The following is a 138,517-nucleotide window of genomic DNA, read 5'->3' on the forward strand; positions in this document are numbered from 1 at the left end:
ACCACCCCCCCAGACGCTGAAATAAACCTTGGATGATATCTGAGTTACAGCCTATTGGGTCGAGGCCGCGCTGGAAAGCACCAGACTCTCCCTGGAATTGCAATCACGTCGTGATTCACAGTGTCACTGCCTTCTCCTGCCTGCCAGTTTCAGAAGAAACTCGCTTTTGTGGGGCCAAACCAGCTCCGCAGCAGTATTAATTTGCAAACGGCATTTTAGTGGACGCAGTCAGTAGTGACTACAAAAATAGCAGCTTATTTACTCCCCGTGTGCTTTGCTGACAAACAAGTTCTTAAGTCCCGTGGAGAAGACACAGCTACCAGAGCAAGAGCAGTTCTACTCTAACACAGATAAATCGTCAGCTAAACTCCAACTGCAGACGTCAGTGCTGATAGAATAAAGAAATCCCAGCAGGACTTCTACATTCCAGATGGCATCTGGATGCACTGCCAGATACATATAGGCTTTCATTTAGCACACTATTTCTTTAAGCTCCGTCACTGAACAAAGAGAAATTACAACGTTCATTTTTTAAGGCGGATTTTACAGCCAGCAGAACAGGTGAATATGACTTTTAAAAACCACAGTGGTTCATAATTATTACGTTCGTTATGTTCAGCTTTGTTCGCTATTTTAAACAGAGTCTTGCAGGAAGTTCAGACAGTGTTTTTCATTGTCTAGTCCAGCATTTCCACCCATGATACTCATACAGAAACAAAGACGGCACAATGGTGTTTTAGAGATGCCCAGACAAGATGGGAGCACAGGGTTAAACACGGCTTGTGCTGCAGGACAGGACAAAATAGCGTATAGTACCATTCCAGTACCGAGCACTAGGCAGAAAAGAATTTAAGGCATCAACTAAACAACAAATAATTTGAAAGCTCTCCCCCCAAAATGTCGCTCTAGAAGAGGTGTGACCAACCCGTGGCCTCTGGTCATTCCAGAGATTCCTATGCCATGACGATATCACACGTGGAGCAGAGCTGCCAGTGACTCATCACTGGTATCGCTGCTCGGGAGGAAGATCTTCAGCAGGGTTTTGGCCGAGGCCGAAATCCTCATTCCCCAGTAAGCTCCTGGGAACCCCTGGAAAAGCTGATCTGTGCCTGCAAATCACTCCAGGCACCTTCACCCCATAACTCTGAGATCTGAAGCCCACATCTTGTTGCTGCCCCGGTCTGCACCTGCAGCAGCGCTTCCAGCCTCCTTCTTCCCACCCAGCAAAGAGCCGCCGACCCAAGCAGCCCCAGCCGAGGGGCGCAACGCCCCCGAGAGCGCCCAGCTCCCGCAAGGCATTCCAGCTTCACGCTTGAGAAGACTGCCAAAATTATGGTATTCCCTAGTCTAGAAAACACAGAGTGATAGACACAGCTGTAGACAGCAAAAAAAAAAAATTCATTAAGAGTAATTACACTGGATAATGCTGTGTAGAATTAAGTGTCACTGGGCATTGACACCTCTCATGTATTCTGAGCTCCTTACTGAAGATTTTACTCCAATTCATTAAAACATAAACAAAGGAACCAATAATTCAGTGCACATGTGCTGGTTTTGGCTGGGTAGAGTCAATTTTCTTCGCAGCAGCCAGCACGGGGCTGTGGTTTGGGTTTGCGCTGGACGCAGCGCTGATACCCCGGGATGGTTTCGTTCCAGCTGAGCAGGGCTCGCACAGAGCCGAGGCCTTTTCTGCCTCTCACCCACCAGCGAGGGGCTGGGGGGGCACAAGGGGCTGGGAGGGGACACGGCCGGGACAGTGACGCCAGCTGACCCCAGGGCTGTCCCACACCGTGCGGCATCGTGCTCAGCACACAGAGCTGGGGGAGGAGGAGGAAGGGGGGACGTTGGCAGGGATGGCGTTTGCCTTCCCCAGGCACCGTTAGGCGCGATGGAGCCCTGCTGCCCTGGGGATGGCTGAGCACCCGCCGGCCGAGGGGAAGGAGGGGAGGAATTCCTTGCTTTGCTTTTGCTTCCCCTATTAAACTGTCTTTATCTCAACCCACGAGTTTTCTCACTTTTACTCTTCTGATTCTCTCCCCCATCCCGCCGGGGGGGGGAGCGAGCGAGCGGCTGCGTGGGGCTGAGCCGCCGGCTGGGGTTAAACCACGACAGCATCATGGGCCGCTACATGGCTCTTCTCTAATTGGAGAATGATCAGGTGTTCGGCCCCTTTGAGTCACTTCGACTCACAAGGCGACACCTAAAATTTGTTTCAGTGCAAAGCCTGAAAATGCTTCAAAAAAACCCCTGAAATACCTTCAAAACCACGCAGTATTCATATTTAAAGATATGCTAACAAGTGAGCAAACTAAAAGCGAATCTCAATGCTCAGCTTCAAGTAGGGCAACAAAACATTAACACCCCTGCTTACGCCAGGCCATCGCCTAACTTGAACACCAATAATTGCACTTGCCCTCTGTGTTTTAGTTTAAAAGCTTCATCAGTACAAGGAGCCGTTACGATCACGCAGAGTTACTGGTTTGGGAAGTTCACAGGGCAGAGCGCCTGCTTCCAAATTACCATAACCTCCTCTGAAACACCAAATGTGATAAAATATGTTTAATATTCTCAAACACCCGTGTAGGAACCGTGCTTTTGCACAGCTACCTGACGTCCCCCTTAAGTTCTTTTAAAGAAAACCAAGTTGGCGCTATCTTGCAAATATCTTTATTACAATTTACAGATTAGTTCTGAATAGTTTTATGTACAGAAATATAACTTTAGATATAAAAACCCAACAAACTTGACACAAATCAATTAAAATCTGTATAAAGCCAATGTTGAAGGTTTTCTAACTTTCTCTAAATTATACAAAAATAAAATCTTATAATTACAGTTTTGATTTAAAGTTCAACAAGTGTTATTATTACTGTCTCACTCAAAGCACGTACAACTGTACATATCCCATATGACCACTTTGAGATATGTTACAGGGAAAATGGTGACAACCAAGCTTGGCTTGCTTTTAAGAGGATGTTTACTGTAATGAAGTTAGTGTTAATTTCCTATCAGCTTACATTTGATACTCTGGAAACATGAGGTTTGAGGGGGAAAAGCTTACCAAGCAAGTATGCCTCAGTGAGAATCTGCAGCATTAGAACAGAGCGCTTGATACACTGCAGGTTGGGAAAAAAACAACTTCTCACTTTGCACAAGCACTTTGGAAGAGGCAGGTTTTGACCTAGTTTGTGTCCAATTTGTCAATTCTGTTCCGTTCCCAGCTGTAGCCTCTTCCAAGCCTCTGCAAACAGTGGATCGGTATTTGCAGGTGTTAATTCACACCACTCTAAAGCTTCTTGCAAGCACCAGTGAACCAAGTGAGTTGTCCAGAGTAACCGAAGCACCAAGTTCTCCAAGATCGAAGAGACTAGGAGAGTTATGGAAACATGACTATAGTATATTTTACCAAGAGCAATGAACAGCATTACCAGTCACATGTGGACCGTAAGTCAACAAATTTTCTATTGGAATTCTACATTTGTCACCCTGCATGCTTTTTCTTAAACAAAACCCGTAATCAAATATGATACAGGAAAATGAACTCCTCAAAATTAGAAGTTATTTCACAGGATTTCAAGGCATGATTAGAAGTTACTATTTCACAGCTCAAATTATCTTTTGTAGGGAAGGAGAATAGAATTTCTTTTTATGTCATGGGGATGAAAAATAACATTGCTGCATTGCTTCCAAGTAGCCAGTCTGTACGGCTGCTTGAGTTTCGGCTGTATTTTAAGTTTACCCGACAACTCTACTGTCGTTCACAGTTAACCCTCTGAATTTCACAACTGTAACACCTCTAACCTGTAGCAGAGAACGGTAATTTTTAAATTCAGACAACATACTTCACGCAACAAGAATAAACCCAAAACCTCGGACATTTTTGAGACAGAATTAAAATCAATGGTCAAAAAGGCGGCACAAAAAAAAAGATTCAGTAAAGCTCTGTGAAGCTCTTCTGTGATTTTCTTTCAAATTAAAAATTCAAGTAGTTAATGAGATGACAAGTCTGAAGCGTTTTAGGTTTCTCCCTTAAAAAAGGGAGACCATTCTAGTCAGCTGGATGAACCAAGTAGCAAGTAACTAATTCACCATGCAAACAGATACAAATTCTTGGTGTTTGGCATTTATTCCATTGCATGACCGCATACCTGCTTGGATAAGAGCCACACAACATCCTTCAGGTCCAAACACACATCCAAACGGTGCCGCTTTTTTATTTTGACTGCAACAACAAACATTTTAAGTTAGGGACATAAATAAGGAGTGTTTGCCTTCCACCAAGGACTTCAACTTTCAGACCCCAAACGTGAAATGTTATTTTGGTACCAGATGAACAAAGTGCAGACGCATAGAGGTATTAATACTGGCTTTTGGTAAAGAACACAGCGATTTGTAGCCATAGATTTCCATAAATCAAGGACAATTGTCCTTACAAGTACCAGAACAAGCATATTGGATAGAAGAAATATGAAGAATCCTCCACTTCAATCCATCTTCAGAAAGCAGAATCAGTTACGGCAAAGTTACTCGAAGATTAACTAAAGAACTAGGGCCTAGCTCCCTTTGTGTGGCTACCTAAATTCAAACTATCAGCCATAGCCTTGACACATACCTTGGAGCTTTAATTATTAATCAGGATGAAGCCTTTCATTGACCTGAAAGCAAAGGGGTTTTGTGCACAAGCAGCCAATACCCTTTGGAACATTACTGGGTAAAGGTATTATTTAAATAAAGACAAACCAAAGGGCTTGGTAGTGCACCAGAGTCCCCCTGAATCCCCCAGTGTGCTAGACTGAAATATTAAGACATCAAAGCGTTACATAAACACTCAAAGCACCAGATTACATGCAGAACTGGGATCTTAAAAGGAAGGAATAAACTATCTGCTTTGCACAGTAAAGTTAACATTATTAGATAACAAAATCTGACTTTTGTACAAGTTAGAGAAAATGGAAAACCACAAGGAAGTAGCACATACCTCTAGAAACTTTAAATCAAAACTGCAATAACTAGGTTCTGAGTCCCATAAATATTTCCTTCAAAATAGGTTTTGCTTTTTCAAAGTGCAAAAATCCAACTTAATAGTCACCACTTCTCAAAATACGGCAGACAAGGCATTTTTTGAATGGATTTAACCTAAAGCAGTCTGTTTCTCAAGTGTTAATTAAAAGGAATGCAATTATACCCACCCTTACCCTCGATGATACTCAAAAGGTTTTGTCTAGGTATCAAAATGGGACACACAGGTATATTAGTTGCCTGAATATCGAACTGGGAAAAAAAGTGTTAAAATCCCACTTCTCTCCCCATTTCAAACTAGCACATGCAGCTGCCATTTCTTGTTTTGAAAGTGTTCATGAGTGATTAGGGCCACACAACTACCAGATCTATTAAGGTGCTAGACGAGATCAACCCTCTTGTTGTAGGTTTCTTGAAGTCTATTAAATACTCTTTGTCTATGCTCTGTTGTGAAGCAGTACCCTATGGCTTCTTCTGTTTCTTGGATACGTTTCTGGAACCTACATCCATCTCGTGCAAGCTCTTCCCAGGGTCCTTTACGATCCTCCTCACTGCTTATGTAATACTCGGTAACTTTTTCAAGGAAGGTTACCTGGAAAAGACAAGTCATTTAGTAAAACATTGGCCAAACTCTCATGCAAAAGGAGCTTAATATTTATTTCACATATGGTTTTTTTGTTAATAGAATTTAAATGCCTAAAATGGCAAAAAGCCTCAGATACGCTACCAGTTCATGCACCACCCAGGCCAGAGTACATTTCACCTCTCAGCTTTAAAAGCAACCAGTTGCTGACTTCTCCCTCTACCAAAAGTAGTGCTCTAACTACTAAACTTTTCTAAACTGTGGCCTAAGAGGCGTCTTCAGGCGGACGGCCGATCACACAATGTTCCCCGTGGAATAACACGCCCCCACATCAGCACTGGGTTATAACCTTACACACAAAAACAGTTCAAGCAGGTTACTCAGCAGGACATGCCAGGACACTCACTCAAGGCTAGAAACATGCTACGAGTCAACATCTCCGATTACTGAAGCTTACATAAGAAAAAAAGAGGAAGAATCATTGTTCTGTAGAGTAAGCAATCATGTGAGTCAGCTTGCACTTCAGCACCAAGAAAAGAAATCACATTATGCTACATAAAAGGAAGCAACACTCGTCACTACGTGAATGGAACAAACCCGTCTATTTAGAGCTGGTCTGAAATTCCAGTGGGTTTCAGTTCATGCAACGGAATGATGACAAAGTCACGGCACTTTAAAACACATACGAAAACTCTCACTTTTCACTATTTTTAAGAACTATGAAGCTATTTTAAGAAAACAAAGAAACTTGTAGGCTTAGGATCTAAACTTGACAGTATTTAGACTATTACTACACTGAGGACGTAAGTCTGTCTGTTATCGAGTGATAAGCAAAAGCCAGACTATTTCAGGCTCCTACAGAATTATGTATTGCTTTTAAATTTAGCTACACAACTGAAGGACAAACTAACTAGCTGTCAGCATCCATCAACTCTCACACTAGGACGGATTCCTGAAGACAAGCCAAACACTGCTTCTTGACACCTACTTCTGGAAGAACAGGAAAAAACGTGGGGAGGTACAAAAAACTTGCTGCTACGTTCCTATGTTTTATTAACCCAGAACCCTAGTTTCACACCCAGTTCACGCTAACGCAATGAGTGTAGAGTGAGATCGCTGTTTGTGGTAGAGCCATCTTCCAACCTTCACAGAAAACATGAAGATAACAGTTATGGAAGAGATGACCTACAGGAATAATCAGCAGTTGATGATGCAGAGCCACAAGAGACTGTGTGACAGCAAGCTCCAGAAGACATCTAATCCTAGTGCAGTCATCCCACATTACTGCCGAGCTGTCTGTGAAAGCAGGGACATCAGACCCCCCGCATCCTTGCACAGTGTCAATGCCATTGCTAAGCGAAACAAAACACTCCCAGGTTTTACGACTTTACGAACATGAATATTCCTGCTGTTTAACTGCGATATTCCAGATAGAAAATAGCCCTGAGCAGGATGAACGATTCCAAGATTTCCCGGGCAACCTCGGTCACTGCTGGGCAACCTCTGCTCTGTTTTGCAGACGGGCCTAATTAAGTGTCTGCTTTCAAGCACACCCGACTTGTTACATCAGCCTATCCCTTTGCGAGTTCCTACCTTACAACCTTTTTACATCAGTCCAAGACACCCTTGGGCACAATTACCGGATTTTGTAACATCGTGCTAAATATTGCATCCAGATCATCGTTCTTTCACCATGTCAATAGATCACAGGGAGTCAAACAAGAAATGAGTCAAAAAATTACTACTGCTAAGTCTGCATCCCTGACACATGACAACATTTTAGGTCACAGCAGTTATGGACTTACAGCAGGGCTCATCAGTGCTGCCTCGCAGCATTTCGGACAGATGCCGTCAGTTACGAAGGACCTCCGGCAGTTTAACTTCGAGTTTTTTCCATTTATATTAAAATATAATGGTTCACACAGGTTAAACTATTACATGCCACTTGCCCTAGCAAAACCAGGCACGAAGTTACCTCCATTTAAAGGAGCAAAACAAATCTCTCTGCTGTAAGAATGCAAATGCAAGCATTATACAACTTTCTGTTTTGATAACTGGTTACACTAGTGTATTACCCCGGGATCTGGTATCACAACTCATATAAATGTCTGAGGTATCAGGGAAGATATGAAAACGAGGAGCTATGAATGACAGATATGAAAAGCTACCTTGTACATCTGTAGCATCATAAAACCCATGAGATTAATTGATTACTATTTACCTGAATCCCAGCACATGTATTAGAAAGTTTTTTAACACATTGCGCCTCCAGTTTGTGCTCTAAAGCCCAGTTCCAGATTACATTCTTTTAATGAACGGCTGCTGAATTACAATAGTCTCCTAAATGGGAGTATTACTATATTCTCTACTGGAACTTCAGTGGCTTACTGTAACGTGTTAACACACAACAGAAGAGCTCTTCCTACTCTGAAACACGTCTGTAACTCAAGCAGGCCTGTAACAAGCCCCGAAACGTTTACGGTGCTTTACGTCTCCATTGCACTACGTGCACGGAAAGGTCCTAAAATACTTTATCAACATCACTCATAACAGAAACTGGTACTTTCCAGAGGAAAAATTTACCTCACAGCTCTTATCTGTTTCTCTGATGATAAAAAATACAACACAAATACAGAATGAAAACTGTCTTAAAAGGAGAATTTAACATCAAATCTAGAGAAGAAATTTGAAGAAATTATCTGCCGTGTGCCACTGAGTTATGAATCTACCATCACGTGTAAAGGATGAGGCACACTCAGTCAAATAATTAGACCATAAGCTCACGGGGGTATGACCTGCCCACCTCCACGACGGGAGTCCTCGCACAAGTGACCTCACCCACTCACATACCACTTTGTGCAATGTCTGTTTGTTTGGTTTTTAAATTTTTTTTAAAGCATCCCCCAAACACAAAAACATAAACGAAGTATGTACCTTTTTCCTCTTGGTACTCCTACATTTCTCACCAGAAAGAATGTCATGCTGCACAAAGTCAGCGACCCCACAGTTATGTTTTTCCAGCTGCACCCGGCAGACAGTTGAGTGACTACGCTCAGAAGCGACCAAACTCGGCCTCTCTGCTCCTTTTAAACCAGGCGCCCCTTTCTTCTCTGCTGTTTGAAAGGCTGCCTTGAAATTTAAAGGATTATATGGATCATCTGAGGTACAGAATGAGTTCCAAAGTTTCAAGTTTTCTGCCTCATCCACGCTGCTACAGTCCCAGTCGTCCTCCTCTTCAGAACTAGGTTGAGGAGAGCCTGAAGACTCTGCCCATGAAGAATCTTCCTCCTCCTCCTCCTCCACATCCCACATATCCTTTCCCGGATTACTGGAAGATGTCTGAATGGTGGCTGTGAAGTTCTGAGGGTTGTACGGGTCCAAACTGTAGAAGGAATTCCAGAGATGAAGCCTTTCTCCGTCCTGGCTACCAGCGTCTGAATCCGAGGGGAGCCCTTCACTATCAAACCCATCGTCATCATCATCATCCCAGTCATCCTCATCACCCGCACTCTCCTCCCCACTGGAAACTCCCCCTATGATATAGTCTATTAATTTATTCGCACAGACAGGTCTGGCTGGATCTGGAAGGTTTTGCTCTATTTCAGAGTCCTCGTCATCCTCTTCAGTCAAGGCTTCCACCTCCAGTGCCCCCTTCTCAGCTGAACCCCTTACGCCCTCCTGATCCAGGGGACAACCTCCAGGTTGCCTCTCAGTATCTCTCGGCTCCTCGGGTCCCTTCAACTCCCCGGCATCGCACTGCTGCTCTCTCCGTAGCCCTACCTCTTCTTGACGAACACCTTTGTGCTGCTCCTCCTCCAGGCTGTGATAGCCGTGGTCCGGGTCTGGCACAGTTAAGCTCGCTAAATGCCACCGCTGGAGAAAGGCCAAGCGCTTGCTGCGGAGGAACTCAGCCTCCGGCAAGCCGCCCCGGGCGGGGCAGCCTCGCCAGGCCTCCGCGGAGACGTCGGCTCGCAGGGGCTGGGGCAGATGGCTCTTGCCGGAGGAGGAGGAGGCCTGGCCCTGCTCCGGGTCCTGCATGTACAAGCCCACACGCGGTACGGAGAAGGACACCAGGCTGCTCCGCACCAGCCCCATTCCCCGGAGGCCCGGGAGGGGCTCCGCGCTGCCCTCTCGCCCCTTCTCCCGGGGCTCTTCCGGCCACGGCAGCGTCTCCTCGGCCCAGTCCAGCGAGGCGGCGGGCTCCGACAGCAGCAGCAGCTGGGGGCCCTTGGCGGGCGGCGGTCCGGCGGGGCAGAGGGCACCGCTCAGCGCGGGGCCGGGCAGCAGCCGCTGCAGCAAAGCGGGCAGCGGGGAGAGGAGCTGCGACATCAGCCGCAGCAAAGAGAAAGGCGGGCTCGCCTGGGGCGAGGCGCCGGCGGGGGCCGCGCTAGGCCCCGCCAGCTTAGGCCAGGCCGCGGCTAAGCTCAGCCGGGCCCGCCCTAGGCCGGCGCTTTCCCGGCCGCTCGGCTCCATGAGCGGCGGCGGGCAGAGGAGGCTCCTTAGCGTTCCCAGCGGTGCGGTCGGGGTTGCGGAGCAACGCTCCGTCGAGGGGCTGCGAGGCGGCGGCAGGCGGCGGCGGGCAGCTTCCCCTGGGTACTCGGCTCCATCCTGCTGCGGGCGGCGGCACAAAATGGCGGCGCGGGGGCGAGCGCAGCGCCTCAACCCGCCCGCGGCCGGGGCGCGCCCAACGCGCAGCCGCATACCCGCCTCCTGGGCGTCACAGGACGTTGCCGTCGCCCATTGGGCATCGGCGCGGCGTCACCGGGTCCTTGCCCCCTGAGTGATCGCCTCCACGGTGGAGGTCCCGCCCCTCGCTCCGCGTGGGGATTGCATCAGCCGGAGGGGAAGGGGCGCCGCGCGGCAGCGCCCCCTCTGGCGGCGGGGCGGCATCGGCGGGGCGGGCCCGGGCGCAGGCAGGGCCGCCATGAGGCGGGGCGCGGCGGGACGGAGCGGCCCCGCAGCGAGCGGCTTCCCGGGCCCCGGGGCAGCTCCAGCCGGCTGGTGGTTAAAGCCCATCAGCCATTTGTGGGTGCAGGCAGAGGTGCGGGCAGCAGGATAGGCAGAGGTGCGGGCAGCAGGATAGGCAGAGGTGCGGGCAGAGGTGTGGGCAGCAGGATAGGCAGAGGTGCGGGCAGCAGGATAGGCAGAGGTGCAGGCAGAGGTGTGGGCAGCAGGATAGGCAGAGGTGCAGGCAGCAGGATAGGCAGAGGTGCAGGCAGAGGTGTGGGCAGCAGGATAGGCAGAGGTGCGGGCAGCAGGATAGGCAGAGGTGCAGGCAGAGGTGTGGGCAGCAGGATAGGCAGGGGTGCGGGCAGCAGGATAGGCAGAGGTGCAGGCAGAGGTGTGGGCAGCAGGATAGGCAGAGGTGCGGGCAGCAGGATAGGCAGAGGTGCTGGCAGAGGTGCGGGCAGCAGGATAGGCAGAGGTGCAGGCAGAGGTGTGGGCAGCAGGATAGGCAGAGGTGCGGGCAGAGGTGCGGGCAGCAGGATAGGCAGAGGTGCGGGCAGCAGGATAGGCAGAGGTGCGGGCAGAGGTGTGGGCAGCAGGATAGGCAGAGGTGCGGGCAGCAGGATAGGCAGAGGTGCTGGCAGAGGTGCGGGCAGCAGGATAGGCAGAGGTGCGGGCAGAGGTGTGGGCAGCAGGATAGGCAGAGGTGCGGGCAGCAGGATAGGCAGAGGTGCGGGCAGAGGTGTGGGCAGCAGGATAGGCAGAGGTGCGGGCAGAGGTGTGGGCAGCAGGATAGGCAGAGGTGCGGGCAGCAGGATAGGCAGAGGTGCGGGCAGAGGTGTGGGCAGCAGGATAGGCAGAGGTGCGGGCAGAGGTGTGGGCAGCAGGATAGGCAGAGGTGCGGGCAGCAGGATAGGCAGAGGTGCTGGCAGAGGTGTGGGCAGCAGGATAGGCAGAGGTGCGGGCAGCAGGATAGGCAGAGGTGCTGGCAGAGGTGCGGGCAGCAGGATAGGCAGAGGTGCAGGCAGAGGTGCGGGCAGCAGGATAGGCAGAGGTGCTGGCAGCAGGATAGGCAGAGGTGCGGGCAGAGCCCACACACCACCCCATGCATTTCATCTCCTTTATTTTCACACCACTGTGTTACAGGCAGGAGGGTCCTGACCGCAGGAGGGTGCCAGCTACCGCAGCGCCAGCCATGGGCAGGGGCAGGCTGCTCCCCCCGCCCACTCCTCCACCTCCCGCTAGATACAATATTTAAAACTTTTAATATAAAGGTTAAGTTCATTATTCTCGATCCTGAGAAACATTTCGTCCGTTTACGGAGCTCTTGCTGTAAACAAAGCACCACAGGCACCAAGCCCGCACCCCTGCGCAGGCGTCCCCGGCTCCGGGGCTGGATGGCAGGCGAGGAGATGATGTCCCCGCTGGCACGGGGATGGGAAGGGTGGCTGGTGGTCCCCTTCCCATGGCATTGGGGGGGTCAGCCACATGGGACTGGCTCCATGCACAGCTCCGCCATGCCGCACTCCTTTGGGAGCGAATTCCCCCAGATGGGAATTGCCCAAATCCAGGCAGGTAGCTCCTGGCTGGAGATATACCCGGGGCTCTGCAGGTACCCGCACCCCCAGCCCAAAGCAAACCTCTGCAACGCCTCCCCTCTCCTCTCCGCCCCGGTGCCCAGCCGCATGCTACGCGTTATTATAAAAAATTAAAATACAGATATCCCAAAGGAAGAAATACACCCCCCCGAAGTGCCCCACCGGTCTTCCCTACCCCTCCCTCCCCAGGTTGCTCCCTTGACACAAGGTAAACTTAAAAAAGAAGACGCCTGCAGCAGCGCCTGTTGGCGCCCAGTCCCTACGGGCACATCCAAGGGCGGGCACAGCCGTGGTGGCGGTGCTGTGGGTCCCCAGCCCCAGCGGTGGGAGCTCAGAGCGTGCCATGGCCCCGGGATCCCAGGGCAAACCAGCCCATCTTCTCCTGGGCCAGGTCGAGGTCCCGCAGGCGGATGCCGACCTCTCCGAGGAGGATGTTCTCCCAGAAGCCTTCCTCGCTCAGCACGCTCAGGCGCAGCTCCCGCTGCTGTAGGTCCCCCCTGGGGATCCCGTCATAGACCAGCTGTGGGGCAGAATGGGGTAGACCCTCAGCCATGGCCTCCCCTGGACCCCCCATCCCCATCCCCATCCCACATACCATCTCGTTGTAGGTGGGGTTGCAGGTTTTTCGGGCCACTTTGGTTTTCCTCTTGGTGGTTTTTTGGGGGTCAGGCAGCAGGTAGGTCTTGACGTAGGGGTCAGGGTCATTGCCATCTTGCAGTGGCGGCTGTGGGGCAGAGCAGGGGACACCCTGTCAGCCCAGCAGTGGGATGGACCCCCACCCCGTCGCTGCCGGGTGTTGCACACCTACCAGCCCCCTGATGTGCATCACCATGATGAAGAGCTTGTTGTTCTTGTAAGAGATGGAGAGCTTCACCTCCCCGCCGACCTTCCCCAGGGGCCGAGCCCACGTGGCATCTGGAGAGGAGGAGAGGAGAGGCGCGGGTGGGATGGGAGCCCCCCACCATCGTTCCACACAGTGCCCGCCAGCTTCCAGCACTGCCACCGGCCCATTACCTGCCGCCTTCGGGGTTGGGTTGGTGCCAGCTGCCTTCTCGTCCCGTGGCAGAGGGTGGAAGAAGGTGTAGATGAGGTCGCACTGCAGGGTGAGGAGGTGACGTTAGCGGAGATGGTGGTGACTGCGTCCCCTGCCATTCAGGACCAGCCCACGGTGCACGCGCCAATGCCTTCTGCACACAGCGCACTCACCGATGCTTTATGGGGTGCATTGGCCCCCAAGCACTTCCCCGCCTTGCTGGCACCATCCCCACCTCTTGGGAAGCAGCAGCCCCCCTCCACCCTGCTGGGACCACCCCCAGCTCCGCACCTCCGCCACCTCGGGGGCTGCATGGATGAGGTGCCAGATGTAGCCGTTCAACTCCTCTTTCCGCCGCTCAGCCACCGCTTCGCCCCGCGACCGCCCGATGACGAACCTGCTGGGGAAGCTGCGAGGACCGACACTCAGCAAAGCCTGGGGGGCAGTGGGGAGCCCTGGGTGTCTGCTGGGGTCCGTGGGGTTACCTGGGCAGCAGCGAGGAGGGGAAGAGGAGGCGCAGCTTGTTGTGCAGCTCCTGGAACTCCTCGAAGGTGCGCTGCACGAAGGCCACCTCGCCCGGGCTCTCCCGCTGCACCTTCACCACATAAGTCTGTGGGGAGATGGGGCTGCGATGTGGGATGGAGACCACGGGGTGCCCTGAGCCCGTATGGGGCTGGGAAGGAGCATCGGGACAGAAGAGCCCGAGATGTCCCTTCCCCTGTCCCCAGCTGTCCCCACTCACGTAGCCCTTGCTGGGGTTGAAGACCCTCTCGTGGCGGCAGAGGAAGACATCGCGGATCCGGCCGGACGTCTTGATGGTGTGCGTGCGGGGGGCGAAGGAGAGGGTCGGGCGGACGTCAGAGCCTGTGAACTTCATCTGCGCCAGGTTGTGGATGAAGAAGTTGAGCTTGGTGGCCACGCTGCCCAGGCTGGACTCGATCAACCTGCAACGAGGCCACCACGCGCTCAGCACAGAGGAGCCCGTCAGCGGGCCCAGCCGGAGCCGGTGCCTCCGTCCAAGGGCTCCCTCCAGCCTCTCCTGCCCCATCGCCCACCCATGTCCTCTACCTGGTGAAGTAGGTGGTGGCATCGGCATCAGAGTCCTGTGGTCTCAGGGCATCGTAGACGTACTTGAGGTCCTCCAGGTCGGAGAGCTCGGGGATGCCACAGGACAGCATCTGGGAGGGAAGGCAGGGGGTGAGGGCAGGCGGCGGCATGAGGACCCCTCTGCCATGCCTGGGGGGGAAGGGCTGCAGAGCCCCCCTGGCTCTCACCAGCCCCAGCAGGTTGAGGAAGAGGTGGGTGTGCTTGCGGATCAGGTTGTAGGCCTGGCAGCACAGGTCGACAAAGTCGTGGAAGCGGCTGGAGGGTTTGTCCCCCCCGTTGATGACATATGCCATGTCCGAAGTGAAGACGAACGGCGCCCGGTCCCTGCCCCGGGGAGGGAGGGACAGAAAGTGAGCACGGCTGGGGGTCACCTGTGAAACTGCCCCACAGAGATGAGCCCAGGCAAGGGGGAAGGAGATCCCAGAGGTGTTTCTCACCTCTTGATGTTGCCAAACATCTGCGCGTGGCCCAGGAACCTGCCGAAGTCGATGTGAAACATGTGGCCGGTGGTCTTGAGCATGATGTTGTCATTGTGCCGGTCGCAGATCCCCAGCACGTAGGTGGCCACGCAGCAGCCCGCACAGGAGTAGATGAAGTTTTCCACGGCCTGGGAGGAAGGAGGGAGGGAAGGAGCAACCAGGAGTGGAGAAAGGCTGGGCACGGTGGGAAGCGAGGGGTCTCATCCCTGGAGAGGGAGGCACGAGGAGAGGGGACCCTGCCGGGCTCCTCCTCACCTTCTCGTACTCATCCTCCTCGGGGTTGTGCTTCTGCAGCCAGTCTGCAAGTGGCCGGTCTTTGAAGGAGCCTGTCACACCATGCTCCACCTGGATTTTACGTAGGGTCTCGGCGTTAGGGATCATCTCCACCATGCCTAGCAGCAGAGACAGAAGGGTGAGACCCATCCATCCAGCCTGGGGGCACCAAGTCCCCAGACCCCCAGCTGCTCCCCAGCTGTCACTGTTGAGTGACAGCCTGCAAAGCCACGTTCCTACAGATGGGCTGGTGGGATCAGACCCAGAGGGGGATCGCAGCTACCCACAGCAGCTTCTCTCTGGCAGAGCCCCAGGACCTCCTGTGCCATCACCAGCCCGAGAGCATCATGACCTGGGACCTGATGCTGCTGGGGGACACCCCGACGCTGGGTTACCTCGTCCGCGGCCGGTGGAGAAGCAGCGGAAGATGACCATGCGCATGTCCAGCCCCTCCTGCACCCAGATCTTGTTCATGATCCGGATCATCTGCAGCGTCAGCATGTCCTGCCGCAGGTCGTCGCCGCACTGCGAGCCGCAGCGGGAGAGCCATCAGAGCCGGGGGGCAGCAGGGGCAAAGCCGAGCCAGCCCCACATGGGCTGGGGCAGCTGTGCCGGGGGTCTGGGCATCGCGGGGAGGACAGGCTCACCTTGAAGATTACGCGGATGTTTTCCCCAAGGGGATCAACATTCTGGAAGGAGAGCTTCAGGGGGACGGCATTGGAGTTGAAATAGGAGCAGTCCTGCCATGGGGAGGAAGGTGCAGCCCATCAGGGCGAGCTGGGTGTGGGCAGAGGAGCCCCCCCAGTGCTCCCAGCTCCGGCACTCACCCGGGGCACAATCCCCTTCACCAGCAGGCTGGGGCTGAGCGGCAGTCGGCACGACCCGTTCGCCTTGAAGAACTGCTTCACATCCTCCAGCCCCTCCCGGAGGATGCCCTGTGGGGTGGGCATGGTATGGGGACCGAGACATAGGCCGGCACCCCCCTGCACCCCCTCCCACCACCCTGGCACCCACCTGGCGGGCGGACGGCGCAGCATCCCGCACTTGCTGGGCCAGCCTGGCCAGCGTGTTGACGAGCAGGCACTGCCGGTCAAACTCCTCCCGCAGCCCCTTCCCGCAGCAGCAGAGCAGAGCTGCCAGCAGGTACTGGTAGCGGATGCTGAACTGGGAATCCTTGAGGCCATCCTTCAGCAGCCTGCTCGGAGCAGGGGCACGCAGGGTTATGTGAGCCCCACCCAGGGTCCCCCCTGCTGCTCCCAGTCCCCCCAAACCCACCAGAAGAAGTAATGGGTGATCTTGAGGTCACAGATCGCTCGCTTCATGAGGAAGCGCACCAGTGGGCTGTCCAGGTAGCACTCGTACTTCAGGGCCTGGAGAGGGGACATTTTTTGGGTACAGCAGGACTGGCATGCACCCTATGCCATGACCTGATCCCACCATGTGCCCCACACTGCATCCCCACCCCACCATATACCTGGACCAGCTGGGGCAGGTAGTCAAGCAGCTCGGTGTCGGAGATGGAGTCGATCCACTGCACGGCTGTCCTCCTCACCTCCTGGTCTGGGAACCTGTGGCCAGGACAAGCGTCTCATGGGGACAGCATCCTTAGCATCCCCCCCGCTATTCCCACCGCCACCCTCTCCCTGCCTGCAGAGGGAGGGCAGCAGCGCCCAAGCACACATCCCCGTGGCACCCGCAGCCCACCGGTGGCTTACGTGGCGTGCAGGAGCCCCAGGGCGTCCTGATGGCTCATGTAGGTCCACTGGCTGAGCAGGGCATAGATGTCGGGCAGGCAGGCCCACTCCCAGCTGGGCGCGCTCGCCAGCAGCATGGGCAGCGCGCCGGGCGCCGCGTGGCAGTAGTAGCGCTTCTCCCACAGCCGCTTGCGGTCGGCGTCCATCAGCCTACGGCAGCGGGGGAACAGGGGGCACGGCTCAGGCTCGGGGCAAGGGAGGGGATGGCATGGATGGGATGGGGCTGGCAGGCTGGGAATGGGGCATCCTGTCCCTACACTGCACCCCGTTCCCCAAGGGACAGCAGGACCCGAGCACCCGTGCACTGGGGCGACTGTGCTGCTGCAAGGACAGCCCTGGCTGTCCCCCCGCCTGGGGACCCCCGAGCCGGCCGGGCTGGCCGTGCACCCCAGGCATTTTGTGAGGAGCGTCAGCACTGTCCTGCGCTGCGGATCCCGGCGCAGCTGCCGACACCTGATCCTCCCGATTATAGCCAGCGCCAGAGGGCTCCGGCCAGCTCAGCCATGCTAGGCTGGACGAGCAGCCGGGCAACTGTCCCCACTAGGGGGGATGTAGCTGCAGAGACCCTCCCCAGAGTGGGGCAGCCAGGGAGGATAGAGTGCAGGAGGACTGATGACAGGCAGCTGCGGGCAGGCAGCTCTGCCAAACACCAGGCTCCAGCCTCATCCCCAGCTGCCAGCAGCAGGGTCAGGTCCCCAGATCCCCCCCGTGCAAGCTGGTGGGGGGGAGCTTGGCAGAGTCCCCCCGTCAGGGTGATGCCGTCTCTTCCCGCTGGGCTGCTCACCAGTAGAGTGATTTCTTTTGCATGGCCTCCCGCAGCTTGCGCTGGTCCTCCTCCCCCAGGCTGCTGAACTCGTACTTGGGGCTGAATTCAGCTGCCGGCGGGCTGGTGAACTTCACCTCAAAAGCGGAGGTGGGGAAGTCAATCTGGGGCAGAGGCAGAGGGTAAGCAGGGACCACGTGCATGTGTGTCCCCCCTGGGATCCCCCGCCGCTGGGACGCACCTGCAGGATGACGCTGTCAGGCTGGTGGAAGTTGGGGGCACTCGACCTGGCTCTGGAGTTGTCCTGGGTCGCCGGCCACAAGCCCAGGAGCTTTCGCCCACAGGTCAGGACCCTGGAGGAGAAGCGAGGGGTGAGAGCCCGGCACTGGGGGCTGCTCTGGTGGGGCAGGAGGGTGGTACTGCTGCAGTGATGCTGTCCCTGTGCCGAGGCAAGGTGCTGGGCACCCTCCTGCCCCACTCTAGGGATGCTGGCACGGTCCCTTGCTGTGCCCATTGCGCCAGGACACTCCACGTACTGCCTGAAGTTGAAGAGGGGGGTGGTCACCCAGCCCAGGGCCTCAGGGACCCGCCGCTGCTTGTTGGCGTCAGAGGAGCTCCCCGGGGGTGGGACGGGCACGGCGAAGAGTGTGACGCTGAGCAGCGTCTCCCGTGGCAGACGGTTCACCTGGACAGGGAAGCAGATCCTGCAAGAGAGCAGCCGGCAGCTCAGCCATGCTGGGGACGGGTGCTGGCAGCGCCCCGCGGCACCAGCCAGCTCCCTGCCTTGGGATGCCAAGCGTGCCCTGGGAGAGCCCAGCCCAACAAACGCCTTTGCTGCTGGCACTGGGGGTGCCACGTGCCCCCCGGCATGCGACGGAGGTCCTCATCATGGGCAGACACCCCGTGGGAAGCAGCTGGGTTCATGTACCCCCATCCTCTCTCGGTACCGGGGAGCTGCTCTGTCCCAGGAAGGTGACCGCAGGGCAGGGGTCCGCCATGGGGGGCCCCCACCACACACTGACCTCGTCCCACAGCCGGGGGGGGGCTGCGAGGGACCCCGGGGCTGAGGCTCCTCTCCGACGCTCCCGGGGAGCCCAGGGTGGCAGCTACATGTCACCCATGGGTGGGCACAGGCAGGGGTTTGCCCCACAGAGGGGACCGGCACGACTCCACTCCCCGCTGTCCCGCCAGCCGCTCGGCGCCTGTCCTTGGGGGGCACTAGCACCTTCTAAAATTATCCTCTTCCCATCCCCACCTCCCTGGGCCACTGCGAATGCCAGGCGTGGCGAGGGCTCGGCACAGCCTCCCTGCCTGCTCCCAGGGCTATTTTTGGAGCAGATCCCCTTTCCTGGGTGCAAACACACAGGTCTGGGGAGGGCAGGGCTGGCGCCGGGGCTGGTGCTATTCCCGGGGATGACACAAGAGCTTCCAACACCCAAAAACCAGGGAGAGGTGCAGAGAGAAGCCACCGGAGCAGGAGAGGAAGAGGAGGCAGGGGATGGCACCGAGCACCCCCTGCCCACCCCATGGCCCAGGTGCTGCCTTACTGCTGGTCCCATATGATGAGGTGGAAGAGGTATTTGTAGACGTGGGCCTTCCTGGTGAGCAGGGGGCTGCACAGCTCCTTGCCGCCATGGCTGAGGGAGCAGGAGAGGTAGAAATCTTCGTAGCTGCAAAGGGAGCAGAGGGAGCTGTGAGCCGGGGGGCTTTGCCTGGGGCAGGGGAGCTGGTACCCAGGGGGTTCACCCTGCCATGGGGCAAACCCCATGCCAGTGGGGTGGGGAGGGGGGAGGTGCTGCCCTTCTGTGCCTTCCCCAAGCTGGGTTTGGGAGGAGGGCTGCGCCAGGGAGGGGGTGCAGAGCCGGGAGTCCCCGTCTCCATCACCATATGCCACAGCGCATACCATCACACGGGGAGCTGCCGGGGGGGCCCTGCCATGTGGCAGGTGCTGAGCGACAATCCAGGGAGGGCTGTGGGGCGCCGGAGGTCAGGGGATGCCGGCATTTCCCAGGCTACCCGCTTTGTTCGGAGCCAGTCACCAGGGGGAATACATTAAGGGCAGGACAAAGGCGAGGGGTCCCCGGCGGGGTGGTTGCTGCTGGCGCCGCTGTCTCACATGCCCGCCCTGCGGTGGGCTCCTGCCGCCCGCCTGGACCCCCGCCCGTCCCCCCACGTGGGGCCAAAAGTGGGTATGGGCACCGAAGCACCTAACAAAGGACCACTGCCCGATATGGGGCGAGGGCAGCCTGGCCCCGCTGCACCGGGGCCATCTGTCACATCCCCAGGGCGACGGTGAGCCCAGGAGCAATGCTGCAGCCCCAGGGATTCGTGAGGTTGGGATGGGAGAGCACAGCAGAGCCCATCCCACCGCTTGCACCCAAAGGCTCCGGCATCCACTGGCTCTGAGCATCCCTCACTGCCTTTCGAGTACCAGCATCCCTATATTCCTGCCCTTTAGGAGACTTGGGGTGGGTTAGCTCTTATTCCCTCCACGCCTGCTGAATATCTGGGACAGGAACACTCTCCTCAGCCGCCCAGGAGAGGGATACCCCTGCTGTGGTGTATTTAACAGGGGTGTGAGCCCCAGGATGGGCAGGCAGAGACCGAGCAAGGTCCAGGCAGCTGCCCTTACCTGGCAGCCCAGGTGATGGGGATGCGGTGGGTGGCGTAGACGGTGAAGGAGAGCGGGCAGGAGAGCAGGCGAGCCTCCTGCGCCACGCCGTGCTCCCGGCTCCCATGCACAGCTGTCTGGAAGTCAGCGTTGAAGGTGTTGCAGTAGAGCTCGACGAGGTTGAGGATGGCGGCCGTTAGGCTCTCCACGATCCTCTCTGAAGGGGAGGTTGGGAGAGGGGTGAGACAGGACAGCTGCTGGTCCCGCTGCCCCCCGTGGCATCCCTCTGGGCTGGGGGCGGGATGCTGGAGGGACCCCGGCGCCAGACTGTGGGCAGGTCTCCCCCGGGACAAAGTGTGTGAGAGGGAGAATTCCAGGCTTGCAATTTTGCTGAGTTCATGGGGAGGAACAACATCCATCGCCTCCAGAAACCCTCTTTTCTTAACCAGAATGGTTTCAAACACATTTTTGGTCTTAATAATTGAGGGGGAGGGGTATGAGGATTAAAGCACCAAGAACTTGAGCCCAGAAGGGGAGGAGGAGAACAGAAATACCTCGATTTTCCCTCTTGGCCAGAACATTTGGATCCTGTTGAGGGAAAAAAAAAAAACAAAACCAGAAACCACAAGAGCAACACCAGAATCAGCCCCGCGCTGTCGGCGGGGAGCAGCTCGCCAAGGCAGCCGCTTTACGTAACCAGCCCGGCCTCGGCGGCTGCCAGAGCAGGCAGTGCGGCCAGGCAGCTGCCTGCTCCCAGCTATTGAGGAATTTTCCACGTGATACAGCAGGAGGAAGGAGGGAAAAGAAGTCAGATGTGAAAATGTGCTTCCTCTCTGCACCTCCCAGCCGAGCCTCCTGGTCCCACACCCCCCAGGGACCAGCCCCCCAGCACCCATCACTTACCTTCTGGATTTTGGGCTGCATGCGGGAGGGGCAGGGGGGCATCTGGTTGAGGGCTGCCGTGATCTCCTGGGACTCCACGGCAGCCAGGGCGTTGCAGATGGCCATGACCGACTGGATCACCCGCTCCGCCTTCAGCGGGAAGTCTCCCTGGAGGGGAGAGCGGGGCTGACGCGGGACCCCTGGGCAGCCAAGGGGGCAGGGGCTGCTCCCCGCAGCCCACACACCATGCATGAAGGGGTGCAACCAGCCCGTGCCTCAGTTTCCCCTGCTTTCATGGTCTTTCCCCTTCACTGATGCATCCTTAGAGCCCCATAACAAAATGGGGAAAAAGTCTGCAGCAAATAAGACAAGATGGCCCCAAAAATGCCCCCTCCCTCCCTGGTGCTCACCTCAGCTGCCAGGAAAGCATCCACCTCGTTGTGGAACGTGTCGAAGAGGAGACTCAGGGCCTGCCTAGGGGACGGAGAGCAGAGCTCAGCCCTGGCCAGGTGGGGACCCAGAGTGGGGGCCTGGTCCCACCATGTCCTTCCTACCTGCTGATGGTCTGCTTGATGGGTCTCTCCTGCAGGTGGATGTAGTGGTTGAGGGTGGAGGGGCTCTGGTCATCATTCGCCTAGAGATGGAGAGATGCTGGGCCACAGCTCGGCTGTCCACGGGTGCTCCCGCAGCAGGGAGGTAACACGGGCATCCCCACACCGTCCCCCGCACCCGGGCACCCACCGTCCGGGCCAGGTCGCTGCGCACCCCCTTCCTCTTCATCAGCTGCAGGCGGATGTCGATGTCGAACTTCCTGCAGTGCTGGATGTACTCGTGGCTGCCCAGTGCGTGCTTGCTGAGGGGACACGAACGGCATGCTGAGCCCGCAGCCCCTCTCCATCCCATGCGATACCCTGAAATTCAGCCTGGGATGCCCCATCCCAATGCCCCGCAGCCAGGCGGCGCTGGCTGGGGCTCGGCCGTGGCCGCCTCGCCTGCAAACGGATGTTCATGGCACCGGGTTGCCTGCACTAGGAAACCTGAAGAATAAGCCATTGTTTTTGCTCCTTCCCCCATGCCCTCCAAAAAGACGTGCCCGGCCCAGCTGGCACAACAGAGCTGGGAGTGGGTGCGGAGGAGCCCGTCATGCCTGAACCTGCCCGCCGATGTGTGGGAAGCAGAGTGCGGACCTGAGGAGCTGGAGGATGCTCCGGCTGACAGCGGGACCGGGGCGAGCCCTGGAGAGGGGGGTGACAGCCTGGTCCCACTGTGCCCACCACCACGGGCAGCCTCCCTGGAGCGGGACCCGCAGAGCTCTCCGTCCAGACCCGCTTTCTTTGCTGGCTGCCGGGGAGAATGAGCCGATTCAGCCCTGGCTGGTGCTGAGGGGGTGTGGGAGGCTCCAGGCAGGATGGAACTGCAACGGCGGGATGCGGTGGTGGTGGGCAGTTGGGATCAGCACCCCCGGGGGCTCATGGGGCTGCAAGGACAGGGACACGGAGTCTGACCGGCGCGTGGCCACCGGTGCTGCATCCTGCCCTGTGGCCAGGAGGATGGGGAGGAGGCGTGTGGGGAAGGCGCTGCAGGAAGCCGTGCCCGCAACCAGCTGCACAGGCAGCAACGCACCCACGGGGCCAGCATCCTGTGCACCCCTGCCTCATCCTGCCTCCCCCCACGCCTTGTAAAAAGCAAATGGGGAGCAAGTGACAGCAGCTCAGGCTGGTTTGCAGAGCTCAAAGGTCCAACCGACTCTGCACAGAGGGTTTTGGCACTTCCAGCATCTCCTCTGCCGGGGGAAGACGTGGAAAGAAAAGATTGGTGACAAAAGGGCTTTATGTCCCAGGGCTTTCTCAAAGGTCCTTTGAGGGCCCTGGAAGATACGGCAGTGCCTGCCTGCACCGGCTCCCGGGGAAACGCTTGCAGGGGACAGGCTGTCCCACTCCGATGTTGTTCCCTGCCAAAAAAGCAGGAGATTCATCCCTTTGGGAAATGTCCTCCAAGCTGGCTGCATCTGTCCTACAGCTGGGTGCTGCCTGGCAGCCCCAAGCCACCCACAGCAGGGGTTTGCTGTACAGGTCAGATGTATGGGAGTGCTGCTGTACCCGTGGCTAGTTAACAGCTTGCAGCCCTGCTGCATGCAAGCACATGTGCCCACACACGCACACATGTGCACACACATGCACCGGGCTGCTCGGCTGCACGAGGGCTCAGCACCGATGGGAATAACCCCTTCAGGCAGCCGTGCCAGGCAGCCAGGAGCAGGAGCCGGGCTTTGCTCACCCTCTGCATGGGTGCTGCACAGGTTCTCCCAGGCTGAGCAATTCCCAGCCGCCCCTTTAGGGCCTAAACCGGCAGCTCCTGGAGGCCGTGGCAAAGCTCCCGCAGATTTCCCACGGCAGGGCCAGGCCCAGGGCAGCTCTCCAGCAGCGGGAGCTGGCTCGCTGCACCGAACTGCCAGGAAGGACGGCATGTGCCTGTGCACGCGTGGCTGCTGCATCTTCCTCTGCAGAGAGCTCTCCCAAGCCATCAGACCCCCAAACCCCTATGGAAACACATCCTTCCTCTGGGAAAGGCAGCAAGGCAGGGAGGGCAGGAGGGATCCGTGCAGATCTCAGTCCCCATCACCCATCCCCAGCTCTGCAGCCAAGGGAGCCCACCACAGCCTTGATGCTCCCATCTTCCCCCACACCCGCTCCTCCCCAGCATGTCCCTTTCCCACCCTCTCCTGCAATTTAAACATCAGGCTGGGAGAAGCTGGGGTCTGGCACTTCGCTCAGAGACACGGCTGTTATTAATACTCTTCCAAAGAGCTTTTTTGCAGCTCCCGGGTTTTCAGGCCTTTCTCCAGGCGTGTAGGGGTCAGCATGACGGATGCCCTGCCACCGGGAAAGATGCTCCCAATATGCTGCTTTTGGCAAGAGCATTGCTGCGGCTTGGGAGGCAGGAAACGGAGCAGAGAGGCTCCTGCTGTGCACGCCGGGATCAGCCCTGACCATCCATCACTCCCGGCCGAGGCCACGCACGGGGCGAGCACAGCCCAGCGCGCGAGCCGCGGGATGCCTGGGTTGTGTCATGTCCCCCCTGCCCGACACTCACTTCTGCAGGAACTCCTCTAAGCCGCAGATCTTGAGCACAAAGTCCTCGACATCGATGGTGTGCAGCTCGTCGTGAGTGTAGCACAGCGCCTGGTAGATGAGCAGGTCCACTGTGGAGGAGCCTGCAGGGAGAGGGAGCAACGTCCTGAGCCCCAGGGATGGTGGAACCCACCCCAGATCCTCCACCCAGGTATTGCTGGGGTCTGTCCCTGCCTCACAGCACCCTGGCTGCCCCCTGATTGCTGCAAGGAGGGACAGGCAAACAGCTGCGTGGCATGGGACACTTACAGTCGCAAGTGAAGGTGAGGGGCTCCTGCAGGCCGTCACACACCACCGTCACCTTCAGGCTGACACCGTGGCCCAGCTGCTCGGGGCTGAGGTTGACGGCGCTCCACACCAAGCCGGTGAGGGAATAGTCCTTGGTACTATAGCCAGACCGCAGCCTGCCGAGGCAGGGAGAGGTCAGAGATGCTGCCCTGCTTTGGATTTTGTCCCACCCCGCAATAAACACCTGTTTTGGAGCATCTGGCAGTGGGATGCTCCAGCCTTGGGGTGCACCGAGAGCCCCAGGAAGGGCTCAAGCACAGCCGGGTACTCACACATCCAGCATGTGGCAGAAAGCAGCCACCTCCTCATCCCGCTCCTCGGAGACTTCAAAGAGCTCGTAGCCATTGGCGAAGGAGTGTGGCCGGGGGGCAACCTACAGGGCAGAGCATGAGCCCATCAGCCGGCTGCAGCATCCCCGGGGGCTCCAGCCCACCGCCCGCCTGGGATGGGGTTTGCTGAATCCCCCCGTTAGACCACTGAGCACAGAGAGCCTTTGCTCGCCCTGGCATTGCTGCAGCTGGGGAGAAGGCAGCTCTGCAGCATCGCAGGGGGAGCACGGTCCAGCAGAGGAGGGGTCTGCACCAGGCAGGCACCAGCCACAGGACACATCACCCACGTCTGCACCGGCACCCTCCCAATGGCTGGGAGAAGGAAGACCTGAGGTCTCGCTGCCCCCAGCCTCCTACCCACAAAATTGACCATTTCCAGGTGGTTTCCAAAAGCCCCACTGGGCAGATTCTCCAGCAGAGGTGAGGGATGGGCAGAGGCAGCCCCGAGGATGCTGTGGGATGGGGAAGGACCATCCCCAGGCCACCGGGGTGCTGCAGCAAGCCCTGCCATGCCTGGCTCCACACACCACTCTCCCGCCGTGGTGCTGGGGCAGGCGGCACTGCCGTGCCAGGCTCCCCCCGCGCGTGGGGGTCCCCAGGCCTCCATAGCTCTTTCGCAGTGAACAATGGCCCCACTGTCAGAGCAATTAACCCAGCCAACAGCTAACGGGAGGCAGAGAAAGGCAGAGAACACAGCAGCCGCTAAAGACAATTTTAGTGCTCTTTTATAATTAGTTTCTGGCACCAAGAAAGCTGAATGACTTACTTAGCCCCTGACGGTGGTCCCCAGCTGCACCCCTCACTCTCTGGGGAGGGGGGACCCCACGAGAAAGGCGACTTTTACAGTTATTTATCTCCTCCTCTTGCAGGAGGCAGGATGAGCTGCACCAGAGCCGGGGCTCTGCCCCTGTAACGGGTACCCCGGTGGGGACAAGGGACGTGGCTGCCCCGGGAGAGAGACGGTGGCAGCACCAGCAGCTTCTGTGCGCAGAGGGGAGATACCCCACTCACTCCTTGATGGAGGGAAGAGGGAGCTGGGATTGGAAAGGATGTTGCAAGCCGGACAGGAAAGTGATCGCCCGGCTCTCAGGAGGAGACTCTCAACTCTTTCCGGAGGATCTTGTGATATTTTGTGAGCTGGTGGCTGGGCATGAGGGTGCGGAGAGAAGGCAGCGCTCAGGACGGCTGCGCACGGAGCATCCCACCTGCTCGGCGGCAGCGGGATGATGACCAGGTGGGACTTGCCTTTCTGCTTGGCTTCCCGGCCCCGGCTCACCTGCCCTGGAGGGTTTTGGCCATAACTACGTGATCCCACACCCCTCAGTGAGACACACGATCTGGAAAAGTCTTAACCCCCAGGGACGATGTCTCGGGGCGCGGATGCCTCTGACAGCAATCCACGAACAAGACTCTGAGGAGCCCCATGACGGGACAAATAAAACCAACCCAGAGCAAAGGAAATGCAGCAAAGCCACAGGCACCCACAGCCCCATTAGCACCCCAGCGCTGTGTTTCCAGCTCTCCCCAGCACCTCGGCTCCATCCCAGCCCCTCTCCTAAGGCATGGAGAGAAAAGCCTCTTACCGGGTCGACGGAGATCCTGCGGTTCTTGTTTGGTGCCAGATTCTTCCGGTTGCCGAAGCGGGAGACGTATGTCCGTGGGGGCACCTGGGGGGGCATGGTCTTGCTCCGTGCCACCGGCTTGCCACTCAATTCCTTCTCGAAGATGCTCCTGCCCTCCTTCCAGCCGCGGGCAGCTTCCCGCAGCACCTCCGACTCGTAGGTGGACTTCAGGTTGAGGCAGGTGATGGCATCGTTGATGCCGCCGTAGTCGGCGATGCCGTAGGGGTCCTCCTCGGAGATGCGGCGGCCCAGCAGCTTGCCGTGAGCCCGCTCGTGGGCTGCCGAGAACATGTTGATGTCCCTGGGCCGGGGTCCTTTGGAGGACCGGGGGGATCCCTTCCCCGAGTGCTGGGTCCCCTCAGGGGAGCTCCACAGGGGATGCCGGGGGGGCAGCGGGGGCGGTGAGAGCTTTTTGGGGGAGCCACCCCCGCTGTCATGGGGTGAGGTGCCGTTCAGCGGCTCCCCGAGGAAGTCCCCCCCCGACCCCTCGAAGATGTACAGATAGTCCCCAGCTAGGGGTCTCTTCAGCCAGGGCTGGGCGTCTGGCTGGGGTGGGCTGGGGTCAGGAGGGGGTCCGGGTGTGGGGGGACCCTCGGGCGCCACTGGGACGTTGTAGCTGAGCGTGGGGTCGGAGCCAGAGAGGCCACGTGCCGCTTTGATGCTGTCGCAGCCGTTCCTCTCGGCGGGCTCGTCCCAGGAGATGAGGGGCCTGTCTCCCCGCTGCTTGGCCCGGCTCTCCTCCTTGTCCTGCCGCAGGCGGGAGAGCGCGTCGTACTCCATCTGCAGCGCCTCCGCCAGCGCCAGCTCCTTCCGGCTGATGCCCACCGACTCCAGGGACTTCCAGTGCTCCCCATTGCCGCGCGTGGCGGACATCTCTCTGGGGACCAGGACCTCTTCCTCCCGGGCTCAGAGGTCAGGAGAAAGGCATGCTGCACCGCCGGCCACCTGGGCGGAGGGGAAAGGCAAGGGTTAACGGCCGGGCAGGCTAAGATAAGGAAGGTTGGTTAAGGCACGGCTGGCAGCAGCCTGTGGTACAGCGGTACAGCCCTTCCTCTCTGTAATGGAAAAAAGGAAACGTTCAGGGGCTCAGCAATGCGAGGACGGGTTAAATAAAGACTTTGCTGCTGCCCACCCGCCCAGGACCCCATGGCCAGCAGTCAGGCAGCGGAGGCAGGGCAGGCAGGGCTGGTTGGCCCCATGGCAGCTGCTGGGGCTATTGCTGGAGGCCGACGTATTTCCCCGAGGTCAAAATAAGATGCAGAGCAGGGAGGGCCGTGGGGCCAACGCCTGCAGCTGGGGTTGACTCAACCTGCAACCCTGCTGCCGCAGGGAACCTGCCCCAGCATGGGCTTCACAGCGGTGCCGATGATCCAGCGCATGCCTAGGACACGGCTCTGAGCTGCCTTGCTCATCTCGGGACCATCGCAGCTTTGAGAAAAAGACAGCCTCTGCCAGCAAAACTAGGGATTTTTGAAGCAGAAATGAAAAGGTGAGAGAGAAGGACAAGGAAGGGACAAGACAGGGTGCTGCCCTCTTCACCCCAGCTGTGTCCATGGGGAAGAAGATACTCCGTCTGCAGCAGCCCAGGCAGCAAGGCACCAACCTCCCGTGGCTGGTCCCAAGGGTTTTACCCTGCAGCACACTGCTCTCGCCCAGTCTGAGGGCTGCGGCATCCTATTCCCAAACTCTGTTTCCGCAGAGGGATCTGTGCACGGTCCAGGACGGCTGGAAGCACCCACTGCTCACCAGCTCCCATTGCTACTCCCCAGCACTGACTGGCCCAGGCTGCTTCAGCAAGCAAGAAACGGGGCACAGCAATGGGGACCTGGGCATCACGCTTGGCTCTAATTACCACCAGCAGCCCCAGCCCCCTTAAACGGATCCATGGGTCCCTCCAAGCCTCGCCGCAGCACCCGGTGCTGCACAGCCTCCAAACCCCTCTTTCTGCAGCATTCAGCTGCACGAGCAGAGAGGAGAAACAGCCGGACTGGAAACCGCTCCCTGGCCCCCAACCAAAACTCGCGGAGGGCGGTGACCGCAGGGGGGGCTCTGCTCTCCCCAGCCAGCACCACGCTCCCCAGGGAAGGATGTTTCACCTCCTCTTCCCTTCCTAGCAAAATAAATAACGAAGTGGATGTTAAACAGAAGAGTGGAGCAAGCCCAAAGCCCCTGGAGACAGACGGCACTCAAAATCTCTAGAGCTGAGAGACAGCTGAGTGTTTTCAGGCTCTGACTAGGGCTGGCTCATGAGTCTCAGCACAGGGAGAACATGGGACCTCTGCCACCCCGGCTCTCCTCTGCCCAGCACTGCTCATTCTGCACCACGCAGGGCCCTGGTTGATGCTCTGATTTAGGGTGAAAGGGTGCAACCACCCCTTCCCAGTGACTGCAAGCATTTTTGCTGGAAAGCACTGCTGGGTGCTGCAGGCACCGCTGAACCCAATCATGTTCCTGCAGTGCCTGTGGCAGGGGAGCCTGCACATGCAGAGCAGGACAGCCCTTAACCACAATGTGTAGGAGCAGGGAGAGGACTGGCAGACTCTGCCACTACCTGCTCTCACCCCCAGAGATGGAGGAGCCCATCTGGCGTGACACGTGCCCCCCACATCCCACCCCATGGCACAGGGAACCACCTCCAGCCGGGCTATGCCAGTGACCACCTTCCTCCCGCACCAAGTGGAGCATCACCATCATCACCAGGCTGGTCCCAGCCATCCCACCCCAGCCCAGTTGCTGATTATCGCCTGCAGCAGCACCCCCCATACACATCACCCCCCCCATCCGTGAACAGGCCCTCCTGACCCTGGGGCCGTGCAGGACCAGATGGCTGCTAATTAGCCTAGCCCAGGCTGGGCTAATTTCCTGGGAGCGAGGTGGGTTTGACCCCCTCATGGGCACAGGACCCCTCTCTTGGCCCCAACAGCAGGCTGGCCAGGCACCTCACTCAACCATTTTCTTTGGCCTTTCTAACTGGAGAAACGGCTTTGGGCAGGGGGGAACAGGCTGTAAACATGCTCTTCCCCATTTTGGACCCTGCTGGCAGCTGTGGGCTTTTCCCAGAAAAATAGAAATCCCAAAAGCTGGCAGTCCTGGGCTTCTGGAAGCCAAACAAAGAAAATCTGCTTTTAACCCAAAAGCAATAAAATCAAACCGTTTTTTGTGGCTGACAAAGCCACAAACCCGTTCTCGTCTCCAAGAGATGCATCTTCATCTCGATGACGTTTTGAGCGGAGAAACACTCCTGCCTGGTCGAGCCAAAGCTCCTGCGTGTGCCGGTGGAATGCAGCTGCACCCGCGCCGGGGCAGCAACAGCAAACTGGTCCTGCCTCCAGCACCAGCCAGGCGGGCACCGTCGGAGCAGCCCGGACAGGGGGATGGGGATGGGCAGGCTCAGGCTGGGCTGGCACGGCAACCCCTCAGTGCCAACATCAGCCGGAGAAAAGCCACGCAGGAGGGGGCTGCACGCGACCCGGGGGGTGTCACCTCGGCTGGGGACACCACGAGCATCCCCGAGCAGGCGGCTCGGCCCCTTCCCTCCCGAGCTGGTGCAGCAGCCGGACGGAGGCGATGCAAACCCACACGGAAGCACCCCAAACTCTCCCGGTTTCCCTCCAAGTCCTCGGCCAGGGGCAGGACTGATGCTCAACCAGCACCTCCCGCTGCAGGCTCCTGCTCCCGGGGGTTTGGTGCGCGGCCGCCTGTGTTTCCTCCAAGTGCCTCTCTCCCTCCGGCAGCCTGTTACAAAAATTACCCGGGACTGAGAGCTGTGGGTTAAGTCTCAGCATGGGAGCTCCCGAGGCGGGAGCCGAATTCCAGAGGAGCAGAGACAAGCAGATTTTTTCCTCCTCAAAATACTACTGCTAATAACATAGGGATAATTTTCAGACTTTAAATTTCCTGGCGTTTGCCATGGTCACGTCAGCCTCAGGAGACCCACCCAGCTTGGGATCCCACCTTTCAGAGAAATGCCTCGCTGTCCTGAGTTACTGTGACTGCAGCACATGGCTCGGCCGGAGGCACACAGGAGGGAAAACCACTTATTCACTGGAAATCCTTTGCCCTAAGCCCCGAATTACGGTTTAACTCAATTTTCTGCACAGTTTGCACCAGCACGGCCCCGGAGGGGAGATTGTAGCCTTATAGGGAGCCATACACAGACACCGCATCCCTCGTGTAACCCACCAGCAACCGCTGCTCTGCTCTGCGTGGCCACATCAGCAGAGCAGAGAGAACGTTTCCCCATCGATGCGCTGCCCAGGTGCACAAAGCCAACCTCCTCTCAGGGAGGGCCCTCAAGAATATCATTGCTGAGACCAAAGGGCAGCAAAACCAGCTTCAAATCCTCTTTCGGAAACCTCTTGCATTTTAAAATGGGATTTCAGAGCATCTGCTGGTTGCAGCACAGCCCCTCATCCAGCTCCCAGCATCAGCACCCTGCCTGCCAGCCCGGCCAACACCCACCTCCGGGCTCTGCCGGTCCTGGGGCACCCCCCAGGGATGAGAAGGAAAGCGAGGCTTGGGGTGAGGCTTTCATGCCTGCATGCTGGCAGATCCCACAGAGTTTATTTTTCAAATACCAAAATGGTTGGATCCACCCAGGAGCAGCCCAGCCCGACAGCAGTGGGGCAGCCCCCCTCCAAGGGCTCAGGGCTCCATTAGCCCACTCAAAATCCCTCCACACCAGCCACTCCTGCTCTGTGGTGGCTCTTGCGGACAGGTTCTCTGCAGGGTTTTGGGGCTCCCCATAGGGCTCTCCCTGTCCCGACACCCAGCATTGGTGGGACAGGGAGGGATGATCCCAGCCCTCGTGCAAAGAGCTGAGCATCAGGTTGGGAGGAGGGCGAGGAAGACCTGGGGGGACCCAGGGGGAGCTCAGCATCGCCTGCAGCCACCCCGTGCCCGCCCCTGTTCCTGGCAGCTGAGCAGCACCTGCTCATCGTGGGGAGGGATGAGGGAAGCCATGCAGAAAATAGTCCTACGGGATCCCACAGCAGAGCAAACGCCGCAGCCAGCCCTGCCTCCCCGTGCCCAGGGACAGGAGCCTGGGGCAGAGCCGCCGTGGCTGCTGGGGGCTCGCTGTGCACCCCCAGCTCTCTCCATCCCTCCCTCCCATCCCCCTCGCAGGCAGCTGCATTGGGAGCAGATAGAAACGTCCGAAGCATCTGGGAAGACATCAAACATCTGAGGGCGAGGAAGCAAAGCAAACCCCGGAGGGGCACCTCCCCGGGGTGTGGGAGCCGGGGATGGAGGTTATGCCTATCAGGGGAGACAATTCACATCCATTTATAATCCGGCGGAGGGAGGAGCGGCCGTGAGAAGGATAAAGCACCAGCCTTCACCTCTGGGGCTGCGGGTCCATCCATCCATCCTGCCGCTCCGACTGAACAGGGCGAGCGGCTGCGTTCCCAGCCACCGCAGCAGCCCCTGCCCAGCCAGGAGGATGGCGGGGGCTTCCCTGCCTTGGGGACACGGAGTCTGCTCCTGGCTGTGTCCCCAGCCACGTGCCATCGTCCCCGCTGCGAGTCACAGCACATCGTGGGGTGACAAAGCTCCCTGGACACACTGGACGCCGGGGCTGCCCTCTGGCAGTGGGGATCCCCCTACATCGGCGAGGCAGAGCCAGCCCCTTGTCCCATGCAGTTTGTGGCATGGAGGAGGGCAGGTTCCCAGGGCCCCCTACCAGCTCCAGCACCCCCCCAGAGCAGGTGGGACCCAGCTCCCCCCACCCCAGAAGACACTCTCTGATCTCAATTCTCCTCTTCCCCACCAAAATGGGAAGGAAACGGTGGTGTTTAAACACAGCAAAATGCAGGATTTTCATCCCAGTTTGGAACTGGAGGTCCGGAAAGGGAACCTGGTCTCAAAGGTCATTGAAAAATGAAACTGAAACCCCGCATGTTTCATTCCTGGAGCCACACTCAGTGCTGCCAAAATACCACCCCTCAACCCAAAACCCAGCAAAACCAACACTCTGGAAGTGCTCACAGGGAAAATGGCATGATTCTCCCCTAAAACTGATTCCGACAGACATTTTCAGGGAACTCTATTTCTTTTCCCCAGTTTGCAGACCAAAAGCCGAGGGGCTGCGCTCCCAGGAGCCGACCGGCTGGTTTCCAGGGGGGGTTTGGAGCTGGTTCCCCCCACCAGGAGATGTCGCCAGCGTTTCTCAGCAAGTTAGTAGGAAGGGTCCAGAGCTCATCCCTGAGCCCCAGGATCCAGCCCCACGATCAGAGTCCCTGCACCAGGCTCCAGCCGCGCTTCACTCCCCAGGAGCCACCCTCGCCATGGGCTGGGCACGAAGGACACGGCTCCTTCCACGCACCCCAAAGCCTCCCATTGCTGGGCAGACCTGCAGCCCTTGCCATTGCAACATGAAGCAGGATCCAGCTACTTCATTATGTGCAGCAAAATAAAACCAAACAGCTGCCATCCCGCACACACCAAGCTGAGCAAACACCTTGAAAACAACAAGTGCCACTCACTTCCAACCTGTTGCCTTACGGCAGGAGTTTTTTCCTCTTCAAGCTGATACGTCTCCTACTAATGGCAGAGCAAAGTCCAGTCCAGTCCAAGCTCACTGGAGGAGGCAGGATGTGAAGCTGGCCAATGCCAAAGGCTCTTCCATCATTTTCTACGTATTTCCACCCTCAGGAGGAAATCCTGCCCCGGGGAAGATGGGTCACGTTTGGGAAGGGAAAGCCCCCGACTTGGAGCAGCCGAAGGAGCGAGCGCTGCAGAGGAACCACCCAGAGCCCGTGGGAACTGAGTCTGGAATGGGGACGATGGAGGGGACAATGGGGTGTCCCAGCCAGGCGCGGGGCAGGAGGCGGTGTGGGTAGGGGGATGACAGAGCCCCCCTTTGCAGCAAGGTCCGACAGCCACATGCTCGGCTGCACAGGAGATGCTGAACCTCACCCAGCACCTGCGAAGCGATGGAGGCGTGGAGAGGAGCGAGGGTGGGACCTTTCCGCAAAGCCACCCACTGCTGCATCCTCCCCGGCGTTCCCACACGGCGGCTCTGGGCCCCACAGCAGCTCTGATGACGGGGCCAAGACATCCCATGCCTCCTCTGCTCCCCGGCCCTGGGGGCACACCCGCAATTGGACTTTCCAAATTACTCAACCCTCGCTGCTCCAGCACGCAGCACCCACACCCGGGGCCAGGCTTTCTCAGTGCTCAGCGTCCCTGGGGGGGGCTGGCAGTCAGGCTCTCCCCGATACGGCAGCTCTGGCACTCGGCTCCTATGCAAATCTCGCCTTCCTCCGCGGTGAGAGCCTGGCGTGGCGTGGCTGGCTGTGCGACAGCGCGGGTGTACGTACGCTGAGCTGCACACCGGCTTGCTGGCAGCGATCCTGCATGCACAGCCTGCACTCAGCTAGGCAAGGAGGGACTGGAACCCTATATATGCTCAAGACAGCTGAGCGACGTAAAGCACAGCACCTCCTCGGCCTCAACACATCCTGCTGCACCAGCACCCAGGGGAAGAGTCCTGCCTGCAAGGCAGAGCTGGGATGGGCTGGCAAGTGGCAGCATGCTGCCCTCCCTGCCCGCGCTGCCCTCTGCCCTGCAGCCCAGCGGTCTGGGCGAGCCCCAGGGAATGGATCCTGCTGCCGCGATTGCAGCTGTATCCATGCCACACGCTCCCCAGGGCTGTTCCCTGCTGCCATGGGGCTCTCCCTGATCCAGATGCTGAACCGGTGGGGTGCACTGAGGACACGCAGCAGCTGGGGTGCACAGCCCTGCCCACAGCACCCTCTTGGGGTGCCAGGGGCCTGGCTGGTCCCACACTGCATACCAGACCCAGCCCAGTCTGCAATGGGAACTAATTCCTGAGGCTGCTCAGTCCTGCTCTGCCCGCAGGATTTACACGCTGTAGGAGAGAGCCACAGCCCAAGGATGCACCACAGACACATACACACAGCTTCTCCAGAGCACCTGGCACGCAGGGAAACACCTCACTTGGGTCAGGGCTGTGGCTGCTACTGCTGCTACAGCCCCGGCGGTCCCTCCCCACGGCTCAGGACCACGGGAGCCCCGGCCTCACCAGCACCCTGACCCCGCACACACCTCCCCTGCCCCGCAGCCCGGGGTGCCGGCGTGCACCGGCTGCGCACACATCCTTAGCGTGCATCCAGGCAACGCTTGCACACGCAGGCACGGAGCACCTATTTTGCAGCACGCAAGGAGAGCCGGTGCCCAGGTGCATGGCCACTAGGCTGGAAAGGCAGCTCCTTTCGTCTCCCAGCCGTGGCGCGGATCCTCTCCCCGACCTCGCTTCGCCTCGTATTTAGGAGGGTGCTCCCAAGGCGAGGTGGGGCAGGCACCTCACCAGGGCAGTTAGCCGGGAAGAGCCGGGTGCCCCATTTGCCAGGCAGGTTTCCCTCAACCCACAGTTCCCCGCCACCCTGTTCCTCCCGCTTTGGGAGGAAAAAGATTGATTTTTCGGATCACACTGGTGCTGGTTCACCCCGACCCAGATCCTGGGAATAATTACATTCGTGTTTGGCCTTATACACATGAATAGCTGTGGTTAAGTCAATATATCTCCTTTGCTTCGGGGTAATAGCTCGCATATCTCTAGAGTTTACTGTTAAATACATACATGAGCATTTCTGCAAGTTCAGGATCCGGAGCACTATACCGCAGGAGCAGAGGGAGCATCGCTGCAGCATGCCCAGCATCCTCAGAAGTGCTTTCTGTCCCCACGCACCGTACCTGGAGCCCACGCCTGCACCGCGGCTTTGGTGGGACGAGCTGACCCTTCCCGGCCGCAGACGAGCTCTGGCTTATCCCTGTCCCCGTCCCCATCCCTGTCCCGGCGGGGGGACTCTGACATGATGGAAAAGAGCACAAACCCCAGCCCTGCCCCTCTACTTTGCTGACGGACAACTTTGCAATTTGACGGGGACCGTTTCATTGTTCTGCTCATAAACCCCCACCCCAAATTCCCACCCCCACCCCCAAAGTCCCGCCCGACGCTGCATTTCAAGGGACCCCGCGCCGTGCCCTGGGGGTGCAGCGCTCGGGGCCGCCCCCCCCCCCCCGCTCCGCTCCGGTGCTTTTGGGGTTTTCAGTCCTGGAAAAAACACAAGGCTGGGCTGGAGCTTTGGGGCAGCGCTGGAGCTCCCACATCTCCTCCCAGGGGGTGCAATTTTTTAAATATATATACATATTTTTTTTAAAGAGGAAAAAACCCGGAACGAGCCGCTTATTGGAGGAGCCGGCCTGCTCCCACCACCCAGCCCCGCCGCTCCCCCCGGGGCTCCCCGCTCCCCCCGGGGCTCATCCCTACCTGCTCCGAGCCGGCTGCGGCGGCGGCGGCGGGGCCGGGCCGGGCTGGGGCCGGGCGGCGGCGGGGCCGCGCCGCGGCGGCGGCGGCGGGAGGAGGAGGAGGAGGAGAAGGAGGAGGAGGAGGAGGAGGAGGAGGAGGAGGAGGAGGAGGAGGAGGAGGGAGCACGGCGGCGGCGGCGGACAATGGAGGGGCGCAGCGCGGCGCGGGGCCATCTCCCGGCGGCCCGCCGCATTGCACGGCGCCGGGGGCCGGGGGCGAGGCGGGGCCGGCCCCCGGTGCCCCCCCTCCCCGGTACCCCCTCCCCCCGGTTCCCCCTCCATGTGTCCCCGGGATGCTGCCAGCTCCCCCCACGCATCCCCGCCGCCCCGCCCCGCGGTGCCCCCCGTATCCCGCATCGCCCCCGCACCGCTGCCGGCGCGATGGGTCGGTGGGCGATGAGCCGCTCCTGCTCCTCTGGCCGCAGCAGCCGGCCCCCTCTGCCTCCCCCAAAACCCTGCAGCCCCATCCTCGGGGTGAACGCTGGGGACCCCGTCACCACCCACCTCCCACCGCTTCCCACTGGGCCAGCACCTCCAGGGGTGCGGGTGCCGCTCTGTACCCCTCCAGGGCACTGCAGGAGGGTGCTGAGACACCCCGCTGGGACTGGAGTGCTCTTACTGGTCCCCAGAGCCCCCCAGGTTGGTGGGGACATGCTCTCACCCACAGCAGCCAGCCCCCGGCCTTGGGGGGAGAGCAGGGGAAGAAGCGGCTGCTCGAACACAGTGTGGGCAACAGATGTGCTGGAGCCATCGCAGCGGTGGCTGTCATTTGTTTTTGCAGGCAGCCAGCCCTGCCAGGCTCTTACAGATGGGGTGGGTAATATTGACCTCCGACACCCCAGTGCCGCACTGGAGAGCGGCGAGCAATGCTGGGAGCCGGCCATGCCATGCCCAGCCGACTGCTGCGCCTGTGGTTTGGGTTTAGTGGTGACACGGTATTATCCCAACCTCTCGGCTTCCTTGAAGATCCCCAGGAGGCGGGAGGATGGAGGTTGCTGCAGGATCCAGGGGCAAAGCCAGGGCTTGGGGGTCTCCCAGTGTGGCTGGGCACCCCCAGGACCCATCTCCCACCAGGCCCTGATGGAAAAATGGTCCCAACCAGCGTCTGCCTGCAAAACCCCACGGGCTGCACCCACCCTCCGATGGGAATTGTCACCCGCGGCATGGGGACAAGCTGCAAGTGGGCTATGGGGCAGCTGGAGAGATCCCAGTATAACCAGACGTACCCCATATCCCCTGTCCTGGACGGGTTATCTCTGTGCTCCTTCTCTTTGCACTTTGCCTGCCCCTCTTTCACACACCCCACGTTTCTCCAGCGCTGCTCTCCCAGCCGCATCCTGTGTGTTGAGCTTTGCTGCGGTGGGACCCCCAGGACCTGCGGTGGGGGGAACCCCCTGCTCCTCCGCAAGGTCCCCCCTTGCCCGATGGCCCACGCTGCACCTAGGGCAAGAACGAGGCGCAGGATCGGCCCACGCCGGTTGGTTTGTGCCCCGAGCTGCGCGATGACCCTGGCATTAACGGGGGAGGTGGCTGCCGGGTGTCCGTGGGGGGTGCGGGGGGCAGGCAGGGGGGTGCAGGGGACAGGGAGGGAGTGCAGGCAGCCGGGCAGCGCGCGGGCAGCGCGATGTACAGGCAGAGCAGGCAGCAGAGCCAGAGCCCGGATAGCTCAGTCGGTAGAGCATCAGACTTTTAATCTGAGGGTCCAGGGTTCAAGTCCCTGTTCGGGCGGCGTCGCTTTTTGCTTTCCAATCTTCAGGGGTTTTTTATTTTCCTGCCAAACTTGCCCGGGGCGCAGCCGAGACGCCCCGGCGGGAAGAGCCGCCGCTACTGCGGATTTAAAAGGCTTTTGAGGGGAAACAAAAAAGTCAGGAGAAAAGGGAAGAAGAAAAAAAAATATCGTCGCCCGAACAGGGACTTGAACCCTGGACCCTCAGATTAAAAGTCTGATGCTCTACCGACTGAGCTATCCGGGCTCTGCGAGAAACACCACCGGGCCGCTGTTATCAGCGCGCGCCGGCACGGGGGAGGAGCTCCGTACCGCGGAGGTGGGGGTCGCACCGGGCCGGGGGAGCACCGGAGCGCTCGTACCGGGCCGGGGAGGGGGCGCAGCCCTGCACCCGCTGGGTGGAGGGAGACGTCGGAGGGCTTGCATCGGGCTGGAGGCGGGTGCAGCTCTGTCCTTCGTGAGGCGGTTGGGGCGGGGTGGGGGCGGGGCAGGAGTCTCACCGGGCGGTGCGGGGAGCGGCACCGGGCCGGGGGAAGCTTACACCCTCTTAGAGCTCGGTCCTCCACCACGTGAGGGGGCGGGCGCGCACCCCCCGCAGGGATCCCGTCCTCTCTAGGAGCAGCTTCCGGTCCGCTCTATGGCGCCCCCGCGGAAGCGGTGGCGCAGCCATGTTGCCTGCGAGGGGAAGTGGCGGCCCGGAGCCCCGCTAAGATGGTGGAGAGGAGCCGTCGGGGGATGTAGGGGTCCGTCCCCCATCCCCCGACCCGACCCCGGGCTACAGGGCGACCTGGGGCCCATGGAGCAGCTATAGGGTGAGCCCGCCGCGGGAGGCCGGGGCTCGGGGGCGCAGCGCCCCGGGGCCGAGCGGGCCGGGCCGGGGGAGGGCGGCGGGGGGCGAAGGCGACCGAGGGGCCAGGAGCGAGGCGCGGTGGGGGATGCGGAGGTCCCGGGGGCGCAGGGATGGAGGGGTGGTGTCGGCGGAGAGCTGTCCCCCGCCGCAGGAGCGGGCCCGGGAGAGCAGGAGCCTCGCCCCCGGCTTCTGACACCGAGGGGTGTCAGAAATCAAGTGCCAAAAGCAAGACCCAAAGCTTCCCTCTTGGAATAAATTGCGTTTCAGTAGCGTCATTCCAACGACTACAAGTGCTCTGCACCATTCCCTTGCTTGTGCTGGAAACAGCCAGGGCTCTGCCTCCGTGAAGTCATGCTCCGAGAGCTGTGCCATTCACAAACATGCTTCCAAACTTTTAAGTATTATTCTGTTTCCTGCTGAATGCTTTTAAGGACATCTTACTGTTGCCTGACAGCTTACGGTTTAGCAGTTAGCCGATGCTTATACCATATACTCCAGTAATAAAAGTAGACACAAGTGGTTTTGCATTATTGCATCTTTTCCAGAACACGTTTTTTGCGTCCTCATCTTTTGCGTACCTAATGGTGGTCTGCAGCACCGAAAACTTTGTCAGCATTTAGAGTAGATGTTTCAGAGCAATGTGGTGTGACCAGACTACAGCAGAGAGCTGACGGCGACTGTTTGTTGCCACGTGTCGTCTTTCACACCATGATTTAAACCTTAAACACTGCCGTGCTTTTCCAGGGCAAAACGCTGTGCAGTTTAACGGTTGGAAATAGCTGCTCTAAGTGCAGTATTACCGGTGATGAAGTACTTTTAGGCAGGGATTAATAATTCAAAGATCAGATCTGTAATGTTTCACACTTATTAAACAGATGGACTTTAAAAGGCGGTCCCTAGTTTCCAGGCTGATCAGTTCTGACATGTGCTGTCTGGGGTAGTGCAGAACTGAGGGCTGTTAGAAGAACTTGGCTGTCTTTCTGCTGTGGTATTTGCTCATTTAATGCTTTCCAGCAGCTCCAAGTTACTGCGTTGCCAGCGTAGGTGGCCCCGCTCCAAGCGGGGCAGAGTCGACTGTTCCTGCCAGGTAGGGCAGGTGCCGAGCGCTGCCCTATTGCTAGCAGCCTGCATGGGAAACGTGCGGATTGAAAGGGGTTAAAACTCATATCCCAGGTGCCTGCTTCTTCAGAAGCGTGCTGTGGACTTTGTGTGGCAAACAGAGACGTAATAGGACTTCGAGTGAACGCCTGTATATTTAGCAACTGTTAAGAGTAGAGCAAAAGCCCCTAGATGCCCAGCAATATGCAGACTCGTAAGTGAAACATCGCGCAGCTAGTCCTGCTGAAGATGTGGTTAAAATAAGGGCTTTTCTTATTTCTCACTGCTGCATAAAATAGGTGGTTATTAGAACTTATGAGTCAAACTGAAGCGCGACAGGAAGAGTCAGCACAGTCATTTCAGGGTATTATATAGCCCTTACCTGGTGAAGAAGCTTGTTTTCGTGATTTAACTACTTCTTGCTCCATGGTTGAATGTGTTAAAATAGTGGTATCGATTTGATGTTCCTTTAATGAAGTATCTGCTCTTGGGAAAAGCGATCCCGAGGAAAGCCCAAATTCATCTGTAAAAATAGAGGTAAATGAAAACAAGGCTCTGTGCCCTGGGTTGGAAGTGCTGCCCTGTTCCAGACATCACCAGCAGCACATACCGTCAGCAACAGCTGATTTAGGGAGATTTGCAGAGCAATTTGCTAGTGTGCCTTTTTTAATTGAAACGATCAGTTTTGTTTTCTCCCCTACTTAATGTGTTTCGCAATAAAGAGTGTTGCATAACAGTTGTATTTGTTAACTATGAACATTTATCAAAGGTTGGCTAATTTTGGTGCATTATTGGCAGACCTTTGGGGAGCAGCACACAACTCGTGGCAGATGCGTCCTGTCAGTAACAAAACTCGTGTCAAGTGAAATTCAGAATTAAAATATTTTTTGTATTAGAAGATCTGGACTTTACTCCAGAGCAGGTGCCAAAAAGGAACTCTTTAAATCAGTGTTTTAGCTAAATATTAAAAATAGTAGCCCTGCCTTTTGTTACCGTAAGTAATGCATTAAAGGACTTCTCTGTAGTGAAATTGGGCTTTTCTCTGGATATTTTTCCAGATTGACTCCCAAGTCAATATCAAAGCAACAAATTAGAGCACTTAACTGAGCACAGGACAGCAAAAAGTGAAGTCAAGCAGTCTGTAAAGTGTGAAATCTGTTAACCCATGTAATTCACAGCCCAGTTTTCGCTCCTCCTGCTGCCACTTTCCATCCAGGAGCTCCCAAAAAAACAGCCAACACTTGCAAGGTCTCATGGAGTAAAATCGCGACCAGGCAGCATTTGTTGGGAGGTGACAGTGGAAGGACAACTTTGATGTTTCCTTGGCTGGCGTTGGGCAGCTCTCAAAGGACATGTATTAACCTGTTGGGAGCACAGTGATGCGATCCAGTGAAATATATGGCCCAGAGAAAGGTAGCAGGACTGTGACAGCAGTGACGGAGCTAAGAATGTAGTAAGGTGTGGTTTACAGGGAGGAGTAATGATGTTTCTGTCACCCGCCCGGTGGGCAGAAGGACTTGCAGGCATGAAAACACACAGGGACTCACACCGATAGGGACAAACCTAATTAGCTCTGACTCAATTGTCAGATTAGTGCTTGTTTAAAGCCTTCCCTCCAGGGCTGCTCTCTGCAGGATACTGTGCATGAGACTGCAAGTTTGGTTTCAGTAGAAATTTTGCTTTATTTGAAAGCATGAAAAAGAATGATGTTAACTGAGGGCAAGACTGAAATGTCAGACTTTAACCCATCGTTGCAGTGAGCCACCACAGGGTCCGCAGATACACTGAACAGTATCTAGTTTACACTCCCTGCTGTGTTTTCACTTTGTGCAGAAGTTAGAAACCGTATTCTTTCCTTGAAAGGAGATTTTAAAACAGAAGCTGGACTTGATTTAGAAGTCTAGCTTCAACTTTTCAGGCACTGCTGTTGAGAAAAGTCCATGCACCCTCCTGGGTCTGTTGAGGTCTTTTGTCTCAAGCGTTTCCTTCTGCAAGCAGCAAAAGCTGTGGTCTAGTGGGGTTTTGATCTCTTAAGAGAAGGAACTTTTACTCACAAACCAGGCAGACAACTTGTTCCTCTAGTGTGCATGACCATATAAAGTGTTCAAGTGGAAAAAATGGTTCGTTCATGACTCCTATGTGATTCATGGTTTCCTCGGAGTCGTTACTCTGGCCCAGTGTCATTTTCTTACATATGTAGCTCCAAAGCTATAGAGGGGAACAGCGGTAAGTTCACTGGTGCTTCGTTCAGCTGCCTGCAAGTTAGTTCAGACACTTCCAGGGTTGTAAGGTAAAATATTTGACATAAAATAGGTGGCAAAATAGAGTTGCAGGGAAAATTAAATTGGGCTCACTGAGCAAGAAGCTTCTAATTTTTCTAGGAATTTCCACCATTTGTGTTTCTGGCCCACTTGTGTACAGAGGGTGGTATCAGAAGTGACATTTTCTGCCGTGGCAGGACAACAACTGGTGGCTGCCTCCATAGGTCTTGGTGGTATCTGCAGCCTAGGCATGATTTAGAGCTCGCGTGCTTGGGAAGATACCATTCAGTAATCCGAAGACTAACTTCCTTTAATTAGAAATTAATATTACTAAGAATCAAACTTACTAAACATACAATTTATCTGTAAAGACTGGAGGTAAGGCACTAACTCGCCTGCCTTTCTGTAATAAAACCAGTATTGAAACAGTTAAAGCAATCTTTACTTGACTCTCCTAACCCAGGGGCAGCGGAGCCCCTTTCCAGGAATGCAGGGTGGAGAGGAAATCCACTGCTTTTCTCCCTCGTTTTGTCTGGTTTTTCACACCGACTCAAGCTCTTATCAGAAGCTGATGTATTTCGTGACTCCCTTTCCTGACTAGATGACTTGGAGGCAGGAGCGGTTTTTGAAAGAGCGACTCAGAGCCCAGAGCATCAGCAGGACTGGGAGCCCAGCCAGGCGTGGCAGAGCTCCTGGGGAGGCTTCACTGAGCACCCTCCAGGGCTGCTGGAGCTGCTCTCCTGCACAAGGACCCGCAGACTCTTCTTGGCAGGAGCAAAGGCACTGCCTGGGAAACGGAGGCAGCAGCTGGCCCATCGCAGTGATACTCCTTAGAGCAGAGAAGGTCAAGGTTGGTAAGTTAGTCTGCAGCTGGTACAAAGTACTTGGCTTGTAGAGGATCCTGGGGAGAGTTTGTGTTGCAACGTGCATTGTCAAGGAGAAGTCTTATTTAAGATTTAAGGCGCTGATAACAGGGAAGTGGTTTTAGCTGCTGTAAGTCACTTTGAGTTATTACCTAGATCTTTTCACTATCTATGTTATTTACCAGACTTGAACATTTGAAATGCTGTAATCAAGCTTTCCTAGATATTTAGAGGTATGTTTGATCTTTGGGAACGATTTTATTCCTGGTAGTGCCTTACTTCAGAGAAATGTAATGCTATAAGAATTATCAGAAGCCTCTAACAAAGTTGTAAGTCCTTTTTAATAGATGGGGCAGCAGAGGGGTAGGAGCTGAATGGTTACCAGCAGTCAGTAACTTGAATTGGTGCCAAAGCTCAGATTTTTGTCATTACTGAGGTTTCTGCACTGCCTGCTAGATAGATGTTCAGCCTGTTTTGTCTATATCTGAAGTGTTTGGTTACATTCCTCAGGCATAATCTGGTTATTTTCTTAGTATTCACTTTTTAATGTAGCTGATCATACTGGCTCACATTCTTTGTAACTGATGTAGTAATAACAAATACATTTACTATATCTGGAAAATTCTGTGAAAGACAGTTTAGATATTGCTTTGAAAGTTTTTGGCTTTATATTTTCAAATGTAATTTAAACCGCTGCATGGGTTAAAAGTTGATGCTTCTTCCAGATTCCACAGAGTAAAAACTTGTTCAGGAGCCAGTCTTTTTAGTTCATCGCTTGCTCTAGCCTTAAGTTTACGAAAACAGCAGTTGCAGGGCTTGTTTTGATATTGCCTGCAGAAGCACAACCAGATTCACACTGAAATGGAGACTTTATTGTAACTAGGTCCAGGGACACAACAATTTTACCAGGTATACTGGTCTGAGCTTTAGTGCCGAGACTGAGGGGTCAAGACTTAAGTTCCTTCTCCAACAGGTTCAAGTTACTTTTTTTCAGTGGCTAGTTAATTTATACCATCCTTTCTCTTTAAATATAAATAAGTTTTCAAACCTGTTGTGTGGGGTAGATTAAACTGGATTGTGCTGTGAACATGAGTCATTACAGATCATTCAGCATATGAAGATGTGCTCTTTGGGTGGCTACTGAAACTGTTAGGGCTTGACAAATTCAAATAGCTGCAGGACTTCCCCTTTTGTTCCTTTCCAGGAAAGGAGCATTTCACCTGCTCACTCAGTAATGCTGTTAAAAATGTTAATTTGTAGCCTGCATCTAGTCACTTGGGATGAAGACTGCAGCAGCTTTAGCAGGTTTTCAGCTCTTGGAAAAGCAAGTGAGGAATGTGTTAATCATTGCCATCAGCACTGGCTACCCCTCCTTTTGGGCAGTCAGGGGGTTGCTGTCTTGTGGAGATTTCCATTGTGGTTGATTTTGACTCAGTTTCTATTTCCCTGCCTCTGACTCAAGGATTTCACCGTGTTAAGGGTTTGCCAATGTCCTGGTAGAGACTGGTAGTTCCCTTGAACTGGCAGGTCTCCAAATTCCTCACCATGTTGTGCCACTCCTAGAGATGGGCAGAGTCAAAGCACCCTCAGTGCCACAGCAGATCTGTCCCAGTTGTTCTCACATGGCTGTTCCACAGGCGCTGGGCAGCTGGATGCAGCTTGGGTAGGACAAAGCAGGTCAGTTTGGACGGAGCAGGTGAGGGGCACAGAACATCAGCATTATACAGCAGGCATTTAAGATAACACATGCAGGGCTAATTTTAAACACTGGTTTCCTGAAGCTTCTAAGAAGTGGAAGTGGTTAAACTCAAGACAAGGTTTCTCAATTTAACTGGTGCATGAACCTTCTCATTTATAGGTTTGTGCTATAAACAGCTAATCACTGCCACAATGACATCTTCCAGCTCTGCCCAGCATCCACCAGCTGAGAATGCCCACGGAGTCACGCTCGGACAAGTTAACCAGGTAATTATCTCTCCCACTTCACTGTTTTCTCCTCACTAAAGTGGTGGTTTCTTCCATCAAGACAAAGCTCTCCTGAGTACATTTAAGTAAGAAGAATTTAGCCTAACAGAATAGGGCTTTTATCCTGAGGAGTTGTATTACCTTTCACTATCAGATCAATGATTTATGAACATTTTAAAAGGGGAAGGAGGGGAAAAGCATTTAAAACTGGCCATACAAGAAATTGTGTAATACATATTTTTGTGCTGGACCTGTACCAGAAGTATTCCACATACAGCATTCCTCCAAGTGCTGGACTACTTGCGACAGTTGTGTTGGAGCTTTGTAACCTTGTATGCTGAACTTTTGTTTAGCCAGTAATGCATCCCCATGCCTTTTTTGGAGTCAACTTAGGTAAGTATCGCACGCGTAGTACTCATGTTATTGACTATTCCTAGAGTGTCCCTGGAACAAAAGGTAGTTGTCGCTGCGAGCCAAGGCCAGCGTGGCAGGTGTGTACTTTGAGTATGGCTCAACACCATGTTGACAGTCAGAGAAGAGAAATTTGCAAACAGTAACAGTAGAAATCTGGTCTAAAAATCAGGAAGGTATCTCCAAGACAGGCATCCAGCCTTCCTGAGCCTATTAATATCTCCACAACATGAGGGGATGTGGTAGGAGTGGAAATAAGCTGATGGGAAGTTGAAACATCCTCCCATCTGAAGCTTAATTTAGAACCCATCTGAAGCTTAATTTAGAAGCTTTGAAATGTAGCCAAGTCCTATGTGGAATTGATGCATAAGTTTATTCAGCTCACTCTGCATGAAAAAAATAAGTAAATAGGCTCTGATATTAGTAGCAAAATATTGATTGTCAACACTCAGTGTCCTAGGCAGTGCAGAATAAACACTTCCATTTTGGCTGTGCAGTCATAGCTAAGGGCCCATTTTAAAGTGATCAAGCTAACTAGGTTGCTTCTTTAATCTGAAAGAGATTTATAAGAAGTTACTTCAAAATCCATTTGAGAGTGGTCATTAGAGACATGTAAACACATAATTTCATCTTATTAAAAACCACGTGCTGATACAAGCGCTTACTTCAGTTGCGCTGAGCTTTTTGCTAGAGAAAAAGCTGTTCTTGAGAAAGAGACTTGGGGATGGACACAAGCTGTTCTGTTCAAGTTTGAAAATGCCTTTAACAAACACAATAATGAGAAAACAGGCAGACCAGGCACATTCACAGAAAAGATGAGGATTTTTTTTACAATATTAGAAAACAGTGGAACAAATACCTTGCCAAGATCCTGTCAGATAGCTGGGTGACAAATGACATTTCACAGAATCACAGAATGCCAGGTGGGAAGGGACCTCAGGGATCACCTAGTCCAACCTTTCTGGGAAGAGCACAGGCTAGACAAGGTGGCCCAGCAGCCTGTCCAGACGACTCTTGAAGGTGTCCAACGGGGCCGAGTCAACCCCTTCCCTGGGGAGATTATTCCAGTGGTGACTGTCCTCGCTGTGAAACACTTCCCTCTCGTGTCCAATCGGAATCTCCCCAAGAGCAACTTGTGTCCATCCCCCTTGTCCTCTCCATGGGACTCCATGTAAAAAAGGAGTCTCCATCTTCTTTGTAGCTGCCCCTTAAGTCCTGGTACATGGGGATGAGATCCCCTCTGAGCTTCCTTTTCTCAAGGCTGAACAAACCCAGCTCTCCCAGCCTGTCCTCGTACGGCAGCTTCCCAGTCCTCTGATCGTCCTGGTGGCCCTTCTCTGGGCCCCTTCCAGCCTGGCCACATCCTTTTTGTACAGCGGGGACCAGAACTGCACGCAGCGCTCCAGGTGTGGCCTGACCAGCGCTGAGTAGAGCAGGATGATGACTTCTTTATCTCTGCTGGCGATGCCCTTTTTGATGCAACCCAGCACCCTGTTGGCCTTCTTGGCCGCAGCAGCCACTGTTCGCTCACGTTGAGCTTCCCCCCACCAGGGCCCCCAGGTCCCTTCCCACAGAGCTGCTCTCCAGCCAGGTGGGTCCCAGTCTGTGCTGCACTTTTTTTGTGACAATCAACCAAAACCTGCTCTTACTTGTGCAGAAAAATGGTGCTGAAGCTCAGGCTGTTTCTTGAGGAGACGTCGGAGGGCTGCAGGCAGGCTCTACTGCTTGGGAAAGGGAGTAGGGATTGTGATTGCATTTATATAGGCATAAAGGAGGGGTGGGTATGAGACACAGGTGTACCCACCTCACATTGAGAGGTAAGAGCCTTTTCCTGCCCAGCACAGATTACATGCCTTGAGAAAGCGTAAGCCTTGTCAAAGGGGAAACAGCAATGAACATTCTGTGCTGAGGACTGGACTTTGTGTCCAGTGACAGATTGAAGTATCTTGCTGTATTGGCACCTGATAGACAAGGAGAACAGAGGAAGAGATTCAGTGTGGGAAACCTGTTCGTTAGTGTACAAAATTGCATGTGATTGCGTAGCACTCAGAGAAGGTGGGGGCTTTCTGACATTTTTAGGGAACACAAAGCATTAGATCATGCGGTGGCGCTCTCCTTGGAATTGTTGAAATTCTTGTGGAGTAGATGAAGTAGCAAAGTAGGGGGGAGATAGCTATTTAAAACTTGCGGCTGTTTTATATAGTATCATCTGTCTCATCTGCTGCTTAAAGCTACTTGGGTGTGTGGGTGAAACTGAAAGGGGTTGTGGAACGGTTGCATCATTCCAGAGTGCTTTACATTTTATGTAACAAAGATTTTCTTTGATGAGTGAGATCCACAGAAAATACAGGTTCTGATCCTTGGTGTTAATTAACTACACCTTGTGTTTAATGCGGTTTTATTATTATGTGCCAATTCATGGATCCTAATAATATGTACTCCCTAAGGTCTGTACGGAGCAGAGCCGATCTGTTCACTTGCACTAATTGCAAAAATTCAGGCGTGCTGCTCTTGTAGTGGCATCTGAATGCAGTATCATTGCTCCTGAATATATGACTCAGTAAATTCGGTTAGTCACTGCCTGGGAATCCATACCAAGGGTCTGAGTTTCCAATCTTCCCTCACCGGATGAGTGACATCAAAGTTAATGGGACAATGTGAGTGATTAAAGCCGTTAGGGCTGGCTTCCCAAATTCATTGGCTTTTGTTGTCTTGCACTTGAGTCAGAATGATTGTGCTGATTTTCAGTCCTTCTAACTCCTTTTTAAGCGGTTGTCCATGCAGATTACCTGTAAAAAAGAATTGCAGCCATCAGCAGGTTAGCCTGAGGCAAGCAGGGTTTCCCCAAGACCTCCAGCTCGTACCAGGGTTGTCAGCTTGGTGTGACCGTCTCACGCAGGTTGACTTGGTCAGCTTGGGTTTGTTAGCTGTGATACGCATCCATGCGTGCCAGGATGATGTGCTTTCTCTCAGCAGGGCACTGCTTCGTGTCATTCCAACAAAACTCTCGGCTTTGTGTTTTAGGTGCGACCCAAACTGCCGCTTCTGAAGATTCTGCAGGCTGCAGGCGCCCAAGGCGAAACCTTCACGCTGAAGGAGGTGGGCGCAGGTTCTAGGCACTGAAACTGGGCCTGTCCCTGGTTGTTTGGGAGACAGCTCTTTGTGGGGAAGGGATGGGACTGGCTACTAATTTTTCTGTACTTTGAAGCCCTGTATGCAAAATAGGGATACCTTACCCTTTTGTTGATCATAAATTGTCTTGAGGGCCCCCTGGGGGAATTGGAATAGGAGTGTGAAATATTAAAGAAAATTATCCTTGAAAATCAGTAACCCCTTTAGAGAGAGGTGGGATAGCCACATTCCTGAGAGCATGTAGGAGATTCTGTTCAGTTGTCTTGCTCTCTGCTCAGTGCGTGAAACCCTTAAAAAGGGAATTCTAGTTGATATTTTTCTTTAACTTTCCTTCAGAATGACTTGTCAGCTAAACCTAAGAGACCCTGTGAATTCATTTATTTTAAGATTAAAATGCAATATGTGTACAAGATTAAAAAAATGACACTGTGATTTACAAGAATATCCTGTCTGCAAAGAATTAAATGCAGTGGTTTTTCATTATGAATGTGTCAAATATTCTTGCAGAGCCCTGTGACTTACTTTAAACACTTATGCATTTAAATAACTTATTTAGCTTCTAAAAAATTTTGCAGAAACAAATTGAGTGGCTTTAATGGGGGGGAGCTGAGTATTAAATGCAGGTTACTTGTATAGATTAACATTTTAACTCAGTTAAGTCAGTGTTTCTGCAGTGAATGGAGTACCCTTAGCAACTTTTTGGTGACACTATCATTCAGGAGGGTCACTTCGGTGGGAGAGGGGGGTGGAACCTGTGTATATTATGCTTAATGCACTTTGCTCTCTCCTCTTGTACTCTGGGTTCCTCACTGGCAGTGTCCGCTGGCTCTCAGAGGATGTTTCTCTCTGTCTTTCTTTGTGATACTGATGCACTTATTTTTGCATCTTGCAAACTGTCTCCTGAGGGACAGCACAGTAACTTGTGGTCATCCTTTAGTAACAGCTTATCCTTTTAACCGGGGATACCTTCTGCCTCCTCCCCACCTACTTCCTTCTCTTCTTTACTCTGAGTTGAACAGCAGCAGTCTCCATCTGCAGCTCTCACCGAGGGAGACTGCCCAGATAAACGCTTTATCATCCACATGGTGTTTCGTTTTAATGTGGGGTAGCAGACTGACTTCTATTTATCCATCTTCATCTCAGTCTTCCTTCTTGTCAAGGGTTAATAGTTACATATTATACGTACTTAGAGCAATGTGGTAAAGCGCAGCTCCCTTGGCTGGAAGGCACCAACGAATTGCAGATGTGCGTAATAAGCAGGTACTATTTGCCTCACACTGTAGAGGGTAGCAGGAGACAAATATCAAACTAAAGCAAATTTCCAGGGTCTTTGGTGGTTTGGTTTCAACTGCAGATATGGCTAATGGTATGTTATGTGTGCACAGGTTATGCATTACCTGGGACAGTACATAATGGTGAGGCAGCTATATGACAAAAGACAGCAGCACATGGTCTACTGTGGAGGAGATCAGCTAGGAGAGCTGCTGGGACTGGAGAGCTTCTCTGTAAAAGATCCAAGGTAGGAAAAAGTGACCTTTAACGTACGTTGTGTTATAGAGGTGCCGAGACAGGAGACTCTTGGTGTCATTGTTTCTGTTCCCTGTGACATAAACCTCCGTGAATACCAAGTGCCCTGCTCAGCGGCTTATTGGGAATGCATTTGATGAGTTCGAGTTCAGCTCCTTTGTTCTGAAGAGCCAGTTCTGCCTGGTCCAGGCAGAGAGCAGCTTGAGGTGGCATCTTTTCACCCTTTTATGTGTGCATCTTCTCAGGCCCTTGATCTCACACTTAAGTGAAAATCTGCATCCTTCAATTAAGTTCTAAGCTAGAATTCTCTGTAGCAAGCATTTAGGGGTGGCAAAAAAAAACCCCACTGCAATTTCCACTGTCTCTCTGGATAATAAAAAGAGAATTTCTGTCCCTGGTTCAAAAGGTAGTGCTGTTTGGTTTTGTGAGTATACTCAGCTGTCGCCTTCTTTCCCACAGCCCAGTCTATGACATGTTGAAACGGAACCTGACTTCTGCTGCAATGGCAGGTAGGTTTGTCACAGTATGGGCAAGTATATTCAATGTAGTGTTGATGTAACTTGGGTAAGTAATGATATTCAGAAAAGAGAAATGTTTCTGAAGTTGGAACAAACTGCTAATGAAGGCTTTGACAAGACAATCTCTTTGAGTATGTGTCTTTTCTGTGTGTCCACCATCAGTAGCTGTGATATGAAGTCAGTTAGCTGTTTGAGTAACGTGGCTGCCTATAACCAATGGCCAAACCTCGGAGCAGCAGAAACGCTCTGTCTGGAAGCACACTGATAGAGCTAAAAAGTGTGGATGTACAAATCAATGTGGCTGAAGTATCCCATCCAAATCATTATTGATTTCTGTTTTTTCTCAGTTTCATAGCATGCTGCAACTTCTCGCTCTCACCTCATTTTATACTTTCATAGTCTTGAGACTGAATGTAAGAGTGCTGGAAACCCAGCCTAGTTCTGCGAGCCAAAGAGGTCTGGACTTTAATTGAACACTTGAAACTTTAAAGGTCACTGTTACTTTCCCAGCTCATAAGAGAAATCAAATCTATCTACATCAAAAGTCCTTCAGTCATAAATTAAAATGGATTTTAAAATTAATCTCAGCTGATTGCTTCCTTGCAGCCAGTTTCTACTGTATGGCTGGTAATCTTCATTTGAAAAAAAGAAAAAAACCTCTGATGAAACTATAGGCGTGCAAATCCTGCGGGAGCTGCACCAGGAGAGTTGCGGAGTCTTGTGCCATACTTCCTGGGGTCTCTAAGCAGCTAATATGGTCTTAGTTCTTCATAAGGGCATATTCTATTTTTGCACACGTGCATAAAAACTTGTGCAAATTTAGAAACTGAGAAAACGTGGCCCTAAACAGCTTAGTCCTCTGCTTTGAGCCATGTATTGGTGCCTCTGAGGTTCCCCTCCTTCCACTATTTAGATAGAAGAATCTTCCTAAGTGGACTCTCGTCTAAACACGCTACCTACAGAGTAACTGTGTGAGTGCTGTTTCCCTCGCTGGTGATGCCCTGGTGTCTTCCCTATAGGCAGTGTATGTGGAGAGCAAAGGATCCCAGCAAAACTCTCTCTCCTCTGCTGCCCTGTCCCCTTCTGCTTGGTGCGTGCATGTGTCTGCGTGCGCGTGGCTGGCTCTGTGTGCGTGGTCCAGTCATGGTGTAACTATTTTTAAACCTACCAAAGGAAGTACTGTTCCTTTAGGGAGATGATCACTGAGTTATACCACCGTGTCTGCTTGTGTATGTGTGTGACTATAAAACGAAACAAGCTTGGCAGACCAGACCTTTGACAAATAGATAGGAAGGATGACTCTAGGTATTGTTATTCCTATCTTGTAACGAAGGAAAAACGAGAAGTGCCGTAGGGCTTAAAGAGGTCTTCATGTTTCACGTTTTGTAATAGCTGCTTGTATTCATTAGCCAAATCAGTGCTTATCAGCACATCATTTTGCAGATTATCTTGGCCACTTCTTTTAAGTACACTTGTAGAAAGGAAAGTGACTGCATCTTGATACTGAAAGTACATCTTGATACTGAGGACTAAACTCTTACATAATGCTCTTTATCAGATGGTGTCCCTACTTGGCTAGCTTTCACTCTAAGTGTGACTCGCACAAGGTGTATTTAGGAATACCTCACTTTAAGGACAATGGTGTCTAAGGCTAGTTTGTATTACTTGTAAAGTGTTAGAAGAGTAAGTCTTCACCTCTTCTAATGCCCATGCAGAGCCAAAGCAATTACAGATGAGCTAATTGGCTTCTGTTTTCCTTCAGGTATTAAATCATCGGTGACTACAGAAGCTGTAGGGTGATGGAAGGGAAGAAAGGAAAGCTGAACTAATGCATGGAGGGCAAAGAATATGGGATAGAGCCATGTCATTTTGTGGTCCTGTGTTTTGGCTCATTTTATGGACCACTTTGTGGTCCACTTTTCTGCCTATAGCAGTATTGGTGCCATGATTCATGGTGTGAATCAGACTGTTCATGTCTGCCTGGCATTCAGCAGGGGATTTCTCTGCTAAATTGAAAGGGGAGAAGCAGGAGCCATCCTTGTATCTTTTGTTCTGTAGCAAGTCATTCTGTTTATAGGGTAGGCTTCCTAAGTGCATCTCTCCTATTATGTAGAAAGATTTCTGTTAATTTGGTTGTCCTTGCTATTTAGGTTGGCCTTTTAATTGACTCTTGGGGCCAACATGATCATCTGGATTAAGATGTTTTACAGATGTGTACACAGTTACCCAGGAAAGGGCTTGCTGTGCATGGAATTTTCCCTTCTGTAGCCTCGTCATTCCCACACCCTTTAAGAAAGATGTTTTTCCTGTCTCAGCATAAGCTGAAAGAGATGGTGTCCTCAGGTCTTCATAAAAATCTTACTCTTCTGTGTTCACCTTCTTCAGCATGGATCTGGTCCAGTCCTCAAGTGAGAGTCCCCACCCTCTGCTCTTGCTCTGGGTTTCTGCCTCCATGCAAACCTCTTGTCTAAAGGACCTAGAACGTGTGATGGGAGGACAGCCTGTAGGAAAAAGAATAGTTTTTCACATTGGGAAGAAGGTTCTTAGATGCTGTGAGGTTTCATCAAGCTTCATCTCTGAGGAGGCACAGACTCTCTATTCCATAGGCTAATGCCTCCATACGTACCTAGCAAAGCCTAGGGAATACTGGAGTAATGCCTCTCTAGGAAATGGCCAGCTCTCTAAGGAAGAAAGGGTTCTGTTTCTCTTAAAGGGTTACTTAGAGGTCTGCCAAGCCTGGCTCGTTGGTTGCTTGCTGAAGACCCTCTGTGTTGTGAGAATGGTTATTACCAGGGAAGGTTTTTTCTTTTGTTTTACCTGCCATCTAGATGCTGCACAGAATCTCGCAAAGGAACAGAGCGTCGATAAGCCAAGCCAAGACCAGCTGAAGGTAAACCCACTGCCTGGTGGTTTATTTTGTTGTACAGAGTGCCCCTTCTCTGTACCTGTGCATGGTGGACTGCCAGAACTTTGTGCTGCTTGGCTGCCAGGTCCTCACCTTCCTGAAAAGTTCTTGGAGTCCACAGAGCAGGGACAGAGTGACCCTTCTCTGTTCTCTTCATAACAGAGTACCAGTCTCTGAGCGCGTTTCTCTGGGGTGTAGCACTTCTAGTCCTCAGTTCCTCCAGCGTGCTCTGTATTTTCATGTCTTTCCCCCCTCTCTCCCATCCCCTCTCTGAGTAGGAATTGCCAAATAATAAAGCTTTCTAAAATGTGTGAACGAGTTTTGTGTTTAGTAGGATTGTTTTCAGAAGCTTTCAGGCAGAGTCTGAAACCTAGGAAAAATCTTTGCACATTCAAACTTGTTTCCAGGTGTATTTCGGGATTAAGGTAGTCTGATCCGGGAGGTGTCCGTTCACACTGGGGGCCAGGGAGTCACAAAGATGCACACAGAGTACTACTGCAATAAAGATGGCAACTTTTGGACTTTTGCCGATCTTAAGATTTTTCCTAGGTTGCAAGTATATTGTTTGTGCTGATTTACAGGTGCATTAGCCTGCTTAAAGGGTTAATAGTGTATAGTTTTTGTTCAGAAACTTTTATTTCTCTTCATAACTTCTTGGTCTTGTACTGCAGCTGGTGACTCGGAATGGAAGTGCTACATCCCCTTGTCCCTATAAGCTCTGATGGACTAACATGGGTTTTTTCCTTCCTTCATGCAGTGTAGCCGGCAGGAAGTTTCTGACACTGGCATCATGGAGGGTGAAAGCAATGCTTCTGCTTTGTCTACCTCAGAGCAAAAATGTGAGAATTATGAAGGTGAGTGCCAGCTTTTCTGCAGTAACACAATGTGTACAAGCTCTGCTGCTCCTTCTCGAGTGTGACACGTTGAGCTCTGCATCAGCAGAATGCTGGAGGAGGGTGTTGGGAGACTAATAAAAGCCTGTTGTGGAACTTAATCTTTAAAAATCATCATTTTATGCTAAAGATTGAGAGAACTGCAAATGTTCACCAGAGGTATTTTATGATAGACATGTTTTCTAGCTTGGATATTTGGTCTCATAAATAAACATTTTGAATAAAATGGCAGGTTAAGCCCCAAAAGCACATCTATCACTAAACAATGCCATGAAAAATCTACAGACCTTGCTGAAGGGTAGTTTAAATGCTGAAATTATACTTGTATCTATTTATCTTCCCAAGGGATTCTCTCCTCTGATTACACAGAACACAGCCTGAGCCGTCTGCAGTCATTACCTGCAAACCAATCGGGGAACTGAATAACAATGGAATTTTTTTTCTATCCAGCTTAAGTGTAATACAGCTCCTTCATACTTAGACATTTCCTTTGTTTTAATGCCTGGGGATTTCTTGCTGGTTCACTCATATGGATTTCTGATGTTACAGAAGCATTTTTCCTGTTTTTCTTCTTTCTATTCTCATGTCGTTCTGATATCAAGGAACCTAATTTGTAAAACCAAATCTTCTTTGCAAGTGTGGGTGTTTCCAGATGAGAGTGGTAGCTATTTTCCTGGCTGCGTGTACAAAAGAGGTAGTAACAGTCCTTGTCTGTGCCTTTGAAACTCTTGGCACTAAAGAGAGATAGATTCAAGGTTATCTTGAAATTCAGACTGCTGAGTTTAGGATCATAGACTAAACTGCACGGGCTAAAAAGGAGGCTGAAGCATGGGGTTATGGAGGATGAATTCTTACCTTCCTGCTTCCTATTTTGAGCCTGGTTTGGGAATTCGGGAGCTCCATTCACTGGAAATTTCAATTAAAATCAAACCAGTTCTTTCTGTGCCTTAAGTCACTCAAGAAATCTACTCAGTGTTGGCTTGGTTAGAGCTCTGAAAGAAGTTCATGTTTCTGTATCGAGTCTTAAAAGAAAGGTAAAGCTAAAGAGAACTGGTACCATTATAGAGACACTGGGAACACTGGGGTGCTTCTCTGAGGGCTGTGCAGTGACTGTTTCGCCAGGTTCACTTGGGTAGGTACACGAGTACAGATGTGCGGCAGATGTGACATCCCAGTACACTCATACAAACCCCAAAGCTCTTTGCAGTAACTGGCTGTAAGAAGGAGGAAGAAGGATTTCTAAAATCAGATGGGGCCAAATTTTTCTCTGCTAGTTTCTTAAATAATGTAGGTGTGGCATGACTTAGATTCTACTTGGCTCTTACAGACAAAGACTTAATAGAAAACCTCTCTAAAAGCAAGAAGCCTAAACTGGACCTAGTGTTTGAGGAATGGGATGTAGCTGGTCTTCCATGGTGGTTTTTAGGCAACCTCAGAAGCAATTACAAGTCCAGAAGTAATGGATCAACAGATATTCAGACTAACCAGGTGTGTAGACATTTTAAATAGGTGCGCTGTATTCTCTTCCTCTCCTCTTTTGGGTTCCAAGTAAATAAAATACTCTTGTTCTTTCTTTCCCCTTCCCACTCCAGGATTTTCAGCCTCTCCCTTGTGTGTTCCTGTCCCAGCCTTTCACATCAGGTGGTTGGTTACCTTTAGTGTTTGTTCTTAAATAAACTAGGCGCTCTCTGAAGGCTGTGTTCAGCCGTCGGAGGTCCTTCTGCACTCCAGAGCATTGGTTGTGTTTCAGGAGTTGCCCCTCTTCTGGGTTGAAAGTTGTTACGCGGTGCAGGTGGCTGTAGCGTGGTGGCCAGCTGCTGTATGGCCAGCTAGCCAGGGGAAGGAGCATAGTGCTGCTTGCAAAAAGGGGTGTCTTCGTGAGGGTAGTGAGCTGCCCCTGCCTCTCCCAGGCATGACTGGAGAAGCAGCCCAGGGCTGAGAAGGCTGTTAGGGAGGAAAAGGGGAGAGGCACTCGCTGTTGCGATGGCTGCGGTGTTGGTACCTGCTGCTGCTAACTTGAGCTCTAAGTGGTCTCTTCTGTTTCTTTTCCAACAGGACATAGACACTGCCATTGTTTCAGATACTACTGATGACTTGTGGTTCCTCAACGAATGTCCGTCGGATCAGAGCAGTGCTGCAGTCAAGGTGGAAACAGTTGACTGTGAGGAAGTAAAAGAAGTTGACAAAAAGGTACCTCTTCAAACAGCCACAGTGCATGTGTTCCACAGGTTGGCTTTGTTTAATTGATCTCATCATGCAGTGCTGTTTTTGGAGGAGCTAGATCTATAACCACCCAGAGTTTAAACCGTGTTTAGAAAAGGCTGTCACCATTCCGTACATGGGAGTGGTAGCTTTCCTGTGTAGTCAGTCTGCTTAGATTTTGGTTTAAATGTATGTATTTTCAAGGCACAAAATTAATTTAAAATTAATTAAACTCTAGCAGCAACTTTACTTTCTTTCTAGCCATTATCTGCAAGACTAATATATGAAAAGACTTGAAGAGGCGAATGTCGGTTTACGTTGTGTTACCATTCAGTGTAAGGATAGGGTGGCCTCATTCTGCTCGCTGAGGTGGTATAAGATTGGTCAGGAGTAATTAATAAAATGTGTGTTAAAAGGATTTTCTTCCATGGAAATGAGTAGGACCACTCAGGTGTGCATGTCTGTATCTGTATGGTTCTTACGTGCATCAGAGAGAGGGATGAGTTGACCACAGGCAAATACGACTGTAAACCAGCCCAGCAGCAGTTATCATTCTGGAATAGATATAGTACCTAAAATGGCTTTTCATTCACTTCTAGAAATGGCTTAATTCTCATGGCGATGATGTAGTCATTTTAGTTTTGGTGTGCAGCGCCAGGCCCATCATAAATACAGATTACTGTGATTATTGTGCCCCTCTAACAACGCGTCCCTCTTTCCAGGTGACCGAGGATGCATGTTTGCATGACTTTGAGGATTCTCAGTGCTTAAGCGATGACACAGACACAGAAGCTACTTCTGAGGTAGGCATCCTTTAGGTCAGCGTTCTTCGCGTGGAGTGTGCTGCTGTCCCAGCTGTAGTTGGAAAAACTCATCCTACAGCTACTGTTGGTTGTGGTTTTTGTAACCTATGTGAAGGAATGTAGGGATTTGTTTGATCTGGTCTGGCTTGTTTTGGATAGGGCTCTATTAAATTCTAAACTGGGTGGGCATTGAGCAGTGGCAGCCCATGAATGCTCTGACCCACCCAGTCCAAAGACACCAAGTGTCTCTCCTGCTCACAGAGCAGGCCCGGAACTTACGTGATTTCGGCTACTTTTTGTGGCAATGTGAGAGAATTTATACATGCTCTAGTGAGGAGGGGTTTTTGACTAGGAGATTAGGGTCCTTGTTTCTGCATTGCTCATCCCTTTTGCGCAGGGTGGTGTGGTGTCAGCACGGGCAGCCAGGGCTTTTCACTCATGATTTAACTTGTCCCTTCACACACCCAGGAAGTGAATGAAGATTAGGCCCTCAGTTTCCAGCACGGTCAGTCTAATGCTATATGAAGTTAGTATTAACAATATCCATGTATGTTCTAATAAGGTTAATTCTGTATTGTCCTCTGAAAGGAAATCTGGAGTATAGAGGTAGAGATTCAGAAATCTAAGGTAGGCACTTTGTAATCACTGAAGTGCTCATACTCAAAAAGCCTTGTTACTGGAAATTTCTGTGTCAGGGTCAGGGTTCCACAGAGTCCTGGGTGTCCAGGCCAGCTCTGAGGCTGTCAGTTGTTTTGTGGTAGGCTCTGGGATGAGAAGAGAATCCACTGCTCATCTCGCTCTCAGTAACCTGAGATACTTGTATGGCCTTTGCCAGGAGGAGAGCCTGCATACCTGCTGGTGTAACGTCCTTGCCCTTGCAGCGCCTCTCTAAGGACAGACCACAGCTGCTTTCCCTGTTTAAGCGAAAAAACAAGGCGGAAAGAGAGAATAAGCAGTAATTACTGGGTTGTCACCCCTCCCCGCCACCCCATTCCTCTTCTGAGTTACCTCATGATAAATACTGAGGGACACCAAATTTACGTTCTTCCAATTGTCCTTTTTTTCTCCCAGTCCTTCAGGCTGCCTTTTGAGGTTTTGTTGTAAGTCAGCAAAAGTGTATCATGATACACTTTGCAGCTGATGGCACCACAATTCTTTATCATTATTTTTTAGACTGTGCGTGCTTGATAAATTAGGATGTCCCTGACATTGGACAGCTGAATCATAGCTCTGAACTTGGGCAACTCTTGCCCTTGCTATGCGGGGTAATCAAGTAAGCCGCTATTAGTTGTGCAGATTCAACAGATGCTAAGTGATTAGCGAGTCTGGGAAATACATTCCTGGCTCATTCCAGGAGCTCTACCCTTGAATTTAGAGTGAGATACTGAAAATTCAATAAACTGCACAGCTTGAGAACATTGTATTCTTCTAGGGTGCTTGAAGGCTGGGAGGAAGGAAGGACAGATTTTAATGCTTAAGACATCTGCATCTGTAGAATGCACAGGGGTAGTCAAATTCTCGTCAGGCTTTCTGAGGTGCTGGTGATCAGACTAGCAATCCTGCGTTCGCAAGCTTATACTAGGTAATAAATGTCCTTTCTTGATGAATCTTCTTTGCTGCTTTTCCTATGTAGAGGAAACGAGTCGTATGCAAGAATACACTAACTTGCTGCTTCTTTGTCTGCCTCAATCATTCCTCAGGACTGCTGGCAATGCACCAAATGCAAGAAATTTAACTCTCCAGGCAAACGGTACTGTTACCGCTGCTGGGCCTTACGGAAAGACTGGTACTCAGATTGTCCCAAACTGGCTCATTCTCTTTCTCTGTCCAACATTGATGCTATGCAAAACAAAAACGGTGATGAAGGGATAGATGTCCCCGACTGCCGAAGGACTATTTCTGCTCCAGTTGGCCAACCCAAAGACCTGTACGTGGTAGAAAACAAGTCACGTGTAGATCCCTGCAGCTCTATCGAGTCTTTGGATTTGGCACAAGAATGTGAAAGCAAGGAGTCTCTGTTGCATTTCACTGAGCATAAAAAGGAGGAAGAAATACAGTCTTTAGAGAGCATAAAAAAATTACTGAATCCTTGCTTCTTATGCCATAACAGACCACGGGACGGGAATATTGTCCATGGAAGGACTGCGCACCTTGTGGCCTGTTTCAAATGTGCAAAGATGCTGAAGAAAAAGAGATCACCTTGCCCAGTGTGCAGGAAAGAGATTGAGATGGTGATCAGGATCTTTATGGGGTAGTTGAGCCAGTTCAGGCCTTCCCCACCAAAAGATAGCACACAGACTTCCTTGCACTCGCACAAACCCTAACTTCAGAGCTCAGCCAGTGAATACCAAAGAGAATTAAGATTCAAATCTGACGAAGAACACTGAAGAACTCTTTGCATTAAAGGAAGCAGCATTCACTTCTCAATGTCCATTTAAATTAAAGCCTGTATGGAGCAGGGAGTGACCAGCACGTTGATATTAATACCCTAGCTTTGAAATTGTCTAAATCTTCTAATTTCAGCTCAGTGGTGTTGCTAGGATTCTCTGTTCTGACAACTGGTCCTTGCAGAAAACAAGTCTTGGAAAGAGTTACAGCTTTGGCTGATGGAGTGTTGTTCTCCCAGTAAGTTAAGCCCTGTGCAATGCTTTCTAAAGGGGGTGGGAAAGAGGGTGGGCGGGATGGGTAGACCATGGTTTTTGCAATTTAGGTAAGCCATTTCTCCAAGGATCAGTTCTCCTGAGGGCAGTGAGAAGTAAATAAGTTGGTTTCTGAAATGTTTTTTTGTTTAATATAAGTTTGTTAGGTAAGGTGAAGGTCCTCTTGCTCCTAGACTTGAAATAAGTCCACCCAAACTTCTAATCCGTATCTATCTCAGATCACATACCAGATGGCAAAAAGAATACTTTGCTTTGTTGTTGAATCTCTTAATTTCTATTTTAATTTCTGTTGATCCTTTTTTTCATTTAAATACAGTTCTGTGTCATCTTGCACAGCTCTGATGAATCCTGTCCAATGTCAGCTCAGGATCTGGTCTGCCAGCTGTAACAGCTCTATGTATGCTTTGGGATGTTTTCATATGTCTGTGCTCCTACCTGCCTCATAGCGTCAGGCCAGCCTAGATAGAAGATGCTCACTTTAGAGTGCTTTAACAACAGGATATGGGCCTTTGAGGGAAAAAAATAATTCCTCTAAAGCACCATTTGCAGCCTATGGGCTGTGTGCTTCATGTTAGCTTTTTTAATTTTCTGCGCCAATTTTCTTTCCCTGTGATTTAACGCTTCAAATCTGTTTGCAGCATTTACGTTGCCCTTCAGAGCTGTGCATGGTTGCTCTACTTGCTGTTAAAACTCAGCCAGAACTTGCAGTTTAAAAAGGTCTAACCCTTTTCTGAGATCATATCCTAGAGTGTGCTCAGATCTTCCTCAGCCTTCCTGTTCTCCAGGGCTTTGGAGGGCCTGCATCATGCAGCAGTAGCAATAGTGCCTTCACCTTTCAGGTATACAGGTGTTTGAATTCAGTACGGTGTCTAGAATAAACCCCGTTTTCTCATCTTCTCTATAATTCCCTCTCTGATCTATAAAGTACACCTGAAGACAGGAAGAAAAAAAAAGACAATGCTAGTATCTCGGTGCTTCTCAAGGCTCTTTCCCTGTGGTTTCCCACACTCCTTGTGCCCCGGCGCAGCCCTAGCAGGTCAGGCGTGCAGTGGAGGCCCCAGAATCTGCCCAGCAGAAGGTCCCAGCAAACTGCGACATCGAAGTTGTTTCTCGGAGTAGGTGCTATATGCAGTCACTGCCTATCACTGCCAAAAGTCAGGTCTGCTTTATATTTCGCATAGTATTGTGATTATTTCTATGTTGGCTATAATTTAGGCTATTATTGTTAGCTATTATTTACAGCTGTGTTTTAAAAATCAGAGGATATCTGTCTGGTGTTTTGGCTCGCTATCTGGGAGTCCGTGGGAATCATTCCACATGGAAAAGCTGATATATTGCTCCCTTAACTAAAAGACTTTGAAATTGCTGGTGATGCACTTTAATCATGCTAAGATCACCAGCATTACCGCCTGGAATACAGAAGGGAGTTCCCGTCAGGTAGTTTTTTCCCTTTTTGGGTAGTTTCCTTTCCTTTTAAGTGTCTTTGGCTCAGCAGGGTGCGTTGTGGCGCACTTTTGAATACTGTGAATTCCCCCTCGCCCCGATTGCTTCCAAGAATAAATGTTTTGCTAAAAGCAGTTTTACTGAACTGTTCAGGTCTGGCCACACTGAAAAGCCAGTAATTTTGTGTTGACTGAAAAAAAGAAGTCAGGAGAGTTTCCAGTAACAGGGTTGAATATCCCTACCAAAATCTGACTGAGATCTGTAGGCAGATTCCATCGTTAAATGAAAATTGTTGTCAGTGTGGCAGTTTGTGGTAAAAAGCAAACTTGCAGGATAACTTTCAGTGTAACAATCTTTGTATCTGTGATTTCTTGTTCAGTGTAACCGTGGTGTTTACAACATGCATTTGTCGAGTTCTTAGTTCTTTTTAACTGAAATAGTGGGCATAAGATATCACAATGTTACAGTTTATTTTCCTTTCTATAGAAGAATAAGCTACTGCAGTGGAAGCACGTCGTGTGTAACTGTAACTGCCCAGGTTGTGGCTGGGGCTTGGGGGGTGGGGTGGGGCGGGCGGTTTGTTTTGGTGCAGGAGAAGGGGAGAAGAATGTTTTATTGCTTTAACTTAAATCTAAATAAGTAACAATTTTAGGAAGTACAGGCTTAATGTACGGATTGAAGAACTAGCTCAGAGCACTCAGCTGCAATACTTCTGTGGCAGCGCAGATGAGAGACTGGCCAGGCGGTGCTGTTACTTTCCTGTTCTACAGACATGGCAGTTGATGTGGAGTCCTAATTCAGAAACCTGTTTTTTGGAGGAGCTGAGCATTTCCCCGAGATGGGTGCGAACTCGGGTTCTCTGAGTAAGTCATTGGCGTCTCGTAGCAGATGACAGTTCTTCTCTCTTACAGTGGTTTCACTATGAAGTGCAATATGGGAGAAGAGGTCTTTGGTAGTCTTTAGCAGTCATTGCTGCGTGTCTGGAGAAGCTTTGAGCGCAGCTGGCTTTTGATGCCCACACTAGGAAGGTTTATCTGTTTCACTGCTTTTTCTTCAGTGACATTGGTTGCTGTTCCTCAGGAACCCGCTGAAGTCTTACTAGCACAAGTGGTCGTGTAGGCCAGGTTTCATTTACTAGATCCTTTAGCTTTTCAGCCAGAAGTTTTGGCACCAGTTATGCCCAGAACCAGCATATTTCATACTTTGGTGGGGATTTAAAAATAGTATGGGAACCATGAAGCTCGCAACTGTATAGTGCCGTACAGCACATTATAGTGCTCTGCAGCATGAAACCATACGTATATGTAAACTCTCCGTATTGGCAGCCAGAGGTACGCACTTGGCATTTACTCCTGACAGTCTTTCTGGTTTAAGTGCCTCTTCTCAGTTACTCTCGGTGACTCTTGTTTACTGACACAAAGAGCACATCAGCCTTTTCTTCAGCTCCTTCTTCAAAAATCCCAGTGTCCACCCGCTGTATTATTGAGCCAATTTGGCCTCAACAAAGCCCTACAAAGATCCTCTGGAGCAGCCCCCCCCCGAGTGCTTATTTATTCTGAAATGGGTGTTTCCACAAAGACAGCAATGAACTTTCTGCCTGCCTAACGTATTTATTACGGTGCATGCCTGTGATGGAAACCATAATACATCTTACCAGGGTCTGCTCCATCCTTCTGCATCCAGCATAGATTGTATCTGCTACTGAAAAGCTGTCCTTGCAGAGAAAAAGTGGCTGTTGGACAAATAGAAGTGGAAATGGAGTGGAAACTGAGTGTCTTAAAACCCATTGGGGTAGCTTGGTCTTGCCTGCTCACACTCTGCCTGTTCTGAGATTCATCTTCCAGTCCTGGAAGAAAAAGCAAAATGCTCTCACTAGAGGCCTTCAGTGAAGGCTGACCATTTTGGAAGATACCATGATTAAGCGATCGAAGGAAGAGCCAGGGCACTGGTCTTCATTCTCTCTTCATCCGTAAGCTGAGCAAGGAACTCCTCGAGTCCTGTGCATGCTCTTCAGCCACCTGGACATTGGCAAGCAGCATCGGGATCCTTGAAAAGGAGGTACTGTGAGGTTGTTCTATCAAGAGCAAGAATGAGACCCACAGATTATATGGGGGTGATAAACTGTGTTTAGAACAGCTCTGGAAGCACACATGACCTTCGGACAGCAGCGTTTCTGCTCTGGAAATCCTTCTTCGGTTATCTGTCCACAATGGCTGGAATTTTGCTTGCTCTCCTTTGCAAACAAGCGGGAGACCCTGCTTGCGGCCCGGTGGCAGTGTCTGGCCAGCAGAAGAGTCGGCTGCCACAAGCTGGGTTACGCGTCCCATCGGCCTGCTCTCTGCACCTTATTATGGTTAATACAGGCAGCTGTTGTGACTGCAGACCTGTTTTTCTGTGCTATTTTACCCTGGTAATGTGCACTTGCTGCCCACACGTCTGTGGGGATGCCCCATGCCTGCCACACTGGTGCTTTAAGAAGATGGAGCCCTCTGAACCCCTGAATCTTCAGAGTCTCCAACACGTAGAATACATAACCACGCCTGAGGATCGGTCTGAGAAGGTGCACGAAGGCGGCTGGAATATGCTGTACCTCTGGCAAAGATAAAGACTTGCTGTTCTGGAAAGTGTTTTCCTGCTGGATCTCCCCAGTACCCTTCCCTGCAGCCTGTTGTTCCCAGATATATTTTTTCTTGTTTAGAAAAACTCCATGTCTCAGTGTACACCCACAAGGTCACTGCAATAACAAGCAGGAGCGCTTGCTAAACATCTGTGTGTTTGCACTATTTAAAGAAAGGCATGTATCACAAAATTGATGACCTGTTTTTGTGCCCCGCACATCATGAATTTAATTAAATTGAGCGCATTCTATGATAATAGGTTTATTTTTTCATTTGTACTGCGTTTCGGGGAAAACCTTTAAGTAAAGGAAGTTAAGCAGCCTGTGATCTTCCTGTGTGTCCTTTTCCAGGGAGGGGGACACCTCCCATCCCTCCCAGGGCACGCCTGCCCTGCGGCTGGGAGGGGAGGCTGTAGCACAACTACATGCGTTTTGCAGAAGCCAGCAGGAATGGCAGCAGGGGAACTGCTTAGGCTTCCTCTCCTGAGCCAGCTTGAAAAAGTACTTGCTGTGTTGTATTTAAGCTGGTTCCCCAGTCCCATTGCCACCAACAGCTGTAGCTGCTCCAGCTTCCCAGGAGAGGCAACCACCCCATCATTTGCTTGTGGTAGTGCCGGGAGGTTCCTTAGCCCTTCTCCCAACTGTTTTTAATGCTGTTTGCTTGGCATGTGGGACGGAAGCAGCCCTGCTGCAGGCGGCACCCCGCTGCACCCCGCTGCACCCCGGCACGCAGGGCTGCCCGGACAGGCAGCTCACTAGAGGGCACCCGCCGGCCGTGCACGGCACGGAGCGGGGTGCTGGCAGTTTCCTTGCAGCTCGCGTCTCCTTGCCTCTGGCCTGTACACGCTGAACCTCTAAGGTCGGCATAAATAGGTTGCACTGAGGGACGTGAGCCCCGTGGTTGGGGTTTGGCGTGCTTTATTTGCCTCTTTTTTTACGGTGCTGGTGGAGACCAGCAGGCTGCAGGTAATCAGGAGGAAGACAGATGAGCGGACTCCACTCTTTTGTGTTGCAAACCAGCCCCCCACACGCCCAGCAGCGATTTATCACCAGTTGCTTGCCAAGGAGGAGATACTGCTTCATAATGAAGAGCATCTTGATTGCTTTGTAGGAAAACAATAAAACTCCACCTGTGGCATCAGAACAGAACCAGAGCTCGTTCCCCCATCCCCGACACAGGGATACCTGCTGGCAGAGGACAGAGCTGCTTGTATTTATGGTCCCACCCAGCTGCCCCTGCTTGTTCCCTGCCTGTGTTTCTACGAGCAGCTTTAGGTAGGGCTGGTGTCCAGGATCATTTGTTGGCAGACGGCTCGGCTGTACCCAGCAGCCGTTTCCACTCCGTCCCGCAGCAGCTATAAAGAGCAGCAATTAGACTTGCTGGTAACCTCTGCCAGTCTTAAGCCTGCAGGGAAGTTTCTGGCTCTGCCCCCACAGTCCTCTGCGTAACCTTTCCTTGCATTCTGCCAACAAAGCCAACCTGTCCCAGCGTGCTCCGAAGCACAGGAGCTGCATAAAGGAGAGCATCTGCGTCTGTCCTGTTTGCCAGGGGCTGTGCCGGTGAGATCCCCCACCCTCGCTCTGCCTGCCCCGGGTGAACAGCAGCTCTGCCAGCAGCAGGCGAAACGAATCCTCCCGGCTTTAACAGAAAAGGTATTGGAGCAAGGTGGAGTTGCTCACCTCGGAATCTGGCTTCGTAACGGGAGGCTGGCCAGATGCACGCTGAGGGGAGATGGCTGTTCATCTCGTACAGGGAACAGCAGCATTTCATCTTCCTTGCAGGTGCAACCACGATGTGTTTCTGTGGGGAGGAAATACTGTTCTGTATCTTAGAAAATAAAGGATCTCTTTTTGCCGTAGCCTGTCGAGTAGCCAGAGTTTGGTATTCCAACCCCGCGACGCTTCTGCCCTCTGAAATCCCTCCACCTCACCGTGCCCCTTTTTTCTCTCATCGTATGGGAAAGTGATTATTTTGGGGCAGTGTTTGTGGCACTCCCAAACTCCCTTAAGCAGCGGCAGGTCTGTGCAGGAGCACCCTCTAAAACCTGTGCCAGGAGCGGCACTCTCCTCCTCTGCCTTGGGGTAACACACAGCAGAACCCGGCCCACTGAAAATAAACAGTCTCACTTCATCCAAACACCTCCAGAATTGTCAGTGACCCAAATGTTGACATCAGGGTAGAATCAAAGCTCTCCGAAACTCGCTCTGCTGTGAACCACACCGCTGCTGGCCCCGCCACCAGTGCGGGCAGGGAGACCCCCGGAAGGTCTGTCTGGGGTCTCCAGCTGGCGCTTGCTGTGGCGGGGAGGCAGGCGGTGCAAAACCTCGCCAGCAAAGCAGGCTGAGTCGCGCAGCTGTGAGCTGCCAGCGCACAAAAAAATGGTGGTTTTAAGATAAAATCCGGTTTTTCCTTTTAGTAGCTAAAGCCTCATCGATTTGAAGATTGAAACGGCTGCACAGTTGGGAACTGGTCCCAATCCCGCTACAGTCCCAGCGGCGGGTCTGAATGGGGATTAAGAGGAACCAGCATGAGACCCCCGAGTCGATGGGGTCTGGGGAAGCGGAGGGAAGCGCCTGCGCAGAGGATGGGGGGGCCTTTAGGTCCGCACGTACCTTTTGTTTCTGGAAAGCCAGAGCAGGCTCTCTGCGCTCTGCCTTTGTAGCTCTGTTTAACGAGGCGGCAGCGCCCTGCCTCGGAGGGGAGCAGAGCCCTGATGCCCACCAAGGACTTGCGCTTTCCCCGCGCAGCACCGGAGACATCCTCCCACCGCAGCATCCTCTAGTTCAGCCAACGGTAAATCAGGAAGGATTATTTACCGCAGTGATTTAGCGAGGTGCTTTAAACGGCATGTAAATGTTTGCATATTGCTTTGAGCGGGAGAACAGCTTTACAAGTGCTAGCTATTGTTATTTTGCTTTGGAAACCATGTTCTCCCTAAAATCAATATCACAAAGAAGAACGCGTGAGCAAGCTAGTTACCTTGCTACAATACTCGTATTGTTGCCGTTAGCAGAAGGGATTGTAACCGGCGCGGATGCAGCCCTTCGAGCGCCGGGTGTTACTCGGTATAAAGCATCGCTTGCTTCATCGTGAGGGAGCACCCTTACCTCTGAGCCTGGCTTGCAAAACTCCGTTTTCTGCTTATACCCAGGCATACAACGTGTTGCAGTTGGGCCTTTAAAGTATAAACAAACCCCAAAACAACCGAACGCACAGAGAATACATTGCTCTGGCTGAAAACACAAGTCCAGAAACAGTTTGCCATCGATCAGCTGCTACAGAAGCCGGGGAGCGTGGGCAGAGCCCGCGCCGTCCCTCGCCGTTAACCCTGCGCTGCCGCGCCCTGGGGGGGAGCCGGGGGTTGCCGACCCAGAGCGGGCTTAATGGTGGAAGCATTCGGGTACCCTCCCCAGCCCCGATTCTGCACGTGCTTTCGAGTCCCTCTTGCTCCCCACGTGCTTGGGTAGGTACTGTGGGTTTTATCTGAAAGCGGGGTTTTGTCTGACAAGCGTGGGGGGGCTCCCACTGGGCACCCGCTGTCCGTGTTGGAGGGGTGGGCGCAGCCTTGCTCACCCTCGCCTGCCTCCAGCCCCACTGAGCTTCACTGGGCTCTGCGAGGGGCTTCCCCTCCACCCCCACCATGGTGCTGAGCTGAATCTCCAGCTGCAAACGCTCATTTTTGGGTTCCCCATTTGTTTTTTTCCTCATTCTCCCCCTCGCAGGCGTCCCAGCGCAGCCCTGGTCGGTCCAGGGATGCCAGGGCAGAGAGCCGGTGCCCGCCCGGCTGCCCTCCCAGCACGCCCCGCAAGCTGTGGGCAGCTCTCTGGAGGAAGCAGTTTATTCTGCCTTTGCAGAAGGGGATATTTTATTTATCTCCTTGGTGACTTTATCTGGATTTAATGTTCTATAGATGCCACTTTTATCCATCTTCTCTCCCTTTTCCCTTAACCTTGTTTGTGTAATCACTGTGCCCAAATTAAATATTTACTGTTTTCTCTGTACTGGTAGGCCTCCCAGTTCCCTTCCACTTTCAATTAAAGATTTACTAGGTGGGCATTAGCACTTCTGCAGGGCCAACAAAGCAGCCCCCCCTTGTTAGATTTCCGAGTGCTTCGTTATCGTAGTTCAGCAGAGCACACCATAAATTGGATCTAAACCACACCGTCGCATACGCGCTCGCCCCGCAGCGCCTGGCTCCATCCACGCAAGGCTGAGCCCAAAAGCAGCAGGGTGCGAGGAGCCAACACGTGTCTCTGGGGGGGGTCTCTGGGCTTTGGCTTCCCCCAGGATGCTGGATGGCGGTGGGGGGAGCTGGGGACAGCCCTGTGGCAGGGACACGGCGATGCTGGGCTGCACCGGGACAGGCACCGCTCCCACCACAGCTCTGGTCTGAGGGACCGGAGGACAGCGGTCTGCCAGGCAGAGCCGGTGCCCGTCCTCGGGCCACGTTAGGACAGGGCGGCTGATGGCTAAACAGGCAGAAGCAGGGGACTTTCTCATCACTCTGCTGTAATATTTATAATTAACCAACTTTTTAGATCAATATTTTATTGGGAAGGTTGCTGGGCTAATTCATGCTTTAAGCATCGTCCCTCCATGTGAGTGAAGCCTGGGCTATTAGGAATAATGAACTTTTTGCTAGTTACCTTTAGTGAACTAATAAATTTTTAATGCTAGCTGGAAATTTAATAATGGAAATTTAGTCGGTGACCTCAAAACTTACAGAGAAAGGCAAGGGAGGTGGACGGGGCCAAGCAGGAGGAACAAAGCAGCGGGCAGGAGCTCGGCGGCGCAGCAGGGGAGCGAAGCCCAGCCCAGGCGCTTTGGCAGCCGGGGTGCCGGAGGGGCGCGCGGGAAGGAGCCGGGGGAGCTGCAGCCCCCCGCACGCACCGAGCTCAGCACCGCCGCAGGCACGCAATGTGTGTTTGGCAGAGAAAGCGGCGGGATTTCCAGGCAAGCTGTTGAGCTGAGGGGTCGAGAGACACCCGCGGCTCCCGGCCCTTCCTCAGCTGCTGGGCACCGCTGCAACGCACGCTGCTTTTTATTTCCAGGCAGGAAAGAAAATGCTTCCCCTGACCCTGCTGTTGCCCCCACCACCTTGGGCTTTTTGGGAAGAGCCCAGAGCTCAGCATCGCCGGCCTCCCCCTCACAAAGCAGCAGTTTCCCCCAGCCTTGTCAGCAGCCGAGCGGCTGTCAGGGACCTGCATTATTTATCTGCTCGGTAACATTTACTGGGATCTAGTGTTTAATAACTGTCACTCCAATATATCTCTTCTTAATCCCCTCAGATCTGTCGCTGTGGCAATTTTAAATATTTATCAATGCAGTTTGTGTGTTCACCGTTAAGGTTGCAATTTTCTTGTAATTAAAGATTTACAAGACACTGTTCAAGATTTAGAAAGGATTGGCAAAGATCAAAGCTGTTTGGTATTCACACTAGAAATCACCAGCCCTCCGGAGGTTTTCCGCAGGACCCAGGTACACGGTGACAGTGCAGACCCCCCCTCTATATTTGGTTATTTTTGCTGTTGCCTTTAACCATTTTTGCTGGCTCTCATTGTGGAGGTGAGAGCTTTTGCCCCCCCGCCATGTGTCCCCATATGTTGCTGACGCAGCTGAGTCCTTGCCAACGCCTTATGATCCCCGGGGCCTCATCCAGCCCTGGGGAGAGCCCCTGGCCACGAGCCTCTTCGAGAAGGGTCCTGCTCACCCCACAACATCCCCGCTGGTTCCTGCACTTGCTGCCTGCTCCTGCCACCACCGAGCTGGGCTTGGTATTCCCTATTAATATTCATCCCCCATCAGTGCAAGCCCTGCCTGCCTTCCCTCCCTCTCAGCTCTCTTCCCATTTAGCCACGTGCAAATCCAAAAATCAATTTTTCCCCTTCCCCCACCTAATTAAGATTTAATGTGGTTCCAGGATAACTTGGTACCAGCGCGGGTACCAGGAGCAGAGCCCAGGATAGGAGCAGGGTGCTCTGCCCCTTGTCCTGGGGTGGCCACAGCCTCCCTCACTCGCTGTGGGGTCAGACCCCGAGCACCCCAAAGTGCCACCCAGGTGCACACCAGTTCCTTAATAAATTATTTAAGCCTGTCTGGCACAGGCAGACCCAGGGGCCAGCAGCGAGCACCCATCTCTCACCAGGACCCGCAGCATCCACGGTCTGTTGGCACCACTGATACCTCCTGTGATGGCACTGCTGTGCATCCCCCAGTCCTCGCTCCTCCAGAGACCCCCTGCACCATGGGACAAATTCAACCTACGGTCTCATTCAGAGCAGCATCCCCCGCAGGTGGCTCGGCCACCAGGAGAGCAGCCGGTGCTGGGAAGGGAGCTGGGCTTCCCAAAACGCTGCTGGGGGAGGGGGAAGGTGAGAGCCGCGAGCAGCCAGCCCAGGCTGGGAAAGCAGGCAGAGCAGTTAATTACAAACCAGCCCCTGGAGAGATCAGCACTTTTCTAACCTCAGACAGCTCCAAACTGACCTCATGCCACCTCTCCTGCCCCGCTGCTTTCCATCAGCCTGATTTTAGCCTCAATTGCCCACTTGAGCGCAGCAGAATCCATTTACTTGGGCCGGCCGGTCTGCTCTGGGAGGGGGCAGGAGCTGCTTCAGCTCTGAAAGGCTGGAAAAGGCAATGGGAAATAAATGAGCTGCAATCATTTCGCCTCCGTGACTCCTGCCTTCGCTTCTTCTCCCTTTTTTTGGTGACTTCTGGGTAAAAGGCCAAAGAAGTGCTTGTCTCCTGTCCCCAGCATGTGCTTGGAAGGGGAAAAGGGACCAAGGACCATAAGTCATGAAGGGGGTCCCTGCCTCAGTTCCCTCACCTGTAGATCAGCGGTAAAGGAGGGAGGGGGAGAAGTGATGAGGCATTTGGAAGCTGTTTGCCGTGGAGATTGACAAGTAGATTTTCCTAAAGGTTTTGAAAGCTGCACCTGCTTCATCATAATGGCATCATGCATATGGATAACACCGCTGACATTTCCCAGAGAGGTCGGGTGTTTTAATTTAAATCATTTTTGAGGAAGTGCTGGAGAGAGGAGGAGAGGCCTGCTTTGATTCTCTAACGAACTAATAAATATGTGCCTGTCACGCTCCTCCCAGAGCCTGAAAGCCTTTGGTGCAGGCAGGGAGGCAGCCAGCCAGCCCTGCCACCCAGCGATGGGCGCTGAGAACGGGGCGTCTCCACCCCAGGGCCCTCGGCAGGTGCCAGGGCTCTGCGAAAGAAGGACACAATGATGGAGCCACTCCAAAAATCAGTTTTATTAGGTGCTTAAAATAGAGCCTGGCACGCAATGTTCTCTGTTGGCTTTGTTGAGAGAAGCTCAGTTGCATATGAGATCCATGATGCTGTTTGCACTGAGGAAGAGGGGGGGTAGAAGGCAGAAGAAGCAGAAATGATGACTTTTACTGCTATCCTCAAAGTGAAGGTGATAAAAAAAAAGATAAATTAAACCTGATGAACAGCTAAGAAAGAGTGGTTTATGGGAGAGAAACCCGTGCCTGGGGGTGAAACCTGATGGGACAGGCTGGAGGAGAAGCATTTCCTAATGCTTTGACATCCCAGAGGGATGGAGGGGGTGGCCTCGGGGGGTGGTGGAGGCCACCCCTGCTCACCCCCCCCCCACCCTATTGGGCCCCCAGCACCCCTGGGCTCAGTAGGCAGGACGGCTGTCGGGTATTGGTGACAGTCTCTTGGGTCTGAGAAATTTAGGACCCTGTTTACTAGAGCATCTCTTTGAGAGCCACATCCCTGCGTGGTGCTCGGAAACGGAGACTGATGCCTCCTGCTACTGGTAAGGCTGTTTCAGTGGTTAATTATTTCTGCTGCTTAAAAAAATCCGAATATCTTGTTTCTCATTTGAGTTGCCCTGGCTGTTGCCATGCCCTTGGGGGGCAGATTAAAGAGCCCTCTAGTCGAGAGCATCCTGGGTCAGACACTACCTTCCCCCTTTCGGAAACATCTCTGCTTCCTGCCCCATCCTTGCTCTCTGGGCTGGGAGATGAGACCTTGCAGAGTGAGCCCACCTCAGTGCCCAGGGGCTGCTCCCCCTTGAAGGGAACTTCAGATGCAATTAGATTTTACAGTGCCTGAAAGGCCCCGTTCCCCCTGCCTGGCCCCCCAAAATAACCGTCGTGCACACTAGCAAGCCTCCCTAGGTGCAGAACCCAGCCTCCGGGCAGAGGACAAGCTGTAAGTTCCGATCACGAGCCCTGTAAAACTTTGCAGCCGCTATAATTCACATGCTGAGGTTCATTTTTGGCCAGAAACCTCCTGATGCAGAGCGTGAGCACCACTCCCGTCTGTGGAGGGCTCGGTGCTGTGGGGAGGGCTGCAGCCAGGGCTGCTCCCCCCAGCAAACTGTGCTGGGGGCTGCAAGATGCGGAGGGTGAAACGTGCTGTGGGGCTGGCGTGAGACGCTTGGCTCTCCCCTGCCTCCTCCAGCAAGGGCTGGCTTTCATTCCGCCTCCTGCCCTGGGTGCAGTGGGTTGTGGCCTCTGTAGGAGGAAGGGTCTCCAAGCAGATGGGACCTTGTCCCCCTGGATGACAGGGGGCGATGCTGGCGAGGCTCTGCCTGCAGCTGCTCTACCTCCACGTGCCCCACCCAGGCGTGGGACAGGGAACAGTTTATGGAGCACTTTCTCCAGCACAGCGCCCAGGAAAAGCTGGTTGGTGCTTTAATAATAAATAACAACAATAAATAGTGTATGAGCCACCCACGGTGCTCTCAGCTGATGTCCTCGGAGGAAGGGAGGGGATAGGAGTGGCTCACAGGAAAGGACCCGTTTTGGGGCATTGGGGGGGTGATTTGGCCACCCAGCTCCCATGGGGAGCCTGGGCTGGAGCACCCACCCAGGGACACTTGGTGCCCGGGACCCACTGGGAAATGAGTCCTGCAGTGGTGGGTGCCTCTCTCGGGTGCACTGCAGAGAGCTCCTTGGGTCACTCCGGTTTCAAAGGAAATCAAATTAATTGCATGTATCTTGCATTTGAATCTCTGGTTCACAGGCATCGCTTTGGGGGAGAGCAGACAATTCAGGCAGCGGCTGAACCTCCACCTCCCATCCCAGCGTGGTGGCAGCAGCCACGATAACTGTCATCAAAGCGGCTTTTTCTCTACATCTACAAAATTACAGCCTTGAAGGGGCTCGGTCCTTGCTTTTTTTGGGGTCTGATGATTTTTGCAGGGAGTGGGATGGCAGATGGGGCGGGAGATGCAGGCGCTGCCCAGGGCTTAGCCCAGGCATCGCAGGGATGAGCAGGATTGAATCAGGGACGTGTTTACACCGGGGAAATTTCTCAGCAGCTATTTCCACATGTTCCAGCACCGATTTAGCTGAACCACAGGGAATTTATTTTGCGTTTGAGTTTCCCTGCTGCACAAAAAGCAGAGGAGAAAGGCTCTTTCAGGCCCTGAGTCTGCAAACACTGATGGTTGCACACCTGAGCGGAGTAGGGGGGGGCTGGGGCTCCGCAGCTGAGTATTCAAAGCAGATCACAGCTCTAATTCAGCAAAGTATTTAAACATGCACTTAACTTTCAGCTTGTGCTTAGGGCCCCTGGAGATCTTGCTAGGTCCTGAACACATGCTGAAGCGCTTTGGTGAGCGGCGGTGGTGTGCTGAACAGGGACCGGGGAGAGCCATTACCCTCCGAAATAATTACCCGGTGAAGGCGCAGAAGCCGTTTGGTGTGCCTGGCTGAGCGTGGAGCTTATCCAGTGGGGAACCATCTTGCCTTGGCTGGAAGATGAATGAGAAGTTCAAACAGCTTTTTACTATGTCAAGGTTTTCTGCTGCCTTCAAAGCCCTGTGCACACAGCAATTGCGCTGGCACAACCGGCCCCACCTGAGGGGGCACCATGTCTACACGGAGACACTACCTCTTGGGGTACCGGTTACCCCATCAGCCCCTCAGGTCTGGCTGGGATGTTTATTCTTGGTCTTTTCCCTAAGGACCCCCAAGCAAGGTGCCGGCCAGGCTCTGGCTGCACCCATGCCCACCCCACGGGCTGCACCAGGGTTTCCTGGGGCCGTGTCTGTGTGTGTGTGTGTGTGTTGGTAAAGGCACATTTTGCTTGGGGCTGCAGTTAAACTGACCCCAAAGTCCTTACCTCTGACAAGCAGGGATTATGTTTAGGCCCAAGCAAAGGGATGGCTTGTTCATGTTAGCCAGGGAGGGGAACATCACCAGCAGCATCAGTGCTCATCGAGCAGGAAGGGAAGGGCTCCTTCAAGCCTTACTGGTTTGGGTTTGCCACATCCCTTGGTTTGGCACAGCCCAGGGGGACTGGTGCTGCCCACCACTCCCTTTCACTTGCAATTTTAACTGCTTATCAGAGAAAGGAGCAGAGCCAGCCCAGGAGAGCAGGTTTTGCACCCCCCTTCACCTCCGGCCACGTGCCCAGCGATGCACAGGGCGTGTAGGGGGGCTGCTGTCACACAGGGACCGTCCTGCAGAGCCCCCCAGCCCCTCCTGCATCCGAAGCAAGGTGTTCCTACCACAAAGCCCTCCAGCTGCACACCAGTATACAAAGGATTTCCTTTTTTCTTTTTTTTTATACAAAAACAGAAAAGCAAGAACTTCCTTCCCCTTTTCTTCCCATTTTTCCTCTTTTCTTTTTTACCATTATCCACAAAAGTTTACAAAATAGCCTTGAGATTGCGCTTGTGGGATACAGGATCTAATCAGCTCTGGCAGAAGCCGGCCAGTCCTGCAGGGATGCCAATTAAGAGATGTGTCACCGTTGTAATTTCTATTTCTTTTGCCCAAAGCCCCTTCTTTTTCCCCTCTGCTTCCCTCCAGCTGACAGCAGTGAGCAAACAACAGGGCAGCGGGAAGGCGCTGGGGGTGGGTTTGTGGCTGATTATCTGAGCGCTCAAAAAAAATAACAACCCAACTGAAAAGAAACAAAAAAAGAACATGTATCCCAAAGGGAAAGGCCTTTTTTGTGTTTCCAAAACAGAGACTGTCCAGCGACGGAGCTGACACCGCTGGGGTGTCTCATGGTGCCAGGGGGACGTGGGGAAGGGGTGATCTGCTGATCATCTGTATGGCTCTTCGACCGCTTGGGGCATCGTCCCCCTCAGGCTCAGGCCCCTCTGAGCCCTCCCGGCTGCCCAGCGGGTGCTCTGGGGAGCCATGCACAGATCCAGACCCTACGCGTGGATCCAGACCCTGCCAGGACCACAAAGAGGCCTTGCAAGCCCCGTGGCCAGCTCTGCTCCTCTCCATCTGCCACACCGCTTTGACTCTTGGTCAAGTCCATGAAATTCTCTTTTTTGTTGTTCAGTTTTGTAGTTTAGCAGGGTTTTTTTGGTAAAAAATAGTTTCTCCCTCCCCACCCCAAAGTCAGCCCCACCAGCGTGTCAGCCTTCAGCAGTCTAGGGGGGCTGCTTGCACCTCCACGGCCAGGAGGTGCCCCCCGCGCTGCCCCTGAGCCCAGGGCTGGGCGAGGGGGGGATAGACCACGCGCACGGCCGTGGCACCCCGGAGCAGCTCCCCCCCGACACCGTAGCGAGCTACGAGGCTGGCGGCAAGGAGCAGGAGACCGAGAACCAGCACCGTCAGGAGGCTCTGCCTGCCCTCCAGGAGCCAGTAGTGGTGGGCAGCCTCTTTAGTCCTGGCGTTCACGCAAGCCACCTTGGCCTGCAAGTCTACAAAGGCCACGTGGAGGCAAGCCCAGTACTCCGTGTTCTGGTGGAGCCGGGTGATGTTGTACATGTGGGTCCCCATGGGGATCCGGGCCACGTTGGTCATGTCCAAGTTGGAGCTAAGCAAGAAGCTGGACCAGGTGAGGTTGGAAGAGATGGTGTTGAGATGCGGCTTCCAGGCAACCAGGATGTGGTAGGCCTGGACATCTGCCACCACCAGCTCCAGGCTGTCCTCGCTGAGCGGGAAGGAGTGGTTGACCATCATGCTGACGCTCTTGGTGTCTGCCCCGAGGAGGTTGTGAGCCACGCACGTGTACAGCCCGGCCTCCTGAGCCGAGATCCCATGAATCTCTAGTGTCCCTTCGGGGTGCACCTTGTACTGCCCATCTTCTGTGTAGGGGATCAGCTTCACCCCCGAAGGGGTGACCCAGTAGATCTCTGGGTCTGGCTCTGCCAGAGCTCGGCAATGCAAGGAGACATTGTCACCATCCGCCACCTCTAAGTGAGAGGGGAAGCTCTTGGTGGAGATGAGGGGCAGGCAGCGGTCTGTCATCTCCCGGAAGGGGACATCCCGAATGTGCCTCCTCTTCAGGTCGGGGGGCTCGGCACACAGCGTGGACTGGGGTTCAATGAAGCGGATGTGGTTTTCCGTGCTGTTGACCCAGCGGATGACGCAGTCACAGCGGATGGGGTTGCTGTGGATGCTGATCTCCTGCAGGTTGGGCAGGGACTCGACCGTCTGCTTATGCAAGGCACTTAGGGCGTTGTTGTTGAGCATGAGGGTTTCCAGTTGAGGAAGGTGGTGGAATGCGTTGGGGTGGATAAAAGACAGCTTGGGGTTGTTGGTCACATCTAGCTTGGTCAGCTCGGGGAGGTTGATCAAGGCAAACTGATCTATGGACACCAGCTCCTCCATGTTGTTGAGCCCCAGCTCTTTGAGGTGCAGCATGTTTGTGAAATCGCTTTGCTTGACCCTCTGTAACGGGTTTTTGTTCAGATCCAGGAACTTCAGGCCAGGAACTTGCTGCAGCGCCCGCTTGGGGACGTTCACGAGCTTGTTGTCATAGAAAGAGAGACTCTCCAGGCTCCGCAGCCCTTCCAGCGCATAGTCCGAAATCTCCCTCAAGTTCATCCCAGCCAAAACCAAACTCCGCAGGTTTGACAGGGGCCTGAAATTCATATCCAGGATCGCATCCACCCTGTTGCCTCCGATCATGAGGATCTCCAGGCTGGGGAGCATCTGAAACCAGCGGCTATCAACTGTCCTCAGGAGGTTGGAGTTGAGGTGGAGGCGCAGCAAGCTGCCAAGGCCGGAGAAGGCGCGGGGAGCGATCCTGTGGAGCTGGTTGTGGTTCAGGTAGAGCTCCTGCAGATTGCCCAGCCCAGGAAAGCTGCCATCGGGCAGCTCAGCCAACTGGTTCTCCTCCAGGTGCAGACTGAGCAGCTGGGGCATGCTCTTCAGGCCGAAGTCCCAGACATCGGAGAAGCTGTTCTGTGACAGGTCCAGCTCTGAGAGGTTTCTGAGATAATCCAGCTCACTCTGCTCAAGCCTGGCGATATTGTTGCTTTGCAAGAGCAGGGTCTGGGTCCCCTCCGGCAGGTCTTCTGGCACGGCAGAGATGAACAAGTCATTGCAGTCCACTGTGGCAGCCTCCCGGTACACCGAGCGGGGAGTGTACCACGGCCTGATCTGGCAGACGCACTGCGGCGGGCATTTGACCTTCCAGGGCACAATGGGGATGGCAGTGGCGGCCACCACGCAGAGCAGAAACGAGCTGGTTTGGAAGTGTCTCATTTTCAGCTGGTGGGACCGGCTTCCTCCCAGGCAGGAAAGGCTCACAGGGCGCATCCGGAGCAAGGCATGGGGCGACAGCTGGGTGGGGACGGCATCCGCTGGAGAAGATGCTCCATGCGAGCCCCTGGCACCGATCAGCCCCTGCCGCCAGCTGCCCTGCCTGGGCCCCCTTGCCGAGAGCACATAACACCCACGACCAGGGCTGGTGCCTTCAGTCAGAGCTTCGTCTTTTCTTCCTCCCCAAATGATTCATTTTTGTACTTTGCTGCATCCTTTGGGTTCCTCCTCAAGGTCATTCCTGAAAGAGGCCAGACAATAAGTTGTGTTAGAGGAAACCTCATGCATATGGCAAACAAGCGTGTCAGAGTTTAATCTGTTTTGTATCTGTAGCATTAACAGCTCTCTCCCAGCCCAAGAGGTCCGGAGTGTAATTAGCCCACAGATGCTCTGCCCAGGGCCACCAGCAGCCCATGGGCCTTGGTCCAGCCTGGCTCAAAGGCTTTCCCATGAGCAGAGCTGGAGCTGCAGATGCCATGAAGAGAAAATCTCCATGGGGGTGACTTCCCTCAAGGCTCTCAGGACTTTACTTTTTGCCCATTGTCCTCCCCAGCACCAAGTGCCCCCATCCAGGAGCTCCAGCTCTATTTGCAAATCCCTAACACGTTTGTCCCCAGCTGGGCTTACAGAAGAAACACATCCCTGAGCACAGACCTGTTTCTTGGCATCTCTTGCAGAAGCCCTGCAGCAACACAGGCACCACAGACTCAGAGCTCGGTTTGCTTTGCACTGGAACAGGTTATCCCAGACCCATCTCATCCCTTTTATTTCTACGCTTGCAAAGCAGTGAGCACACCGACCTCCACACAGACTCAGGCCTCAAGGCTTAAAGTAGCCAGTACTGGGGAGGGGCATTGGCGTCCCAGAGGGCTGATGCTGAGCAGAAAGCCAAGCTTTTAGGGAAAGAGCAGGACACAAACAAGCACAACCCCCAACACCAACCTTCCTCTCCTCTCCTCTCCTCTCCTCTCCTCTCCTCTCCTCTCCTCTCCTCTCCTCTCCTCTCCTCTCCTCTCCTCTCCTCTCCTCTCCTCTCCTCTCCTCTCCTCTCCTCTCCTCTCCTCTCCTCTCCTCTCCTCTCCTCTCCTCTCCTCTCCTCTCCTCTCCTCTCCTCTCCTCCCCTCCCCTCCCCTCCCCTCCCCTCCCCTCCCCTCCCCTCCCCTCCCCTCCCCTCCCCTCCCCTCCCCCCCAGCTCTCTTTAAAGCACTGGCCCTGGGTGGGGGCAATTCCCTGGGAGCAGGAAACCCTGACTGGGCTCATTACAAGCTCCTGGGGAATACAGAAGCCCCTTAACCCCCATCACGCTCAGTGCAAGCTTGGCCTTAGCCCCTTTCTGGGGGAGAGGGTTCGGGGGTTCCTTAGTGGGGCATCCAGTGAGGGGCTGGGGTGGGCGTGAGCACCCCGGCATCTCCCTGCCCCTGTCCCCATCTGGTCATGAGGTTCAGAGGAGCCGGAGCAGGCCACCATCCCACTTTTGATTTTGTGATTTGCTACAGCTCTCCTGACCTGCTCTCAGACAAATCAAACCAAGCCTGAAGGTTTTTCCCCATCCTAAAAGAGTCTCGCGCAGCAGGAAAAACATTAAAAAGCAGCCAGAGTGGGAAAAGAAAGCTCCTCTCCAAGCAGCTCTATTTTATCACCCCCTGTTCTCCCTGTAAAGGGCTTCCAACCAAAGTTTATTCAGCTTCGACTCATCCAAGCCTTGCTCCAGAATTGATCCTGCACACTTCCCTTCTTGTCTGCTGCAAGGGCACTGGCTTTTAAACCATCTCCTGGAGAAAGAGCATTAAAGAAGAGGAAGGCTGTATTGATTTCTGCATCCTTCTGATGGACCCTCATCTTTCTTTTTAAGTGCACAGGCATTTCTGTGACTATAAATCTCTCCGTCTGTTAAAATATAGAATCTTTTCGCCTTTAAAAAATAATATGGAGGAATGTTTTTTTATTTCCTTAAGGCTGTGAAAAAGAACCCAGAAAAAACACCTTGTTTCAAACTCCATTTTACAGAGGAGACTCCCCAGCTCTGCTGGTACCGCTACAGGGTTTGTGCCTGTAACCGGGTTTTATCGCTTTTGCCCAGCACAGGACAAGGTTGCAGCACTGGTGGCTGTGGAAAGCCTTGCACACAAGATGATGCTGTAACAGTCCAGGTGTTTGTATAAGTAATAAGGTCAGAGCTTGCAGAAAAGTGTCCGTTTTTGGAAACCCTGGGTACTAAACTTCGTAATTCCTGGTTTCAAATGGCACGGAGCAAACGGAACAGGGCGGGCATTGGCAGCGTGTGCTCCCTGCTGCGGGGTACAAACCCCGGGGAGGACAGTCCTCGCGAGGGACAGACCTGGCCCCCCTCTGCCACGACAGCCCTGCTCCCTGCCAACAGGAGCGACGCCCTGGGGACCCACACCACGAGTCCCTGCCGTTCAGCCGTGGGGTGGGGGGGAGACGGGGAAGGAGAGGGCAGGAGCCCACTGGTTGTCTTTTATCCGTTACCCAGTGAAGTCAAGCTCATTATTTCTTAATTAGGCACCGAAGCAGCCTGCAGGTTGCATGCAAACTCATTTAGCTTTTTATTGCGCTGTACCAAAGATGGATGGTGGGATGGACCAGGCAGTCCCGCAGCTCCCGCGGCCACGGTTTTACTTCTATCGGTTTAATATTTGGGTTCAAAAGCCTTCCCCCACAGAGCTGCATCCCCGCCAGCCAGGGGAGTCGGTGAGGGAGCCAGGGCTGGTGAGGGTGAGGGACGGGGGTCCCAGGAGAGCCGGCCCAGGGGAGACCCAAGCCTTGAGGGGGTCACACAGGGGAACATCGATTCTCCGTGTGCAACTTAGCAGGGATTCATGTGCATGCACGTACCCCAAACTCCCACCCGCCCCATCCATCTGCAACTCCCCAGCAGCACCAAAGCACTGAACGTGCCCCAAAAGCCCTTGTTTTCCCCCCAAACAGATTCAGGGCACAGAACAAGACAGAAAAGCGGAGGGACCCAGATTTGAGGCTAACAAATGGAGAGATCAGGCTCGAGACGTGGCTGAGGTTGGGAGGCTAAGTGGTGTCTCCCAGGGAGCCCAGATTTCATCTCTCAAAGACAGACTGATTTGCTGCCTTTGCAGGTGGTGGGAAGATGCTGCCCTGGATAATGTGAGCCTTGGTAAAACCAGAGAGGAAGGGGGACAGCAAGGACCAGAGGGGACGTGGGTTGCTGGAGGGTCTGCTGGGGACAGGGACCCCCTCGGCAGCCAGGCTGGGCTCCAGCGAGGCCATGGGTCCCACGTTCCCCTCCAGCACTGGCAGCCCCCGGCTGCTATTTTGGGCTCTTCCTCAGCGTGGGCTGTGGTGCGGCGAGAGTGACAGCAGGGAGCTGGGTGACGCTTCTGCTCGGAGTTTATTTTTTTCTAGATATGTAGAGTCAGGGGGCTGAAACGTGCTGCAGTGCCCTGAACACTGGGAAATGGAAAATATCCCCAGTTCCCTTTATTGCCCCGGCAGGATCCAAGCCCGGTCCACACACCGGGGATGCCACTTGTCTGTTCCATAGTTTCCCAGCATTTACCCGATGCCTTGGTGTCCCTAAGGCATTCCTGTGCCTTCTGCCTTCAAGGCTGGATTTCTCCCATGTACAAATGTCCATCTCCCCTTCCACACAGCTCACTGCAGGGTGTGATTGCAAAGAAGCTGGAGCCCCTGTATGGCTTTGGTAGGCATTTTATCTGGAGGCGGTCCATAAGGACGCGAGACACGAAGTGTCAGGGCCAGGCGGGGGTTCCGTGGCACTGCCCCAAATGGTACCGGCCCCAAGCCCACAACATCATCTGCGGTGTCACTTGCTAATGGGGGGCTCAGGGAATCTCTTTCCATCCCAGCCAGGAGTGCTCAGGGATGGAGAGGGGGATACAGCAGAGAAATACGGAAGGAGAAGGAAGAAGGGGGAATGAAAGCACCACGAGGAGGTAAAGAAGGAGAACCTGAGGTAAAACAGAGAAAGAAAGGGATAAAGAGACCTTCAGAGAATGATGTCGGGAGAGGGAGATGAGAGGGGGAGTGCAGGAGCGATGGAGTGCGCAGCGCTGGGGAGAGGGGAGCTGCAGAAACCCAAGGAGGGGGGAAAAAAAATAGAAAAGCAATGAGAATGAGAATTGATGAGGCACAGAGAAGGGAAGAGTCTTTTCATCAGCAAGTTTGCTGGATGAAGCCAGGAGATAAATCATCCAGTGGAAGGAGCCTTGGTCTCAGTGCTTGCACCGGCTGCCTCTCTCCCTCTGTCATCTGTCTAATAGCCTGGCTTCGGGAGATAAATGGCTGCAGCTGAGCCCTGGGCTCTCCTGCCCTTCCCTCTCCCTTACCGCAGCCAGAAGGGCCTGATGCTTCCCCCAGCGTGCTGCCGGGTGGGAGGCGATGGACAGCCCCTACACCCTGAATGGGGTGGGGAGGACCCCGACCACTCCCGGGGTCCCTTGGCTGGGGAAAGCCGAGAGCAGGGCCATGCTCAGCCCACGGCTCCTCTGCATGCCGCAGCTCTCCCGCAGCGATGTCCCCACGGGTAACAGATGCCCCAGCCTGCGCCACGTCTCCCCAGGGGCTGTGAGCTCCTGCCAAGCCCCTGTCTTTTCTGGGTGACGGCTTTAAGCAAGCAGAGCACACAGCAGCCTGTGACACGGCCATCGCTCTTGAAGCTTTCCAGCGCTGCCGCACTTCAGCGGCTGCTAAGCCGTCACGTCCTTGTCACCGGCCCTGCCAGCTCCCAGCGGAGGCAGATGAGAAGTGGCAGTCGGATGCTGTGGGAAAATCCTGCCCCCCCCCCCCACACCCCATCCCTGCTGCCTTTTGCTCTTTTTGACGGCGCAATTCAAATCCGCAGCCAGCCCTCAAGAGAAGACGCGGCGGCGGGGGGTGACCCAGGCACTGTGCCCTCCAGCTTTGCTGGGTTTGCAGCCGGAGGCACGCACACGCTGCCGGTCCAGCCTGGTCCGGCCTCTCTGCACACTGAGCCAACACTAGACCAAGCTGCAAAGCCCCACTGTATCCCCAGAAAAGGGGTATTTTTTTTGGCACATCAGCTCACCCAGCTCTCAGCCCCAGCTGCTCAGGTCTCAGGACTTTCCATGGTGACACCCAGCAAAGTTTGCCGCCTCCGGCTGAGGTCACATCTCCCCCATTTAAACCTCTGTGTAAAAGCTTTGCTTTTATTTGTGATAAAACCAACAAGAATTAAATAGGTTTCTGTATCAATTACTTGTAAAACTTAGAAATAGGGTACTCTGCTGTTATCGGCAACACTCCCATAACACTTTTTTTACCTGGAAGCAGATGCTGTATTAAATCCTGCAGGGCTTTGCTGTTATGGTCAGTTTTATGAGGCTGGCTCTGGGGTCTTGCTGTCTCCAGGGCTGTCACCATCCCCTGCCCCGGAGCAGCCCTGCACATCTCCTCCAAACCACCGCCCCCACCAGATAAAAACTCCGTGGGACCTCCTATTTTCAGCAACCTCCTATTTTCAGCGGCACTGAGCACCCACAGTGTGCCTGGCAGCTGGAGGCAGCTGCGTGCAGTTCACACATCAAAACCCAGGCTGGGGGAAGAGAAGAGAGGGACCACGTGGGCTCTGGGGTCGCAATGAACCAGCCCTGCCCCTGCCACCGTCGCAATGCCAGCTGGGATCGTGACTTATTTATGACCTTTTTTTATAGTGGTAAAAGCCTTAGTGCAAATGCAAAAGAAGCCCTTTCCTTACCCTGGGTAACTCGTGCCTTCTGGGAAGTGAGCACAAACGATGCCAGAGCAGGCGCTTTGCGGATGCCTCCAGCCCGGGCCAGCCCTGCCTGCGGACCTCGTACGCTGCCCTGGGTCCCCACCACTGCCTGCTCCCACCACGGAGCGCAGGATCAGGCCAGCCTGATCTAGATCTAAAATTACAGTTACAGTATGGCAAGTACATCCCAAGGGATCATTAAATCGCGTGCATTCTGGATTAGCCACTTATACAACTGTGATACTAATGGTATCTATTAGATAGCTGTTAATCTTGAATAAATGTTTTTAATGATCCACTGTTTAACATACAATAACTGACATTAAATCTCAGTTAAGCTGCGGAGGTCAAGTCATTATCTGGGGCTAATGGTGGCAGGGATGATGCAGAGATGTAACTCTGGTATTCAGGAAAAGGAAATACATCCTTCAAGTGTTATACAAGCTCTCGGAAGGGTTTTCTGGTGCGGGGACCAGGCGGTGCCCCCGGGCACTACAGGGGATGGAGCAGTGATGAGGCATCTCTAGGATGTGGGATGAGCCCTGGGCTGAGCATCCCCAACGCGCCTGGAGGAACTCCTTATCCCCATCGAGTCTCACCCCTGTTGCTCATGGGTTTCTAGGGATTTTCTCCATTTGCACCATCAAGGGGAGGAACCAGTAGGTAAGAACCAGCCGGGCAGCCGGAGGGATGCCTCTGCAGGCATCTTGAGTTCGCTGCAGCTGATACAGGGATAGAAAATGGCAGAAACTGCTGTGTGAGATACCTGATGCTTAAGCAAGGATGCCCGTTCAAGCACCATGGCCCAGTGCCGACCCAAAGCTTCACTTTGTCATGGGAAGTCACAGTTTCTCCAAGTCAGCGGCCCTTGGCTGGCAGGTCTCCTCACCTTACCCATGGCCACAAAGCCCAAAGCCCCCAGCCAGGTTTGCCTTTTCTTCCTGGACCTCCAACGTGGCACAGCGGTTGCACCAGCCGGCACTGGTGAGATGCACAATGTGAGAAGGAAAATTTCACACACTGGGAATGGAGCACCAGGGCGTTCGATGCAGCTGGAGACCTCGGCGGAGCCTCGGCTGAGCTTGGGTCTCCCATGTCCTGGGCTTTAATTTGCTGCTGTTGCTGATGGGAAGCTCCATCATGCAAAGGCATGTACAGGGTAAACCCCTGCCACCATGGGGCAGGATTTCTGGGCTCAGTGTCCATCTCAGACCCACTCTGGGACTGTGGCAAAACAGACCAGGCTTGCTCCGCCCGGCATGCAGGGCAACGGCAAAGCAAGCGCTTGGTATCTTTGGAAGCTGAACACATGCCCTCCCTCCCACTGGTAAAAGGGGGCTGGGATGTTTCAGCCACGCTGCTGGGGAGGTCACCTCTCCGAGCAAGTGGCTCCAAAGCCCTGGGGTTGAAAAGCAGCTTCTCTGTTCAGAGCAAAGATCCCGACACAAACCTTGGCAGGGAGTTTACTGCCACGTCAGAAAACAAACAAATAAATAAATAAAGAAAAGACACCAAATCTCCCCCTGTAGCGTGGCAACCGCTCCCCCCGCATCCACAGCAGCCTCCCTCATCTGTATGCTCCGTCACAGCCCCGCACCATCCGCCGGGTGAGCACCATGGCAACACCGTGGTCTTTAAACACAGGAGTTTGTGCTGCGATCGCAAACAGCATTAGGCAATTTAATTAAGCAGCTGGCAAAAGGAAAAACTTTGTCTGTTTGAGGCGTTTTATTAAATTCCGGCGTATTATGCAGCTCTGCGTCTTCACTGTCTGGTTTGAGGGATGGGAGGATGCTCCCGCCCCATCCTTTCTGCAGCTTCACCCCCCAGCTAAAGCAAACGAGCTAACCCAAGGCGCGCGGGGTGGCCTGGTGCGGAGCACGGGGAGCCCCTGCACGGGTCCCTGCATCCCACTTTGGGTGTTCTCTGCACCCACGCACGGGGCCACGGCAGCATGCTCTGGCCCCAAGCTGTAATTTTGGGCTGTTACCCCCTGAAAAGCATTTACACGAGACAGGGAACTGACCCCTCCGGAACCAGCAGCACCAGGCTGCTGCTCTGCTGGCTTTTCTGGAGGTTTCTTTCCCTAGTTAAGCCTTGTTTTGTGCAGAGACACCCAGGGATGATGTTTGTGGGCCTTCTCCTGCATCTTTCCTGGCAGGGAGGGCGATAGCGTTATTTCTGCTTGTCTAGGAGGAAGCCAGGAGATAAAAAGCTGCTGGGAGTGTGCAAAGCAAACAGCTTGGCTGCCTGCACCTCGCTATTGCGCCGACCTGCCAGGAGCTGGCGGGCAGGAGTGATGCCCACTTCTTATCTGGATGCTTCCCTCCCTTCGCTTCAGATGTTTTTTAATGAGGAGGGTTGGGAAATAAACCTGTTGTTCTTCTGCTGCTGCTTTTGGGCTCTGGAAGGGTTGCGGTGGCTCTGCCTGCCTCCAAAACGCTCCCACTGGTCCCTGTGGCTTCCCGGAGATGCTGCGGCCAGCTTCAGGCACAGCCTCCAGGCTGGAGTATGTAGGATTTGGCCCTGCTCAGCCACAAACTGCCCACACAGCGCTGAGCACATCCCAGAGCTGGTTTTGGTCCCACAGTCATTGCCTGGCAGTAAGCATGGTCCCATCCCGCTGCCATGCCCACAGGCCGGGTGCCTCGGTGGCTGGGGAGATGCTCAGGGAAGAGCCCCATTCCCTGGGCTGGGGGTCCCTGCAGAGCACCTTCTCCAAAAGCTCAGTGGCATTTAGGCTTTCTGAAGGTTTATTCCTCTCGGAAATTATCACCAAGGACCTTCCCTGCCCCTCATCTCCCTTATCCTCTTCGACTGCAAAAGTTCAGACTGAGAGACCTTGTCGGGGAGCAGCGCCGGGGCCCTGTGGCCACGCACAGCAGTGGGGATGGATGCTGAGGGGGCACCTGGCTCTCCCTGTGACACCCAGACTCAACGCTGGGTTCCTTAGTGGGGTCAGGAGTTAAATCCATCTGCGCTGCCCTGCCTGCTTGGGAAAGCAGCTTTGGAGATGATGAGGTGGTGGCACAAGGTCTAAAGGCAGCAGGTTTTCTCCCGTGTCCTGCATGTGGCATGCTCATGTCTGTGGGAAGCCTCAAATCCATTCCTTTTTGGCTGGGCAGCCCTAGGGCCATCTCATTTCATCCCTGAGAATTGCAGGGCCGGTCTCCAGGCTGTGGGGTTAACTGGTGCATTTGTAAATGTCTTGCAAAAGTCAACTGGAAAAGCTGGCTGATCTCCACCTCAGATTGCCTGAAGACATAAGAGGCTGGGAAGATGGAGTCTCGGTCTCGCTCACAGCTGAATTGTCCTTTACTCTGTAAAATCTGAGTCATTTAACAAAACCTGTGCTGCATTGGACTGCAGCTCACTGCATTTTTGGAAGCATCTCTAATGACTGGCACCGTCTCCGGGCTGCAGCAGGAGCTCCAGCTGCACGTGGCCAGACTCTGCGCCTGCAGATCCCCCTCCCCAGCACTCTTCCAAAGGCCAAAGTCAAGAACATCCCAGGCAGAAAGGGGATGGAGAAGGGGGTGAGGGGTCAGGCAGGGCCGGCACCGGTGAGCTCGGTGAAAGCAGAAAGGCTGCCATGCTTGGTTTTGTAGGCACCTATCTCATCGCCCTGCCACCGCCTCTTTTGCAATCTGAAGAGCCCTGGCCCATTTTTCTTTTCATATTGGGCCTGTTTCACAGCTCCAGCTATCACTGTTTGCCTGCCCAGACCCTCCCCATCTGGGCAGGAGAGCCTGCAGGCGCTGCTCAGATCGCAGGCATATCACTGGCTTTGGTCCACTGCTTTATTTATTCCCTAATAATCCCCCGCCTGCCATTTGCCCTTTCTGACTGTTGCTGCACTGTGTCAGTGTTTCCAGAGCTATCTCCAGGATCATCTTCCTGAGTGGCAATAGCTAATTTAGAGTCCTTCAGCCTGTAAAAGCCATCGCTGAGCCTCTGAGAGCCTAGCGCAGAGTTTCAAATGGCATTTGCCTCCTTAATCACCCACAGGCTTTAGAAAATGCTATCTGTGATCAGCAAAGCTCTGAGTTCCTGGCACGTGGGGAGCTGTGTGGAGCTGTGTGCCCCAAGCCCAGCACCCACAGACAGCACCCAGCATGCCAGGATGCCCCGAGCATCCTAAGCCCATTCAAAACTCTCACCCTCTGTGCTCGATTCCCACCCTCCAGCTCCGCAGTGACCCCAGCTCGCAGGCAGCATGTCTTTGCTCCAGGACCTTCGGGGCAAGGCACAGCTCCAGCGTGCCCGGGTTGGAGGCAGAAAGCACGGCTCCCTTCCCCAGGCCGACGTGCGCAGCAGCGGCGAGCGCTGCCCGGCAGCAGGGAGCTGTGCTGCAGGCGCAGCCTGTCCCTGGCACTGCTGTGCCATGGCCAAGAGACAAACAGCTCCGGCCCGGTAATGAGCTCCCCCAGTTCCTCCTCCCCGCCGTGCTGTAGAGTGGCATGTTAAATAATTCAGGCAAGCTCCTGAACTGCCTGTAAAACACCTCCAGGTCTTTCTTAATGAGCTCGCTACGGACCCGCCGTCCAAGGCTAGAGGAGCAGGGAGAGCTCCTCCACCAACACGCAGACGCCGAGCAAGCACAGGCCACCACTGTATCCCCGAATGCTGTGGCATGTCTGACTGTTGGGTCCCCAAATTCCTCGGCCACGCACACAGCACCACCAGCACATGGTGGCAGGAGGGACGTGGCTGGGCCATGTCCTGGCTGGCGCAAAGCAGACCAGGAGCTGCACTGGTGCACGCAGCAGAGCCAGGAAGCACGAGCGGCAGTGCCAAAGCCAGGCAGATTCAAAAGAAGCAGAAATGGTCACTGCAACAGAGAACAAAGCCTGGAGCAAAGTCCCCCACGGAGAGATGGACTCTGCTTGCTGGGGCTTTCAAAGCCAAATCCTTCCAGCACGCCCCAAGCCCGGGCACTGGGCTGGGTGCTGGGGCACTGTGTGGAGCTCGCGGGCGGAGCAGGGCACAGCCTCCATCTAGCAGCCTTCCACCCCCAAAGCCTCGCTCCATAGCACGGCAACACGGGTGGCTGGGGGGAACCGCACCAGACCCCGCAAGCAGCAACGGCTCCGGAGAGCTGCTCTGTACCAGTGCCAGAAAGCCTCAGGTGGAGCCCTGTACCACTGGCGTTTCCGTATCCCCTCAATTTCCCCCTCCAGCGTCCCCTTTCCCTTGTGCCAAGCCCCGCAATGCCGCGGGCAGAGTGCGGACGCATCCCCCAGCCCGGCGGTGGGGGCAGGAGCGAGGCACTGCGGACACAGCCCTGCCACCCGCTGAGGGATCGCGCGGGAATGTCACTCATGCCATTAGCAGGGCCCTTGTCCTCCTATTGCCTGTCATTTTCTGGTTCGCGGTGGCAGGCTCCGATGATAGACACGGCTGCTGCGATGCGGCTCCCTGGGGTCTTGAGAGCAATGGGGCTGAAGGAGGAGGGAGGAGGAGGAGGAAGGGGGAGCAGGGTGGGTGGTGGGGACATGGGCCAACACATGCATCTTCCTGGGAGGGAGCGTGGCCAGGAGGGAGGATTTGGTCTCACCGAGGCTGGCTACAAACTCAAGGTTTAATGTTTGCTTGGTAACCTCCTACAAGGGGGCTAAGCCTGAGGTAATATAGCCTGCTGCTTGTCAATGGTGTTTTGTGGTGGTGCTGCTCTGGGGCTACAGGAGGGACAAAAAACGCACGTGGGATGAAAGTGGTGGGAAAAAGAGGGAGATGGAGAGATCCCCTGTGGGCTATGGCACTGCGCTGGGCTGCTCTTACTGCCCGAATTCCCACCCAACTTTCATCTCAGGGGGTATTTCCCACAGCCGCTGAGCTCCTCCGTACTCTGGGGAAAGTCCCAATAGTCCAAAGGGGCTGTAGGAAAACCAGATGAATCCCTGCGGGCAGGAGAATCCAGGGGATCCCCAATGCTGCAGGCACCAGCCCCAGCTCTGCTCAGGCAGACCGTTCTGCCTGCTTTGCTCTTGGCCTGTTTTCAGCGGGACCTCAGGGGTGGGTGCACCCACAGGTTGACACCGTGGCTTGTCCCATTCGTGGTTTCTGGGTGGAGGAGCATGCCTGCGAGCTGAGCCCGAGCCCTTCGCCTGCCGCAAGCCAGAAACTGAGCAAGTCCAACACACGCTTGTCTGGAGAGTCCTGGCCAGAGCAAGACGCGAGTCCCAGATGGCCCCACCAATTCCAGCTAATAAAAAGGATATTTCACACATCAGGCACTTCGCAGACACGTTAATGAGAGCAAACAAAGGCTCCGTGATGAAGATTAAGGGATGCAGGAAAGCAGCTCCCAGGATGGGAACCGCTGGCCACAGCCAGCCCAGCTGGTGGGCTTTGCCATCCTGCTCCTGGGGGTCACCCCTGGGAGCATCCCAGGGACCACAGCCCGACTCTGCCCTCCAGCTGCTCCACCAGACTGAAACACTGCTTTAGAGGGTAGCACTGTGGGGCTCAGCCCTCCCTGATCCCCCCCAGCAGCTCTGACCGGGTGCTGGGAAGGGAGTCGGGCAGGCTGGAGCTGCCAAAATCATCCCCAGGGCTGGGGAAGGGACCAGTGTGGTGCTACGGCCGCTCCCTGAGAGCAAGAGGAGGCAGGATGCCAAGGAGCTGTATATTTCGTGCAGCTGAGAACAGTATAAATACAAGGGAAGGTGAAGGTGTGAAGGGGGAGCCCAAATCACCGCCTTGGCTCCTGCCATATATTTCAAGTGCGAAGGGAGGGCTGGCGGGCAGCAGAGCTGCCCAGGATGGTCACTGCGGCCAAGGGGATAAAGCACACGGCTGTCCCACTCGCGGGCAGCAGGTACGGCCGCAGGCCGGGTGGGTGCAGCGGCTCCCGTCATCACCCTGACGGAGCAAACGGTGGCCCTCGAACTGCTGCGTCCTGGCCCTCCCCATGGACGAGGAGGGGAGAAGGGTGCTGTGCACCCTGGGGGGCTGCACCCACTCAGGACACGTGTCTCAGCACCGTGAAATCCGGTGCTCTCATCGAGCCGGTACTACCAGAAGTAGACTACAATTCAGGTTCCTCAGGTTGCTTTAACTCCAGTGACATTAGGAGCTTTAAACTAGGCAAATGCCACGTTAAAGCCTGATTTCTGCCACCTCCTGTGTGGACTATCCAGGAAGAGAAGCATTGCTAGAAGAGTTAATTCCCCCCCTTCCCCTTTCCTAAAGGGGACATTTCGTGCCATGCAGAATAAATAAAATAACGTGATATTACAAGAGACTGCAGCACAGTATATTAGATACCACAGCACTGTTGCAGGGCGTCTGTCAGCACCAATCACAATGACTGATGACTTATCAAGAATGGACCTGACATTTCCAAATGAGCTGTTTTGATAGAGTTGTCATTCAAATGGGATCCAAAATAAAATAATAATAATAATAAAAACCCCAGATGGGAACAGGAAGAGAATGGAAAACATTTGCCACCTCTGTCCCACCTATTCAAGGGTTCCCAGCTTGGCACAAGGACACTCTGGCGTACAGCACCGGCGGGTCAGGAGGGACGTGCACAGAGACGGGTGAGTCCGTACGGTCGGAGGGAAAGCGGCCGCATCCGCTCTCCAGAAGCAACACTTTGCTAAAGCACAGCTACAGCCCAGATTTCCCTTCCAGATCCAACCCATAGCCAGGGTGCAGAGGGTCGGATGGCCCTGGCGCCCTCGTCCATGCAGCAGGGCAGGATGCGGCCGCGCCGGCTGCCCGCCGCCTTGCTAATGGAAGGGGGTCATGCAGCCAGCACGCCGGGGTGCGTGCGCCCATGTCCTTTCCCTCAAATGGCTTTTAAACTCTCCGATTTCAAAAATAATGAGGCAGCTATAAGTTTTGTGACAATAGGCAGCTGGGGAAGGCGTCTGTGGGTGTTTAACCCAGCAGGCACTGGAGGCATCGAGGAGAGCAGCCCTGACCACAGCCGGCACCTTCAGGGTGCCAGAGCTGCTCAGCGTCCGAACGCGTGTCGGTGAGACACCCACCTACCGACGCTCCGGTGCTCACGGCACGGCGTTGTCCCCCTGAACACCGGAGATCTCCACGCAGACATTGCACATCACACCACTGCACTCTGTGCCCACGTCTACGCCGCCGCTGCCACGCTCAAGCAGCTCCTGGGGCAGAGCCCGCAGTGCAGTGGCACTGAACAGGCAGAGCCGTTCGCACTTCGTGGGGTTGACTTTGCGGAGGGTGTTGCTGTGCCGCCTTTCCTTTTCCTCTAGGCGCTGTGCATACACTTGAATTACTTAAATAAAATAATATCACAGTGTATTATTGCTCTTCTGGAGAGGAAAATTTGCAAAGGATACGGAGCGCCTCTTGAAAACCTGGGGCCGTGTCGAACTGCAGGCAGCAATATTGCACTGGCCCTCCTGGCTGGGAGCTGCCGGAGCCCTGCCCGCAGGACAGGCTCTGCACGCCCTGGAGGCAATCCTGCACCCGCAGCTCCTGGGAGCTGTGCAGGGGTGAAGGTGAGAGCTGCCCAGGGCTGGACGTGGTGCCTCACCGCAGGGAGAGCCTTCCCCCAGGCGAAGGGGCAGCTCGCAGCCCCGGCACGGACAGCCTGGATACACAGCGTGCCCCATGCCGGAGCTGTCTGAGCGCGGGGCAGGGCTGCGAGCCCCCTCCCAGCCAGCCCCTTCCCCCTGCAGCCAGCAAGAGCGGGGCCACAGGGACCCCAGGAGCACATCTGCAGCAGGTGGGCGCATCCCCCAGGCGGGTGCATCCCCTGGGTGGGTGCTGCTGGAGCCAGAGCACCCCAGGAGCTGTGTGGGGAGGCATGGGGGGAAGACACAGCCCCCACTGACTTGTCTTAGGAGGAACTGAAAAAATACTGTTTTCAAAAAACCACCGAAGCTACTCTCCCCATGACTGAGCTCTGAGCAGATCTTTACCCATTCGTGTCGCAGAAGGAGGGAGAGGGGCTGTTTTTGGAGGAACTCTCAGATGTGTCATTATAGGTTTAAAAGGACTGTGATAAACCTGACAGTGGATGTGGGCATGTGTGCACGTATGTGTGTGTAGTAAGAGCAAAGAGGAATTAAAGAGCCATCTTGAAGCAAAAACCTACAGTGTTTGCAACATGCACAAAAGCAACAGGCTAAGTTGTTCTTCCTCAAAATGCAGAGCAAAATAAAGGACTTTACCTCTCCAATGCCTCGTCTGCAGCAACCTCCAGGGCATTTACACCAAACACAGCAGGGAGAGGAGGGAAGAGCTCAAACACACCATCAAGGGGCCAAATTTTGGGCCAGGCTTCTCTAAAGGTGCACAGGGTGCAGATTTACAGCCTGAGGCCCTTGGAAATCAAACCACGACAGGGAAGCGCTCTAGAAACCACACAGAAAAGACATGCCGCTCATCCACAGCCACCAAGATCCCCTCGCTGGCTGCAAAATATCTGCGATGAGCCCCTTAAGACCAGGAGTTAATGAGCACAGAGTCCAACTTCTGCACCTCCAACCTCCCCGGCAAAGCAGCACCACTCAGCACCTGCCCAATTAAATAGGCAGCTCCAGGATGGCTCTAACGGGGTCCTCCTGGCCGTGACGAGGCCCCATCGTTACATGATTGCTGGATTGCCCCGGCTGGAGGCTCCCACGCCTGGAACAGCGGTGAGTGACGACTCTGCGAGCTGCCAGACACCATCCCAGCGACAGCGGGAGCCGGCGCTGGTGACACCGAGACGGCTGCGCCGGGGTTGGGTGGGCATCACTGCAACGCTGGTTTGGTCAGCTTAGGGGTGGCTTTGTGATCCCTGGTGTCAGGCTGGTCTGGTTGGGCATGCAAGGAGGGCCAGGTCCTGCGCACGCTGGCGGCAGCTGGAACGGAGCTCGCTGGAGCAAGGGGGTCAGGCGCTGGGGCTGAGTTGGTGAACGGGCATCCTGCAAGTCGCAACTCTGACAAGGTGCAGCGGGATGCACTGTGCAGGGCAAGGAGGGAGGAGGGAGCTGCTGGCTGCAGCCAGAGGGATGCTGCGCTGCAGGCAGCTGGGTCCATGCTTAGGGCCTTCCAGGACTGGTTTTAATTGTTTTTACCTTCAGACAAGATGGGCTTTGGCCTCACTTGTGCAAAGAGCTAACCAAATCCGCCCTAACTGAGCCCAAGGTGTCTGCAGGGTCTGTTAGTCGTAACTCTGGGCAAGGGCTGTGGAGCGAAGTGGGGGCATGGCTGGGGCAGGATTGCCTCCAGATCCTCCCCAGGTGGCATGAGAAAATGGGGAAGCAAATTGAGCTGGTCGCAGCGCTAGGCAGGGCTGGCCAGGCTGCTGTGCGAGCTCCCAGGTTGGCCGGGCGCGTGTGGGTTAGGTCGCAGGATGCTGCTGGCGGTACACTGGGCTGCAGAAAAGGGGTGAGCAGGAGATGATTTCACTTGCTTTAACTGGCCCCAAAAGACATTTCATCTTCATCACCAGTTCTTTGCGACCTTCCCTGCCCCAAACTGGAGATGACATTCTTCCCTGAGAGATCAGCTCATGTAGCTGTCATTTAATCTTCATCTCACTAATATACTTATTTCTCCTCTTCCCTTTGCCCTGCTCCTTCTCACAACTCCCTGCCTGCTGCTTTTAACAGGACAAGGCAGCAGGGCCGTTGGACACAGCAGAGCAGCAGCGTCCCAGCATGGGGCTCGAGGGCACGCTGATACTCAGCCTCGCAGGTTTCGGATCGGCTCTGAAACCAGGTTTCTGTTCATCCAAGGGTCACAGAAAGTACGTTTACCCGTTAAAGCAAAGCTATTAAAACTCATGCTCAGACCATACTCCAGTCTGGGTGATTACTGCCTGCCAACGCCTCATTCCCTCTGCAGTTTTAATTGGTGCTATTAAAGAGCTGCAGTCCTTCACCCCAGAAGCACCTCAGTCTCTCCATCAGGATGAAGGAGCCCTCTCCTTAGTGCTTGTGTTAAAATTATCAGACACTTGGGGCTGGGGAGGAGGGAAAGCTGTGCAAAGCACCTGCTCCCTGGCTTGGGAGCATTTTGCTGTCACTTGGCCCTGCATTAAACGATGCACAGAAGCTGCAGAGCAGGAGGGGGTCAGGGCAGAGCTTCTTGGAGATGGATGATGGGATGCGCGAAGAGATTCAGCACCTAGGGCTGCTGTATCCCAATGGCAACTCGTGTGCCTTGTGCTGAGGACAGAGGAGGAGGGAGGCTGCAAGGCTTAGAAGGTAGCAGGGTGGTTATGCAAAGTTCACCAAAGTCAGACAGCTTTGCTTATCTCCAACCCACGGGGCACCACGAAACTTCCAGCCAACGCTACACTGGAGACTCACTTGGTATTCGAGACCCAGCAACCACCTTCTTCAATCTAAATTAAGTATTAAAGTGAAAGGCAATTCAGTGAGACCATGAATTCATTAGAAAACATAGCTAGATCCAAAAGGTGCTGCAGATAATAACGCATCGGGGAGGAGGGGATGGGGGGGGGAGCAGCATGCAGACAGAGACGTACAAGCAGCAGTGAGTTAAAATCAGAAAGGGGAAAAAAAATCAGTGCATTATTTTAGACGAAGATTAAATGACATCCCCTGTTCAAAGGGCAAGCGTGAGAGGCTAACAGGCTGTGACAAACCAGAATGCATGGACACAGGCAGCCAATTCCCTTAAATAAAACTTTTATTGGCCATGATATCTGAAAACAAGCAGCCTGCAATAGGGATTAATGGTTTTCCCCAGCTTCCCCCAGAACTATCCATCCCGGGGAGGGCCACGGCTGCCGACTGGGCGCTGCCTCCCTGGGTGGCCCCGCTGCAGCCGGGGATGCCAGAGGGCCGTGGGGCCGGGGGAGGAGGAGTGAGACGGAATCACTTAGCCTTCATTAGACCAAATTAAAATCAGAAGTGAGATGACAATTACAATTTGTGACTGGCTAATTGTTCGCCTCAGAAGCTGATCGTTGTGCAGATTGGGAAGATTAATTGTTCGCAGTCCCAGGTGGGTTGGCTTTGAACCCTGCTGAAGAAGTGGAGCTCCTGCGAGCGATGCTGCCTGCTCTCCAGCCAGCCCCGGGGGTGATGTCCTGCAGGCTGCATCGCTGGGGGTCTCCAGCCACGCTGTGGAGCCCTGGAGGGTTGGCAGACCCCCCAAAACCTCTCGCTGCCTCCGGGTTTATCACCTGGAGTGGAGCAGGGCACCCATGAGGCCACCCCTGTGTTAAAGACCTGAGCGCCTGGCCATAAGGGACGGCCAGGCTGGGACCTGCTGCCTCCACAATGGGAGCCCCCATGGTTCTTGCCCGGCAAACCTCCCTCGCTGCCCACCCAGCCGGGGAGGGAGCTGCCTTCCCGCTGGGGCTGTGAGCACTGCAGCCATCGCTGCTCTGTCATCCCTCCAGCGCCAAGTGTGGCATGTCAAGCCCAGCTCCCATCAATCAAGCCTACCCCTTCAGAGCATCCTCCTTGATTTTTATCCCCAGGGTGCTCGGGAAAGGGTGCTGTGAACACTCAGATATAATTAGAGCTTCTAATGGGGCTGCCAGAGAGGGGGAAGGTGCCAGATTTCAGTGGAAATGGAGACCTCCAGCTTCTGCCTTCACTCCGGCTCTCCCACCTCTTGGGTTTCTGGCAGGCTCCTTGGCCACGATGCTGGCTGTGTGGGAGCCAGTGCTCCGTGGGGGGCTGCAGAGCCCGGGCTCACATCAGCGCCGTGTCCTGGAGGATGCAGGCTGGAGCACGGCGTGGGCTCCCCCATGGGAAGGCAGCCATTGCAGTGTGCAGCCGGGTCCTTTGCTATCCCCTCTCCATCAGGCAGTGCCCTGGCAGAGGGACCTTCTCCCTCTCCATCTCCCCAGGCTGCTCATTAGCTGCGAGGTTCACCGTGTCTCTCTGGTAGCAGGGGACAGCTCAGCCTGATTTCCCTCCCGTGTTATCACCATCACAGCCCTGCTGCTGCCCGCAGGCAGCCTGGCATCTCTGCAAGCCCGGTGTCACCCCAGCACGACCAGCAATTCAAGTCTAAAGCATCTCCCACAGACTGAAGCTCCTCTCCCTGCAAAGAGGCTCTGCCCTGGGTCCCTGCGAGGCGTGGGGGGACCTTTCCCGCACACAGCTCTGAGACAGAAACAGCTCCTGCAGCGCCCGCAGCCCGGGGAAGGCTGTCGGCACAGAGCGAGGAGCGCGGCGGCTGCCAGCGGCTGCCAGCAGCCGGGCACTGGGACGTGATAACTCCTGTGGCTGTACATGCCTGTTGAGCTGCGTCAACATGACAGCAATAGTAGCTCATAATCCGCACAAGGGTGTGTTTGTGCCTTGCAGCAGTGTGTGTGCTGGAGAGACAGGTGCATGCCAGGAAATTATGATATATATTTCCGTGACATACTGTTTCCCTCTGTTATACATTGCAGATGCCACGAAAGACCCCACAGAACTTACGGTGGGAGGAAACGCTGCCAGCCTGCAGCGAAGAACGGCTCCTTGTTAACCCTTTGGGACAAGATTTTCAAAGGGCTCATCTCCTGTGCACCCGTCTAAATGATGCAGACAGCTCCGAAGCTCTGGACGCTGAGTCTTTTTGAAAAATCAAGCCAGTACTGCATAGGAGCTGGGAGTGAAGAGGGATGCTCATATCTCTTCCATTTATTTCTTCATCTCTCTAATCAAACAAACAAGTAGCATGCCTAGAGCTGCAGCAGGCAGGCAGAGGCTGTTTGAACCTTCCTCTCCAGAGATGTTAAAGCCCAGAGGAAAGTGTCCATGTCTCTGTATTACTCCTGGCTGCTCAGACAGCCCAGGGTCCCCGTCCCAGACACTGGGCATCTCGGGCCCTAAAATCTGCAGACGGATGGCCAGGGTAACTGCTGTCCCGGCAGCACGACTGCAGATGCTGCCTGTGCTGCATCAGCCCGAGTGACCTTCCCCAGCAGATCAGCTTGCAAACAGGAACGATCGATACCCCTCGGCACAGCCCGGGGGCTGGAGGCAGGCGTTGGCCATTAAGGCTGTCAGAGCAGCCCCCTCAAACCTCCGCCCCTTTCCTCTAGCCATACCAAGGCCAAGGGCAGCATCCTTTGGAGAGGGGATGCTCCGGGCAACGTCAAAGCCTTTTTTGAGCTCTGCCACCCACGTGGTGCTCCACAAACCAGCCGTGAAGTCAATCTGAGCTACGGGCTCCGAAGGGGGACAGAGACCAGCGGAGGGCACATCCATGTCCGTCTGTTGGGCTAAAAAAATTAACAGGTCTCTCGAATACGGTATCGGCTCCCAGTGAGACAGTGAAAACACTGGCGAGGGTGGCTCACGGCAGCTTGGGGTGCTGGATCGGCGGCAGACCGAGGGGCTGCCCAGCTCCCGTGCAGCCCCCAGCTGCAGTGGTCCTGTCCCTGTCTGGAGCCCAGTAACCACTGGGGCCGCTCCAGCCTGTCCCCCCTGGGATATTTTAGGAAGAAATGGTCTGCTACCGCAGTGTTTTGATGTCAGGCCATTCAGAGGGATAAACTGAGTCTCTTTAACCTTTCTAGAGGGGAGGGGTGGGTGCGGAGGAACAGGTTATTAAACAAACCTTAAAAAAAGGGAAGAATTGCTGAGTGTAATTAAAATCTAAACCATGATGGGGTGTCTCCTGTTATTTTTCTAGAGGTGTCTGTTTTTGGAAACAGTATTTCTTCAGGTAAACAGTATTGCTTTGGGTGAGAAAAGTTGCACAGTCAGTGCCAAGAGAAGAGGCGAGGGCCAGGGGACTGGGGGCCTCGCTCGGCCATCGTTGCACGGGGGCTCAGCTGGTCCCTTGCCATGTTATTTGCCTCTTCATTCATGAATTGAACGGCTCTTCCAGGAGCGAAGGGAGCTGGGAGCTCGCAGGGGCAGCCGGCCACCCACGCCGCGGTGGCTGGCTCGGGCAGGGGCCGGGCAGGGGCACGGGCAGGGTGCAGTGCCAGCAAACGGGTGGGCAGGTGACTCCAGCAGCAGCAGACAGGCAGCAGAACGGGGTCACATCTCACATGCAAAGCGGGGGTGAGAGCGGCCGCAGCTGGAGCCCAGCCCTGCTCCCTTTGATCTTCAGCAGAAGAAAGGTCAGGATGGCAAAGCAGCTGCTTGTAAGTGCCGTGAAATCAGGCTAATTTCTAATTATGGGGAAGTCTCTCCCTTCTTATCTTGCTGCCACATTCAGGCCTCCTTGTGGCTGCGATAAAGTGCTGGAGTTACAAAGCACCTCCTGAGGGCTTGATGACCCCACAGAGTGACATAAAGGAGCATCTCAGCAGTGTCTGCAGGGGTGTGAGATGCTCCTGGGGGGGCTGAGCCTGCCCTGCAGAGGTCTGGACCCCCTTGCTGCTTTCCACCAAGGACTGCATCCCGATGAGCTGCTGTTCTATTGCCACGATGTCCCTGGAGATGCCGTAAGGACATGAGGTCCTACCAAAGCCCTCTGGTCTGGCAGATGCCCAGGGACAGCGAGAGATAGCTCAGTTCTCCCTTCCCCGTGCTGCCAGCCAGCAGCAGCCCCGCTGCATTCAACGGCCGAGCTCGGTGGCCGCAGGACAGGGCGAGGAGGAGAGAAGTGCCAGCAATAAAAATGCAAGTACAAGAGCAGACCCAGGCTGGTGACAACCCATCGAACAAGGGGAACAACCCTCTGCCCCTGTGCTGCAGCAGCTTGTTACTGACTCTGAAATCCCCCAAGTCCTCCCATGATTTTATTTGAGCTTCGGTGCGCTGCTCAGGGTTAAACATTTCAGCCAGTAATTGCAAACCCAATGTTTCAACAGCTTATTAGGATGTGACAGCCAGAAAGAGCACGTTGGTGACACTAAGGGGTTGGACATGAAGCTGTTCCTGGCCACACCAGTAACTTTGTCCCCCCAGTCTCTGCTTACCCTCCATGCTGTTTCCCAAGTGCAACACACAGAGCAAACTCTCTGCAGGAAAAAAACAAGGCAAGTATCTTGTATGGCTTGTGCCTCTGAGAGAATTAGGCAGAAGAGCGCAGAGCCACACGCTCACCTGCCAGGAACTGGGCTGAAACCCCTGCACTGCTCTCAGAGCCCAAGTACATGTTCAGCAGCCAGAAATGGACCCCCAGGTGAGGGCAAAAAGCAATGCCAAATCTCTGAAAAAGCCTCCAAATTTTTGCAAAGCCAGCCCTCACCATGCCCGGGTCCAAGCCCTGACTGGTGTATTGCTCCAGTCTCACAAACTGCTTGGTGATGTTCACGAGCAGCTAAGAAGTATCTAATCCACCTGAATAAACCTGGGTGAGGTATTACTTTTGGTATTAAACATGGATTTTAAAAAGAGTACATTGATTTTCTCTCTGCTGAATTTCACTGAGGAAAAGCTCAGATGTCCTACCAGCATGGGTGGAAATACGACACTGAAGTCGCATCTCTGAGTCCCCTCAAACCCTGCACCAATTTAGGCATTTGCACCTGGGAACCCTTTCGCTTCTCGCAGGACTGTTGCTTTCCACTCTGGCTGGCTCCTGCCCAGTAAAAGCCATCCCTCTCCAAACCCTTCAGCCCTTGTAGCCTCCTCTCAGCCTTGTTGAGGAAAAAACAAGCGGTGATTTAGCACCTGCCTCTTGCAAAAGGCTGGCCGGTGGCTCCTGTCTCTGCTGCTCCCTGGGAAGCACCAGGGATGCTGTGCCTGGAATGGGGGGCAGCACCAGGGCAGCCCCCCAGCCCAGCACCACACGGGTTGCACCTGCTTTTGGGGGGACTGAGGGGAGACGAGTCAACCTCAGGCAGCCAAAAAACCTGTAGATTAGTGGAAATGCCAATAAGTCATTAGGAATCATAAGAAAAAAAATGTACAGTTGCCATAGCAACTGCCAGGCACAGCTTTGGGGCTGCTTCACCCCCTCCTCAGGTGCGGAGCAGCTCAGTGGGGATGGAGGCAAAGCCCTGTGCCGTGCCCTGAGAAGCCACCGCTGCTGGGATGGGCTCGGTGAGCCGTACTGGCATCGCCCTACAGGGGTTTGGGGGTGCTGATCCTCTCCCTGGGGAGCAGTGGGGCTTTGCCACCAGCAGAGACCCCAGAGACAATTTCCGATGGGATGGGACCGCTTGCTCCTTCATGAGCCATCATGAGCCAGGGCGGTAGCTCGTCCAACCCTGTGCCCACCTGCCAGGGAGGAACCAGCACCCAACCCTCAAATCTCCACATTTTCTGCACTGGGGTCCGTGCCCTCCCCACTGGTGGGCACCGTCCTGCCCACGGCTGAACCTCGGGGCACTTGGTGACTGATAAAGGTCCCTTCCCAAACTGAAGGGGCTGGAATAACCCTTCACGGGTGAGGAATTGTGCTTCTTCTAGGCAAAATCCAGTTTATTTTAAATAAAATCATCTAACTGACTGCTGGGAAGCTGGGGGCAGAGGAGGGGAGAAGGGAATTGCTAGCAGAGGGGGAATTAGCCCACAGGAGCAAGACTGCGACGAGCAGGGGTGAGCCGGCCGCTGGCATTACTGAGTTTAGAGGATGCTGGGCTGGAGCTGCAGGCTCTGAGCTGAGAACTGACCCTGAAGTCCCACGTTCCTGGAGGGGCTGCAGGAAGGAAGAGCATGAAGGATCCAGGGTACATCCCAGCTGCTCCTTCACTCATCCCCCTCATGCTAATTGCAAAACCCCTGGTTTCCAGGGCTGCCGTGTCTCCCCTCAGCCCTGGAGCACTTGGGCTGGAGCTGGGGAGACCCCCAGGAAAGGCTGTGCCGGGGTGATGATGCTCTCCCACCCATGCAAAGCTGATGGACCATCTCTCCGCCCAGCCCGGAGGAAGCCGATGCCTGGCAGTGCCTGGCAGTGCCCAGCATCCCACGCTGCTCGTTTTCCACAGCTGATTTTGACAGATGCTTTGGAAAGATGCAACCTCTCCCCATTCCTCTTCTCCCCCCATTTCTTTCCTGCCCCTCCCTCCACCCACAGCATCCTGCCCCCACCAGTACCACCCTTCCCTGGAGACCTGCCTTCCCCAGCATCCGCAACAGGAAAACCTCGTTCCTGTCCTCATCACGCGGAGAGCTGGCTGTCACCCGATGGAACAAGGCTCCCTGCAGTCGCCGAGTCGCCGCATCACCCTGTGCCCGTCTGCCGAGCGGGGCAGAGCGTGAGAGGTTGCCGCTCTCCCATCACCTCTGGGAATTACAGCCCTTGGTGGCCCCACGCGTGTGTCCCCCTCCCCACGCTGCAGCTGCACATGGCTGGCGGAAATGTCACCCACTTTGTCTTTAATTAACAAACATCATCTGCCCCCGGGGATCTTTTTTTTTTCCTTTTCCGGTCTATTCACAGAATTAGATCTCTTCCGAGTGTCCGTGAGTGGCTCATCGCCTCTTAGTCATCCCGGGCTGCTGCGGAGATTGAGGAGCTGTACCGTGGGGCAATCCTGCGGCAGCACCGGGAGGGCAATACCTGGCTGCAGGCAGCCCCGAGGGCAGGAGAGGGGGAGAGGAGCAACCCGGTCCCCAGCACAGCGCGATGACCCCCTGCCTTCATCCCCTCTGCAGCTGGTGCAAAGGGAACATTCAGCCCTTGGAGGCAGGAGCCACGTCAGCCCTCTCCATTGCCTCTGGCTGCAAACTTCCCCCCCCGCCCCCGGCACCGCTGTGGTTTTAAACCCGCTCAGCTCTGCAACTCTATTATTTACAGGCACGGCCCAAGGAGACCATCTGCACCAAAGATACCAGGAAAAATAAGATGGCACCAAGCCCTGTGCAGGGCGGACGGAGCTGCTCCCACCTCTGCCCTGCGGCAGCCCGCGGCTGAGCGGGAGAGGGGTGCCGTGTGCTTCGCGAGGCTGTAGTGCATCACCCCTTCCCAACGCAGCCCTGATTTCCCAGGAGAAAACGACTTTGGCAGCATGCTACTCTCCCCCCCCCGCCTTCTCACTCCACACCCTTAAAAAAATAAACCAAAACAAAAAGCAACATCAGGCTGCTCTGCTCCTCGGCGAAGCCCCCGGGTCCCCGCGGCCCCCGCGCTGCAGAGCTGCAGCAGCCCTGCTGCTGCCAGCCTGCGAGCAGGGATTTCGGCACGAGAAGCAATGGCTTTCAGATGTAAACAGCCCTGTTCATTTAACTCCCCTTAAACCCTGAGCAAGACCGGAAAATGCGCCAAGCCAGGGAGGAGGAGGACAACCGTGGCCAAGGAAGCGGGGACAAGGGGTCTGCGGCTTCCCGGGAGGGTTTAACCAGCAAAGAGGGAGTCAACAAAATATTAAAAAGCCATAAAGCTGGCTGGAGAGTGTCACTGGAATCCCTTTTGTCTTATTTAACAATAGGTTCATGAAAAGGAAAGAACAACAGGCAATTCCAGCACAGAACAGGACTCGGGTGCTGGCGACGGACGGCGTCAGGGCAGCCCTCAAACCCAGCAGCATCGCGACGGAGCCGAGCCTGGCCCTGCTCCTCGGTCCTTTCAAAGGCTTGATGCAGGGGCGAATCCTGCTGCACATCAGGAACTGGAGGACTCATCGACTGCATGAGCCGCATCTTGCTGCTGGAGCACTGGAGCTGCTCAGCGCTGCGGCCAGCCAGCCCTCCGCCAGCCCAGGCTTTGGGACAGCCCGCCCGGCGCCGTCGCTGGCTTTGAGCAGCAGCGGCAGCACGTAGGAGTTAGGAAAAGTGACTCAGAAATAGGACTCGACAGAATTTTCCATGGGAATATAGGCCTTCGCTGAAAAACGCGGCTTCTGATCAGCCGCAGCAATTTGCAAATTCGGATCAAACGCCGCAGACCCTTTTTGGGTCAACGTGTCTAAAGTCCAAATGGGCTTTTCAAGTCAAGCGAGAAGCTTTGGTTTTGCGCTGCCAAACAGTGGTTTGAACAACAAAACCATGGAATTAAATATAATAATGATCCTATGAATGAGTGACAGACACCCAATTGAAATGCTTATTCCAGCACGAACCAAATTAGTTCATTTTTTAATGTTTCATAAATAGGAAAAAACCCCATCTTTTCCTTTTCAGGTGACGAGATGTTAGTATCACTTTTTTTTCTCAGTTTTTCCAGTCTGTTGATCTCTATCCGTATGGTCCTGATGGGACACAGGACAGAGCAGAGAGAGGAGCTTCCCTGGGCTTTGGGGCAAAGATGTTTTCTTCCCCCCAAACGAGAGAGCTGGAGTTAGTTCATCTCTGCCTTTGGGAAAGGCTGGTTAAAATGCAAAACCCCTTTTATGCTGACTAAAAATTCCTCACTGATGAAGGCTTTTAAATTCAAAGCAAGCGTTATTAAGTCTCACAATAGCACAGTGGCCTGTCTTCATGCAAAACAATTTTCTCAGCTTGAACCTGAAAACAGACTCGACTCAGCTTTGGTCAACAGGAAGGACAAAGCTGGTCACGCTCCGACCTCGCACGCCAAATTTAATCTGGGAGTGATTTTTTTATGACTGGTTATAAATGCCACAAAATATGGTTTTATAATAGTGCCTGGGATAGGCTTTTAAAGCTGATGGGTAGCTCTGGATCCTGGATAGGGTCAGGAGATATCAGAGCATTTATAAGCTGCTGAAGGGGGAAGTTGGCATTAATTCTGAGTAGAGTTGGTGAATAATTTATCACAAGTAATTTATTGACTAAGTTTGTCTCTTTTCCCTGTCTGGGTGAAAAGCACCCCAGTGCATAGAGCCAGCACAAGACTTAGGCACCACTTAAGTCCCAATTAAGCCCTTTGTGAATTGTCTGGGAACGGATCCCAATTTTCCCATATTTATTTGTTATTCAGAATTACACGCCAAACAGAGCCGACACATAATTCCTGCTCTGCAGCGTGTTTGCAAACAGTTCCCGGCGAGCACCCACTGCGAGGCCTCCAGCCGTTTCGAGGGGGCACGGGGGTTACTCAGGCACCTGACTGGGGTGGTGTAATTTGTGAGACCCCCATTTCCCACACCAAGGAGCCCCAGGCACTCACCACCGCCGGGGAGGAAGGCAAAGGGTGCTGGGGCTTCCATCCCCTTGCTCCGAGGTGCAACGGGAGCAATTTTCTCAGCCATTTATTGCCTTCCTAAAACCCACCCATTGGAACAGCCTTTTACAAAACCCGCTATAAATAGATTTATCACAAAATACTCTCTGCCATCAACAACCACTAAACCTGCACATATATTTCACCGCCTATGAGCTGGCTGATGTCCTGGAACAGTGTTGGGCACTTCAGCAGCTGCTCCGGTCCAGCACAGGAGGGATGCTGGAGGGGACATGCGTGGGAACTGGTGTGCAGGGTGGCCAGGGCACGGCCATGGGCTGGTACAGCAGGAGGGCGAGGGGGGATGCCCTGGGCTCCATGAGGAGCTCACGACTCACGAGCATCAACGACCAAACCCTAAACTCAATCCCAAAGTCCCAGCGCAGAGCCTTGCCGACAGAGACCACCTCCACTCTTAAGAAGTTTTAAATTAATCTAATTTTAATAATTTTCCTGATGCACTCCCAGCAAGCAGCAGACAGCACCCTGCGCTCGGCAGCAGCTGTAATCCTCCTTCTCATGGCTTTCCCCAGGCAGGGCTGGGCAGAGCTGCAGCTTTCAATGCAGAGCACAGGAGAGGGCATTGCCCCCGAGAACAACAATTTCAATTCCAGGAGAAGAACCAAAGTCACGGGTACCTCCCATGCACACCGAGCAGGGGAAGAGGGACCATCAGTCACTGCCAGGGGCCTCGCACCTCGTCTTCGGTGGAGGGCAGCAGAACATCCCCTTGGAGTGTTTCCCAACAAAAAGGATGTGAGAGCAAGGAGGGAGGGTGGTGGGGAGTTTCTGTGTGCAAGGAGGGGATGACACGGGCCCTGGGCTGATATCTCTGCTCTTTAGGAAATCAGCCACATGCCAACAGAAATGCTATCCCATGGGCAGCTTTTTGGGAGAGAAGGGAAGAGGCATTAGTGACCAGGGTCTACCCTGAAGGTGATTTAGGAGATACATAATCTACTGGGAATAAAGAAAGGGAGCGAGCCCTCTGTTCGGGCTTCCCTGCATTAGAAGAGGTGCTGGTAGTGTGGTGAAGTTCCCAGCTTTTCAGGTGCCCACCTGGTCTGAGCTCTGGACCTTCCTCCATCCCTGTCCTAGCCAGGAAATTCAGGGTCATGTCCCTAAACTTCAGTGATCTGCTACAGCGAGGAGTGGGGACAAACCCGCTGCTGCCATGAGCCAGCACAGCTCTTCAAAGCAGGAGGAGCCGTGTTGGGTTAGAGCAGCCAAAGCTCTGCTCCATGTTGGGAATTGGAGCCTCCACGGCACCTCCTTTGAAGCACTGAACGGAGGAGCTGCCCCGGCTCCCTGGGGAGGCAATTATGCAGCTTAATATACAGTGCTGTGGGGAAAGTGATTTCCTGATGCTCTGCCACCCCTAGAGAGGTGGGATGGGTTTAGGTCGGGGTGCTGCCTCACTTGCCAACCCCTTCCCCTGCACCAGAGGGATTTTGCAGGCTCTGCTATGGGTGTTGGCACAGCTCAGCCCCGGCAGCTGATGCTGAGCTCCTTGTTTTACATTGCAGAAGATAAAAATGGTACCACCCAAAGGAAGGGGTTTAAAATGGCTGAGGAGCAGAGGATTGTCCCCAGATTTGTCCCTCAGCCCTGCTCTGCACAGCCACTTAGGCCAGAACCAACTGGGTGCTAAACCAGCCCCCACTGCCCGCAGAGAGGACCCAGGGTGCTGGGGTAGCAGACCTCAGGGCCGACTCTGTGCTGGGGAAAGGAGCGTGTCCCCAGCAAAGAGGCTGGGCCAGCAGGTCCAGGGTCCTCTGCTATGGGGAGCCAGGAGGGGAGCTGGGTGACAGTGCCCCATGTCCCAGGCATGAACTCCAGTGATGGACACCCACAAGAGGAGAAGCCCCATGGCAGGGAGCAGTCAACACTCCGGGAAACTTGCGTCGAGCCACATCCCATCACCCCAGGGCTGCAGCACGCTCAGGCTTTGAGAGACAGAAATGAGACGTTTGCTTCCCAGCCTTGCTGTGAGCTCTGCCTGCATCCAGGCTGTGGGATCAGGGCTGCTCATCCTCAAAGCAACAGCAGGGGCTGGGTCCTGGCTCAGCACTGGCTCAGCAACCCGAGGGGGGTCAGACGGCAGCATCCATGCATAGCTTCTGACCTCCCAGCCTTGTTAGATCATGGCTTGAGGAACCCAATCCTCATGCCCAGAGGTGATGGCAGCACCCACCTGCACCTTCCAGCAGAAGCCTCCCTGGGAACACTGCTCCAAGGGTCCTTTTCCCACCCTGCAGTGCCCAGCCCTGAGCAACCCCTCCTCCCCTCTGGGCTTGCCCTGGGGAGCAAAGGGCTTCACCCCCTCCTCACTCATGGGTGAGTGGGGCATTGCTGAGATGTCTCAAATGCCTTTTTTCAGGCTCTGGCAGGAAGCAAGAGGAGGAGGAGGAGGAGGTGAGGGCCTGGCGCCTGCCTGAGCACTAGGGAAAGGCAAGGGCAGCCAATGCCTCAGCCACACACAGAGCCATGGGGTCCCTCCCAGTCCCGAGCACCCTTCCTGGGCTGGGTCAGCACAGGGGGGTGCAAGGGTCCCTCCAGCGGGTCCCTCCCTGCACACAGGTCCCCCTGGTCCCCACCACTCCCCAGGCTGGCAGGGCACAGCCACGCACCCCACAGCTGCGGGGAGGGGACGGATGCTTTGCACAGTGGTGTGAGCATGGACATTGCGGGTGGGTGCGTGTCTCCTGGGTGGCTGCGCCGGGGAGGTGCGTGCGGCGGGGAGCAGGGTTAGGAAGGGTTCAGGTAAACACTGAACCAGCACAGAAATCATTCCAACAACACCATGGGCCCAGACCTCACAGCAGCTGCTCCCGGGGTTTGCTTTGCCATCACCTTTTGCCTGCCACCCCCTGGGGAGTCTGTCCTCTCGGATGGGCTGAGCCAGGCACCAGCAGGTGAAGGTGGGTTGCAAAGGAAGGAGGGAGACCAAAGGACCAGGCTGGTTTATTTAACGCAGCCTCTTTTCTACATTGAACTTCACTCCTTTAACATTTTCCACGGAGCTCGGGCACAAAGGGGTTAATGCACTGAAAGCGCTGCTCCTGGCTGGATCGCATCCTGACAGCATCCCTTCCAAAGGCTGGATTTCAGTCTCAGCAGCACCATGCCCAGCGCATCGCCACGGGGCTTGCTATGGTTACCCCATGCTCCCACCGGTGCCTGGGTGAGGATCAACTCGATCCTAGAGGAGTTTCCAGCACTAGCAATCCAGCTCCTGACATTAGTGCCCTCAGCTGCCTCACGCACCCCTTGCCCCCTTCTGGACCACGCACTGGCGAGGCACCGATGCTGCGTGCATTTCCTATTTCCACCTGCTTTTCCTTCTTTTATTTTCAAATACACCATTTATCCCCCATGCCAGAGATCAGTGAAAGCAAAGCTCTGGAATGAGGGAAAAAAAAACCCAAACAAACCGCCAAGCAGCCAGCTCTGTGTTGCAGAGCCCCCAGGCATAGGAGCCCCCCCCAAAAGTCACAATCAGCCGACAACACGGTTAACGAGGCTGGAGCCCAACTTACCTTTGGACTCTCCTCCCGCCTCCCAGCATCGCTGTCATCCGCCTGCCTGCTCCCCGCCACAGCTGCCCACACATCTGGCTCAGGCAGAGCCCCCGTCAGCAGACAAAGGGCCGGGGTTGCGTTAGACCTGCCAAAGCTGGGAGGTCCGTCCTTGTCCCTTTGGGGCTCGGGGACAGGGACAGCAGGTCACCCCCTGCCAGGCTTCCCCCACGCTCACCCTCAGCACCCGGTGTGGAGGCAGCGGGGAGAGACCTTCATCCTTCCCTCGCACGGCTCCTTTGCGGCCGCACACCCGCCGCTCCCTGCTGCCTGCAAACGCTCCCCCCTTCTCCTCCTCCTCTCTTCTCCCCTCCCTTTCCCCATCCTCCTCCTCACTCGAGTCTTGTCGCCAGGACGTGCCACCCACCTGAATCAGCTCTTGCCGGCTGCGCGCTTAACTCCTGCGGCTCTGGCGAGCACCCGAGGGGCAGCCCTGGCACCCCCAGCCCTTTGGGGTGATGCTCCCGAGGACCAGATATAAAAAGCTCCTGCAAAGGCTGAGCCGGCTGCTTGCACCCCTCGGCATCCGCAGCTCGTCCTGCCCGGCTGCAACTGAGCCTGCGGCGGCACCGGGGTCCCCTCCCCGCGGGCTGGGATGCTGGGGTCACCGAGCCCGGGGAGGGGGTTTCTAACATGGCACTGTGTGGCCCCACATTAGGAGGGACGCAGGAGACTTGACAGGGTAGACTTATGGCCCAAATCCCCTCCTGCCCACCAGAACCCAAGGGGCTTTATTTTTCTTTGGAAAGATCTGGCTGCACATGGTCCTGGGAGCCCCAGCACCTGCCCCATCCCAGGGTGCCCAGTGTGACACTGCAGATGCCCCGTGGGGTTTTGCAGCACCTTCCCCTGCACCCCTGTCAAGGCAGTGGCTGAGTCCCCGAGCAGCACATGCTGCCGGTGGCTCACCTCCCCTGGAAAGGGATGCTCAGAGACCCTTAACCTTGAAAAACTCTGGGGGGAAGCTGCCTTCTGCTTTGCTGTTTCTCAGATGGAGAGATCTGGGGTCCCGGCTGTCTGTCACCCGTCTTAAAAGGTGAGGGATGGAGACCCCATCCACCTTCGCACCCAAAGCGATGCAGGGAGAAGTGTCTCGGTCGGGCACAGTCATGGGGCTCTGACAAAGGCAGGATCTGGGGTGGGAGCAGCAGAGCAACCCCAGCTTTTGTTTGCTTTCCAGCAGTCGCTCCCCAGAAATGCTTTTCCCAGCCCCATCCAGCGGCTGTCAGAGCCCTGCGGATGCCACACGCCCCCAGAGTGACAGTGGCCATTGAATCCCCATTTCATGCTCAGAAGCCTGAGCGGAGCTGGGGGTCTGGCTCATTCCCAGAGCATTTGCCTGGGGCGGTGGGTTGGACCACAGGGATGGAGAACAGACGTGCACACACGCGAGAGAGCCAGAGAGGCAGAAGAGGAGGGATTGGAGTGACCTGATTTAATTGGCAGGACTTCAATAACAAAATCCCTGCCCATGTGCCCAAACCAAATGGGTGATGTTCTGGCATGTTGGCCTCCATTCAGCAAAGCGTTTATGCAGATACTTAATAGGAACACATGCTTAATGTTAGCCTCACTTAAATGCTTTGCAGCATAGACTGAGAGTCAAAGAGGGGTCGCAGCTGGAAGGTCCCCTCATGGCTTTTCAAATAGCAAGGGGTAAAATGTGAGGCTTTATTCAAATACTGGGGCCATGCCCCTTCATTTTGCAGAAACCCCATAAGCATCCTATGAAAACCATTTCTCTCATGAGACTGTGGAGCTCCCAGTCAGCTGGAGAAGCCCTTCCAGATGGTCTTTGTGCTGGTGCCCACATCCTGCTGCTGCTGTCAGGACCATGGGTACTTAAAGGGAACAGGGGCTGGGATTGCTTCTGCTCTGCGACCCCCTCCCCGTGCTGTGGGGCCGGCCAGGCAAAGGCCTCTCACCCTGCCCTCCCACTGAACTCAAGGCACAGGGGCTGAGCAGGCAGCCGGCCACACCGAGCCACTGCAAACCATTCAGTGCCCATCCCCAGCGCTGCATCCTTGTGCCTGCAACACGGCGTGCACAGATCGCTGCCAGCAAGGGGGAAGAGTTGCCTCGTGCTTTCTGCGGTGCAGGAGATGTCTCAAGCAGTCCGTGGCTCCCAAGGGCACAGGTAATCACTCAGTACTTGATGGTGGCTCTCGACCTGTCTGCCCCAGGCTCAATCTCATGGCTCAGCCACGCAGTGCTGCTGGAGAGGCTGACGGGCTGGCTTCAGCTCGGCGAGGAACAGGGAAAGCTTTGCCTGCCCTGGCCACGTGGCCATGGGTGGATGCTCCTGCGTTTGGCTGGGTCCCTCTGCGGCACCCATCAGCTCCTGGGGACTGTTTTCAGGGTACCCACTGCCCCAAAACATGGGTCTGGGGGAGGTGGGGTGGCAGCAGCTCCCTCCCCAGCTGCCAGAGCACCATTGATCGGAGCAGCCAGCGCCGCAGAGACCTTGCTCGGGGCTGGACTGACAAGCCAACTCCATAGAAACAGCTGAACCCAGATAAACTGCACAGGGCTTTCATCCAAGGCTGGGTGGAAGCCTGTACAGCACCGTTAAGCCCAGGTCATTTAATCACTTCTCATTCCAACTATGGGGGGTCCAAAGGTGCTTGTTTGGTCTTAAGACTAATTGAGTTTCTTCTCTGCTGCAGACTCCCTGCGCAGCCTCAGGCAGGTCCCTTACTCAGCAACCCCCTTCCCACTTGCAGGATGGGGACACTAGTGTCACCTCACTCCTGGTGACATGGGATAGTTACTGCCTTGCAGAGGGGAGAGGTGCTGGCCCACATTGGGAGCATCCCCCCACATGCTTTAGGTGCAGAAGGAGAAGCGTTTCTGTAAACACATTTACAGCCATCCTGCGCTGCCTCCACTGCAAGCGAGGGAAGGAAATGGAGACGGGCGTTTCTCCCTGCTCCAGACACAGGCGACACGCCGCTGGGGAGGGAGAAGCTGGCCCGGGGTGGCCCAGAGCCCTCTCCGTCTAACACCTTGCTCGTAAACAGGCTCCTTCCGTGCGCTAAGCCAGCTTGCTGCAGATGATGACTAATGCATGTCACTCTCGAGATGCTATCTTCAGGCAGATGAGTACAGCCTGATCCAGGTTTTAATTGTGTGGGATTTTAGCCGAGATGGCACTAATTTATTTTCTCTGCTGCTTCAGCAGTTCTCATGCCTCTTCTGCACTTGAAGTCACCTGGAACATATTCCCCTGGTGCAAGGGGTTAAAAACTTTTCTTGCCGGAGAAGCAGCTTGCAGTCTCAGTATGGTTTTTCACCTACAGCCAGTTACACATGTCGGGTTGTAAGGAGCTTCACGTCCCCCTTCTTATCCCTTAAGACACAATATTAGCTCCCTGGGGAGCAGCACTAAGGCAGTCTTATAAAGAAGCCATACATTTGGAGGGCTAAGTTTGGGCAAGCCGTGCTCAGCCAAGCCTTAGCTCCAATGGACCGGGATGAACAAGGGCCCTGGTGCCTCTGCTTCCCCTCTGGATCAGCACGAGCTTGTCAAGCTTCATTCATGGAGGACACCCCTTGCAAAGACTCTGTGCAAGCATTTGGGGGCACAAAGCATATGGCACCGCTTTACTGTACCTCCAGCAAGGGGTAGATGCCACCAGAAACCTACATGAGAGCAACACACACTAGGCGTCTTTCCTTGCCACCTATGCCTTCAGGGTCTAACGTCACACCACCAGACTTCAATTTTCCATCTGCAGGGGACAGAAAGCACACAAGACCTGATCAGGAACTCACCAGCATAAAAACCAGCTAAAATAAAGCAATAAATATCACACTGACAGTAGCTCCTCTGCCATGGGTCCTGCAGCTCTGCCCACGCAGGCTGGGCAGCAGCATCCCAGCATCAGGTCCCCTCAGACCCACTGCCCAGGCACCACTGCAGCTCCCTGGGGGGTTTCCTCCTTCCTTGGAGCCCAGCCTGCTCCTGCACACCCAGGCATCAAAGCATCTCTCCCACAGCCTCTCCGGCACCTTTAAAACCAGGGAGTGTTGCCTGTTTTTCCCACTGCTCTCATCCCACCCCTCCAGCTCTCAAACCCTGCACCTGGAGCAATGAGTTGGGAGGGATGAGGTTCCCAATCCACAGCATATCCTGGGGCCAAAAGCAGCATCCCAGCCTCCCCATGGCCCACTGTGCCAGCGCCAGGCAAATCCTACACCCACTTGAGAACGCTTGGAGGGCAGGAGGTGATGCTCCCAGTCCCTGGTGCACAATGGCAGGGTTGCTCTAGGCAGGATCCATTCCCAGCAGCAGTTTCCTCCTCTCCTTCATCCCAGGCATCAGCAGAGCCGAGCCTGACTTTGCTGCCTCCCAGCGGGGATGGGAACTGCTGGGCAAGAAGTGCCAACTCCTCGCGGAGACTCGCGCCGGCATTATTCGTACATGGGAATTGGTTTTGGTGTCACAGTTATTATTATTTTTAATGATTTAAGGACATAACAGCAGCTCCTTCAGGCAGCATGATGGAGTCATAAACCCCGGAGGTGTTTGGAAAAGCCGCCTGCAGCCCTTTCTCTGGATCCAAAGAGGAGATACCCCTTCCCCTCCCACATCTCCCCTGTGCAGAATAAACCAAATCACAGCTTAGCAGCAGGCAGTAAGTTATTGCAGGCCTATTGCTGGTGCAGGACAGAGCCGTAACTCAGGCGGGCTCCGGCTGCTCCTGAGTTACGGCATCTCTGCTGCCCATGGCAGGGCAGCTATATGTTACCCTCAGCGCCCAGGGCTCTCCCGTCGTGCACAGGTGGAAGCAGGGATCAATGAGGCTTCTTCCTTCAGCAGCAATGCCAAGAAAAACCAGCTGGGTAAAACACAAACCAGCTAGCACAGCCCAAGCCCCGGAGCTTCCCTGATCTGCCTTAGCAAAGAGATTTTCAAGGATCTACTATGTGTTTTCCTCCTACTCCTTCTTTCCCTCTCTCTGCTGCAAAGGTAAACACCGACCTTGCTTACCCTGTGCTTCTCCCAGCCTAGATCTGGATCCGTGACTCCTCCGCGGAGCAGCGCAGAGCCCGGGGGCTGCGGCTGCAAAGCCGGGGGCAGGTTTTGCACAGCGTGGGGCCCCGGAGCTGGCTGTGGCACAGGCTTTGCGCCTAGCACGAACGGTTGAATTATTGCCATTTTGGAGGAGTAACATATATTTGAATTTAGGAGGCAGGAGTCTTGGGGAGGCTTTGTATCATCCGAGGCTGTCGTCAGCACCGACACCAAGCTTTTTGAGGGTTATCAGTAAATCGTCACTTCCACTGTAGGTAACAGGCACTATTAACATGGTATTATTATGAAGTTCATAATCATATTTTTATATATTTTTATAGTGTCTTTTAGTACTTGTTTTGGGATAATTTCCAAATCCCTCAGGATCAGCCCATGCATGTTAAACGCTGCCCAGAGACACTCCCCCTCCCCTCCCAAAAAAGGGGAGCAAAGAAGCAGCAGGGCGAGGTGACAAGCCCAAGCCCATGGAAGCAGTCGGTGTCGGGGTGCTGGAGCTGGGGTACAGCAAAGCCCTGCACAGCTCAGCCACGCCACGAGTCTGAGCTTGTGCTAGAGCTAGGGAAATGAGGCACAGCAAGGCTAAGGGCCAGCTCAATAAGGACATTTAAGCATCCACCTCCGAGCCCCCATTGATTTCAGTATCTAAATACATTTGGAGCACTGGGTCTATACGGCCAAGCCAAGGTCACACCAGAAGTCTGTAGCAGCGAAAGGAATTGGACTCAGGACTCCTTCCCCAGTCAGAGGCGAGAGTCCTGAATTATGGGGCCGTCCTTCTCCCTACCACAAGAGCTATTTTCCAGCTGATTAAAGAACGCTCGCCCCCAGCCTCACACCACCTGCAAGAGATCGATACCAAACCCGTCTTTTCATACAGACAGGAGCGTGGAGCCCTGATTAACCCTGCTCACGCCGTTTCAGATCAAAGCAACGTCCCCAACTTGCCGTCCCTCGGTTGCTCACTTGGCTGCGATGGAGGGACCATGGGCTGCTCCGGGGGCGGCTCATCCCAGCATCCGCTGCCGCTCCGGTGCTGCTGCACAGACCACGCTGGGTGGGAAGGGGAAATGTTCTTCTCGTTACTTTATTTCTCTGCTTTGGGGCTCGTTTACAGCTACCATAAAAGCTGATCATAAATCAGGGGCAATATTATAAAATGCAGGAACAACCATAGTTAGACCCCAAAAGAGACTGACTCCCTCTGCCAGCCCCAGAAACGCAGAAGGAGCAGCTCAATTTATCTTTCCCCCTCCCAGTCGCCTTTACAGCCACCCTGGGGAGCAAGTTAGAGGAGTGGAGCAAACCTGATGGAGACCCCTATTATATGAACACGCCGGCAAGGCGTGCTGAATAATGTGGCCTTTTTTAAATGGAATGCGCTTTGCATTGCAGAAATTTTATATTACTCTCCCTTCCTCTCCCTCTTGCTGTCTTCGCCCCCACCCACTCTCAAATTTACAGAGAGGAGATTGGTCCAGGGGGAAATAAACTTCCTAAAGAGCACAGGTTTTGCTGATAAAGAAAGGAAAAAGCCAGTGAAGAAAGTGGTAATGATGCTTCATGTGTTACATGCTGCTTTAAGAATCAAATTTGTTTCTTTTATTGCCAGACAAAAATGTAATTAAAAGGCTGCAGCGTCAGCCAGTTGCAACTGAACTTGTTGCATTTGTTAGCAGACAGGACCATTAACACCTTTTCTGTCTGGGTCTTTTAATCTCTGAGGACCAGTTCTCTCTTCCACTGCCTCCCGGCAGATGTATAACCAGTCTTACAGGGCGAATGGTGCCGTGTAGGCTTTGGGAGCTGCCTTCCTTCCCATCTTCTGGACTGAAAAATTAACTGTGTGCGTTTATTTTGCAGGGATATAAAAGCAGGATTCCCGAGAGGGGGGCCGCCTGCCCCATCCCCATCCCCACGCTCCCGCCCCACACAGGCTCATGCTGCAGCCCCCTCGGGGACCCTGCTCGGAGGCATCAGCCTGACCTGGTGACAAACCACACACAGAGGTGAGAATCCCAGCAGAAATGTGAGGAGATGAGCAGGAGGGAAGAACAAAAGGGGCGGCCTGGGAGGGAGGGCTCGTGCGGTGCTGGCGTGTGGGTGAGCTTGGGGCAAGGGGGCAGCTGCTGAACCCGTGTCCCGCTGCCTCCCCCGGGCTGGGGTCCTCCAGCACCCTCCACCCCAGCTGGGCCTGGCGGTGAGCAAGAGGGGCGAGAAGGCATGCGGGCATCCAGGGCAGGCAGGGGTCCGCGGGGTGTCACTGTTGCAGGAGACCCCACTGCCCCTGAGTGTGTTTTGATGCTCTTTGCCTCGGAGCCGCTGCTCAGAGAGGGTTTCTGCGTGAGGCAGAGCGAGTGGTGTGTACCGGCGTATTTGTATTTGTCAGCGTTTCCATGGCAATGTGAGCCACCTTCTCTGCCCTTGTGCGCGCACACACGCGCGTGCGCAGGCGCGCCGCCGCTGCAGGCGCGCGCACCGGCTCCGTGCGGCCACGTGCACGCGCACACACGTGCTCACACGTGCTCACCTGCCCGCGCTCACCTGCCCGCGCGTGTGCTTGCACGCCTGCACGCCCCTGCATGCACGCGCACGTGCACACACGCGCGCGCAGAGCTTTTCTCCCTCTCCCTTTGCCTCGCCTTTCCGTCCGAGGGCCGGTTCCGCAGGCACCCGGCTTCGCTTGCTCCTAACGAGGGCTAACAGCAGGGTGCTGCTGGCGTCCGCGCTGGCGGCTGGACACCGGTGAAATAAAACTACCGAGGCAAAGGCTGCGCTTACAGGATGTAGCGTTTATTTGTTTCTCTGTTGTTGCACCATGCGCACACCTCCATCGCTGCTGTTCGGCTGCTTGCCGGGGCTGTCACCGCCCCAGGTCGCCAGAGAATGGCTAATTACTGGCATTTCAAAAAAAAAAACTACAACAAAAAAATCCTTTTTTCCCCCAGCGCAGATTCCAGCAAAGGAGCTAATTGTTTGGGGTAGCTCTGGCTAACGTTGCGGCTGGAACTGGCGTCCCGCTGAGGCGAGTGGCGCATGGCAGGAGATGAATATTTGGCCCCCAGGGTTTGCTGCTGTATATGTAAGTCAGGAGAGATAAGTGGGGCAGCGATGCTGAGCCGAGGGGTGCGGGACGGGAGCTGGGGGTGCCCCCAAACAGCCCAGCATGGGTGGGGATGTTCAAGCTGGGAGGTGCTGGGTGCTGGGGCTGGAAATCCCATCGCCTTGTGCCTCTGCAGGCAGGACCCCTGGCAGACCCTGCGCCGGCTGCCTTGCCAGCAAAGAGAGCTCGCCGGGCTGCCACAGCCTTGCTGTGCTGTGACCCCGCAGCGCTGCCTCCTTCACCCAAACAGATCCCTCACTAGTCATCGCCCTGGGCTCCAGCCACAGCTCCCCAGCCTCCCTAATCCCATCAGCTTCTCCCTCCCAGCTCCTCCAGAGCCTCTTATCAGAGGCTTTCCAGGAGCCGGGCGCGGGGGAGCCGTCCCCCTCCGCATCGCCTCGCCCCCAGAAGAGCCAGGAGGCGAGCACAGGGCTTGCTTTCCCTCTCATTTTTTTTTTTTTAATTGGAATCTCTGCTGAATCTGCTAATTAAGTTCTTTGCCTGCAACTAATATTGTGCTGTTAATTCCTCCCCAGAATGATTCCTCCAGCAGTCACAGAGGTTATGTTCACTGGCATCCTTCCACGGCTCCTTTGTGAAAAAAAGAAGAGCCCTTTCTAATCACTGCAAATGACTCATCTATGAGCAGCCTTCGTCCTCGTCCTCTGCCTCGCCGTGGCTCCGGCGTGCGAGGGAGCAGCGTGAGCAGGCAGTGAGCCCTGCCTGCCCTGCCAGCTCCTGCAGCACCCCAGGGGCCGAGGCCTCGCAGCATGGGGCCACCCACCCCAGCCACAGGAGCAGGCACCCAGCAGCACAGCTGAAAGCCACCTTGTTGGCCCCTCTCCCCACCACGGCAGCCAGCGCTCAGCCCCTCTCCCCCCATCTTGCCAGCTGCAGCCCTGCATGGAGGGATTCGGGGTGAAGCTTAAGCCTCAGCTGCTTTGCAAAGTGCAATGAGTCCTGCTCAAGAGCCTAGGGTGCTCCATGTGCAGGATTTGGCCCACGGACCCCCGTTAGTGTGGTGCCAATGGGGCTCAGCTCCCTGCACCAGTGCCCTGCATCCTCCCAGGGGCACTGGGCTGTGATCTGATCTGAAAGGCTTCTTGCTCATGCGCAGCATGAAAATTCAAGATCTCTCTGATATTTTTCCTCTCTCCCTGTTTCTCCTGCTTTCTATTTTTATAAATAATACCTGGTCTAGAACTGAACAGAATACCAAGCGTGCAATTAAATCCCCGAGCGCCAGCACTGCCTTTGAGGAGGGCTTCGAAGCATCTCTTTCTGGAGGCGGCGATGCCACAGCAAAGCCGCAGCTGGCTCCGACCCTCACAGAGGAGCAGAAGCGCTTAGCAGGGCCTGACCCTGCTTCAGCTGCCTCCAGAGCCTGGGCACAACCCTGGATACCCTTGCTGGAGATGGGACTGGACCCATGCATCACCCCTGAGCTGCACCCCAGTGCCCCCAGGACCAGGGCTCACCCCCCTAATTTCTTTGATCTCAACTCCCATTAATGCCAGGGAACTGGGGTGGGAGCAATCGCTCTCCCCGCCTGCTGTGAGCTGGCTTAAGCGCTGCGTTGCTGGAAGGCAAAACCGAGCAGAATTAAGAGTTCTGAGCAAGGAGAATAATGCACATTCTGCATGTGCAAAGTTGGGAGAGAAAACCTGGGGCGTGGTGTTTTTTTTTTTTTTGCACAAAACCATATTCATGCTGCTCTGATGTACCTCAGGGGGGCTGATATCTACCCAGGTCCGGCAGAATGAGCCCTTTGCTCCCGCTCTGCTCCCAGCTCCCCGGCGATGGAGGCAGCTGGGCTGAGCACGAGGCAGAGCGTGGGGTGCTGGTGACAGTCGCAACTGCCTTAGAGCTACCCCAGGGCTGCTCTAGTGCCATCAGGCTTGGGCATGGCAGTGCCCAGGGCTAGGCAACGGGGCCAAAACCCGACGGCAGTGTGAGCTGGACACAGAGCCAGGGCTGATCCAGGGAAAAGGGTGGGATTACAGCTCTGTAAATCAGATGGGAGCTGGGGGAAATGCTCCCCGCTGGAGCTCCAGCCAGCTCCCCGACGCTGGCAGGCAGCTCAGGAGGAGGAGGGCTGCGGGGTTGCCATGACAATCAAGCATCTACAAATTCTTGGATTATTTAGCTTTGGATTTCTTTTGGCTGAGTGAAAGCAAGTCTTGCTTCTGGGCTAAGGGCTATCAGCAGGCTGCGGGCACAAGGGAAACGAGTCTGGGAGCTCAGTCCATTGCTCCGTAGCACAGAAATGCACTTCATAGAAGATAAGACATAAAATTAAAGGCATGTCTGCAAGTCGCCTGCTCAGCTCCAAAAAGGAGACCTTTACCAAAAAGAAGAGCTCACAAGTATGAACTCTAACAAAAGATGCTGAGTTGTGGCTGGTTTATTTGCCGTTCTACTTCGCAGACACCCTGTAGCCCCACACCTCCCACGGGTCTACAATTATCTGGCACCACGAGGCCACGTTGTTAAATCTGGCACATGCAATACAGGTTTAGGCTTCTTTAGTTAATTTTGATGCCTGGATAGATTTAGATGGGGCCCTAGATTTGCCTGCGGGACCTGAATTGCTGCTGGATGGCTGTCTGCTAGGAACGCTTTCCAAAGCAATTTCCCAAATTCAGGAGAGGTGATTGAATGATATTCTGATTTATGGTATTTCACGCCACTGCCTCGCTCCCTTGCTGCAGCACCAGAGCATCGCACACGCTTTGAGCCGTATCGAGCTGCAAGTTCCTTTGCAAAGACTCAGTCGGTGTCCTGTGTCTGGGGCTCAGCCCACCGCGGCTGGGCTGATGGCGCTTGCAGAAATTAAAGATTCTTGATGCGGAGCCTGAGCTCGTTCCAGATGTCTCTCTGCAAATCTGCTGTCACTCAGGCTATGGAAAACATGGAAACCATGGGGAGGTTTGGAGCTGCCGGTGGCTGTGAGCTTCTAGGCGAGGTGTAAAACAAAACGAGTGTCACTTCTAGAGCCGGGAGAGACCTGAGCGTTTACCAGCCTGTGTCACCCGCTGTCAGCTTCCAGCCTCCTCCCCCTTTACAGGAACCATGGCTGTAATTGCTCGAGTCTAATAACCGATTCTTTTTGATACCTTCAGTGTCACTGTTATGTAAATCCCAGTGTAAGGATGCTGTATATTTTATGGATTGTGTGTTTGCTGATGTCCCCGAGTGTGTGTGCAGCTAAAGGGATACCTTTGATTGTCGGATCAAAGAATCGTGAGAAATGTTAAGGACAACATGAGCAAAGAAAAACTCAAGGAAATCAGGAGCCTGTGGTTAAATTGATTTGATTTGATTTTGCCAATAGAGGTCAGTATGAAGTATTAAGGCTCCTGAAATTGTACAAAGAAATCCCATTACTCAAGGAACAGACAGGCTATTTTCAGAGAGGAAATGATGGGAGGGAGCGAGCGAGCGAGGGAAAGGTGGCCAGAGCCAAGGAGCTCAAGGTGGTTTAGGAGGAGATGTTGTACTTATAAATGGAAATGTTCTGGATGCAAACTCCAAGCGGGTGGAGCTGGGAGCCTGAGCAGTGCTTTGCTCGAAGGGGCCCCGTATCTCCTGCGAGGCAGCTCACGGTCAGACCATCGCTGGTCTCACCAGATGATGAGAGGTCCAGAAAGAGCCATGGCAATGCCTTCCTTCCCAGCCCCAGAGCTTCTCAGGGACAAAGGGAGAGGAGAACTGGGGTTTGGATGCAGCTGGTCCAGGGAAGGGAGGAGAGGACTTCCCAATGCAAGCCCCTTCCTCAGCTCTCGGACACAAGTTATCCTGCTTTGACCTCGTCTCCAAAGCACTTCGCTGCCCTTCTTTTATTGCTTTGAGCAGCTTTTGTTTCCCTGGGTATTCCCGGGTGAGCCGTGCTGCTCCAGATGGAGACCCGCTCAGCTGTTTCAGGCCATCAGCTTGACTGGACATCCCCTGCCCACAGCTGACAGCCCCCCGGGGTCTCTGCTCGAAATGAAAGCAGCTGCACTCAAGAGCCCGTCTACAAAAGGCGCTGGGGTGGGGGGCGGCTGGCAGACGGGCACCTCGGTTTATTTTCCGCTGGTGTGGCTCTGACAGTGAAGCCTCTGTAAAAGTGCAATGCAGAGGAATAAATCAAGCTGACAGCGCTTCCCCCCAAGCAGCAATCCCATCCCTTATCAACAGATGCCTTGAGATGGCCAAGGAGCATCTGCAGGCTCTGGGCTGCCCAGTGCTGGGCCATGCACAGGGGCAAGGGTCCCAGCTGGAGCTGTCACCCATGGGTGGGAGGAGCAACGAGGACCTTCCCTTACTAAGGATGGGCATGAGCTGATGATGCTGGAACACCTTCACAGAATCATAGAATGGTTTGGGTTGGAAGGGACCTTTAAAGGTCATCTAGTCCACCCCCCCCACTATGAGCAGGGACATCTTCAAGCAGACCTTGTTTCATAGAAAGCTCCGCTCTCCAAGCTGTGACACAACAGTGCCAGTGCTCCCACAGCTTAAAAAACACAGGAGAAGCGTGGGATTTGGCTGAACGATTGGAAGATGGACACAACCTTTAGAAAGCACTTCTTCGGAGGGGAGGAGGGGAGGGAAGGTTTTCCAAGAAATGCCACCCACTGCGTGGGGAGGACAATGACAAACGAGGTGAATTTGGAGGCTGCGGAGAAAAAATTGGCAGAGTGTTGAAAATTTGCTGCCAGGTTTGGGGGAGCTTTAAATGGCTTTTAATTAGTGGCATTCAAGTGGTCACAATACTGTTGAGGCACAGTGGCAGCAACAAGACAGTACTGCAGTTCTTGGCATTTGTTAATTGAAGCCACTCCTAACAGAGACTAATGACTTTTTAATGAATCTGTTGTCTTAATGTCTTATTAGGTTTTGACTTTCCCTTTCTATTCCCTTTGAGATCCTCTGCCTAATCTCTGCCCCGCTGCCCCCTGTTTTCCTGGGAGCATCAGCATCCAAACGAAGGGACTGAGGCTTCACCAGGAGGAGCAACAGCAGCTCCCCTCCTTTCTGCAAAGGGCCAGATCCAGCTGAGAGGAGCAGAGGGATGGCCCAGCTCCTGCCTGCAGGTGACAGACCCCAGTCTCCTAAAAACAGGGAATACATGGATGACAGTGGAGAAACGCTGGCTGAGAGGGGACGGAGCGACCACAGCCCCGCATCTTGGCGAGGTGCTGCTGCTGGCAATGCCACGCTTGTCCTCGCCTCTACTTCCCCCAGCCCTGCGGGAGCCCCTCTGCCTCCTCCTCTCCTGCTTTGCTGGTGGAGATGGCAGGGTGAAGGACAACGCTGGAGAAAATCACCTTTCCCCAGCACCTGGGATCAAGAAGGATGCAGAGCAGAGGAACCAAACTCAATTGAATCCATTAATCTGTACCATAAAAAGCAGAAAATATTCCCCTGGAATGGGTAGGTGCCCTTTGGAGATGGGCTGCAAGAGCATACTCTGACACAGCCCCTGCTGCAGAGCAACCCAGGGAAATGACTACATGTGGGTGGAATGGCTGCCCTTACAGGTGGCTTGAAGTGATGCACAGCCCCTGGATGGAGGAGCAGAGAGGACAAAGGTGGCCCCAGGGTATCAGAGATCAGTGCTGGAGATCAGCCCCAGCCTCTGCTATTGAAAAGCAGTCTGCCAAGGAGTCCCTGTGGACCAGGAGATAGGTTGGTAATTAAGCCCCTAATTCTCCTTAATTTGGGCCACATGCATACACAAAGACGTGGCCCTGCAGAGGGTGAACGACACACATAACATAACTATGCCCCAGGAACACAGCACTGGCAGCCTCCAGCACCCAGGTGAGCATACACCTGCACCATGGAGATGCACCTGACTGCACACGCATGAACACATGTGTGCAGACTCAGCTGCATGGGCAGCAGCCACCCAGGAGCACACATGCACACCGATGCACTCTGCCCAGGTGTGCATACACGCATGCACAGCACTCCTGTGGTCTCAGCCTCAGGACACAATTAAGCTCAGTGCAGCAGAATTTGTACTGATGAAACACTGTATGAGTGTTGCTAGAGAGCAGAAAAGCCACTAAGCCCAGGTATCTGTCAACAGGCCAGCAGGTTTAATACATCAGGCATTAGCCCTCAGCAGAGCTCCGCAGAACACTTGGCATTTAATCCTTCTCCGAGCCTCTGCTCAAGGACATGCGTGCTTGGACATGCTCAGGCACCCCCCCACGGTTGCGCGCTCGTGCCCGTCCAGACACTCTCGCTCAGCAGCACGTTTGCACAGGGGCGACGCGCGCGCGTCCCCTGGCTCCAGCCACGCCGCAGCGCGATGGCGGCTTGTGTCACCTGCCCTGCCGACGTGCATCGGTCACGTGTGTTTTATAACCTGGATGAGCACACGGATTCAAACACCGCCGGGGACGTGCCTTGATGCTCAGGGACTCACACACCCACCCTGGACCCCACGGACCCTGCAGGGCATGGGCATGTCCCCTAACTCCTGCCCTCTCCCACTCCCTTACACTGAAACGCAAGCAGTGCTTGCTCCTCTGCCCCAACTCCATCCCCAGATGCGGCCAAATGCTTAAGCATCCAAGGCTCAGAGCCGAGCAGGATGGCAGGGGAAGGCTAACATTGACACCTCTAAGGCAATGAGGCACGGGGAGCCGGCACCTGCCTCCCTGCCAGCCATGGGAAGAAGCATTAACTGGGGCTTTATCTCTCAGAACCACCATCCCTGCTGCCAGCGCTGCCAAGGGATTTAGCTCCGGTAGCCTCCTCTAATCTGGGTGGCTGGAGGGAGGCATGGGTCTCTGCTCTCCCTGGCCTTGCACCTGGGCTGGAGCAAAAGCGTCTCTCTCCATCCTCAGCGCTGCTGCAAAGCCTCCTGCAAAGGAGGAGTTAACTACAAAACGTTATGAGTGCTGGAGTGGAGAAATCTCTGGACAGGTAATTGAGGGCAGAGCCACTCCATGTCTTCCAAACCCTCTCTGCTCCACGGCCAGCTGCTCTCCGTGGGTGCCACTACCCTAATTGAGAAGGAAACGTTTAGCGGAGTGGATGGAATGGGAGGATGGGGAGAGGGAGAGAGAATAGGCAGAGAGGACACAGAACAAAGGTACACACAGGAGAAAAAAATAGGTCTGAAAATGGGGAGCGTGCAATGAGGAGAGCAAGGATTCTGCCAGTCTAAGGCCTGAGAAGTAGATGCAAAGGGTTCCTTATGTGGAGGAAACCAGGTCCCTCATGGCTGAAGCACTGGGCGGGATTCAGCCGATCTTGACTCAGCTCCTGGCTCTGCCACCGATTTCCTGACGTGGCTTTGGACAAGGCACTGTTGGAAGCAGGTATTTAACAGGTCTGCCCCAAAAGCTGAGTGCAAAATATAGCAGGATCCTAATTGCATTCATTTGTCAGGCATCGCTCTAGCTAAACAGATTCCCAAATGCTCTGGGTCGGAGCCCATGTCCCACTGACTGTGAGGCTGACGCTCTGCTGACAGTCCCTGGTGTTGACATCCTTACGAAGAGCAGCAGGCAGGATCTGTTTCAAAGAGAGCACAAAATCACAAAAATAGATCCAATTTCTACATCTATATTTAACACTCTGTGTTCTCCTTGGAATGGACTCAGGCTACGGCAATTAACTAATGATGAGGATGATTAAAGATTCCTCTTGCGCTTTATATTTATAGCATCTCTCCCACTTCTTTTCTGAATAACTCCTTTCCTTCGCAATACTGGCAGAGTATTCCCAGGAAACCAAGAGGTAAAAGGCAAGGTAAATTAGAAAGGTGACCCACTAAATGGATCAGGGAAATGAATAAATCTCCTGTTTATCTATCCCCAAACCCGGATGAGAAGATCAGTCCTGGCCAGGATTTCCCCACAGCTTTCAGGTGAGAGCGAACGGCTCCAGCACGGGCTGTGCAAAGCACAGAAGTGTCTCTAGCTGCTAATGGAGCTTGAATAATAAACAACTGGGACTGGCTGGCGGGGATGCGCTCAGACTCCATCCTTAAAAGTGCAGGGCTTGCTCTGGGTTTACCACATCTCTTTTCTGGTATGGGCAGAAGGCACTGATTTCCCATGCAAAGATGCCATTTTATGGGTGGCATGGAAGAAAGAAGGTGAAAAGTAAAAAATCACCAGAATAAAAATAGATGTGAGATAAATAGGAGGAAGGAACCAGGCTAGCTATCGAAGCCACGCTTCTGCTACCCCACTCGAAGGGCAGGGGAGTGAGCAGCCATTGCTCACAGGGTGGCTGGAAAGCATGTGAGTGACCATCATTTCTGTGAGCTGTTATTCTGCTAGACCCCCACCCACCCCAGCCTATTCAGCGTCACTTCAGCAGTGAGAAATATTGTTCGTCTCCCTGAGAGTGAAAACAAACGGAGCATGAAATAAAAAAAATCAACTAAAATAATTACAGGTTACAACAAATCAATTGGAACTGTGTAAATAGCCTTCAGGCAGGCGTAGGACACAACATTCGTTGCTTAACATGCTCAGTGCTTGCTCGCTTCCCTGCACGCCTCGGCAGCTGCCACGGCTCGGTGATGGGATGGACCAGTGATGAAGGCTCCGCAGGCACCGCAAACCATCATCCCCGCAGCGCTCTGCTCGCCTGTGCTGGGCTGGTGAGCGGGAGCTGGGGCAAAAGGACCCGGCGGATCAACCCTGAGTCGTGCAGGCTGGAGGACAGCGGCCCATCGCGAGCCCAGGCTGCCTGCGGTGGGGAGCGCTCCCTGTGCAGGGTCCCAGCCGGGTTTGCGCCGCTCCTGCTAAAGCCCTGATGCACATTCTTCCAGAAAGTAAATGTTGAAACCTGCCATCGCTAGAAGCCAAGGCTGAGGCTTCAGGTCCCATCATGAAGAAGCTGGGGAAAGTTGGAGGGAAGGGTCTGATGTTTGCTCCTGTGTAATGCCGGCAAGCAGATGAGGGGCCCTGGGCACAGACTTTGGGCAGGAGGAGCCCGGGGCCCTCGGAGGATGCCCCACCATGCATTCATACGCCTCTCATAGCACAGACAGGCTTTGGGTATTCAGGCAGCTAATTCTTAGAGACACACTGCTTGAAATGAGAGGGCAAAACCATCGTAGTAGTGAAAATTTTATGGCTTGCAAGCCTCATTACAAAACATTTTGAGGAAACAAGACAGGAACAATTTTCTAGGGTGTTTCTTTTGCAGCCGGCAGCCCTGATGAATATCAGTGCTGCACGTTAGCTGCCAGCAGCAGCCAGGTACCCCGCTGCCCTGCTGCGCTGCAGCAGCCATGGAGGTGGATCTGACAGGGTTTCTGACTGAATGCGTGGTGCTCTAGACCCGTCCAGGGCAGGTTTCTAGAGCAGGAGTGTGGACAAGGGCACAGTCTGGTCTTCCCCTGGCAGCAGCTACTGCTTGGACTAGTGCATTGCCGTGGGCCATCCACGGCTTGGTTCCAGCTAAATACCCTGGCAGATGACCATCCCAGGCCCATCTCACTCTGCCTTTCACAGGATTGTCCCACGGCCAGTGGCTCCTGGCTGGTTATCACTGGTGGTAGCTCCCCCTTGAGCCCTCCGCCTCTGGTGGGACTGAGTTGCTTGGTTCCCCTCTGCCCTCTGGGAGACTTGGGCACATGGCTGCTGGGTGCCTGCGAGGTCCCACCAGCATCAGGACCCCCTGCCATGGTCCTGCATGTCCCCCTGTGGAGGGGCGGCCAGGCACTGCCCCTTGGATGACCTCACTGCAGTGGTGGGTCCTCCCTGCTCGCCCGGTGTCCCCGATGCTCCTCTGCAGCTGATCTATGGCCACCAACCTCATTCCTGCTGATCCATCTTCTGCAGCTCCTGCTTAACCAGATGCTAATCTAATGCTGAGGTCAACTGGCAGCGTATGAGGATTAATGAGAGCTAATTCACAGAGCACTGCTTGCGAGGAGACAACCCCATGCATGCAATGCTGCTCCAGGGTGTCCGGGAAGCTCAGGATTTGTGGATGGGGCTTATGAGGTTGCCCACCTTCCCTCCGCTCCTCTCCATGCAGGAGGTTTGGGTTCAGTCACAAACCGTAAGACTAAGATGCAGGAATTTCATGGCTGGTGCTGCCGGAGCACAGGCTGGGTGACTGCAACAGCCTCGTCGGGCTGGAATATTGTGGGCACCGTATTGGATTTGTTAGGGCAAGGCTAGAACTGAGTAAATGCCTCCCAGGAAATAATTTTCTGGACAAATCTTAGCTTGAAACATGCTTGTGAGCTGCTTATGAGTTTCCTGGCAAGATCTTTTAAAAATCAATCGTGGAATGGCTTCTGCACCAGCTGCTCAAATGGTGGCTAATGCACAAGCAGCAGACAGGGGAGCTTCAGTGTGAACTGCCTCAGCGAGCTTTGGATCAGTTATTCCCCCCATGACTCTGCTCCCCAGCGGGATGGCTCTTTGAATGCTTGTGGTAGAGAGCTCTAAACGCACATTCTGGAAATATCTCTAAAAGTTGCTTTGAATTTGGCTGTTTGCTGAACCACACGTGCCAAGAAATTCATTAGTAAACTATTAATGGAAAAGAACACAAAGTCTGAGGGCTCGTCAAGGAGCTCACAAAGGAGACACTTGGCAGTTGGCTGCTTTCATCAAGATTGATGTCCAACACCTGAAAAGCGTTGGAAATTCAAGATGCTGAGCACCTGTGTGAGAGCTGCTCTGCAAATAAAACTGCTAAATGGGAGGGGCTCCTTTTCCTGAGTGCTGCTGCTGGACTTTGAGTGCCTTGATGTGTTGGGGTGGTGTATCCCTCTCCACGAGCGTGCTGGTGGGAAAGCCTTGGTGCCAGCTATGGTGGCCATGGCTGTTAGGAGATAGGGCTGCAACCAGAAACTGCTGGAGTTACTTGCTCCCAGCTCCTGCAGAAGACTGAGGACAGGAGGTGTGGGGGTGATGCTGGGCTGCCCTGTGGGCATGTTTGATAAGGTAAGGATGGAAACCTTTTGGGTGGGAGGAAGGGGTGCAGTGCTATTGCCCATGTGCGGGGAGGAGCAGCTCCCAAAGTGTTCATCTCCCTAGTGACCAGCTTGTGGTGAGCGGCTGGATTCAAGCGGGCACGGCAGCCATTGGATACTGCTGAAATGGTTTAACGTGCAGAACCCTCCCCAGAATGAAAGGTGCTGACTGGTAGAGCTTAGTGTCATGGAGTCTCCTTTGGAGAGACTCCTAAGGAAGGTGCAGCAATGAGCAGATTATCACCCTGTATTTGCCCCTGTGCTCGGCCCTGGGGAGGCCCCACCTCGAATGCTGGGCTCAGGTTTGGGCCCCTCGGGACAAGAAGGGCCTTGAGGGGCTGGAGCGTGTCCAGAGAAGGGCAGCGGGGCTGGGGCAGGGTCTGGAGCACAAGTGTGCTGGGGGGCGGCTGAGGGGGCTGGGGGGGTTTAGCCTGGAGAAGAGGGGGCTGAGGGGAGCCCTTCTCGCTCTCTGCAGCTGCCTGAGAGGGGCTGGAGTGAGGGGGGGGCTGGTCTCTGCTCCCAAGTCACCAGTGACAGGACGAGAGGGAACGGCCTCAAGCTGCATCAGGGGAGGTTTAGGCTGGATATTGGGAAAAATGTCTTCCCTGCAAGAGCGGTCAGGCCCTGGCACAGGCTGCTCAGAGAGGTGGGGGAGTCACCGTCCCTGGGGGTATATAAAAGATGTGTAGACGTGGTGCTTTGGGACATGGTTTAGGAGACATGGTGGTGTTGGTTGACAGTTGGACTTGATGATCCTAGAGGTCTTTTCCAACCTTAATGATTCTATGCTAGTGGTTAAAACCAGCCAGTAAATCAGTGCCCATGTGGCAGCCCATTAGCGCAGCTGGGTTTTGCTGTGTGTCTCTAGTAGGTAGCCCTGGTTTCCTGAGCTCTCTCTGATCACTTGGTTAGAGCTGGTGGCTGGCTGTGTGGGATGTCCTTAGTGGAGAAGGAAAGGACTGTACAGTCAGTTCTAGCTGAGAAATGTCCCCCTCAGTGCCTGGAGACGTGTGTTCCTCTTTTCCTGGAAGGAATAACGCTGAGTGGGGAGGGAGGCACTCAACGGGTGACACACAGTATTGCTGAAGAAGTTGTAAACAATATTCCACGCTTGAATCCCTTCACAGTGTGAGGTGTCGGCTCTGTTGTCTGCATTTACGCTATATAAATATTTATGGCTCCTAATGTAGAAGTTTGTCACATGTAATGATGTGACGCTAACGTGATGTTGTCTATAGGTGACATGCTGCACTAAAGGAAAGCAGCTAATGCCCTCCTTGGCTCCCAGGAAAATGCATTAGCAATGCTTTACATGTAGCTCGAGGACCAGGGAACTGGGTGTGGAAGAATGACTTCCTCCCCAACATGATACTTAGTTGAGGGAGGGGAAGCTTAGAAAATTAGTTTAGCCTTTCTGATGGCTCTAAGATGGGAGTTGATGTGAAGTCCCCCTCGAGCATCCCTCGCTGCAGGACCAGGGCGGCAGCAGCAGTGAGCACGCCTGTCCTGGGGGTGGGAGGGAGGCAGCCCTGGCACTGCTCGGAGGCTCTCCAGGCTTGTTCTCCAACAGCAGCTCTGGGCCACTGCTGGCTTGGTGGGCGCAGAAAGGTCTCCTGCCCAGAGCTGTTACCATCCAAGCCTGTGGAGGTATGGGGGAGGCTGGGGCTGTTGGACCCTGCCCCATGCTGCTGTCTTGGAGGTGGGGGGGAAGGCGAGAAGGGCTCTCTAGCTCTCCTCCTGCACATTGGTGCTTGAAGCCTGACCCGGGGCGAGGGTGACCTCCGGCCAGTGACACCCTCTGCAGAAAGTGCTGGGCTGCAGGTGCCCCCCTGCAGTAAGGCTGAGCCCCTGGACCACACCATGTGAGCCATCGAGGGTGCTACCCTGCTGTGCAGTGGGGTGTAGCCCCTGTCCCATACAGCCCCCCTCTACACATGCCACTTGTAATCTGCTAATAATAACCCTGTGCCTACTCCAACCACACAATTTTTTTTTTTTGTTCTATTGTTCTGTGCATTTCAGCTGCTGGAGGCTTTGAAACAGTCTCCCAGCCTCTCTGATAACATCACCATTGTTCTCCTCACCTACTGCCGCTCTTTTGAGTCATTCTGCTATGTTGCAGGGCAAGCACAAAGGTCTCGGATATCAGATGCAGCTCAGCCAATATCTGGCTGTTCGGTTGGTTTTTTGCATCTGCGGTTCATCTTCAGAGGAGTTAGGGGGCTGGGGGAAGGGAGGCAGACTAATAGGATTAATCCTCTGAATTCATTATGCAAAAACTTGGTGCCTTGCCAGGCTTTCTCTTGAACAAATGGCCAATGCTTTTCTTTAATAGCATTAAGCAAAATTACAAGTCACAATGTTGGTTAATCAATCTCAATAGGTTTCTCTGTATAAAGTTTTTTAACTGTCTCCTGGAAAAGACTGTAGCAGCTAATGCTTTTCTTCTCCCAAATAGTTGGCATTAGCTGGAATTGCTAGAGAGACCCTGGTAATTTTTGTCTCTTCTGAAGTCCTGGGCTGGATGGATAGAGGCCTGCATACAAACAAAAAATAAATAAAAGGGACCTTGTAACGCGCTTATCTTGGCACCAAGCCTTGTACAAGCAGGGAGAACCAGGGCGTGGTTCAGCCCTGCCTCGGAGCCCTGGAGGTGGGAAAGGCTGTGCACCAAAACCCAAGTCCCCCAGAGCCCTTGGGCCAAGCTGGGCACGGCCATGGTGGGCGATGGGCATTGCTGGGACTCAGCACTGCAGTGAGCTAGCAGTGCTGCTGCCCAAGTAAATGTAAGGTTTTATAAGTAAATATACACTTTACATGCAGGCAGGCATCCTTTTACATTAGGCAACAGTTTGCAGCCAAAGCAAGGCGTGCTTTGGTCTTGTTTTTATTTCAGTATTGCTTTCTTATATGAGCATATGTATATATGTATTAATAGTCAGTGATGGTTTGCACACAGTGTATGGGTATGTAACAAAAATGCTAACACATGACTATATGCGTGAATAGCCTTATACTGCATGCCACTGGGTTGATGGAGATCTGTTTGACCTATTTGCCCACCTGTGGATTTGCATTGTGCCTGCCAGGGGAGTTACCTTGCCCTTTATCAGTAAGCCAGGCTGTGGAGCGGGTGCTGTTGGATGCACCCGCAGCAGCAAGTGCCCCTGCGTCTTGGGTGGTGTATGAGCTCAGGGCGTGCTGCTGGGCTGGGATTGAATGCAGTCCGGGACCTGTAGCAGCTGCCCTTTCTTCAGCTTTTGTGTAAAAGGTGGTTAAGCTCCAGCTGGGGTAAAATAGCTGAAATGATGAAAGGAAGAGTCCAAGCTGTCAGGGAACGGGCGCTCCTTGGGTGGCACGGTCTGGGTGAGCACAGGGAGCCAGAAATATCACAAGGCAGGCAACAAAGAAGGCAGAAAACACGAAAGAGCAAAGGAAACCCTGCTAACCTGGCCCCTGAGGAAGCTTTCCAGGGTGAGCATTGGCTGGGATAAGAGACTTGGGAAACTGGGCTCTGAAGCTGCTGTGCATTGCTTGCTCCGTGCAGTTCTGGGGGAAGGGCTTGAACAACAAGCAGGTTTGCTTCAAAGAAATGCCCATTTAGCACCTACTTCACATTCTCATGAGAACAATCAAAATATACCTCTTGGGTCCAAAGTACTAATTATGTTTAAGGTTACTTCTAGCTTATTTATGTGTGGGTTTTTCTGGCTAAGATAGAAATAATCACATCAATATATGTAGATGAGTGTACCGAGCTGGGACATGGCTATCTCTAGGCCTGGGTTCTTACAGACATGTTTTATACCTTTATAACGTACCAAGAGGAAATAATGTCTGATATATGCAGTGCTGGAAGGGAGAGGGCAAGCCAGCCCACCTGGGTTAGAGACCTACCCTGGGATGTGAGAAACCACACCATCTGCTTTTCTCCACTGCCTCTATATGAAGCTGAGCAGAGTAGCTCTGAAGAGGGCTGGCTGCAGGAGAGGGGTCCCACCAGCAGAGTCTAAGCAGACATGCGGATGGTTTGGAGGGCTTATGGATGACTAAAAGTCTTGCATGTGTTGGTCTGCTGCAGGGACGCCTGAAGCCTGGTGTCCCCAGCAGGGATGTGCAAGCCTGGTGTGTGACCAAAGGTACAGCCAACTGCAAAGGACCTGGCCGGCAGAGACTTTTCCATTAGAGAAGCTGAGAAGAGAAATCTAGCACTGAGCTTCCCTTGGTGCACCAGCTTCCTCCTCACCTAATCTAAAATTAACTTCACTGTTCAGCTGCATTTAAGCAAAACCAGTTGCCATGGCCACGCCAGGGGCTCCTAGATGTAGCAAACGAGGTAATCAGTTAAAATGAATAGCCACAGAGCTGATGCTTGCTGTAGGTTACATGTGAAGTTCATTCACTTGTTAAACCTAATGGACTGTATTGCCTGTGAATTGGAAATGTAAATTCTCTCTTTCAGTGGCTGGAGTTTGAATCGGGCTGGGAAAGCTGGAGGAAAATGTCAAATTAAAAGAGCTAGTGCTGTGGATAATGTGAGCCTATAAGTGATCAGAGGGGATTTCTGTGTAGGCTCAAGCCTTAGGTTTGCTGCAAGGCATATAACTGAAAGCTGAGCACCCCTCGCTGCTTCTGAGAGGGACACTGATATTTATAGTACCTTATTAATGCTTGCTTTGCTGGTGCTTATTAGCTCTGCTGTCCTGTTCTGAATAAAATAAGCTATCCAGTCCTGTTAGTGCTTTACATGGCTTTAGAAGAGGCAGAAAAAGAGCCCTGTTTCTATGGCATAGCCTGTGAGCCATCAAGAATCTCAAGACACAATGCAATGTGATAAATCAGCTGTAACAGGCACCTGTCTGTTCACCACCTCCGTGCAGTCAGGACTGGGGTGAGCACAAATGCTCCCCTGGGCTCGAAGGGCTGGAGGAGGATGCCGGGCAGAGCTCGCTGTGGGATGTCAGGAGAGCTGAGTGTGTGAAAAGGCTGCCAGTGAAGTAGGTGGGCTGTTACTATTTTAATAAGCTCATTCCTGTAGGAAGATCAATCTTCAGGAATGGTCCAGACTTCCATTTTGTGTCTCGGATGAAATTTGGCAAGCGTCCTGCTCCAGAAGCTGTGAGCCAGGCCCTGCTTCTGCAAGGATGCAGGGAGCAGAGCCCTGGCACGGCTTTCTGCAGCGTTGGCACAGCCCTCGGGGTGACAGCCCCTTGCTGAGCCTAGAGCAAGGGACCGGATGACCTCTGTGGTCCCCCTGCTGCTGCCCAGGACAGTTGCTGACTGGGGATGGACGCCTCAGGGGCTGCCTTGTTGCTTAAAGCAAGTAGTCCTTAGGCTTGAGATTAAAGTTCCTGCCATATGAATCTGTCAGTGATACAAACCAGTGAATATCTGCTCCCTGGATGAGTGGGGATAACCAGGCCTGAGTGTCTTGCATAGATAGCCCTGTGAGCAGCAGGGGTGGGAGCATCACAGCTGACTTTTGATGGGATCCCTGAGTAGATCAAGCCCAGCACAGCTCCTTTGCTTGCTAATCTGGACAACACAGGCAGAATTGCCTTGTACCTATCTTCTTGAACCTACTCAATATAGTCTGAGCCCTGGGATTTCTGGAGGTTCACACTTGAATCAGTGTGTGCTCATTCTTAGCATCCTGCGCTCCCCAGGATTCCCTCGGAGGAGGCTGCAAGCACGCAGGTAGGCACAACATCCTCTGTCTGCTCATGCTGTGTCTCTACTGAAGTGTGGAGGAAGCTGAGTCATCTCCTGCCATCCTCCCCCTTGCTCCTACGCCCCACTCCCACCTCCTGGACATGTGTGTTTTGCAGCACTGGTGAAAAGCTGGTCCAAGCACTGGAGTAGCTTTTGGGAGGTCTGGATTCAGGTCTCTTGCTCTGCCATGCATTTCCCATGCAGGAAAGTCACGCTTTGCAATGCCTGTTCTAACCCTAAACTAAGGTGCCCATATCTGCTGTCAGTATGTGATGCTCCTGGTGTTGGAGTGTTGTATCTATTAAGTTAATCTCTCACTAATTCAGCTTCAGCCAACCTACAAAACCGAATGGACATTATTTTGTCTACTTAAGGCCTGTAGCAATTGGAAAATTTTACTCTCCTACTAGCCTGGGACTTTTGATAGGCACATAACACGTCATCAGCCGTTTTATTCTCTTGAATTGTAACTGTAACAGGCACAGTAGTAATTTTGTGCAGAATGTCCATATCTCTGTCCATATGGATAATTATAGACCCATATGGACGTTATGGACTAGTTCATCACCTGGCATAAATCAGAGCTGCCCCGTTCCCTAACAGAGTTATACTGACTTACATCAAGCCAGGATCCACTTCTAAATAAGATTGTGACATTGAGTAATAAGCCTTATTGCAAATCTAGGAGGAATTAGCTTTGCTGTGACATACGGCACAACCTTCAGGTCCTAATTGTGCGGGCTCATGCATTTATAATACTACCAATTATTTATATGATGAGGCAAGATAGTGTGTTTATCAGTAATTTTCCTTCACCGACAGTTTATGATCAGCCGAGTAGCACCCGTTGGAATACTCCAAGCAATTAGCCACTCTGATGTGTGTGGTGTCATCAGATGTGTCACATAATAAACAAAGAGAAAGGTTTTTATGCGTTCAAAGGGGGCCCTGCTAGAGCTGCCAGGTCAAAAATACATCCTACATGTTGTGACCATAATTGCAGGAGGGTGTGTAATTTGTCATTTCTATGCTTTTGTCTGAGCCATTCTTGCACACAGATACGGGAGCACATTAACTACAGCCACAAAACACTGCAGCCCAAGAGTCTCAGATTTGTCTTCTGGCCCACAGGTCTAGAGTTTGCTGCGGAAGCTGTGGATCAGTCAAGCTCCGTATCTCCCTGCAGCACAAATGAACCGGCACATGGCACGCAGGCACTAAGTCTTGCCCCCTCTGGAGAGGGCTTCATCCAGCACTGGGTGTTTGGTGCTGTATGTGCCGGGTCTGCTGGGCACCAAGAGAGGTGCCCCCATGGTCCCCCAGCTTTTGGGGGTGCCAGCAGGTCCACTGTGCTCAGCATGTAAAATCCAGTGGCTGTAGTGCAGTAGGTCTGACCTGGGGTGTCAGGGCTCCCTGGAGTACCTCTGCGATGGGTAATTGCCTCTGATGTAGCTGAGGGTCTCACCCAGGTGCCTCCTAGGGAGTTTAAAAAGGTATTACTTATAGACTGCCCTGTCTCCTGTAATTTGTGGAGAAGAAAGCATTGCTGACTGACATTGCTTCCTCCACTGAATCTTACGTATTCATCTGTCAGGATAAATGTGTATCTTCAGGTTCTGGTGGAGATGCCGATGTTACCACGCGAGGGTGTCCGTGCTCACATCTGTGCTACCTAGGCAGGGCAAGTGCAGTGAAACACAGACCTGCATTATCTTGGTGTACCCAGGGTCCTCGCTTATCTCTTGTGTTCCTTGTAATTTCTCTGGTGAGGTGTCAGTGCTCTCCTGTTAGTGCTAATCAGCTGTTTCTGGCTGCCCCAGCAAACTTATCTGATAATGGGGGCTGATAGGAGAAGGCAAGGTGGGAAATGAGTAAATGTGGGATTTGGGAAGATGTAACCCTGAGGCAAGGAGAGCTGTGGCAGCTGCCACGTGGAGGGACTTGCTGTGCAGCCTGTGCTCGGGTCTTCTGGTGACAAAGGTGCTTTGTATTAAAGTGCTGCTGCCTGCTGTGGCAAAGCATCGCTGCTGGAGGATGTAAGAGCTCAGCTCTGCCAGCAGCCGGCCATTAGTTAGATAAGTTGCTGCTGCTGCTGCCTCTGTCTCAACACTCACCCTCTTAGTCCTCCTCATCTTGAGGGCACAGCTCTGAGACACCCTCTCTGATCCGCCTCGTAGAGCTGCCCTCCCAGCTGCGGGGCTTGAAGTGTTGGCCGTCTCCCAGTCTGGTGAGGCAGTGGAGTCTTTAGTAGGGCAAGCAGGTAAACTATCGCCGAGGGAAGGGGGAGCCTGTAAGTGTGCTCAGGTTGCTGACAGCAACAGGGTTTAGCCAGAATAATGCCAGATGTGCTGTTTCATCCTGTCGTCTTAGGCAGCTGGTTGCCCTTACAGTGCAGTAGCAAGGGGAGAGGTACTGGCTGACCTCCTGTCCAGACGGCAGGGCCCGTTTCTTGGCAGCTTGTGCGCTTAGAGGGGAGATCATATCCGCCAGGAATACTTGTTCAGCCCCACACTTACTCTGGGAAATGTCCCCTTGGACAGTTGCATGGTTTTTTTTCAGTAAGTGGCAGGGAAGGCAGTAAAATGATGGCTGTAGGCAGCTGCATCACGCGTCGCTGCTCGGATGTCTGCTAGGAAGCATGTGCGCTCGGCAAACAGCTCTCCTTACCGGGGTTTAGACATCATAGTAACGCTGTGGATTGTAAAATGCAAATGCTTTGCACAGAGGAGTTTAATGGTCAGCTTCTGATCGGTGCAGTACTTGGAGGACAAGACAGGCTCTTCTTTGTACTGGAGAATTGGGTGCTTGAATTTTAAGGGAGAAACAGCAAAAATAATCACTTTCAGGTCCCTGCTTTAATGTAAATCTTCGGGATCCAGCATAGTTAATACAAGGAAAAAGGAACAGTTTTGTTTCTGACTCTCTGTGGGCCTGGTTGAGTCAGTTCACAGGGATTTTTCCACTGAAGCCTCTCGTGGTGCTGGAGCCGTGTCTGGTGGGGGCTGGTGAGTGTTGGGTTTGGACCATCCAGCCCATCTGCACCTCCCTCCTCACTCCCACCACCGCTACCCCGAGCTGCAGGGAGCCAGCGCTGCCTTCCGGGGAGTTGCGGCTCCTATCCTCTCCCACACAAGGCTGAAAATTAATTAGTGCCTGCGAGGCACTTTGGAGGTTGTGTAAAGCTTTCAGCATTTGTGTTTTTAGTTTTGAGTAGGACTGGATCCAAATGGAGTTTCCTGTCAATGAACTGGGCTGACTGGCAGGCTCTTCTCTGCAGCAGTCCCCTTCCTGAGAGCTCTGCCTTCCTCAAGCGCAGCGCCTGCTTGCAAAGAACAGATCCACTTCCATGCCAACACCTGCCAGTGAAAATTGAGTATTTAATAACCTTGTTCTCCTAAGGAGCTCCTGACTGGGCCGGGCAGTTCAGCTGGACAGGACAGGGCATGCCGGCTGAGATGCTCGAAGGCTGATGCGCTGGCTCTAGCTGAGTAGTGTTTTCAGCTTCCCACATGTGCCAGACCAGGGAGAGATTAAACCAGCTACCTGGGTAGCAGCCTGCTTGTGATAATAGACATCTTCCTCCAACAGCTGTGTTGCCAGGAGCACCTGATGCTAGAGCTAATTAGGCTTTGTCAGGAGGCTCTGGGTTGAGATGCTAAGCTGGGTCCCCAATTTGAAGTGCTGCTTTCACCCATGCAGGCTCCAAGCAGCACCGGCACCTGTAGCTGTATTTTCAGATGCATGCTGGTTTTGGCTGGGTAATTTTCTTCGCAGCAGCCAGCACGGGGCTGTGGTTTGGGTTTGCGCTGGACGCAGCGCTGATACCCCGGGATGGTTTCGTTCCAGCTGAGCAGGGCTCGCACAGAGCCGAGGCCTTTTCTGCCTCTCACCCACCAGCGAGGGGCTGGGGGGGCACAAGGGGCTGGGAGGGGACACGGCCGGGACAGTGACGCCAGCTGACGCCAGGGCTGTCCCACACCGTGCGGCATCGTGCTCAGCACACAGAGCTGGGGGAGGAGGAGGAAGGGGGGACGTTGGCAGGGATGGCGTTTGCCTTCCCCAGGCACCGTTAGGCGCGATGGAGCCCTGCTGCCCTGGGGATGGCTGAGCACCCGCCGGCCGAGGGGAAGGAGGGGAGGAATTCCTTGCTTTGCTTTTGCTTCCCCTATTAAACTGTCTTTATCTCAACCCACGAGTTTTCTCACTTTTACTCTTCCGATTCTCTCCCCCATCCCGCCGGGGGGGGAGCGAGCGAGCGGCTGCGTGGGGCTGAGCCGCCGGCTGGGGTTAAACCACAACAAGATGAAAGCCCAGCACGATGATGTGCTGAAATATCACACAGGCACTCGGTTAAAACAGCTGGCAGAGCCTCACCTGGAGTAGAGCAGCTGCACTGTGCCATCCTACAACAGGCAAGAATTTATCCAGCATCTATATACAGTCCCAGCTCTATAGTTTGTTTCCAGGCTGCATTATTAAGGAAGGCTTTTAAACATAATTTTCTTATTTTTGTTTTGTTTTTTTTTCTGGCTGTGATGCTGAAGCTTAACAGATCAATCTGATCAGCTTTGCTTCCTCTTTCAGTGACTTTACTCATGCATTTTGTAGCCTAGGGCAGACTGCTTGAGTCCTTGTAGCTCAGACCCAGTGAGCTCCAGGGCCTTTGTGCCCAGTGTCTCTGGCACTTGAGTCCATCCTTCTGTGGACTGGACCTGTTGGGGCTCTGTTTTCAACTTGGTCTCATGATTCTGGTTTTATAGCTCAATCTGGGTATACGTATGCTAAATTTTTTACTTCCTATGAAAACTCATTGCAAAGTCAGGGTCCTGTGGCTGGGCCTGGGCCTGTGGGCTGTTATGCAGAGGGAGGATAAAGCTTTGCCCAGACACTCGGCAGCAAGCAATAGCAAAAAGCCATCAGATGCAATTCTGAGTGAAGGCAGCACAGCGGGAGGGAGGGCTTGACTCTCCCTGGGCTCCTCCGCTTCCACCAGCAGCCCCTCAGCTAATCAATGGGGCTGGGCACCACAAGGAATTTAATTAAATATTTACTGAAAAGGGGGTCTGGGAGGGATGTGTGGAAGTTGTTGTTATTGTTACATGAGGGACCTCTTTTCCTGCACGGGATAGATAACATTTAAAACATATCAGCATCAGGTTTAGTGGCGTGGGACTGACAATACACAGCTTTAAGCCCTAGCTGCGTGTGCCAATGTTGAAATAGCCAGGGGATAGCTAGCTATAGCTCTGCTTTCCAAAAACCTACGTGTGTCTCTGCCACTGCTGCTGCCTGCCCGTGGGCAGGGGAGGGCAGAGCTCCCCTGGGCGCAGCCCGAGCTGGGGCTGGCACGCATCGTCTCCTCCAGCATCGCTGCGCTGCCATTGCAGCCGAGGGTTTGCTGCCCAAGAAGGGAGATGGGGGTGAGCCCTGCTCCCCCTCTGCACAACCAGCACTGAGAAAAGGAGAGGAACTGGGGAATTCAGCTCCTTGCCCCTGCCCCAGGCTGCTGCCGTGGCCTGCAGTCTGTCTGTCCCTTCATCTCTTCCTACACAAATTGGGCTGGATTTAGATATAAGTCATCATATTAGTTTCAGCTTAGCCTAAAAACTTGATGCAGGCAGTCGGCGAAGTCTGGACTATGCTAAAGGACAACAGCAGGAGCACCCTGCCATCGCAGCTGCCTCTGTGGCAGCTCCCTGGCTCCAAGCTCCAGGTTCCTCATACCCCCATGGCCCCTTTTCTCAGTCTCCTGGCTTGTTGAGGCACACAGGGATGAGCTCATTGTTTTAAAATGTCATTGTTTTTTTGGGTCGGGGTGGGGGGGTTACTTGTAATTAAAGGGGTGTCTGCAGGCTGGCTGCCTGAAGGGCACCGAGAGCAGATCTCCTAAACCCAGCCTCAGCTCGCCACTGCCTTTAAACCTCATCAAATGCTGCCTATCAGGGGACATTTAAGGAAACCTTTTAGTCAATATTGCCTTGAGAAATTCTCTAGTTGAGAGCCTTAATGCCTTATCTTCCGCAGCGTGTGGTATAGGCCAGCACAGACCGGGAGGCAGAGAGAAACTCTCAAACTCTTTCATCTTCTGGATGAAGTGGGGAGGATGAAAACCCAAACTGTGCTGCTCGTTGGAAAAGTAAATGACTTCTCCCTGGGGGAGAGAAGGAAGATTTTGAGTGCTGCTATTCTCTTCAACGTGCTCTGCTTTTCTGGTGAGAAGTGGAGTGGCAGCGAGGAGGACCGGGGACCCTGAGTGCTTTGTAACTAAACTCTGGACGGCGAGGAGGCGCGCTGGTGAGCGAAGGATGGATGTGCGTGTCGGCACGCTCATG

General features: G+C 54.0%; 4 protein-coding genes, 1 long non-coding RNA gene and 2 other non-coding genes across 11 annotated transcripts; 3 read left to right on the forward strand and 4 right to left on the reverse strand.

Moving 5' to 3' along the window:
• Positions 1-2,651: 2,651 nt before the first annotated feature.
• On the reverse strand, positions 2,652-10,318 carry PPP1R15B (protein phosphatase 1 regulatory subunit 15B). 3 transcript variants are annotated; one of them, XM_075115164.1, is made up of 4 exons: positions 8,537-10,318; positions 5,481-5,611; positions 4,149-4,222; positions 2,652-3,367 (listed from the first exon to the last, which is right to left on the reverse strand). In XM_075115164.1, the coding sequence occupies exons 1-4, from the start codon at positions 10,301-10,303 to the stop codon at positions 3,201-3,203; spliced, it is 2,139 nt and encodes a 712-aa protein (XP_074971265.1). In that variant the 5' UTR covers positions 10,304-10,318; the 3' UTR covers positions 2,652-3,200. The 3 variants fall into 3 exon arrangements, with proteins under 3 accessions (XP_074971265.1, XP_074971266.1, XP_074971267.1); XM_075115166.1 differs by lacking the exons at positions 2,652-3,367; positions 4,149-4,222 and adding an exon at positions 8,186-8,220 and having other exon boundaries at positions 5,480-5,611; XM_075115165.1 differs by lacking the exons at positions 2,652-3,367; positions 4,149-4,222 and having other exon boundaries at positions 4,467-5,611.
• A 1,477-nt stretch (positions 10,319-11,795) lies between these two features.
• PIK3C2B (phosphatidylinositol-4-phosphate 3-kinase catalytic subunit type 2 beta) lies at positions 11,796-35,817 on the reverse strand. 2 transcript variants are annotated; one of them, XM_075115361.1, is made up of 33 exons: positions 35,712-35,817; positions 26,381-27,364; positions 24,741-24,841; positions 24,430-24,584; positions 24,143-24,263; positions 21,791-21,902; positions 21,604-21,683; positions 21,460-21,523; positions 21,071-21,217; positions 20,722-20,755; positions 20,189-20,384; positions 19,104-19,226; positions 18,093-18,260; positions 17,798-17,909; positions 17,578-17,720; positions 16,755-16,943; positions 16,514-16,607; positions 16,315-16,409; positions 16,054-16,234; positions 15,867-15,974; positions 15,687-15,779; positions 15,435-15,564; positions 15,022-15,158; positions 14,725-14,894; positions 14,455-14,611; positions 14,249-14,358; positions 13,923-14,124; positions 13,666-13,790; positions 13,472-13,589; positions 13,162-13,243; positions 12,956-13,062; positions 12,743-12,871; positions 11,796-12,667 (listed from the first exon to the last, which is right to left on the reverse strand). In XM_075115361.1, the coding sequence occupies exons 2-33, from the start codon at positions 27,290-27,292 to the stop codon at positions 12,479-12,481; spliced, it is 4,884 nt and encodes a 1,627-aa protein (XP_074971462.1). In that variant the 5' UTR covers positions 27,293-27,364; positions 35,712-35,817; the 3' UTR covers positions 11,796-12,478. The 2 variants fall into 2 exon arrangements, with proteins under 2 accessions (XP_074971462.1, XP_074971463.1); XM_075115362.1 differs by lacking the exon at positions 35,712-35,817 and adding an exon at positions 32,902-33,031.
• Positions 35,818-37,404: 1,587 nt separating this feature from the next.
• Positions 37,405-37,477, forward strand: TRNAK-UUU (transfer RNA lysine (anticodon UUU)). The gene has a single exon. It is a non-coding gene; the product is annotated as a tRNA-Lys (tRNA).
• Positions 37,478-37,649: 172 nt separating this feature from the next.
• TRNAK-UUU (transfer RNA lysine (anticodon UUU)) lies at positions 37,650-37,722 on the reverse strand. Its single transcript has one exon. It is a non-coding gene; the product is annotated as a tRNA-Lys (tRNA).
• Positions 37,723-38,115: 393 nt separating this feature from the next.
• Positions 38,116-59,361, forward strand: MDM4 (MDM4 regulator of p53). Of its 2 annotated transcripts, none has more exons than XM_075115892.1 (11): positions 38,116-38,287; positions 44,406-44,512; positions 47,948-48,022; positions 49,441-49,574; positions 50,042-50,091; positions 52,929-52,990; positions 53,763-53,859; positions 55,226-55,386; positions 55,954-56,088; positions 56,823-56,903; positions 58,604-59,361. In XM_075115892.1, exons 2-11 carry the CDS (start codon positions 44,438-44,440, stop codon positions 59,156-59,158), a joined length of 1,425 nt encoding a protein of 474 aa, XP_074971993.1. In that variant the 5' UTR covers positions 38,116-38,287; positions 44,406-44,437; the 3' UTR covers positions 59,159-59,361. The 2 variants fall into 2 exon arrangements, with proteins under 2 accessions (XP_074971993.1, XP_074971994.1); XM_075115893.1 differs by lacking the exon at positions 38,116-38,287 and adding an exon at positions 42,285-42,534.
• Positions 59,362-70,872: 11,511 nt separating this feature from the next.
• On the reverse strand, positions 70,873-107,661 carry LRRN2 (leucine rich repeat neuronal 2). The gene is made up of 2 exons (XM_075115641.1): positions 107,343-107,661; positions 70,873-77,370 (listed from the first exon to the last, which is right to left on the reverse strand). The coding sequence occupies exon 2, from the start codon at positions 77,124-77,126 to the stop codon at positions 75,000-75,002; it is 2,127 nt and encodes a 708-aa protein (XP_074971742.1). The 5' UTR covers positions 77,127-77,370; positions 107,343-107,661; the 3' UTR covers positions 70,873-74,999.
• Positions 107,662-113,926: 6,265 nt separating this feature from the next.
• On the forward strand, positions 113,927-119,181 carry LOC142067078 (uncharacterized). The gene is made up of 3 exons (XR_012663888.1): positions 113,927-113,966; positions 114,280-114,425; positions 116,056-119,181. It is a non-coding gene; the product is annotated as an uncharacterized LOC142067078 (long non-coding RNA).
• The last annotated feature ends 19,336 nt before the right edge of the window (positions 119,182-138,517 follow it).

The sequence above is a fragment of the Phalacrocorax aristotelis genome, chromosome 21 (assembly GCF_949628215.1).
Source record: "Phalacrocorax aristotelis chromosome 21, bGulAri2.1, whole genome shotgun sequence".
NCBI lineage: Eukaryota > Metazoa > Chordata > Aves > Suliformes > Phalacrocoracidae > Phalacrocorax > Phalacrocorax aristotelis.

Coding starts and splice junctions, on each gene's coding strand:
- PPP1R15B (XM_075115164.1), bottom strand. CDS start 10,303: ATGCGGCTGCGCGTTGGGCGCGCCCCGGCCGCGGGCGGGTTGAGGCGC. Junction 5,612..8,536: donor GGAGTACCAAGAGGAAAAAG/GTACATACTTCG, acceptor TGTCTTTTCCAG/GTAACCTTCCTTGAAAAAGT. Junction 4,223..5,480: donor GAAACAGAAGAAGCCATAGG/GTACTGCTTCAC, acceptor TTGTTGTTGCAG/TCAAAATAAAAAAGCGGCAC.
- PIK3C2B (XM_075115361.1), bottom strand. CDS start 27,292: ATGTCCGCCACGCGCGGCAATGGGGAGCACTGGAAGTCCCTGGAGTCG. Junction 24,264..24,429: donor CCTCACCTTCACTTGCGACT/GTAAGTGTCCCA, acceptor CTCTCCCTGCAG/GCTCCTCCACAGTGGACCTG. Junction 12,872..12,955: donor TGATGCACATCAGGGGGCTG/GTAGGTGTGCAA, acceptor TCTGCCCCACAG/CCGCCACTGCAAGATGGCAA.
- MDM4 (XM_075115892.1), top strand. CDS start 44,438: ATGACATCTTCCAGCTCTGCCCAGCATCCACCAGCTGAGAATGCCCAC. Junction 50,092..52,928: donor GACTTCTGCTGCAATGGCAG/GTAGGTTTGTCA, acceptor CCTGCCATCTAG/ATGCTGCACAGAATCTCGCA. Junction 55,387..55,953: donor CAGATATTCAGACTAACCAG/GTGTGTAGACAT, acceptor CTTTTCCAACAG/GACATAGACACTGCCATTGT.
- LRRN2 (XM_075115641.1), bottom strand. CDS start 77,126: ATGCGCCCTGTGAGCCTTTCCTGCCTGGGAGGAAGCCGGTCCCACCAG.